Source organism: Pinus tabuliformis, chromosome X (assembly GCF_031772625.1).
Source record: "Pinus tabuliformis cultivar Carrire ecotype Pingquan chromosome X, CPIR1, whole genome shotgun sequence".
Classification (NCBI taxonomy): Eukaryota; Viridiplantae; Streptophyta; class Pinopsida; order Pinales; family Pinaceae; genus Pinus; species Pinus tabuliformis.
Genome location: NC_142308.1, coordinates 793,149,716 through 793,293,894, shown reverse-complemented (window position 1 = coordinate 793,293,894; position 144,179 = coordinate 793,149,716). Strand labels below are relative to the sequence as shown.

The 144,179-nt window shown below is 37.9% G+C and overlaps 1 protein-coding gene across 1 annotated transcript; it reads right to left on the bottom strand.

Moving 5' to 3' along the window:
* Positions 1-42,325: 42,325 nt before the first annotated feature.
* Positions 42,326-132,629, bottom strand: LOC149142209 (uncharacterized). Its single transcript, XM_089451422.1, has 3 exons — positions 132,261-132,629; positions 43,516-45,176; positions 42,326-42,653 (listed from the first exon to the last, which is right to left on the bottom strand). The coding sequence occupies exons 1-3, from the start codon at positions 132,627-132,629 to the stop codon at positions 42,326-42,328; spliced, it is 2,358 nt and encodes a 785-aa protein (XP_089307548.1).
* Between the last annotated feature and the right edge of the window lie 11,550 nt (positions 132,630-144,179).

The following is a 144,179-nucleotide window of genomic DNA, read 5'->3' as shown; positions in this document are numbered from 1 at the left end:
CAGGCTTAACAGGACGTTGAATATTTACAGATCTCTTGAATAGAGAAAAAACAAGAATCAGTTTGTTTTGGGGGGCTATATGAAGTTTATCAAATTTTTCAGACAGTTCTTCAATAGATTCCTGAGTAGATTGTTTTCCCATATCTACTTTCCTTTCAACATCTTCTTTCCTTGTTAAGGATCGTTTTACAAAACCTTTCAATACAGTAGAGGAATAGTTCACATCATTCAGAGCTCTGTTAATACTATTTATAGAGACTTATATACTGTCAAAATCTTTTTTAACTTCAATAGACTTTGCACAATTCATTTATAGCCCTTTAACTATTGTATTTGTCCAGTTTATCTGTTCACTAGCTTTTTGTATCCTACCATCAATACCAAGGGCACTGTCATCTTTTATGATCACCGGAATGGCTTTAGCATTATTCTGTGCTTCTCCTAATACAATGCCTTTGTAAGGAGGGAAGGTGGTAGGAGTTTCAATTTTACTGCCATCTATGGCAGTCCAAGAATGTTTTGTTGAGGATGATTCAACATCTACCATTTGTACATTTGTATTTTCTTGGTTCCTCTTCCATTCATAAAAACACAACCAGACATTGTTCTTTTGCATGTATGTTTTCCATTCATGGGATAATCTTATTTTTATTAGGTATGGAGTGGTAAGGTCAAAACTTTCAGCCTCAGGATGAGCGTATAAATCCCAATTAAGCATATTTTTCATCCATTGATGATCAATTGTATGCTTCCTACATCCTTCCATAACCAAAAAGAACTTGTGCATTTTTGTTTTTTATGGCTTCTTACAATCAGAAGGCACAAAGTTGTCAAAACTGGCTTGAGGGATTATTTCATCAAGTTGTTCCAGATATCCTAGACCATAGCGAGGCTTACCAGTAGGACGCATTTTTCTAAACATGTCTTTGAGGCGGGGGTCTTCATTTTCCAAAGATGGAAGCTCATGAATCATTATTACATGATCAGTATCATGAGGGAAAGATATTTCAGATTACTTAAGATTTGGACACGGAGTGACAGAAGTTGTAGGAGGCGATACTCCCGTCCTTGGATGGTGGTTCTGATGTATGACATAATCAGCAAGGCTACTGAGATTTATCTTTTGATTACAGCTTGGGCAAATGACTTACAAGGATGAAAAATTTACAATTTGGGCATATTCAAATAGATCTATATGAGGGCAATTTACAGATGGTGTAAAATAACTAGCAGTATCTACTACTTGTGGATCAATATACATGGATGATGCTTTGCAAGCTAAATCGATTCTTCTGCGATCTATTGTAGATCTTCTAAGAAAGGATACTATAGTAGATGATGATCCTTCTTGTATATCAGCAGAAATAATATTTTGCAATGTTGGAGGTTTTGTGTAAGGACCTCCGAAACCGCGGTGCGATGAGCGTCGGGCAAGTCGTGCACGAGGGTGCGGGCGGGCGCGCGGACGGGCGCACGGGCGCGCGAGCGGGCAAACGCACACGGGGAAGCGACATTCCTGCAAGTTCAATGCGACGATAAGTGCAACACTTGGAAATTAGACTAAGTGTTGGGCGAACTTATATGCGATGGATTAAAGGATGAAAGCCGACTTGTTAATAAGAGTCTTGTGGGTATGTTGTGGGGTCGGCCAAGGGGCTGACACCCCCATGTAATCCCACGTGAAGATGCATATAAATGAAGTGTGAGGAGAGCTCATTTCAAAAAACAAGCATTCGCTCCTAAGGCCTTCGCATAAGGCAAGAGGAAGTGCGCAGTTTGGTGAAGTAAATGCGCACATCTCATGCGCATTAGACTTGGAAATTGCGCAGGTTTGTCTTAGTTGATGGTTGGCAAAGAGTGCCATGTATTGGGTGTATTTTAGCATACGGTTTATGTAGGACTTGGCTAAGGGATCTTTGGTGGCTCGGGTGAGCACCTCCCTTCGTGCAAGGGTGCACAGCATGTTGTAAAAGGCAGGTGGCTTGTCTATTGTAAAATTTGGTTAAGTGCGAGACTTGGTTCGGCCAAGACACGCTTGTATTGTAATCTGATATTCTTAATAAATTGTCGGGCAGACTCACATTACGGGGAGTTGCCCCTCCCCTTTATACTTGTTGCAATTGTTGTTGTTCTCGGTTTAATTGCATGATGATAATGAATGAGTATGGGCTTCATTAAGTATAAAGAATAATTGCTTTTACTTAGTTGTGAAACACAAGCTAAGTATGTTAATGTGAAAGTAGGCGTAGTCCACGAATGTTAGTATTGGTGAAAAGAACGCGTTCGGTGGTGCCGCACCTTGCTACAAGCGGTTGGAAGACTATCACAGGTGTAGGGGCGTGACAGTTGGTATCAGAGCAAGGTTTGCTCGTGACGGTTTGAAGTTGATGACAGGTATTGAGACTTGAACAGGTTCAGGTGTTGAAGCATTTGAAGGTAGTTTCAAGACTCGGTTTGAGCAGGGTTGCTCGTGATAGTGGAAGCAGGTTTAGCAGAGGTGAAGCCTAGTGCTTGGGCCAAGCTGAACGACAAGACATGGCAAGTTTGGGAGAAGGTGAAGGGAAGGTCTTGCTTACCTTATACAGGTTGAAGCGGTTGAAAGAAGAGAATCCCTGGATTCGAGAGAAGCTTGCAGTCTTGGAAAGGAACATTGAAGAAGAGCTTCTTCAACTTGGTTGGACAATGGAGCAAGGTGAAGTTGCAGATTGTGCTAACAAGGAAGAAGAAGCCATGATAGTTGAAGATGTTGCAGACATGACCATGATGGAGGATGAACTTGAGGATGATCAAGTTGGACCAGGATCGTGCGGTTTGCAGACATGGATGAATGAGGAAAAGCCTCATGATGATGATGAAGTAAGTATTGGTACTTGTGTTTCAATTGGGCATTTGGTGGATGGACCATATGCAGGGAAGGGCAAAGCCAGTTTGCCGATGCTAGGGAGGATCTTACCATGGATGACTATGATGGAACCTTGTATGGAGAAGCAAGGATTGTCGATTGTTGCAGGACTTGTTGGGGTTGTTTGTGACCTTGTGGTAGAAGGTACAAAGGCCCTTGACAAGGGAGGAACTTGATGATCGTTGTGGAGTATTGGGTCATGCTTTAGCCATATGGAGATTAGCTAAGTGCCCGGCATGACTCATGGACAGATTGAAGGGCACACATTTGATGATGTTTGGGTGGACTTCTCATGGCCGAGACCAAGAGATAGTCGTGGTGGACACTTTGGTGGAGGAGCTATGATGAAGGGACTTATGACATGATGATATGGTTGGGTGACTGAGTTCACTAAACCAAAGATTGAAGACTTGGATGAGGATGACCGATTGTTGTGACGAGTCTACTTGGTTGGACTACATGGGCAATTTAGTCATGGACATCAGGTTGGAGGCATGGATCATGGCAATCTTATGCAGGGACATTGTGTGGGAGCACTTGTAGAGGTGTCATGGACATCCAAGGAAGAGTGCCAAGGCAGGGATGTTGTGTAGATGGATTTGCTAGTGTGACATGGAGACTTATTACTTGTGAGCCTATGGAGAGGTTGTACACTCTAGTGCAACAAGGCCATGGACTTGGATGGATTTGTGAGCAGATTATGGAGCATTCAAACTACATGGAGATGTTGGTTGGAGGTGACTTATGGAGCTCATGAGGACATGAGATTGTTGTGACTTTTAGGGACTTCATAGATAGTGGGCTTAGAGGATTTGATGCATTGAGGAGCTGAGGTCAAGAGACTTTGATGCAGTATGGGATGCATACTTTCAAAGTACATGTATGGGCATCGCTTGGAAGAGTGACTTGATGTGGAGGATCGATATGAGACACTTTGAAGTGATGGAGTTACAATGATGATGATGATGCCTTGACTTGGGCATGGGTTGAGCCGAGACTCAACTACTTTGGCAGATGGACAGGTGAGACAAGTGCATACTTGTTTCTATGGAAGACTTGAGGGATGACACATTGTAGATATGATGGAGATTGCTTCATGGACCTAGATGTGGCACATCAAGAGTCGGTTTGAGGAGATGATCTCTTCATATGGAGGAGACACACACACACATGATGATGTTGGGATAGATGTGGCTAATTTCATATAGCACATTGACACCAAACATCATGGACAACATGTTGCAGATGAGGTGGATGGAGTTCCATGGACCTGAGCATGGATTATGGAGATAGATTCTTGATGATTCAAGGATGTGGCAGGATGTTTTGAGAAACGACTAATGGTGGCATGAGGATGTTCACTCTCATGGTTTGAGCGTGATAGTTGGACTGATCACCCGACTAGTTTGAGACATGAGGGCTAGCAGTGGGCAAAGATGTGTTGGCATCGTGTTGGAGTATCATGGCAGCAGTTCAGATGGGGACACATGATGAAGACAAGAGGTCAGCAATCATGGATCAAAAGTACATCTGATGGAGAGCATACCTTGGTATGGTGAAGGTGGCAGTGGTCATTAAGCCGAGACATAGTGGAGAAGAGTCTCTACATATGTTGCAGGGATGTTTGCCTTGTGTAGAAAGGTCGACATCATGGATGAATGATGGTCTTGGTGGAGAGCTACCGAGATGGTATGTTGTCGAGGACAACAACAATTTCAGGTGGAGGAGGATGTAAGGACCTCCGGAACCGCGGTGCGATGAGCATCGGGAAAGTCGTGCACGAGGGCATGGGCGGGCGCGCAGACGGGCACACGGGCGCATGGGCGGGCGAACACACACGGGGAAGCGATGTTCCTGTGAGTTCAATGCGATGATAAGTGCAACACTTGGAAATTCGACTAAGTGCTGGGCGAACTTATATGCGATGGATTAAAGGATGAAAGCCGACTTGTTAATAAGAGTCTTGTGGGTATGTTGTGGGGTCGGCCAAGGGGCTGACACCCCCATGTAATCCCACGTGAAGATGCATATAAATGAAGTGTGAGGAGAGCTCATTTCAAAAAACAAGCATTCGCTCATAAGGCCTTCGCATAAGACAAGAGGAAGTGCGCAGTTTGGTGAAGGAAATGCGCACATCTCATGCGCATTAGACTTGGAAATTGCGCAGGTTTGTCTTAGCTGATGGTTGGCAAAGGGTGCCATGTATTGGGTGGATTTTAGCATACGGTTTGTGTAGGACTTGGCTAAGGGATCTTTGGTGGCTCGGGTGAGCACCTCCCTTCGTGCAAGGGTGCACAGCATGTTGTAAAAGGCAGGTGGCCTGTCTATTGTAAAATTTGGTTAAGTGTGAGACTTGGTTCGGCCAAGACACGCTTATATTGTAATCTGATATTCTTAATAAATTGTCGTGCAGACTCACATTACGGGGAGTTTCCCCTCCCCTTTATACTTGTTGCAATTGTTGATGTTCTTGGTTTAATTGCATGATGATAATGAATGAGTATGGGCTTCATTAAGTATAAAGGATAATTGCTTTTACTTAGTTGTGAAACACAAGCTAAGTATGTTAATGTGAAAGTAGGCGTAGTCCACGAATGTTAGTATTGGTGAAAAGAACGCGTTCGGTGGTGCCGCACCTTGCTACCAGCGGTTGGAAGACTACCGCAGGTGTAGGGGCATGAGATTTTGGGTTATCAACCACCCACACTTAAATTGGTCATTGCATACACTTTTTACATAAAAAATAGGTAAAAAAATGATATGATAAGGTTGTTAAAAACATCGACCATACCACACGGAAAATGTTTATGAGTCATCGCAGTGCTAAGCACAAAAATTATATGCATATGATTTTGCATTCCTTTTTAATTCTTTTGGATCCACAATTAATATATTCACTTCAAAAGCTAATTTTGAAAGTTGCACCATCATTATATAGTTCATACATCATATAGTGTCAATCGTTTCAAACTTGTTCTACAATCGTACCTAGATTTACATTCAATTTTCAACATGGAGTGGAGTGATTGTAGCTTTATATTGCTTTATTATTTGAGTAATTATTTACAAAGTTTAGTCCTTTAACTAACATAAATACTGAGTTTGATATTCTAACTAACATGAAATATTAGAGAAGTGAAATGATAATTAGACACACATGGAAGAAAGTAACTGCACTTTATAAGATTATTGTGAGGATGTGCCTTTTTCTCAAAATACAAGTATTATTTCGCTTTAGTTTAAGCGTAACAAAAGTTTTCTTATTTTCTCTTTAATATAATGGGAATTATTTTTTTTCGGGAATTCTTAAGACGTATTAGGGACCATTATTAATGGGGATGAATTACGATCCATGGTAAATATTGTTTTAGTATTATTCATCATAATTATTTATATGTTTTATATGTTATAATTATTTATGCCTACACTAAGTATGGACGTTACCATGCTAATCCCTTTATAGCCATAATGGAAAATTAGGAAGAAACTTAAACACAATATCATATCCTAGTTGATTTGTGAAACATAATACCATTTTCATTTCTTCATATTATACCTTTTTCTTCCACTTCAACTTATTTCACTATAATTTTCCTTTGACCCACTCTTGCAATTCTCTTAGTGCTTCATTTCCCAACATCATTTCTCAACTCATTCTTCACTTACCATGGAATCACTATTTTTTGCAACCTTGTTGTCCCCTAACTTCATAAAAACATAACAAATCTTTGGTTTCTCTACAACCTTCACTAACACTATTATGGGACACAACATTATTCTAATATTTGTTCCTTTCTCCTCATCCATGGAATGTGTACTAAACTTCCTATGCTTCTCAAACTAGCAAGTAATTTTTGACCATCACGGATAATAGTTATATCACATTGCTAAGGTGTTCCTAACAAAATTATGAGATGGATTCATGAGGAAAACATCGAATAACAGTATTATCATTATAGCCTCCAATATGAAAGTTGATCATGCATTGTTTAGACATAGTGATTGTATGCATAATATAGGTTGGATTGAGAATGGAATGAAAGAACACAACATTTCAATGATAACACAAGATACAGTATTGAAAGTAGAGTATTATTATGAAAATAAAATTGTATTAATAAACCAATTGGTGAAAAACACTACATTGTACATAGCAAGACAGAGTGGATAGAATGGTGGTGGCTTGCCTTTGAGAAGATATGTGAGGTTATGCTCAATTTGCAAAATATCATGTTGGGAGGCTAAAGCCAAAATTTGTGATAGTAATAGAAACAATAAGAGAGCCCTGAGGATTAGCTCGGTTGGTTGAGTCCATGTCATTAAAGAACATTTGTTATTGAAAGGTCACATGTTCAATTGTCTCAACACTCTCAGGGTCAAAATTTGTGGTTAAACTGACAGAAAGTGATCCCTTTGGGTGGATCTACCTAGTACAAATATTTTGTGGACATAGCAATCACCAATCTTCGAGGCTTGTGAACCATAGAGAGAAAAAAAGGAAAAAATCATAAAATCCAAAACCATAATCCGAGGAGTTAAGGTGGAAAAGGAGATGCAATCCCTAGGGATCATACTTGATACATCAACATATTGAAGCCATATATTTCACATAGAGATAAACTCGATTTTGGGAGTTCTTTGGACAATTACAAATATTATTCCAGGCTCTATGTAGTTGGAATTCTTGGATACCATAAGAATCCAGGCCATCAAAATAAAATAAAAATGCATGCTTAGAAGGACCTAAAAAATGTGTTAGAAGTTCAGGATATATAAAATTATTGTAAATAAGCTTTGAGAAAAAAACAATGTGGTTGAGCAACATCATCCTCAATGGCTAGGGTTTACCCTAGCTATCACCACCTTTATTTGAAGAAATATTAATATAAATATCATGCAAGAGGAAGTCAAAATCATCATTCTAAGTATTTATTGTAAGTCCCACATTAGAGTGGAAGAGAATATTGATTCCCTATAGATATAAATCTTTGGTGAAGGACTGTAGGAAACCATCACCTTCCATTACTAGCCATTGGTACCTTTTTTTAGGAATTATTTGTTGGATATATGGTGCTAAAGGAAGCCAAAACCATTTTGAATCAATTTTTTTAGGTTCCATGTTGGTTAGTTATGGTCAAGTCGGAGGTCTATAATAAAAACTTCCTCTCTCGTTTCCATTGATACATCTACTAATCATAAGGATGAAGCCTATGCTTCTCTACTAAAAGCTTCTATTAGAAGGAAATGCCTAGAGAAGAGCAGATTTGTTCAAAGACCTAAAGTCATCCCCAAGTTAGACAAGTTTACAAATGCAAAAGAGGAAAACCATAAAGTTGCATGAGGAATCTCTTATTGGAAATTTCATGGGTCTCTATCGTAACCCTTAAGAATTCTAGGTATGGATCTCATAGCACTAAGATATTGTTGCAATCCATATCTCTAGTTTTTATTGTTGTATGGGTTATTAATTTTTTTTTTATTTAGCAACAAAGAAGAGAGGGATTACATCTTCATAATAGGTCCCTATTTTATGGGTTCCAAGGAATGTTCCTTACCCATTAGACCTTGGATTTTGATCCAAATATGTAAATCTTGTTTCCTCTATGGGAGGGTCTATCACATCTCCCCATCATCTTATCGGTGAAGTTTTCTCTCAAATCCATAGAAGACGAGTTGCACCATTATATAGACCAAGTTGAGCCAAAAAGGAATATTATTCTTACGCTAGAGTTCATAAAAGTATCTGCCATATACAATTTAAGCCACTATGGAGGGTTGGAGTCATCTTCAAGCCCTTGACTAGGAACAGATCTAATTCAATTGTAATTTAGACCATGAGTATGGTCAGTTCATAAAAATTTGTTGAAAAACTCAAGGAACACCACACATTTCAAAGTAGGGTCCCATTTCTTAGAGAAATAATGAACAAGATTCAGTTCAATAGGTATCTAGAAGGTGCAAGAAGCAATAGCCCGAGATTTTAGCTTGCAACAAAGCCTCATACATGCTCATCCATCCCATAAGAAACATATTTGAAGCTCTCAAAGAAGAGGATGTGGAAGAAGCAAGGGTAGATATAGATAAAATTGGTCCATCATATTAACAGGAACCCACCATATTCAAATTCCATGAGGATAAAGAGGAAGTGGAAGAGAAAATCCAAAGGACTCACATGTTGATTTGGGGTAGCAGAGAATGTGCTCTAGCCATGAAAGTTGGTGGAGAGGCTAAAGTACATGAGATCTCCAAGACCCAGAAATGGTTTGGGGAAATTCTACCCGGTGAAGGAGATATTAAAATAATTAATATTTTTAATGGGTTCCTAAATCTAAACTTAGGAAAATAAAAATATTAATGGGTATTAATATTAAACTGGGTTAGAAGGTTCTAAATGACATGGATCAAGCCAAAGCTAATCTTAGCTGTTGATTAGAGATGTAATCTCGATTGTTGAAGACTCAATAGGAAAAGTATAAGAGGAGTCTTGAGGGCCAGTTGGAGGTACACCAGATTAATCAGTCAGTTCGATTTTGTAGAGTGGGGTTTGCTAAGAGAAATCAAACCAGTGATCAGAGTTACAACTAGGGGTAGTGAGTGCATAGCAGAGAGGCAGAGATAGTGCCAGAAGACCAACATAGAGGAAGAGAGGCAGATTCAGAGCCAGCAGAAGCTACGCAGAGGGTCAAAGTAACTCCACAGAGGGCCAGAGGGCCTACATGAGTGACGCAAAGGTCTAGAAATGTTGCGCAGTGCATTAGGAGGCTGACTCAGAGGGTTCTAGGCTAGCACAGAGGGCAGGAGGGCTGATGCTGAGCCTTAGAGAGATGTTGGAGAGAGCTCCATTGAGCATACTTTCAGAATATTTGCTTCTAAAGAGAGGTATTACTGCCAGATAGATTTCACTGTCGGGTGAGCCAATTTGGCACCCACTTGTACTCAAGAAAAGTTGCTTAATAATAAAACCCTCAAAATTGTTGCACCCGTTTTCCCAAGTTGGGTTTTTCTGGGGACGATTTTCCAAAAATAATGGTGTCCCTTGTGTGTTTGTTTATTTCTTTCAATTGATGATATGTAGATGGTTGAGACTGAATTGTGTTTATTTCAGTATTTATATGGTTAAATAACATGTTCAGTAATTAAACAAGTAGGAGAAATAAACCAGATAGTGCAGGAAAATTTCTAATGGGTTAGACTTAGAAATTTCAACATGGTATTAGAGTGTTGCAGATCACAGGAGAGCTGAAGGCACTAGCTGAATCAGAGAATTTATAGCAAAAATAGTTGTCCCGAGTGGCGAAAGTTGTTCTTAAGCAGAAAGCACAGAGAAGGGTTGACACAAAGGGCCAACGTCATTAGTTTGAGCCAGAGAAGGGGCCAACGCAGAAGCTGTGAGTGGCAGAGAGGCTCACAAAGAGCCACGTCATCTTTCTCAGCCAAGTAGGAGTGACACAGTTGGCTAGTGGAGCGATTCAGCCACCGCCAAGATTGCGAAGAGCCTAGAGGCTCAGCTCTTCAGTTGTTGGGGCATAGGAAGCTATGGGAAGATTATGTAATGTGAAGCTGGTGGGGTGTTGTTTCTGTTGAGGCATAACAGTACCTAACAGGACAAAACCAACGTAGAGGGAGTCCCTACCTAGGTGAATTTCTAGCCAAGATATCCATATCGTTGTTTCAGGGGTAAAGGGGATCGGAGAGGTACAATTTTACTGTTGGCAGAAGGATTTCCAGGAGGGAAATCAAGACTTAGAGGGATTCTAGAAGAGAACTTCCATGAGGGAAGTAGAGACTTAGAGGGAGTAGAAGAAAGAACTTCTAGGAGGGAAGTAGAGACTCAGAGGAGTCGAAAAGAAGAGCAAATATGGCCATGAACGAACTGAGGGATCAGGACAGGCTGGCCGAGGCGTCCAACTTTGTCATCTGGAAGGCTAGGATCCTGTCTGTTCTAGATAGACATCACATCAAGGCCTTCGCCTTGAGAACCATGGCTATCCCAGTCGACCTAGCTGATAACGAAAAGTATGAGGATGCAATGGCCAAGGCAAAGTGCATAATCCTTTATGGGGTTAAGGATCATGTAGTTCAACGTATTACCGAGAATAATACGGCAAAGGAGATGTGGGACACCTTAACGACATTGTATTAGGGAACTTCCGTGCAGAGGAAGATGCTACTAGAGAATCAGTTGTGGTCATATCAGATGCAAAAATGGGAGCAGATAGATCACTTCCTTGGCAGGTTGCAGGAGATTCAGGACCAACTGACTTCCATAGCGGCCACGTCAAATCAAGATTTAATGGTGAGGACCGCCCTAAATGTAGACTCCCAGGAGTGGGAGACATTCGTCCAAAGAATTTTGGGCAGAGCGAATCTTCCAGATTGGGAATAACTGTGGGAAACTATTCACTAAGAAGAGATCAAATGGCTGACCAAGGCAAGAAGTAGTGGCAAAGGAGCCCGGGTCAAGAAAGAGGAGGAAGAAGATGCGGCTCTGGCATCTGCGAGGCAGCAAGGGAAGAGGAAGAAAGAAGACCTCTCCAAGATAAAGTGCTTCAACTGCGGGGAGTTGGGACATTATGCAACCCAGTGTCCTAGGAAGAAGAATAAGGGACAGGCGTCTGAATCCAAGGTAGCCCCAGCTAAGGTGGAGAAGGAGGTATAGGGTGATGATGACTGTGCCATGAGTGCTCATGTACCTCTAGAGAAGAGGTGGGGAGACATAGAGCCATAGTCCGAAGGACTACAGAGGATGTGGGGCAGGATCCTTGAGGTACCCAAAATCTTGGATCATATCCAGCTATGGGAGCCCCGAAGTGACAGTAGCAGGATGGCGGATGTTAGTAGAAGTGAATGCAGATGAAGCGGTAGAGAATGCTAGATTGTAGCAGTCCTAGGTGGCGTAGAGAGGGTTGTAGCAGCAGGAGAGGCACATAGGAGGTTGCAGTAGTTCAGGATAGATCATAGAGGTTTGCAGAAGTGCAAGAGGCACAGATTTGTTGCGACAACGCAGATACAATAGAGGGAGCAAAGTATAGCGGCAGAGAGAGATTCAACATGGGGAGGGTTTCTAGCCTAACAAGGATGTCAGTAGCTGGGTGGATTAGTTACTTCTCTGTAACTGAGTTGCAGTGTAGCAGTAACAGTGGTATTGCTATGGGAAACACGATGCATCATGATGAGAGAGAACTGTAGTGCAGATGTAGTGTTGGGAGAAAGGACCAACCACAGCACAAATGCAGAGGGAGTTGTCGTACAGATGTAGCAGTAGCAGTGGTAGGGCCATGGGCAATAGTATAGGATGCAACAGTGCAGAGGATGTTGGGCAGGAAGGCCTAGCATCAACACAGGTACCGGTGTCGTATAATTAGGGTGATGCTCAGTGGTGGAGTATTACTAGAGCACATTCCTTGCTAAGAGGGAGTGTTGATTTGGGATAGCATCGGATGTGCTCTAGCCATGAAAATTGGTGGAGAGGCTAAATCACATGAGATTTCCAAGACCCAAAAATGGTTTGCGGAAATTCTACCTGGTGAAGGAGATATTAAAATAATTAATATTTTTAATGGGTTCCTAAGTCTAAACTTAGGAAAATAAAAATATTCATGGATATTAATATAAAACTGGGTTAGAAGGTTCTAAATGACATGGATCAAGTCAAATCTAATCTTATCCATTGATTAGAGATGTAATCTTGGTCGTTGAAGACTTTATGGGAAAAGTATAAGAGGAGGTTTGAGGGTCAATTGGAGGTACACCAGATTGATCAGTTAGTTCGATTTTCTAGAGCGGGGTTTGCTAAGAGAAATTGATCCAGTGATCAGAGTTGTAGCAAGGGGCAGTGAAAGCATAAAAAAGAGGCAGAGATAGTGTTGGAAGACCAATGCATAGGAAGAGAGGTAGATGCAGAGCCAACAGAAGCTACACAGAGGGCTAGAGTGACTGCGCAAAGGGCCAGAGGATTTGCGTGAGTGACGCAAAGGCTACAGAAGTGACGCAAAGGGCCAGAAAGGCTGCACAGTGCATTAGGAGGCTGACCTAAAAGGCTCTAGGCTGACGCTGAGCCTCAAAGAGATGTTGGAGAGAGCTCCTTGGAGCATACTTTCAAAATATTTGCTTCTGAAGAGAGGTATTACTGCTAGATAGATTTCACTATCGAGTGATCCAGTTTGGCACCCAGTTGTACTCAATAAAAGTTGTTTAATAATAAAACCCTCAGAACTGTTGCATCAGTTTTCCCAAGTTGCGTTTTTCCGGGGATGATTTTCCAAAAATAATGGTGTCCCTTGTGTGTTTGTCTATTTCTTTCAGTTGATGATTTGTAGATGGTTGAGACTGCATTGTGTTTATTTCATTATTTATATGGTTAAATAACTTGTTCAGTAATTAAATGAGTAGGAGAAATAAACCATATAGTGTAGGAAAATTTATAACGGGTTAGACTTAGAAATTTCAACATCACACAGATCCAACAACAAAAAGTCAGAGATCTCAACTTCACATGCTTCGAAATTGGCATTATTTAGGTCATTGACACCCTCTCAAAATTAATTTTGGAAGTAGTCAAGTAGGAATTAGAAGAAGAAAAGGGGAATGGGAAGCAAAGCAACTTTATATTTCTAACTTCCCTTTCTTTGCAGAGTTTTTGAGAAAAGACGTATCCTTTTTTCCCACTAATAAGGGGAAGGTAATCAAACTAAGAAAGAAGAAAGAAACATGTGAAATAAATTATGTTAGCAACTTAGCTAACTATCTTGAATAGTGGACGAATCAATCTCCATAAAATATGATTATGTATTATTTTTGCATTATTTCATGTGGATAGTTCTTTCAAATTATTCATGTAAATAGGAAGTAGTAAGTCAAGGATATGGTAGGACAATGATTGGATCATTCATGTTTTTTCCTATGATAGGAGAAGGTATTTTTGTAAGATGGTTTATCATAAATCTAGTGCCTTTGTACCCTTTTTGTCTAGTTGCAACACCTTTCAATAAAATTATTTCTAAATTAGTGTTAAAATATCGTTGAAAATTGTCTCAATGATGTTTACTAAGAACATAGTTGACATAAACACCATCACTACAAGAAATGAGAGTAAGACTAATCACCATATTTTGATTACATAGCTTTTGCAATGAAATATTCTAAGTGACCAAACCACCCATGCCAAAGTTTACTTAAGTCATCACTATGAGCAATAAAAACTAATGGAAAATTTGATGATCAGGAGTTGTTAAATTTATACAACTTCTTGTTGGAGATTTCCACAAATGAACTGTGTAGTGTTTTCGATTCGTCCAACATTTTGGATGGTTACTACATCCATCATCAGGGACCAAAGAGATATATAATTAAACAAGTGTTGAAGATCCTTTTTATAGTAGATGAACTAGGGGTTCATTGGGTAAGAATTAAAGAGAAATAAAATTGGTCAAAGGTTAAAAAGAAAAATAATAATTTAAAATGAATAATTAGAAATAGTTGTTAAGATAGGTTTAAGGTAATTAACAAATTTAAACAAATATTTGACCAAATTTAAACAAGATCAAATTGAAATGTAAGGATTTAAAATAAATTGAGCCAAAGGTTAAATGAGAATTTATAACAAACTAATTAGAAATAATGGCTAAATTAGATTAAAATAATTAATTATTAAATCGGTTATTTTTCATATTCAGACAAAGTCAAATTCAAATAAAGTGTTAGGTCCCTATAGTACTAGTGATTCCCCCATTACTATTGTCACTGTATCCCTTATTGTTATCGTTGTGCCCCTATTGTCCCCATATTGTTATTATTGCGCCCCACAAAAGCCCACTATTGTTATTTTTGTGCTCTTATATTATTATTGTTAGGTCGGCTTTGGTTATATTGTGACCCCTTAGACTCCTATATATAGAAAGAAGATTTTGTCATTTGTATCATCCAAGAATTGTTCATTTGTGTAATGTAAAGGAGGTTTCCCCCTCGAAGAGATTGAATTCTAAGGCGTTTAACTCTCTTTTCTATCTTATTGTGAGTTGGTTTCATAACATTTGGTATCAGAGCTTTGAATTTTAGGGTTTCGCTGCTCCAAACAGGTCATCGTGGAATTTTCGCTAAAAAAATTTCGCTACGAAGTTTCAAAAGCTAAAACAAAAACCCATTTGAGAGGAAATCAGTTGGAACCAAGGGTCTGAATTTCAGATCTTGTCTACCTTATTTTCAAAGATATGATCTGAGGAAGTTAGCGTTTTTGCAAGCTCCAGAATTTCATCTCAAACAAGTCATCGTGGAATTGTTGCTATAATTTTGTTTCTACGCAAGTTCAGACTCTGACATTAAAAACCATTTGAGCCAAAATCTTGGTGAAGCTCGAGTCCGCATTTCAGATCTTGTCTCGCTGTATTTTGAGAGATATAATCTGAGGAAGTTATGGTTTGTGTAGACTCCCGAATTACATTCTAAACAGGTGACTTTGGGAAAATCGTCATAACTTTTTTCTGTGCATCTCATTGAAATTTTGTAAGAAGTTAGAGAAATAGGACAGACTGTAGTTTTCTATGTATTAGTTTCAGATTCTAAAGTCAAAATTGTGACACGTTGCACTTCGTACAATCTCACTCTAGTGAACCAATCTATAATCAGGTATCGTGGGAGATTTGTCATAAATCTTCATTGGAGAATCCAATCTTGATCAGACTTACGGGGTTAGAAAGAGTACTCAAAGGCTTACCACAGGAAGTAATTTCATACCTTGGAGATCCAAAATTACAGAGATATAACAGATTCAATATCAAGCTCCTACAAAGTGAAAAAGGGTGTGTAGTTTTTTTTTTTTTTTTTGCATAAGTTTGGTTTGAAAAATTAGTTTGAAGGAATTCAAAGGGCATAGTGAAGCATTATTATCAGTAATTGATACCCCGAAGAAAGAAAATTGAAACACCTAGTAAGCAACCTGAAATCTCTAACATGACTCATGAAGAAGAGGAAGAAATGCAACATGATATATCAAACTTATGAGACCAAGTGCAACAAATTGCAGTCGCACAAAAAGTAACAGAAGCTAATATCGATGGTTTAAAGAAAGAAGTAGAAGTTAAGATGTATGGCGTGGAAGCTAAGATGGATGGTTTAAAGAAAGGCGTGGAAGCTAAGATGGATGGTTTAAAGAAAGTCATATAAGATAAGATGAAATACGTGGAAGCTAAGATGGATGGCATGGAAGCTAAGATGGATGATTTAAAGAAAGACGTGGATGCTAAGATGGAGATTTGAAGACAGTTTTGACAAAGTTTCTACAAGAAATTCTTACTAATGGAGAAAGGGTAGTAAAGGAAACTCATGATGAGAAAAAAATAAATGTTAATCATGATTTCATAGACTCTTTGGATAGAAGAACCACCATGTTCCAAATATCAATATGAAGAATTTTGATGGCAAGGATCCCGTAACATGGATACTACATATGGAGAAATTTTTCGATCTCTATAATATGCAAAACACACAAAAGGTACGCATTGAAACTTTATATTTGGAACCAAATCAATTTGTATGGTATCGATGACTTTCCTCTTGTAAACAAATTTTCACTTGAGCTATTTTTATAGATGAAATGATAGCACATTATGAGGACACAAAAAGCAACACTTTTTTTAGCCAATTGAAAAATCTCAAACAAAAGGGTTCAATGATGGAGCACATTGAGGACTTCCAAAAATTGAATATAAGGGTAAAAGATATTCCAAAGGAGCATAGGATTGATGTGTTCATAGGGACTTTAAAGGATAACATCCAACATGAGGTTCGCCTTTGGGAACCTGATTCATTGGATAAGGCATTCAGGTTGGCAAGAAAAATGAAAAGCAAAATTATGGCAACAAGGAAGCCTACCACTCACAATAAAAAAGATGGAAGTGTTGTTGCTCCTAGACATCCATAACCTACAAGGTTGATACCACAACAATTGGAAGAAAAAAGAGAAAAAGGGCTTTGATATAGTTGTGATAGCAAATACACTAAAGGTCATAAGTGTGCTGAGAAGAAATTATTTTATATAGATTGTGAAGAGGAGGAAGGAAAGGAACAAGAAACGTCAAAAGAAGAGGATATACATGATCCGGATTTAAACAGGAACGCAATAAAATACAGAGATAACCATAAAGACAAATATGCAGCGGAAATTATACTTCATTTCGTTACTGTAAAATATTGAAATATGCTTACAAATAGAAATGGAAATAACCCGGCTAGGGTGATGGTAGCTTATCTCTGAGAAGAGATGTGTCGGCTACATGCCTCTGAACTGTTCTCCAAAAAAACTGTGTTACAATGAGGCTCGAGGGCCTATTTGTTGTTGAGAAACAATGGAAAACCCTTCACATTCCAAAACCTAACCCTAGAAGATAAAACGCCAAATTGTGGGCCCCGTTTTTGGGTAAGTTGGTACATCAACTTCCGGGGGTCGCGAATTGGTCGTACTATCTCCGTTTGACGTGCATGATAGCCCTTTGGAAAGATCTCTCCGAGGAATACGACAAAAAAGGCGATTTTTAGGTAGAAAAATCGCTAGCAGTGGATTTCCAAAAAAACGTTGTTTAGGGCCTCAAAACGGCTCCGGAAGTTTAGGACCTGAAAAACTGCTAAAAATAGTAAACTGTGCTATAATTAAGGAAACAGAAAAACTGAAAGAGACAGTTGTGGCGGTCCAAATGGGATAGGTGGGTGGCCACCAACATCCACCTGGATCATTCCTCCCCCCTTAGGAAGCAATGGTCCCCATTGCGTTGAGTTTCTCCCTGAGATGAGGAAGCTTCTGCTGAGCTAGGTCTCTGGTGAGCTGTTCTGCAATCTCTGATGTGCCCAAAAATGGTGGGGAGCATGGTCAGCGACGGTACACATTGAACACTCGGTGCAAGCAAAGGAATGGAGGAATGCTATGCTTCAAAGCATTGTTTCCCGTAGCCTTGTTACTGGTGTAAGGACCACGTCGAAGTGGTCTGAGTTTCTAATGGGTTCTGGTAAGGCGCTCCCTCTACAAATGTAACCAAACTTTGTCGCCCACTTGAAACTTGTGTGGTACCCCTCCGGGTAAGGAGAAGTTGTTCCTATGTTCTGTCACGACTGTATCCCTCTGTTGCTGCTGCTGTATGGAGGAACCCTTCGCGGGGGTCATGGATGTAACAATGATCTTCCCCTTACTTTGGGAGCGAACCAGACAGAAAATAAATTTCCTAGTCTATGAGATGAGCTTGCTGCCTTTCTTAGCAGTGATCAAAGAGGTGGCGATAGGTGGGGCTACCTCCGGTATCATGTATAATTAATTATCCAAAGAAATGATGACGACGCGAGGCCTTGACTCATACACAGCATGTCGCCTTCACAAGTATGGCTGGCCTAATAGTACATCACAAACATCCAGAGGTGTAACATCACACAATACCTCGTCTGTGAAGGGCTTGATGCTGTAGGGAAGGCGGCACTGCTAGCGAACTTTGAGATCTCATCCTTCGTGAAGCCAACCAATACTGTACGGCTGTGGGTGTGGTGTAGTTGGTAGGCCCAACTGCTTCACGACCTCTGCTGAAATGATGTTCTTTTGGCTGCCACTGTCGACAATGAATTGCAGCGGTGAACCCTTCACCCACATCTATGAGTGGAAAAGACGTTCTCCCTCCTCTGGATCTTCGGGCTCATTTTTCTGGATCTTGGCAATAGCAACAGTGGCGTTGGGATCCGCATCAATGATATGCTTCCCTTTGTCATTCCCCTTGTCGGTTTCTGACTCAGAGTCGGAAAATGCATCTGATTCGAAAGCCTTCAACTCGGCCACCAGCGACTATTTGGTCCGACACTCACTTTTGTTATGAGTGGGACTCTTGTGGAGCTCACACCACTTTCCTGTGTCCTTCTTCGGCTTCATGGTGTTGTTCTTTTCTTGCAGCTTCGACGGGTTGTCTTAGGTCACCCCGCCTTGGCTTTGTCCTTTGGGCTTTGGATTTGCAGATCCAAAGTCTCGCTTCTTCTATTTGAACTTTTACTCGATTTTGACAGCGTATCGGTATGTTGTGCTGAGTGAGGAGATGTTCAAGAACTCCATCTCTTCCTGGATGTATCTGTGTAGGCAGTCACGGTATTTGAGTACCAGATGCAGCTTAGAATCTTTGATACCAAATTGTGTGCGAAGGGTATGAAAAATGTTTGTGAACTCCGGCACATCTTGGTCTCGTCCCTGTCGCAGTGTGGTCCATTTGATGTATTTGTCCTCATAGCTTTTGACAGGGTAGTACTGCTCCTTGATGGCATCTCGGAAGTCATTCCAAGTGGGTGCGGCTGAAAACAGTGAGCCTGTACTTTCATCCTTCTGTTCGCAGTAGGTTTCCCACCAGTCCTTGACGTGGGGGGCTGCTTTGAGAAGAGCGAAAACAATCTTTTCCCGACTTGAAAATTCATGAACAGAAAAATACCCATCGAGCAGATTTAACCATTTATCTACGGCATCTGCGTCTATTTGACCCTTGAAGATGGGGATTTCAAAATTAACTTGTACCTTAAACGGTGTGGCATTTCCAGAGTAGCTGTTGGAAGCCGATGCGTCGCCTCTAGGTAGCCGCTGAAGGATTTGGGCAAAGTTGTCCATCATCGCGTTCCTTTGTCACTCGAGGGCTTCTTCGAGCAAGATTTTGATAGGATCTCCTGCCCCCTCATTTTTCTTCTCATCCGCCATGGGAGTTCGTCAAGATTTGTGAGGCTCGTCTTGCAAAGGTTCGACCAGTTTCAGACCTAACTCCTTATATCCTGACCTCGTTGGGGACATGCAAAGAAAAACAAAGAAAAAGCAGACCGCTCTGATACCATTGATCCGGATTTAAACAGGAACGCAATAAAATACAGAGATAACCATAAAGACAAAATATGCAGTGGAAATAATACTTCATTTCATTACTGTAAAATACTGAAATATTCTTACAAATAGAAATGGAAATAACCCAGCTAGGGTGATGGTAGCTTATCTCTGAGAAGAGATGTGTCGGCTACATGCCTCTGAACTGTTCTCCAAAAAAAATGTGTTACAATGAGGCTCGAGGGCCTATTTATTGTTGAGAAACAATGGAAAACCCTTCACATTCCAAAACCTAACCCTAGAAGATGAAACGCCAAATTGTGGGCCCCATTTTTGGGTAAGTTGGTACATCAACTTCCTGGGGTCACGAATTGGTCGTACTATCTCCATTTGACACGCATGATAGCCCGTTGGAAATATCTCTCCGAGGACTACGATGAAAAAGACGATTTTTAGGTAGAAAAATTGCTGGCAGTGGATTTCCCAAAAAACGTCGTTTAGGGCCTCAAAACAGCTCCGGAAGTTTAGGACCCGAAAAAACTGCTAAAAATAGTAAACTGTGCTATAATTAAGGAAACAGAAAAACTGAAAGAGACAGTTGTGGGGGTCCAAATGGGATAGGTGGGTGGCCACCAACATCCACCTGGACCAATACACCAGGAACAAACCCTAGAGAAAGAAGAAATGAGTCCGACCATTTCTTGTAATGCATTGGCTAGAATTACAACTCCTCAAACTATCAAGATAGAAGGGCATATCAAGAAGAGAAAGGTAATAGTGTTGATTGATTCGGGCAATACCCATAATTTTATTCATTGTAAGATAGCCAAGGAATTGAATTGCTTCCTATATCCAGCACCAGAGTGTCAAGTGATGGCTTCAAGTGGAGGAACCATAAATTGCTCAGGAAAGTGCCATAATATCAAGCTATCCATGGGAGAAAATGTATTGAATAGCCTAATGCTTTCTATTCCAATGGGGGGTGCTGATGTTGTACTAGGAATCCAATGGCTACAATAGCTTTTAATTTTCAAGAAATTTTCATGAAATTTTCTTCAGAAGGAAAGGAAGTTGAATTAAGGGGTATCATAGGGAAACTTGGAAAGATAATCAACTCTAACGGAATGACAAAGATTCTAAAGAAAGAACAATGAGGCATAATTACACAATTATGTTCACTAGAGGTTCCCACATTGAAATCATCTATTTCTTCAGATATCCAAAAAGTCTTGGACAATCATTCCATGGAATTTGAGACTCCCAAAGGCCTCCCACCTATTCATGATCATGATCATGCTATTCATTTTATTCCAGGAAGTGCTCTTCCAAACATCAGGCCTTACAGATATCCTTATGCCCAAAAGAGTGAAATTGAATATATGCTTGCAGAAATGCTAGAGGATAGTATAATTCAACCTAGTCAAATTTCTTTCTTTGCTCCAGTAGTATTGGTTCACAAGAAGGATGGATCATGGCACATGTGTCCAGATTATAGGGAGCTCAACAAGCTCACTATTAAATATAAATTTCCCATTCTTGTCATTGATTAATTATCGGATTAATTGCATGGATCTATTTACTTCACCAAGTTGGATCTTCGTTCTGGATATCATCAAATCAGAATGAAGACTGAAGACATTCCAAAAACAACATTTAGAACTCATGAGGTTCATTATGAATTTCTTGTCATGCCTTTTGGCCTTACCAATGTACCTTCTACATTTCGAGGTTTGATGAATTCCATTTTCAAACCCTTCCTTAGAAAATTTGTGTTAGTATTTTTTGATGATATACTAATCTACAGCAAGTCTTGGAAGGATCATGTTGAACATATTGAGAGCATGCTCAAACTAGTGGAGGAGAAACAATTATATGCAAAAAGATCCAAATGTTTCTTTGGAGTACAAGAGGTGTAATATCTGGGTCATATTGTATCTCATGAAGGTGTTAAGGTAGACCCTAGAAAAATTAAAAACATTAAGGAATGGAAAGCCCCCACATCCCTAAAGCATCTATGAGGATTTCTCAGGTTGACAAGCTATTATCACAAGTTTGTTAAGAATTATGGGAGAATGGCAACACCTCTAACAACATTATTGAAGAAAGATGCATTTTCATGGACTCCAGAAGCAATGAAGGCATTTTAACATCTTAAAGAGGCAATCTGCCAAGCACCAGTTTTAGCTACATCGGACTTCACAAAACCGTTTATTGTGGAATTTGATGCCTCGGGAAATGGAATTGGTGTTGTTTTAATGAAAGAAGAAAGACCCATTGCTTTTGAAAGTCGTCCAATCAAAGGAAAGTATTTACACAAAGCTGTTTATGAGAAGGAAATGTTGGCAATACTACATGCGCTTAAGAAATTGTGACCCCACCTAATGGGAAGACACTTCAAGTTAAGAAAAGATCATGATAGTCCTAAATAATTTTTATAACAAATATTATCTTCAGAAGAGCAGCAAAAATGGGTCACAAAGATGTTGGTTTATGACTTTGAAATCATCTACAAAAAAGGGAAGCAAAATGGTGTGGCAGATGCACTCTCAAGAAAGGATGAGGAAGTGGAATCATTTCTTTGCGCCATTTCTATTATCCAATCAGATTGGATAAACGAAGCAAGGGATGACTAGAAGAATGATGAAGAAGTGTGGTCACTCATTCAAAAGCTACAACAAGATCCTAGTACATCTGATACATTTAGCTGGAAAAATTATTTGTTATGGTACAAAGGTCGATTATACCTATGTAAGAATTCCCAACTAAAACAAAATATTCTTAGGGAATTGCACACCTCTCCCTTAGGAGGGCACTCAGGATTTCTAAAAACTTACCACATGGTTAAGAAGGAATTTTTTTGGGATGGCCTTAAATCAGATATTCAAAAGTTTGTGGCGGAATGTTTGGTTTGCCAACAAAATAAAGTTGAAACAATTAAGACCCCGGGTCTATGACAACCTTTATCCATTCCAATCCAATGTTGGGAGGAGGTTTCAATGGATTTTATCACAGGTTTACCCAATTCTGAAGGAAAGAGTGTTATCATGGTGGTAGTTGAGAGACTTACCAAGTATGCACACTTTTGTGCATTATCTCATCCATTTAAAGTGAGTACAGTTTCTACGGCATTTATGGAAACAATTCAAAAGCTACATGGAAACCCAAAGATTACTGTAAGCAACAGAGATGCCATTTTCATTGGAAATTTTTGGACATAATTATTTTCTTGTCTTGGTACTTAGTTAGCTCATAGCTCATCTTATCATCCTCAATCTGATGGGCAAACTGAGATAGTAAACAAATGTTTGGAAGGATATCTTTGTTTCTTTGTATCTGATAAACAAACACAATGGGTCAAATGGTTGCCTCTGGTTGAATCGTGGTATAACACTTCCTTCCATACTGCAGCAAAATGACCCCATTTATGGCACTTTATGGATATCATCCACCATCCATCACATCATATTTAAGAGAAATTTCTAAGTTTCAAGTAGTGGAAGATCACATCGAGGATTAACAACAAGTTCTCCAACTCTTAAAGGATAACATCATCTTGGTGCAGAATAGAATGAAACAACAGGCAGATCAACATTGCAGTGAAAGAAGTTTTGATGTAGGTGATTGGGTATTCCTACGGCTACAACAATATAAACAAATATCCCTCAAGAAAGATAAGAAGGATAATAAATTATCACCAAAGTATTATGGTCCGTACAAGGTGTTGCAAAATATAGGTACTATGGCATACAAATTGGAGCTTCCTACAACTTCCCGAGTGCACCTAGTTTTCCATGTTTCATGCTTAAAGAAGGTTATAGGTGACAAGCTTCCAATTCAAACAATATTGCCAGAACTTGATGAGGGAGGAAAAATCATATTGGAACCTGAAGTAGTTAAATAAATAAGAACCCAATAACTATGAAATCGATCAATTTTAGAGTATCTCAGCAAGTGGAAGAACTTACCCGTTGAAGATTCCATATGGGATGATGAAAATTTTATATAGAAGCATCCAAAACTACTCAAGCGCTGAGGACAACACTTTTTTGAAGGAGAGGGGCATGTTAGGTCCCTATAATACTAGTGATTCCCACATTACTATTGTCATTGTATCCCTTATTGTTATTGTTGTGCCCCTATTGTCCCCATATTGTTATTATTGCGCCCCATAGAAGCCCACTATTATTATCTTCGTGCCCTTATATTATTATTGTTAGTTCGGCTCTATTTATATTGTGACCCCTTAGACTCCTATATATAGAAATGAGGTTTTGTCATTTGTATCATCCAAGAATTGTTCATTCGTGTAATGTAAAGGAGGTTTCCCCCTGGAAGAGGCTGAATTATAAGGCGTTTATCTCTCTTTTCTATCTTATTGTGAGCTGGTTTCATAACAGAAAGTCAAATTGATATTTAGGAATTTCTAAAATAATAAATTTGAAAAATTGTTAAATAGATTAAAATCATTTAATTCAGACGATGAAGAAATTAAATAAATAAATTTATAACTACTAAGGTAATATATCAAGGTTAGATTAAAGAGGGAAGGATACAAGTTTAGGGGAAAATTGACACAAAAAGAGAATAAAGTTGAAGATAAAAATATTAAAAACAACTAAAATGAAGGATATAAAGGTTAGAAAAGAAGGACAAATAATTAATCAGAAAAAAGGGTTGAATAATAAATAAAGATATATAAGAAAGGAGAAGGGAGGGGTTTTTTTTTAAACAAAAAGTAAACCAAAGGGAAAGAAGGTAACCAAGGAGGGGGGAATTTAATGGGTGAGATGGTGGATAACAAGTTGCCATGACTGGTTAACCCTGAATCCATCCTCCCTATTAAAGTTATCAGGGGTTTTATCGATTTCGAGGGCTTCTCGAATAATTTGAGAGTTATACAAAGGAGAAGAGGCTAGGATTTTTTCTTGATTAAAAGAAATCAAGTGCTTTGACTTAAAGAAGTGTTCAGTTATAGCAGACTTAGCAAGACGGTTATGGTTAGTGTGTGGGTTGGTGCCAGTTATGTGCTCTTTGATTCGGGCTTTGAAAGGGTGACCAGTTTGGCCAACATATCATTTCTCACATGAACATGGAATCTAATAGACTCCCAATCCTAGCATGCTATCAAATTTGTCTTTGGCAGATCAAAATAATTGCTTGAGGGTGTTATGAGGCTTAAAAACGGTTTTAATGTTCTTGGCCAAGATTTTCGCTATAATATTTGTATACCTTTGATGTACGGGAGAGTAACTTGGCCACAAGGGGGAAAGGGATCTAAATTATCGGTCCTAGGGTGAGGAACAACTTGAAAGGATTTAAATATTTGCACGGTTGAATAGCCATAGGATTTGAAATCTTGGAGTAGATGGGATTTTTCAGCTGAAAGAAATCGGGGAGAAAATATTTTTAGAGATTTGGATATTAGGGTCTTAAGAACACCTAATTTCTGGGATGGGTGGTGATTTGAAAGGGCATGGAGATAGTGGTTAGTGTGGGTATCTTTTCTATAAACTTGATGGGAAAGGAAGCCATTAGGGAGGTGGGTAATGAGGACATCTAAAAAAGGGAGGGATTTATTTGATTTGATTTCCATAGTGAATTGGATATAAGGGGAAACACTATTAATATGGGATGAAAGGCATCAAGCGCAGGATGACCATGTTGCCATATGAAAAAAGTGTTATCAACAAATGGGAACTAGAATTTAGGTTTGAGATGCCAAGATTTAAGAGCTCTAGCTTCAAAGTGTTCCATAAAGATATTAGCAACTAGTGGAGAAATCAGGGAGCTTGTAGGTGTACCTTTTGTCTGCTCATAGATGATACCTTTAAAAGAGAAGAAAGTTGAGGCGAGGCAAATTTGGATCAGGTTCAATGTCTTAGGATCAACTAACTGCAAGATCAATTGCAAAGCTTCGAGAATAAGAATATTAATGAAAACGATCATGATGTCAAAGCTAACCAACAGGTCATTATCATCAATTTGAATTTTTTTGTTTTTTTGAATAAAATCAACATAATCCTTAATATAGGAGGATCTAGAGCCCACAAATTGTTGGAGTTTGGTGGCTAAATATCGGCTCAAAGCATGGGTTGGGGCTCCAATAGCGCTACCAATGGGATGAGGGGAACGACTTGTTTAAGAATTTTAAGTTGACCATCAACTTTAGGCGTTTGGGGAGTTTGGGGAATAAGCTTAAGTTGAATGGAGAGCAGGGAAAATTTTAAGTATAGAAAATTACCTTGAAGTTTAAAAACATTGGTGAATCTCATTAGTCCCAAATATGCAAACTATAAAATGTTTATTGATGTATTTCTAAACTATTCAAATTTATAATGATTTTATATATACTCTCTATATAATTTTGGCGATTTTTAAGGTAAAATAATTTTATATTGTAAAATTTGGGCGAATCATTTTTATAAAAAATGTAAACTGGCGAATTTTTTTGTTGTTGGAAAAATCATGAAAAATTAGCCCACTTGCAAAAATTATCCCCTAAAATTTTCCATGATGGAGGCAGGTAAAGAGGAAGACTTTATGGCCAAGTAGTAACTAGTTGAGTAATGGCTTTTAAGGGGTTCTTGGGAAGCATTTTATAAGATGAGGAGATAAGGGATCCAACATCTTAGATTCATAGTCCTATGTGTTCATAATCACCGAGGAATTTCCTTTGTTAGCCTTGTGGACAAGGATGTGGGGGTTGTCATTAAGGCGCTTGATGGATTGGATCTCTTCTTTGGATAAATTTGGTTTAGGCAGTGTAACACGCCACAGAATCCTACCACAATCTTGACGAATTTCCTTAGCAATGTGAGCAGGCAATTTTGGGAAATAATCTCAATGGAGTAAAGAATCTCTTCAATGGGAATCTTGTGAGGAGCAAGGGAGAAGTTGAAACCTTTATCCAAGGGTTGGAGGGTGGGTGAATCAATAACAAGAGAGGAGAGGTTGACAACATAAGAAAGTCTATAAGGTCTAGATAGGGGAGGATCTGAGGAAGAGGGAAGGGATGAGGTAGGAGGCATAGCTGAAGAAATATCAATATTATTATTCATATCAAGAGATTGAGCGGGATTTTTAATATTTAGAGAAGGACCCTCTATTGTATTAGGATCACGAGGAGTAGAGTTAGTGATAGAAATATCAATGGAAGAACCATTATTATTACGAAGATTATTATTAAAAGGGTCGTTATTATTAATTTTATTTTGAAGATTATTAAAATAACCCTTATTATTAAATTGAATAATATTATCATGATTATCATTAAATGAACCTTTATTATTATTTTGACTGTTATTAACCAAGATCTAATTAATTTCTGAATTAAAAGAATTATTATGAATGGAGGGAATGCCAGCAGAGATGTTATTATATTGAATCAAATTCATAAGACCAAATTTTTCGTTATTATAAATTGATTGAGAGATAAGGGAATAAGAAAGGTTGGAGACGAATTAATAGGAGCGGAATTATTACAAAGGGACAAGGTGAACATGAGTGAAGAGGAACTGGGCATCGAATTAGAATGTGAATTGAGCCATGAACATAAAGGGATAGGATTAGGGTTAGAGGCAAGGTTCGTAGAGCCATGGTTCAAAGAATAGTTAATGTTCGAGGAGAATCAGTCAGGAGAGTGTTGAGTAGTCATGTTGAGGTGGGGGTTGTACAATTGATCAACTAAAGCACTAGATGATAGTGGAGGGTTCTGTGAAGGACAGTGCAATATATGGGCCATTGTAGAAGTGGACAATAGAGAGGAAAATCATGGAGGATTACTAGCAGATAGACCACCAGAGGAACTGGCCCAGTTTCCCAACATCTAGTAAGTACGATTGTGGGTGATAGAAGTACAAGGTCTATGGGTAGAAGAATGGGTTGAAAACAAATTAACAGGATTTATAAACTGAGAATGAGAATGAGCAGGATTTAATTGAGCGGATTGAAGTGAAGCGAGGTAATATAATCAACATTTTTTAGTGGCAAGGGCATGCTTAGGATATTTTAAATTATTGATTACAACGTGGTGAAGTAAAAAATCTATTATTTATCTTCACCTAAATGAGTGATATTATATATTGATAGAAGGTTGCAGGATAGACTTGTAACACATAATACATCATTGAAATGACCATTATTTTCCTAAATTTTTCCAAAGCCTATAACACTAAGATCTCTATCATCAACAACAAATATTTGTTTGGTGTTATAATTTTTGGGAACATAAAAAATGGGTTTATCATGATCCATATAATAAGATGCTCCATAAGCAATAAGTCATTGATGAAAATAAGAAATAGATGTTGTGTTGGAGGTGAAACTAGAAATAGAATATATAATAGCAAACTTAGCAAAAATAACACTCATGCACCAATCATCTTTCATATCTATTTTACAATGTTTAAATAAAAGTTCAAGTATTTTTAATTAATATAGTTAATCTTCAATATAGGGGAAATCATTAAGACTTAAATACCTTGTCTAATTTTTAGGCTGAGAAGATTGAATCACATTTTGTTAAACAAATACTTTTGTAAGTTTTACCCAAGTTTCATCTATTCTTTAAAGATGAAACTATAAATCAAGAGAAATGGGCATTCTGGTTAGCCCATGTGCTTCTTCACCTTTATTATCCCATCTTTCTTTTCAACATCAATGGGAGCTTTTCTTTCCAAAGTAATTCAATGTAATTCTTTACTTCTTAGTACATTCTCCATATGATATTTCCGTGAGAAGTAGTTGAGACTCGTAAGTGAAAGATCAATTAGAGTAGTGATATTAAAATATGCAGCCCATATGGATTCAAAAGCTAAAACTTTCTGCTTTTATGGAAAAAACTTGAAAATATAGAATGTTAAATATAAAAATACTACTAAAAATATGCTTCGGATGTGAAAGTTATGTCATGTTTAAGAAAGACATAAAATGTGACCAAAGCACCATGCAACAAGTAAAAATTTGTATATATGGTGATGGATGCATGATAAGATTGTTGAATTAAAAAAAGTATTCCCTTCTTTCTCTAACTTTACAAATAAATTGCTTATGAAATTACTCACTTTTATATAATAAGTGGGAATCACTTTTACAATGAAGTTTATTTATAAACTTCAAAAACGAATATGAAATTTACTTTATAATCGTTCATTTTTTTTCTTTTTTTGTGAACTAGAGGAATCGGCAACTAGGGTAGTCTCATATTTGCATGACACATGGTCGATTACAACCTCTACCACTATAAACTCTAGGTGCATACATATGCCCCTTCTACACGCACAAGGTGAATTGGGGGTATTTGAACATTGGACATCCTCGAACATAATAATTCATTTACACGACCATCGTTATTTGAGCTTCCCCTCAAGGGATTCTATAGTGGTTGTTCACTTTATAACTTAAGTGAAATACAATTTACAATAAAGTTATGAAATCATTTAAGATTTTATGAATTTTTTTAGAATGGAACTTGAAAAAAGGACTTGAACTCTGAGACCTCTTCTAAATAAAGTAACTTTCAATAAGTGAGTTACACTCAATATATAACAAGTTTGATGAAGGATGAGGGGTGCCTATTTTTTCCTTGATGTGTGTGCTTACCTCAAAACCCTTGTTTTTTCCTTTAAAAAGTTCCACATAATTACATACAAAAACAAACTAAAATTTGAAAACAATTTTTTAAAATCTCAACAATAATGGAGTTAGATATCAATTAACTTACTCAATAAATGCAATTTCTATCGATACTTATGATTTTCCGAGACAAACAAAACACACAAAAAAGAGCACACATAGAAAGAAATAAATAAACTACTTTTTGCTATATTTTTTATTTGTTGATATTGCATAAAGTGCACAACAAAGAACATAGACAAACTAGAAACAATGGAAAAATGGGAATAAAAAAGAACAAAAATATTAATTATAGAAAACAAATAATAAGGTGTATTTAGAATGTACACTCCTATGTCTAACAAAAATTGTTAAATCTCGAGCAAACATAAACTTTTCGAGCGAAATGAGAAGTATTTCTAACTAAAACCAATGCTTTGGATAGAACAAAATAATCCACTCAGTTTAGAATTGCATGAAAATAGCAGAACCCATAAATTGGGCTACACAGGTTTAAGATCTTGATAAATAATCAGGGAAAATCTTCAAATAGGATCTGATACCATGTTTAGCAAAACAAGGTATTCCGCACAGGACAAACACCTTAAGTAACCACTCACACAACCAAATCAAATATCATAACATCAATTGTTTTACATGGTTAAAATCCTCTAAGAGGGAAATAGCCCATGACCCTAATTAATGTGGCCACTTGAGATAATTTTATTAATACAAAATAAAATTGTATATATGGTATTTTTTCACAATTGATCATGAAAAAATGGCCCTCCATGCTCCTTAAATAAATATTATGGACTAATCAGGTTTCTAGCCACAAATTAATAGTCTTTAATATAAAGGATAATATGTGTCCTCATATCACTCTATTTCTAGAACATATTATGACCTCACATTACTTAGCTACAAATGCATGTTAATACGTACTAAAGAAATACAGTAAAAAACATAATTTTACCTGATAGACAAAATAGACTAAGTTGAACTTAACTAACTCCTAAATATCTGAATATCCTAATAGTTAGTTTGGATAGTATACAACTTGAATGGTGTTTATTCTCTTGTATTTGATGTTCATGTGGAATTGTTAAAAATACATAGACCACTACTAATTTGTGTCATTCTATAAATTCCCACGTGTCTATATAAATTAACTAGGACTATGGTTGGCATGGATGACAATTTTATTTCCTAGAGTATGATGATTCCATTATTCACAGAACTGGATAATAAGATAAAGCTTCCTTTCATAGACCAGGTGCTTATGAGCTATGTTACAGAGTGTCTCACTATGATGATACCCTAGGTATTCATGATTTGTGACAACTACACTAATGAAACAATTTGAGTTATTTGTCTTGATTTGAATGGTTATTACAATTTGTAGAGACATTACTCATGCCTTACATATGTGACATTATATCTCCTCAAATGTTTTTTGTTGTACTTCAACCCAAATAAACTTAGTCTTAGTTGTACCATTGTTCACATATGTTAGGGACTAAAGTATATGAAAGTGTTGTAGAAGCTACAATAGCCCCAAATTTTTTGGCATATTTGGAGTCTCCATTATTTTGTTTTCAAGTGATAAACATCTCCAAATTAAAAGAATCTTAGCACAGTGTACTGCTCCTACACAGTGCAATGCTCCTACATAATGCAATATAGTTTTTTTTTACATCGCATGTCAACACATCATGGTATAATCCCTCAACATTGCACAATATTGCATCTTAGCACATCACCTTAGTTCATTGAACAAATTTTCTCACGAGATAGAATTTAATGTGCATTAACACCCCTCACACGTGTGAAAAAAATATAAAAGCACAAAACCCGCAAGCCATTTTCATAGTGCATCTTTGTCACAAGATCCGCTTTCTCGTTGTTGCATTGAAGTATAACGAAATATCTTCCTCTCCTCCTAAGTTATACATTGATGCTAAGGATGTAATGATCATGACACACATCAAGTAGGCCTTTGAGCCCAACTTTGTAATTATTTCTATATTTATGTTTCATCTTTTGTGCAACCATTCAATTCTCTAACCCTAGACCTTCCCCTATACCCGCGAAGGTTATATATACTCTCATGCACACTATTAAACCCATTTCTTCCCTTGATATTCTTACTAACTCTGCCAGTCTTCCCATTCCTCCTCCCATTTGCAAAGCCCCATTTCTCCCACACTTAGCCTATTTTCTACCTTCTCTACTTTCCCAACTGTGGAACAACATGATCTCTTGTGTTTCCCTACAACATGGTGCATCACTTCAAATAAGCTTTGTGTTATAGAACACATCCTAACCTATGATCTCCCTCTCCTCCTAGCGTAGCAACACAAGCCTTCGGTTTAGTTAATGATTCTCTCCAGGTCAACAACACAAACCTAGAGCTTAGTTACTACAATCAATAGTGCCACCATTATTGGCTTTTGTACTGCGATGCAAAATCTATGTGCAGTATATCACTCATCCCTATGCAACGATGTTGTCCACTTATCTAGCACTACTATTGTTAATTGTGCCACTATAATATTTACCCTCAGTGCATCCTCCCCGTAGCACATCCATTCCATGTAGACTATAAACCCTCCTTGTGTCGTAGTGCACTAACTTGTTATACACAAACCCATTCCCTTGTGCTACACACTGAATTTTATTTAATTTTCTAACATTGTGTATCATGATGAATATCTTTGAAATTTTAGGTATAGCATATTTGTAGCATCTTAACATTTTCTCATCAATAGGAGATATGGCCCCACCTAAGATGAGATCAAGCAAGGAAATTGTTGAAGATGTTGAAGAAGGGGCAGAATAAAGTTCCATAGCCTCAACCCCAACATACCAAAATATAGTATGCTCCATTGACAAATCCATGTCAATAACCTAGTCTACGATATATTGGTTATTTACCCACAAAGAAATTCCTGAGGATGAGGAAGATGGTGAAGTGTATCAAAATGTGAAGAGATATCGATATATATCCCTACATTGCAGAATATTACAAATTGCCTAGACATAGGTACCACTCACAACAAATGGGTATGAAGTTTTTGGCCTAGCCAATAAGGCTATCATGAATACATGGTGGTAAGACCCCTCCAAGTTCTGAATAAGAGTAGATGGGGTCTACAATGCCAAGTTATAAAGTAAAGCATACCAATTGTTGATTGTATGGCTGAATTGATGCAGAGAAATATGAATAAATTGGGTGCCATTAACATATACTTGTGCCCAAGAAGGAAGCATGTTCAATTGGGTGAAAATCCTAGCTACCTCCATTCATATAAGAGTAAAAGAAGCTCAAAATATACTCATAGGGAGACAACCTAAATTCTACATCACATCATATATTCTAGATGGTGTGTGGTCAAAGTTTCAGTTTGACTTACTTGGATGGAGATGGACCTTCTCTCTAGACATACGACCTATGCACATCTATTGCGGGAACTTATGGGAAACTAGTTATAGGGAACTTTATCACAGGATAATTGAAGGTTTTATCTCTCCCTTGTATCACATTATCTTTGACACTGAGTCACTCTGCATGTCCAATTGAGCTAAAGAAACACTACAAGATATAGTTGATTAGTTTATGCTGGTGGATTCTACATACATTAGAGTATTCAAAGCCCAAAAACCTCCCCATTAACTTCCTCTATTTGTCAGTAACAAATTGATCCTATAGGAAGTGGCATATAAAGTGAAAACATGACTTGGAGGCATGTTAATATAAGAAAAGAAAACACCATGGCCTACTTTACTAATCTACCTGGGCACATATTGTGTAAAAAGCTATAAAGAAACAAAATTTGAAGCTGGTGATTTGGAATGCCTCAAATTTGGTGAGCTAAGTTACCGTAGATATGATCCCAGAGGCATTGCAATGGCTCACTGTATGTTGTTAAAGTTTAATTGGCCATACATATCAAGCACAAATTAAGAGGAAGAAAAGATCAAAAACTTCTACAATACTACAGTGGTTGTAGATGTACCAAAGAAGGATAGTGTCTCTCAACCCACAAATGGTGATGAACCTAAAAATGGATAATCATGCAAAGGAAAAGATTCTAAATATAATAAGGTTTCCCAAAAGAGGGAAAGAGAAAAGGAAGCAACCAAGAAAGAAATGCAAAACAAAATTAAAAGCATAACAAAAGGCCAAAATGGAAGAGGAGGGAAAAAAACAGGAAGAGGAAAGGAGGAAACAAGAAGAGAATAAGAAGGAGAATTAAGAGGAAGAAAGAATAAAACAAGAGAATGAAAATAATAAGTGGGAGGAAGAAAGAATAAAACAAGCAGAATAAACAAGGAAACACGACGCAGAAAGACTAGCAAAAGAGACAACATATAAGCAGGCATAAGAGGAGATCAGAGAAAAGGAGCATGCCAAGAAGGAAACTCAAGTCATATTGACAAACATGGATGTTGATCATGCTACCGCAATTTCCATACCACTCATTAGAGGACACCTACCACTTGGAGAGATGGGAATCTCAGTTGGTGAAGAAACTCAAGTTCTATATCTTGTAATTTTTAGGTTTGATCGTGGCTATAGCAAAATTGTTCAAGAAAGACGCATGTATTTATTCCATGAATCAGAAAATCAAATCTTGGTGACTATTCAATGATATAGAGTGTTAGAAACTACAAATAATCCTCTAGCAATTGCTTCAACAATATCAAACTTCTCTGCCACTATGGAAAGAAACATCGAGCAAATGCTAAATAAGGTAAAAACTAGAGAAGAACCTAACCAATTCATAACAGGAAAATGAGAGGCTTCATAAAGAAAACCAAACTTTGTTAACCTCAAGCTCCCAATGATTTCCAAGAAACAACACTATAGGAAAACACAGTGTTAGAAGATATTATGAAGCAACAAAGAAATTATCAAGCTTAAAAAAATATCCTCCATGTTTATGGCCATTCAAAATGCACTCAAGGAAGAAGGTATGTTGTTGAAGGAAGCCTCAACCATTGTGGAAATAATGTATCAGTGGAACATAGAGTATCCTAATGCACCAACTGACTTACCAAGAAGGCATGAAGTAGGAAAGGAAAGGGCTAAGGAATAAATTAGGTTGATCAACCAAGCCCAAGAAAAACTAGGGAAAGATGTAGCCAAAATACTGAGTAATTATTAGAAAAATCATAGCATGATAGAGGTTCTTATTGGGTCTCATAATTGGAGCGTGTGGAGAAAAAAGGCCAAAACAAGAGATCCAACAAGAAATTTAGGAAATGATAGATGCATACAAGTTGGCTATCACTCACAAGGACCTCAAGCTTACCAGGGAAGTTATTGTGGAGCATGTGGTGGAATAACAAATTTGCACACAATGCTCACCACACTATTCAACCAAGTATAATCAAATATGAAAATAGCATTGCCTAGTTCTTTCAAATTTGAGATCGTCTATGAAAATTTGATATCAAAAAAAGTCTTATTCATAGTTGCCAATTACAAAGCATGGCATGCTTACTTGACTCAAGAATTACAAATTCAAGCCTTTCCTATTTTGGAATTAGTGTCATGAAGGATGTTTATTTAACTATTTGTAACTTTCATATAATTATGTAAATAAAGTAGAATTAAAATTAAAATTAAAATGGACATTAGATATGAGAAAAGTTGAAAAGTCAGATGGTATTTGAGAAGTCATAGAAGGTGAAGAGTCAAGAGTCACCTAACTTTGTATAAATATACTTTCATGGCTAGTTATAAAGGACTTTTAGTTTTGGACTCCTCATAGCACTTTGAAAGGGAAAACTTGTACATTTCTTTTGAATATCAAGTTACATTTTTGCATTCCCACTTTTGGGTCTCTTGGATATTTTCTATAATTATGCATGGGATATTTTAGCATCAATATTGAGAAGCTCTTTTGGGCAGAGGAAAGCATTTTTTTCACGTGTTGTTGAATTTTATAAGATAATTATTGTTGTTGTTTAATGGTATGTGATTGTTCTTCATGTGTTGAAGGTTAATTAACTATTTTGCTAATTAGAAACTTATAGCTTACATGGAATTTTTTGTTGATTTATATTTTCTTTCACACTAGTTATTAATTGTGAACTATTTTACAATTAGTAACTAGTACACCTCTTTATTCATGCATCTTAACAAAAGTTTGTTATCACTCTTTCTTTGAGATTCATGTCCTCTTTCTGATCTCTTGTAATATTCTTTGTATCTCTTTCTTAAGGTATTTCCATAAGATATTCTAACTTGCATCTCATCAAAAGTCTTATTGGGATTTCCCTTCTTCTTGCTCACTCTGTCCAAAATCTAATTCTCACTCAAACACGATATGGCAGTCAGGCCAATATTTTGGATGGGACTCCTATCCCAAACATCGTGATGTTTAATTGAGACTTCATACCAAGGATATCCCCTAACCATTGGCGGTTATTTTGCCTCGTTAATAGAAAGAACACCAATGCAAAAATGTAAGAATTATTAACATATTTAGGTCTAGCTTGTTACAAATGATTTGGACCTTGGTTGGATCTACATGCACACCATGCTCATACAAAATGTGCCCTAAATATTGAGTTATCTATTTGTTGAGTGAACACTTCTTATAGTTGATATATAGCCTATGTCGTCGAGAGGTGCTCACCACAAGTTATTAAATGTCTTTGAGATGTTATTCATAGGTTTTTTTGAAGATGGTGATGTCATCTAGGCATATGACCATAAACGAATTAGTGAATCGCTGCATAATATAATCCATCGTCATCTTGAACATTGTTAGTGCAATAGTCAAGTCGAAAGGCATGCCCAACCATGTGAATAGGCCTTCAGTAGACTTGAAATATGTCTTCAACTCATTAATTAGATCAGTTTACCCTTGGTATTAATTGGTGTTAGACTGAGTTAAGACCAATATTGCTTAAAAAAACAAAAACTTAATTCCTTTGAATTAATTAAACAAATCATCACTTAAATACATAACACATCACTTTTAATCGTAAAAAAATTCAAAACTTTGTAACAATACAAAGTTGTTATATATCATTCTTCTTATCAACCAACCATCACACCAAAACTCATGGTGAAACATGACCTTTATGTTTATGTTTCTTCCAAGTGACTATCAGTGTTGCGAGACATAACGTTATCCACAATTCATGGAAAAATTATTTACACAATTTTTCCTATGTACTAGCACAACCACATAGCAAACGTGATTGATATACGATGATAGGTATCATTTTCCATACTTTATATGTCAATCAAATTTTGAAAATAAAATTTGGTTGATATACCTCTGAGTTGAATATCCATGGAATTGTATCCATTCCTAGGGCATAAAAAATTATGCAAGGCCCCAAGAAAAGAAGAGCCAGCCACCCATATTCAGAATGGCATACTCACAAAAACCATTGATGAAACTCTGCATGACACAAATCTTGAGCTTTTGGATTTGAAATTAAACATGATCCTAATGAAAGCTAAAAAACCAATTCCAAATGATAGTTAAAGTCCTAAATTAATCATCGTAATCAAATTGTGTGTACTTTCCAATATTATAATGTGAAAGATACATGTTTTTTTTTTGTAGGAGCTACACCCACACTCAAGATTAATGTTAATACATTACATACAGTCCCAAGTTGTAGTGGTGGAATTGTATGATGGGCACATGATGTTCTTGGAAATGGCAATGTTGTTGTTTTGGTTATCAATGGAAAATACCTTTAAGTATAGCATAATAAGCTACCAAATAATGCAAGAGAGACAATTATTCTTACACTTCCCCTTTGCTTCTGTTGTTTGGATGGAGCTATCACTATTGTTGGGAGTATCTGTTACTCGATATGTATCTTCCATTGTAGCCTGCTTCATGTCTAGGGTTCAATGTGCTTTTGCTTACAGGATTGTTCCATTATATGTCCTGTGGGGGATATGGAGGGCTCATAATGATCTCATTGTTGAAGGTAAAATTTGGATACAAATCAAGTTTCCTTGAAAATTGTTGCCTTCTTCATGGAAATTGGCCCTCGAACCCCTAAGGCTCACTCCCACACCATTTATCTACTTGATATGTTTGGTTTTTTTCCCATTTGTTTCTTTGATGGGGCTGCTTCTGGAGGCATATGTGGTTGTGGTCTGTTCTTGAGAATTGATCCCTCATCACATTACGTATTTTGTTGGTATGAAGGCAAGGGAGACGACATAAGGGAATAAATGATAGCTTTATGAGGTGTGCTTTGAAATTTTCTTCATGGATGGGCATGGAGAAAATTTCTATCATTGGGGATTCTCTTATCCTTGATCCCATTTCTAGTGGGGTTCTTGCAATGCTCCCATTTCTAGTGGGGTTCTATGTTTTGAATTTTGAATAGTATTTTGGTCCTCCAGGCTCGCCCCTAGGCCTATATGATGAATGTAAATGAACTATGCAAATGTAAAACATTCCTCATTTATAATGAATATATGTTCTGTTTTTTAATTGAAAGAAATTTTTTTAGATTGTTAGGTTTATCCTCTGAGTTTTATCTAGCAAGAAGATGTTGATGATCGTGCCTGATCAGGTGCTCAATATTTAGCTCAAAAATCAAAGTTCTCGGATTGGCTGGAAAACTATACGACTGCGTCCATCTCATCAAGATGATCGCAACGCAATTTGTTTCACTGAAAACGGAATCCGAATGAAGGAGAAAAGGTCTGTTGTTCGTTTTCCTAAACAGTTAAAAAAATTGTAGAATAGGATAGAATGATGACATGGCAGTCCAGTCAGCAAGGGGAATCTTCTTCAGTTTTCACCCAATGGGGTTGTGACAAGTGTCACCTCCGAATTTGCCAGTTTGATTATGTGAAGGTGAAATTGCCTAATTGGCTCCAAGGTGGAATTTGAATTTGTTTTTATTTTAATATTATTATTATATATATAATTATTATTTATATTATATAGATTTTTAAACTATATATATATATATATATGTATGTATACATATACACACACACACACACACACACACACACACACACATATATATATATATATATATATATATATGTGTGTGTGTGTGTGTATGTATATATATACATATATATATATAGATATAGATATAGATACATATATATATATATATATATATATATATATATATATATAGAATAAACATAACAAATCCGCATTATATCAAATTTCTGAACTATATATTATACCAAAGTTCAAGGTCCACGCTAAATGCAAAGGTCCAAACCATACATTGTATCACAAAATGTATATGGGATGGGCAGAGGGCGGGTTTGAACCCGTGACCTTCCCCTCCCAATACCAATGCCTTTGTCGTTGAACCATCGAAGGAATTTAAAAAGCAGTGCCCACGAATTGTATTTAACGAATACAATGTTGATGGTGGGGGAAAGGAGGGGAGCTAGCCCTGCAGGCCAACGCCCACCCCATGCGACCACAAGCGTATAACCAAGGGTCAACGGATAGGATAACGGCTTAGTGCGCTAATCACTCTTAAGTTAATTGATTTTTTTTAGCCTTTAATTAAACCCGCTTTAATTTCGGATTAAGTTGGTAGTGGATTTGGTGGCACGCTAAGTTCGGCGGAATTGCCAATTTTGGTGGACTTAACTGGAGTCTCTCCAGATTTAGCGGGGTTTCCTAGGGAAAATTTGAATGCAACATATCTTGAGCAATTTTTGACCAAATTGAGCTCATAAAGAGGTGTTCTTGGCTAATTTGGACATTTTGAACACATTGGTGCAAGTATTAGGAGCCATAGACTTTGTAAACAACAATTTTGCCACATTGAGCTAATATAGAGGCCCAAGCCATAGAAGCTGGACCAAGGAGATGTAGCCCAGGAGGGATGAACTCCTTCATCAAAATATTGTGTTAATGTGTCTCTTTGATGGTTTGTTGCACTGTATATTTTGTTGTTCATTATTAGTTTTTGAAGCTATTTTCTCATGAATGTCTTATTTAACTTAAGGAAATTTACATTTTTGTAAGCACCAACAACTAACGAAACCTCAGCACAAAAAGCAAGAAGCAAGCACATGTTTATAAATCTGTAATTGTTATTAGCACATCAAAACCAATCATACAAAAACAGATTAGTGCCCACCACATTCAATCTAGATGTTCCAAAGGAAAGCAAGAGAGAAGTTGAGATCGATGCAAATCTTGCCAGTTGCTCTATTGTTGAACACTATTGATGCCTACAAATTGCTCAAAAATCTGCTCAAAAAACAACCATAATAAATTAGAATGCAATATTGTCTGAGATATAAATTTAACAAGAAAATTGTCATATTTACATGGATATTTTTAGTTTTTGGTGGTAATGGGGAGTGTTCTTTTGTAATTAAATTTAACTTTAATCTGCATATCGAATATAGTCCTTCACATTTACTATAATTGAGTTAAAATAGACTCTTGAAAATTCTCATTGCGACAAGCTTCTGAAAACAATAGTCTTTCGAAAATTATCCTTAAAATAATCTTAAATCTGCATCACAACATCCTATTGTTAAATTGTATCCAAGATCACTATGTAAACTAAATCTAGATTTGAACTATGGATCAAAGATTAAAAACCCTACCTGAATCCCAACACCAACAATAAGTGCAATTCGAGTTTCTTTCTTATGCCATAGATCACCAAATCAAAATTTGTTATTTTGTTCCTTCTCATTTGCAACCAATTTTCTCAATGTGCTAGATTGAGCTTCGACTTCTTTATCATCTAGATATATCTTGTCACAACGGCCTGAGTTTCCCATTCTCGTTTTTATAATACATCATCTGCCAAAAAATATAAAAAAATCCATGAGATGGAAACCTAAAAAGTTGGATGCAACGTCATAGTGTATTGTTTTTGGATCATGACCTACCAAGATTTATAGATAGTTTCAGAGAAAATATAAAGAATGTTGAAAGGAGGGATGTATATGATATCTTTCTGCACAACCATTGAGGAGATTTGGGCAAGAATATCATCAATGTAAATTGCAGATCCAAAGGAACATCTACGCCAACTCCAAGCATCCATCTCCATGTCCTTGGTGTTTGTATCATAATTAACAATATGAGACCTAGAAAACTATGACAACGCTTCATAAGAACATTATGTTGCATTAATGTTCTTATCTTGGTGAAAGCATAATTGACAATGTATGACAATAATTTATCACCAATAAGGAGAAATGCATTGAGACTACATTTCTCCCCTCACTTTGAGTGGTGAAATTTCAGAGATATAAAAGGGTGCAAATATTGCATTGAGACTACATTGCGCCCCTCACTTTGAGTGGTGAAATTTCAAAGATATAAAAAGGTGCATATATTGAAGCCACGCCTATACCCAACCCGACCAGTAATCTCTCCACTATGAGCACAACATAATTGGGTGCAACTCTCATCAGAATTTCTCCTAGAAAGAAAACAATGTTTGTTGCTAGTAGCGAAATTCGCCTCCCAAGCCGTTCGCTAAATAGACCTCCACAGGAAGCCCTGACAACCGATCCTGCAAGTAACCAACAACACCTCTGAGGAGAATGCAAATGGGGAGCATTGTAGGATAATCTGAATCAAGGACATGTGGACACTTGGGGGGCGTGGAGACCACGTGGAGGGTGAACACAATTACATAAATAAAAGTTGTTAAACTAAGATGAGGCACAACATGATATGCCAAATCCCATCCCTTTATTAAACAAAAAATATTCATTGGGCATTAAATCTTAACTATCTTTTTAATCACAGAAAAAATAAAAAATAAATAAATAAAAATAAAAATTCTAGTGTATAAAATTCAATATACCTAAAATTTGAGGGTATACATCTTATAAAGATTATTATATTATTAATTTTTTATCAAAATTTTAAAATTTGAAATGATCTTTCCTCAATCAGATACCCTCTATACCTATTTTCAATATTAACCATTTTTATCTATTTAAGAAGATCCAAAATAATAATAATAATAATATAAATAACAAAAACTTACGGAAGTCTAACATAAAATATGAAATATTAGATATTATTTGGCTTCAAGTAATCTCTAAGTAACACAAAATTTATATGTGAGTCACTAATCTCTAAGTAACACAAAATTTATATGTGAGTCACTATCTCTTTAGGATCCAAATTTATTCAATAATAAGTGTGTCTAAATTAATATTTGTAGTAAATAACATAAACTAAACCCTTTTAATTGAATTTTATACAAATAATCACAAATGTAATTTTAATAACAAATAATTATTATCAAAAAAAATTATGAAAATATATATATAATTAACCCCATACATATATATATAATATTAACGTTCTATGTAATTTTTTAATAGGAAAGTTCTAATATTTTAATGAGAAATTTAAAAGAAAATTTTACCTATAATTTTTAAAATATAAAATTAACTTTCCTCAAGCATAATGCCCCAGTGGGATGGATGCGTCATTCTACCCTCAAAGGAAATTTATAAGTTGTTTGTAGCATCGTCCACATTGTTGAGCCTCATCGCTGGGAATAGCAAAGGGAAGGCTTGAAATCCGGCTGAATAAATAATAGGAAACGGAAAACCCTGTCGATTTGAATTGATCAGCAGTGGGTAAGAACCCTGCCCACTGTCTTTTTCAGTAGGAAAAAATCAGCATGTTATATATTGAGAAAAATATATGGATCATGGATACAATTGAAGACCGCAGTCTTGGAGATATATGGAAAAAAGGATCCGAATGAGCGCATATGTCAATTGCGACGGATAAACAGCAGCATGAAGGATATATAGAGTGTATGTGAGCGCATGTGAGGACATGTATCAAAATAAAAAAGAGAGCATCTGCTGAGCTTGGAGCAGCGGCGATAAAAAGAGAGAGCCTGTAATATAGAGGGAACCAGATAAACAAAATGTAACAGCCATAGGAAAAACATGTGCCATGTACATATATTTTAAATCCAACGCTCCAGTGCGCATGTTGAAGGTGGACTCTTCAATCAGATCTGAGAGGGCATAGATCCCATGATAAAAGGCAGAATGGAGAACAGCGGCAGGCAGGAGGCCTGGAAGATGCGCCGGTTCCGCCATGTCCAGATATTCCAGCATGTGAGGCAGAAGAGAGCCTGTCTATCAGAACTTTGATCTGCCCACCATAAAAAAGCATCCTGTACGGAGGAGAATAAACAGTGAGGAAAACTGAGAAGCAACGAGAGTTCATACCAGATTGCTTGGGCAGCAGGGCATTGGAGAAACATGTGTAAATTGGATTCATTTTCCTGAAGGCAAAGAACACATCTGCCAGGACCGTGCCAACCTTTCCTCTATAAAACATCCCAGGAGAGGTTCTTATCAGAGAAGAGCAGCCAAGAGAAAAGTATGGTTTTTAGAGGGCAAGGGGCCTTCCAAAGCTTAACTGGAAAAATAGAGGGAAGGGGAGGGAGATCAGCAATGATAGAGGAGTAAATTTTCCGGACGGAGATGTGATGGATGGTGGAGTCGATGGACCAAATGAGGGAGTCTTTTGTGCCATGTTGGACAATCCCATGGTGGGAGAAATGGGATGTGAAGGATAGCCATAGGGGGCGGAGGGGGGGAGGGATGGCGAGCTGGAGGTCGGATTTCCAAATCGGATGAAGAGACGACCAGGAGTCTATGAGGCAGGTCCATGTGAATAAGCCTCTAGAATGGAAAAAAAGGAGGAGAGTAGGGGGGATCATAGACTCCAGGTTGAAAAGAGTGGGGTCTATACCAATAAGGATGGAGGAGCCAGAGAAGAGAGTCCATTTGAGGTGACTCCTGAAGAAAGGATGAATCTTTTTAAAACTGTTCCAAATGGGGGAGCCACATCGAATGCCAAGAGTGGTTCGATGGAGCCAGTGAGCCAAGGGACGGCCTTTAAGATACTTCTGTTTTATCAAGAGACTCCACGGGCCGTCACCAAATAAGCCTCTTTGTAAGGATTTACATATGAGCGCCTTGCCGAAGAGATGCATATCAAGAAGGCCCCATCCACCCTTCTCTTTTGGGCGAGAGATAGAGCCCATCTTAACCAAAAGGAGTTTGTTGGGGGAGGATCGGCCGCTCCACAAGAAGATGGCAGCAATGGAGTTCAATTGTTTGATAACAGAGATTGGAAGGAGAAAGAGGTGACGCCAATATACAGATAGTTGAGTGAGGACAGACCGAATCAGGATGTATCGTCCAGCAAGTGAGAGAAGACGCATTTCCCACCGAGAGATCTTGAGGAGGAAGCGGTCCACCAGCCATGCCCAGTCCAAACAATGATACCCCATTGGTTTAAGGCAGAAACCCAGATAGGTAAAGCCTTCCTTAATGAGAGCAAGATTGATTCCAAAACGTTGAGCGATCCACTGGGCCAAAGCAGGATCCGAGTTATTATGATATAGCACTGATTTCCCACCATTGATCGAGAGACCTGTAGCAGCCTGGAATTTTTTGAAAAGCATGAAGAGGAATATCCAGGATGGCTTGCAGAGCATGACGAAAAGAAGAATGTCGTCAACAAAAAAGTTGTGGGAGAGGGAGATGTCCCTGCATATACGGACCGGCTTGCATCTACCCTCGTCCACAGCATGGTTGATGTGTGAGCTGAGGCAGTTCATGACCAAGATAAAAAGGAGCGGGGAGAGTGGGCAACCCTGACGGAGCCCTCTCTCGGCATGGAAGAAAGTTGATGGAACCCCATTGATAATAACTGAGAACTGGACGGATTCCACGCATGCCATAATCCATTTAATAGCCTGGGGCCTCAAGCCGATTTTAGAGAGAAGAATATTGAGAAAACTCCAGTTGACACTGTCAAAGGCCTTTTTGAGGTCAATTTTGAGAGCGGCAGCATTGATGTTCTTGTTGCAGATAGAGTGGATACACTCCTGAGCCATGGCAACCGCATCCATTATGAGCCGGTCTTTGAGGAAGGCGTGTTGATCTTTTGATATAAAAGAATTGAGAACTTTCTTTAATCTGTCTGCTATTATTTTTGAGATGATCTTATAAAGAGAATTGCATAACGAAATGGGCCTATAATCGCCAAAGGAGGAGGGTCGTTCAGACTTAGGGATTAGGGCAATAAAAGTGGCCGCAAGAGCGCTGTTGATGCTGCCAGAAAGACGAGACATATCGACCATGCAAAGGAGATCTTTTTTGAAGAGCTCATAAAAGTGGGAAAAAAATTCCATCGGCCAGCCATCAGGGCCGGGGCTCTTGTCTTTGCTGAAAGACTTAATGGTTGCAGAAAGTTCTTCCTCTGTGACAATCCTGAAGAAAACATCGTTGGCCTCATCGTCGAACATGGTCGGTAGATGTTCAACCGCCCAGAAAGAGTCGTTTATGTCATTGTGTTGTCTCGAATATTGCTGCCTGAAGAAGCGTGTGGCCTCCGCTGCGATTTCATGATGAGAGGAGAAGCATTGACCATGGTCGTTTTCAATTTTCCATATAGAACTTTTGAGTCTGCGACCGTTTGCAAAGGAGTGGAAGAACCGGGTGTTCCTGTCTCCATCTTTAAGCCAGATGGCACGACTTTTGAGCCGCCAGGTGGCCTCTTCTTTAAGGAGTAGAGCGTGTTTTTTTCTTTCGAGGGAGCACAGAGATGAGGCCTTTTCAATTGTTCTACCACTGGTGTGAATAGAGGAAACAATCTCATCTATTTCAGAGTTGATGTCGATAAGATCCTGTGCATCCTTAATCTTCTTTGAATGCTGCCATGACTTTGTTTTATCTCTAAGAAGTTGGACCTTATCCCGAAAAGTTAGAAGGAAGGCGTCTTGTGAATTGATTATGTCCTCCCAGCATTTCTTTATAAATTCATTGAAGGATTCGTCCTGAAGGTATTAATTGAATTTCAACTTGCAGTTCTTATTGTTCACGCTTTTGTGCATGGACCTTGTGTCTCATCACTCTTAGGTGGTCCCTTTGTTGACATCCAAGCTCCGCTCATATTCCCATTGGACAATGGTACTTGGCTTAATCGGACACAAAACAAACATAACTGTTCCAATAAACCAAGACATGCGACATTTCTCTGGTTGCCCCCACCACCTCCTCCTCTGTTCCATTGGAGGTTGAATTTTGGTCGATTCACATGAAAACCCTACCTTCTTTCACGTGACCTAAGTTTGTGTTGGAGTCATCTACGGAGGTGGAGGAATTGCCCGGATGACCAAAAGTGGTTAGAATTCGAGCAAAAAATTTTCAAAAAATCTTGTAGATGCAGTGTTTGAATAATGTTTTTGATGGTGGAAATGGATTCAGCATCATCAAAAACGTCTAGGGCACCTAAAATTATGAAATTTGACAACTTCTACTTGGATTTACAAAAATCCCTATAAGATTTTTTCAAAATATGGCGAGAATTTCTATAACTTTCAGGACAAAAAAGCATAAGTTTTAGACTATGGCGTTTGTGTCGATTTAGATATATGGAATCTGCATCCCTTCTCCATTATATACTTGTATGGTTATATCTAAACATTTTATGAATTTGTTAATTTCTGCCATCTTAAAATAATGCTAAGAAAACTAATTATGTGGACTTGAAAATCTAATCAAAATCATTTTTGAAATTTGATGGGATTGCATAAATCAAATCTTAGCATTGTATAATTTAATTGCAAAGGGTATTATAGGATGTTAAATTTATTTATTTTTATTGCCAAAATTATTATTGCTAAGTTAAGGACTAATTTTCATCAACTCTGTTGTGAAACAGGGCACTCGAAAAGGCCAAAAGAAGTGTGGTAGGAAAGAGTATGCATTTTTTGTTCTTCCGGAAAAGTGGAAACATAAAAGCATTTCATTTAGAATGTGAGGCCTTCAAAGACAATAGGGAAAATTATGGAGATATGTTGGCAGCTTTGTCGAGAAGTTGGGAGCATTTATTGTGAAGCTTCACAAAAAATGGGCCGAATACATCAAGCAGATGAAGAAGCAATATGTCCCATAGCTATCTTCAGCCTTGTGGATGTTAAAATAATTTCTTTCTTTCTTTTTTCTTTCTAAAAAAACAGTAATTTTGAAAAATATTACATTATTCAATTTTGATGATCCCAAATTAGAAATTTTCAAATTTATAGAATTGTTATGTGTTTTTTTTATATTAACATAATATTTATTTGATTTTTGGCAATGTTGAATGTGTTAACTATTTAAGTCATTAGTTGAGTAAGTTAACTATTTAGTTTATTAATTGAGTAAATTAGAGAAGTCAATTTGATACCTAGTTAATATCAAGTTGACACTTTCATCCTCTAGTGTCCATTGGGGGTGAATGAAGACATGTGATAGTTAATCCTTATATGCAATGCACTAAAAAGAGAGGGAAAGAGAACTAATGTAAGGACCATACCCTAGAGATGGTAATTGGTAACTATGTTTGTATATTGAGTCAATAATTGGCATGGTTCGATTGGTTATGATGACAAGTCTCAAGGTTGGAAAAGCATGCCTAAGGTAGTTTTGTGTAATGGAAAATCATGTCTAAGTACCAAAAATCTAGCAAAACAATTTGACTAAGTATGGCAAGAAGGCGAGAGTTGTTATTTGGTGTTTCTTATAAAATATACACAGTGAATTGGATCAACACATGCGAAAGAATGCCTTGACTTCAGGTAAAACACCCTTGTCCATGAGTAGGAGTGCCTAGGAAGATGGGAAAGCATCACAAGTTGGATGGATTGATGCTCGAAATGACATGCAACATAAGGAATCGTAAGGAGGAATAGTAAGGAGTGTCTTTGATGTCACTGAAGAAAGATAGTTGGTCTATAATGTTGTAGCATTTTCTTGCACTCTTTTTAGAGAAAAAGCTTCCAAAATTGTCATTTTCTTTCCTGGCGAGAATCCTTGATATATAATTCCAAAATTGTCATTTTCTTTCGTGACCAAAGTCCTCGATATACAATTTTTTTTATCTAAATAATTTAATAAAAAATGTTTGATTATTATTTATTTTAAAAATAATATTTTAATTTTAAATAATTTTAATTTTATTACAATATATCATTATATATTTTTATAAAAAAAATATTATTACTTTAAAATTAAAATGGTTACAAAGTATATTTCCACATCAAAGTTCAACAAGGGTGAAAGTACACATTTTTGGGCCAAATGGTTTAATAAAGGATGTTGGATTATTATTTCTTTTAAAAATAATATTTTAATTTTAAATAATTTTAATTTTGTTAAAATATATCATTATATATATTTTCATAAAATTATTATTATTTCTTTAAAATCAAAATTGTTATAAAGTATATTTCCACATCAAAATTCACACGTGAAAGTACAATTTTTTAGGCTAAATGGTTTAATAAAGGATGTTGGATTATTATTTCTTTTAAAATTAATATTTTAATTTTAAATAATTTTAATTTTAATAAAATATATCATTATATTTTTATAAAATTATTATTATTGCTTTAAAAAATTAAAATTGTTACAAAGTATATTTCCATATCAAAGTTCAACAAGTGTGAAAGTCTTTTTTCAAAATTGTTACAAAGTATATTTTCATATCAAAGTTCAACAAGTGTGAAAGTCCATCGTCTAGTGAGTAAGAAGCATAGCAAGCCAAGGGAGAATTGGCAAATATAAATACCAACAAAAGTATTTGTTCAACAAACACAAAAGAAGAAAATAGATAAGAATGATAGGTATTAGGATCACATTGCAAATTAATGACGGATGCACAAGATATAAGCGCCTAGCAATTTTCAACGGATGGTGTTTGGCACTCACGGATCGACAACTAACATCCACTTACGGGACCCCTTTCCCATCCGAAGTTAATTAAAGGGGGTGTCTGCAATGAATGGTATCATCAAAACTATGTTTTTTGACATGGCAGCTCCAGATGAATGGCAAGGTCTTTCTCTTAAAAACCACTTACCATCTACCCCCATTTTACTTATAGAATTGTGTATACCACTTCTCCCACAGTGTTGTGATGAATTTTTCCATTGCTTCAGATTGTCTTCGACAGTTTGATGCCATAAAAGAAATAAAAATGAAATTATATTTTAATGTCCACGAGACTAAAAATAATCTATGGGACTACCAGTTCCTTGGTTTTTCACCTTTTGCAATTTAATCATTTTCTTATTCAAGTTGATGATGAGCTGACCCAACCTTCTAACAATCCCTTTGCTGAAAATACAATGCCAAGAAATTGATGCTAACATATTCCCATAACTTTCTCTAATGTCTTTGAACACGTCACATTCCAAAATGATTTTTAGTTGGAAAATATAAATACCAACAAAAGCATTTGTTCAACGTATGTGGGATAAATCCCATATACAAACACAAAAGGAGAAAATAAATAAGAATGACAGGTATTATGATCAATTTGCAAATTAATGACAGATGCACAAGATATAAGCGCCTAGCAATTTTCAACGGATGGTGTTGGCACTCACGGATCGACGACCAACATTCAATTGCGGGACCCCTTGCCCATCCGAAGTTTAATTAAACAGGGGTGTCCGCAATTAATGGTATCATCAAAACTATGTTTGTTGACGTGCCAACTCCGGATGAATTGTGGGGGCTCCCTCTTAAAAACCACTTACCATCTACACCCCCCCCCCCCCCCCCCCCACCTCCTATTCTACTTATAGAATTGTGTATACCACTTCTCCCACAGTGTTGTGATGAATTTTTCCATTACTTCAGGTTGTCTTTGGCAGTTTGATGCCACAAAAGAAATAAAAATGAAATTATATTTTAACGTCCACGAGACTAAAAATAGTCTATGGGACCACCAGTTCCCTATTTTTTCGCCTTTTGCAATTCAATCATTTTGTTATTCAAATTGATGATGAGCTGACCTAACCTTCTAACAATCCCCTCGCTAAAAATACAACGCCAAGAAATCGATGCTAACATATTGCCATAACTTTCTCTAATGTCTTTAAACACATCACATTCCAAAATGATTTTTTTTTTTTTTGGCCGATTCCATTGCCCCAGATGTGAAAAACGTACACGCATGTTCTTCCCAAGCTTCTTTAGGCCTTTTCCACCATCCTATTTCACACTGAATTTTATGTGAGTTGGTTCTTAATTGAGCAATAAAAACCTTTTCCCTCCACAAAATGCTAGCTCCAATGTACTATTTTTGTTGGAGATCACGTGTGGGGTTGAATTCCTTAATGTTGTACTTCTTCTTTCTAACCAACTCTTTCCCCATACTCATTTACGAAACTTCTCCATTATAAAATTCTTTTGCTCCTTGCTATTTGTGGGACAGGCATTGAGATAGATATTTCATTTTTGCATCTATGTGTAATTTTGTCTCATCCATGTTTTCTTTCTTTCACTCATGCCTTCATTGAAGACAACATTAGGCCATCTACCTACTCCCATTTGTTCAATTCTTTTTAGATATCTTATGAGCTGCACCATAGCAATTGCTTCAACGGGAATTGCTCTTGTTTCACTCAACATTATCTCATAAGGTACTGAACTTTTTATTTTTAACTTTCTCATGATCTCAGTGGCTTCACTCAATGAACCTCCAACATATCACGCGCGCTCGTGGAATATTAAATAATACCCTTAATTTGACTACATATTGGAAAATACCTCTAAAAATCACATAATTTAACCCCCTACCAAGATGTACCCAATATGTCTATCCCGATTAAAAAAACCCCTACTTTCACTAAACATTGTAGGTATCCATTTTTTCATTAATATTTTTTTATACCCCTTAATTTTTTTTCATTAACTTTGAGCTCCATTTTTTATATTCTCCAATATAAAAACCCTTTACCCACTATATATCCCCCAATATATTACGTCATTTTTACATCAATATATGTTCCCCAATATGAACCCATCTGCTATAATATTTTCCCCCTAGTGAAGCCCCTGTGCTCATAATCAAGCGTTTTTGGATTTTCTCAATTTGTTTCCATTTTGAGATGGGGGTGTTGCTAGCCAGAATTCACACCCATATAGCATCACTGGACAGACTACGAGTCCAACAAGTACTTTAATCTTTTTCCAATCCAGTAACTTCATCTCCCTACATCTGTTTTGAAGAACATATAATGCTTTCCACCCTCCTAAAATTCTCTTCTTTCTACCATCCTCCCAATTAAGTTGTTGTTGAAATCAATCCCAAGGTACGTGTACTCATTTACTTCTTCAAGAATGTTGCCTTCAAAGAAGAATGTATGTTGGCTCTACTTCCTTTTATTAGAGAAAATCATTATTTTGGTCTTGTTAGTATTGACTTGCATCCCCACTGCTCTACAAAAATGCTCAAGGGCATATAGGTGCAGTTGCAATCCATGGGACGATTTAGCAATAAATACAATATCATCAACATATAAAAGAATCTTTATCTCAAACTTCCCCAACCGAACACCATCTCCACCTTGCAAATTTAGCCACTCTTCCAGTTTATCAATATATAAACCAAAAAGAGTAGGGGATAGAGGGAAACCTTGCTTGACCCCAATGTCACTTCTAAAGCTTTCTAAAATACCCGTTGAGGTTCTAATTTTAAATTTCACTTCTTCATAAATTTTATGTACAATGGCTCTATAATTCAAAGGAATTTCAAGTTCTTCCACTCTACGCCACAACGTATCTCTAGGGATTGTTTCAAACTCCTTTTTGAAGTCAACAAAGAAGAAAAATACTTCTTCTTTGTCCCCCCAAACCTTTTCAATAATGTGTCTTAGCGTGATACCATGATCCAATGTAGAATGCTTTGGCCTAAAACCTCCTTTCATTTTTTCCCTATTTTATTTTACTTCTACCCACTTACTGATTCTATTTTCCACCATGCTGCCAAAAAGTTTTGCAAACAAAGGATTAATCATAATGGTTCTATAATTGGAGGGACTATTAATGTCTCCACTTTTAAAAAGGGGTATTGTTAGGCTAGTTATCCAATCTCTTGGGAATCCTTGTTGAATGATGTTGTTGAATATTCCCCTGATGTGTGGTGCAAGAGTGTTCATTCCCCATTTTAGAGACTCTTCTTGAAGTTCAACCAATTCCTCCGCCTTTCCTATTCTCAACTTCTTAATTCCAATCTCCACCTCCTGTAATGTAAATTTTTGTGTAGCTGTGTTGATTCAGGGGGGAGGCTTAGCCTCTGATTCTTTCTCACAAAGTTTTCTTACATATTCAAACCATTGATTGGTTGTAATATTATTTTCAATTTGCTTCTTCCTTGGTTGAAGTTCCTACCAGAAAAGATTTGGGTTATTCTTGCCTACATATATTAAATCTTCTCGCCTTGTTTGCATGAACTCATCTTGATTTTTTTTTAGTATCTGCTTATATAACTTTACATTCATCTTCTCCTTGCCTACCTTTTTCAAGGTTCTCCTGGCCATTTTGCATTCCTCATCAAACTGAGCATTTACAAGAAAACAAATTGATTTTGATTTCCTATATTTTTCTCTTTTGCACTTCTCAAGTACACTTTGAATTATATTTGTTAACTCATGACTATTGAAGCTTTGGAAACCAATTTTCTCCTTCTCAATTAATCTCTCTAGCATTTTCTTGAAGATAGTACAATTTTCTTGTGTTAGAAGAAATTTTCCCATTGATAGTGGTTGTCGAGATAATTAGGTTTTCCTCCTATGTTTCCTTTCTTATAACCATGATAACTTCATATAAATTGGGTTATGGTCTAATTTTAAGTCCCAAATATTCTCTCCAATCTTAACTTCATCTATCTTTTATATCAAGCTTTATGAAAAAATCACATAGTCAACAACACTTGCCCCATTGTCTGTGTTGCAAGTGAAGTTCCCAGACCTTTTCCATCTATATATACCATTGCAAATAATTTAGTTGAAAGCACCACATAGCATAAGCGACTCCTCTCCAAAATGATTGTTAACTTTGTCGTCTTATGGACATCTCACCCATTGGGGATTCTCCTCTTCAATGAGCCAAATAGGATTGTGATCCTCTTTGAAACAAAGAATACTAGCTTGTTGATTTGTTTTTCTAGCATTGAAATCTCCCACTAAAAGAACTTATCCCTGCTGAGAGTATGTGAAAATATCTTTCTTTAAAGTTGTGTATGGATCCTTGCTATCTAGGCCCTTATTTTTGTAAGTTTTTGAGATTGAGGGGAAAAATAGCATGTTGCAATTCTTATGTGATTCTCATTTTCTGATATTTTAAACCATAAATATTGTTTATTTGCACCTACTTTCATTAGCTGAATGTGACAACCTTCTTTTTCTTTCACTAAAACTTGTATTCCCCCATACCCTTTTCCATTTTCTACTACCTTGTTCCAAATTGCTAACTTCAAATAACCGCCAAACACAAGAGTTTTGCGACCATCATGTTCATGAGTTTCCGTTAGACAAATTATGTCTTTACCTTTCACAATAGGCTCTAAACCAGGTCCCCTCTTCCAAGGGTAACCTCTACAATTCCAACAAACTAGACTTAGGTAGACTTGGGTAGGATTTGATTGCTTGCAGTTTGGCACATAAGACTCAAATTTGAGTCTTTACCCCTTTTCATCCATGTTGATCTTGTTGCTTTCCTCCCTATTATCGAATTCTTTGTTTTTTCTTTATTGCCAGCTTGTTGCCTGTTTTTCCATGAGGCCTAAACACTACAATAACTACTTTACCATTGTACAACCATGACCTTTTCCCTTCATTTCTTGTTGCTCTAATTTTCTCCACTTCTTCCCTTCTCTCCTCTTGTTGTTTTTTGGTTAAATATTAATCTAGGAAGACGTGTGATCCTTTCAAGAGTTTCTTTTTCCTCAAGAGATGGTGTTTGTCTTACACTCTTTCGAAAAATATTAGGAAAAGAAAAGGCCCTTTTTACTCTCAGAAAGAGAATTTCACAGTGGAATGAGTAGATAGGCACAGCCGTAGATTTGATTAAATAATAAATAAATAAAAACAACAAATTTCGTACTGTTTTTAGTGTGTGATTTTTGGGCTCATTTTCTAGGCAAACGAAGATGAATTTCTAAATTCCGAGACATGGGTTTTTTGCACGATGGTCCCCATTGGTTTCAACGTGAGAATTATTATGAAATTGTGATTGGATAGGTAGATTTTACTATTTCTCTCAAGGGTATATGCTCATATTTCTCCCCATACCTATTTGCTTTTTCAAAACAAAGCCATGTTCACGAAGTCAATGTCAAAGCACTGATGATTTAAAAGTTTTTGTCGCATATATGTACATTTTCGATTTATATTATCAACTACATGTATCACAAACATAAACAATAACTAGAGTAAAGCATGGAGTGACTTTATACAAACAATAACTAGAGTAAAGCATGGAGTGACTTTATACAATGCCTATTGTATACAACGAGAGCACCCCCACTTTCTATAATCAAATGCAGACAGGGTTGTTCTAATCAAGTTTACAAAAGGTTTCATAGATGCACACAACTTGGTTACACATACGTTCAATTCTCTAAAATTTGATCTTAGAGCAGAACCCTTGTGTGTCTTAATGGATTAGAATCATGTTGAAAGTAGTAAATGGAAGTAGCGTTATTCAAGACACACTACTTGTCAAGTTCTCTCCAACATTTTCTGGGTTACAGGAGGTGGAATTATTGTATAAGTATTGTGAAGAGAACCATTGTGTAAGGAATGATTGACTTCAAGTTTAATCCCAACAGGAAATCCAATAAAATATTTTTGAAAATTCAAATATTTTACAGCGTGATGGAAATATAAAGGATAAAAAGAAGCATTTTTATGGTTATATTAGAATTGTTGGAGATTTGAAGAAAGATGATTTTGACACCAAGAAAAGGAAGGATCTTGGTTAAGAGAGGGAAATATGCATCAATTGATCATTGATTTTCTCAATCATTGGCATCCTCCTATTTGGATTTTGATTGGTATATAGGTTTATAATGCAGAAATTGGTTTTATAAATCCAAGCATGGTTATGGCTTTCAGACTAAATCAGATGTTTAGTGGAGAGTTTGTGCTTATTTCAATCAGCAGAAAGTTGTTTCCTTATTTTCTTTCATTCCATTAAAAGCATTTGAAGAAAAGGAGCCACACTATTCTTTCAAATGAATGCCTACTAGAATATTTTGAAGAGCCAAATATCCATAAAAAATAAGTATTTTTGGTGATCAAACTAAGAAAGAAATGTTTCAAGTTGCTACAGGAAGTTAACTTCAATGTTTGAAGAGAAGTTTGATTTTATATTGAATTACTTTCACGACATAAAGGATGCTAAGCCATTTAAAACAAAGGAACATGATTAATACATTGCAGAGATGAGATTATTTTAAATTATCGCCTTGAAGAGGATAATTTGTTATTTGTTGCAATTGTGAGACTTGTTAACTATATTTGTTGCTTTAATGGCTAATAAGCATAACTGTATGGAGAAAGCACCAAGAGTAAGAATATTGAAATGAGGTCAGAGGATTGATTTATTACAAATGGAATAGGCAGAAAATTGTAGATCAGAGAAGTGAGTTAAATTCCATAGCAAACACCGCTTTGAAAATCATTAACTCTGGTAAAAATTGAGCAATATTTTGACTAGGGATAGTCAAAGGATAAGTAAAGAATACAGGTGGTAGTGTTCACCCTAATTAAAGAAGACTAGCAGGTTTCCAAGAGCAGCTTCAATAACCTCCAGATTCTATGGAAAAAGATCAACAAGCAGAAGATTAAGGCAGTTTTGAGGTGAGATTCAAGTAACAAATTTCATTTCTTCAAACAGACGATCCAAAACAGGTGGCAAATGAAGATAGTGGTTATAAATTTGGTGGCAAAGTGTCCAACAACTATTGATTTTTCCAAGTTTGAAGGCATTCGATCAAATTTCTTGAAAATTATTTCAAGGCAGTAAATCATCACTCATTAAGGGTAAATGGTAGGGCATTTGTCAAAAAAGGATAAGTATTTTTTTTTATTATGACCAATCCAACATTTCGGGGAAATTATGCATTTTGTGGCAAAATTTTCTAGGCACAAAATCAACAAGTAGGATCGGTTGAGTATATCCAGGCAAAGGATCAACAAATCAATTGGCTAATTCCATATTCCTACAACAAAGTGAATATTTTATTTGTTTTTGGTTTATAAATATTGATTTTTTCCCCAAAATTTATAACAAATTAGATGTTATTTTAAAGTTTATTATTAGGGTTTTATCCATGAAAGCTTGCAATAGCTTCACGATTGTAATTCTCTATATATGTTTTCATTTTAATTGTAAAAGGGTTGGATTTTGATGCCAAAACCCTAACATTTTTTGTAAATACTTCTACTACAAAATTTTGAATCAAAGTTTATGGCTTCAGTTTTATGACAAAACTTGCTCACATGTTTGTGCTTCCAATATTACGTATCATATTTATGCATATGTCTGAGGTTGTATAAGAGACTAGGCAAGTCTAGGTTGAGTATCAACCTTCCTGACATCCTACCACAATGTTATGTTATTTACTGAGTAGATCATGCTGACAATGTGTCACCGTTGATCCCTCTAAATCAATAAATTGTTGCTTCTATACAAATTCTCAAATGTAACTTTGTTTGTTGTAGAGATCCTTCTACACATTTTTGTTCTTAATTAGATAATTAGACATCCATTAAGGATATTTCATTGTTTAATTTCTCATCCATTCCTCCATCAACATCTTTCAAGTTTTTTTTTGTCATAACTAAATGTTTGCACTTTGATCAAGCCTCTTCAAGAAAGGGATTTGTTTGTCAACACGGGTTTGTGACTCATCAACAACCACCTATATAAGAAATCTTAGATCTGTTTATTTTTATTCATAGGCTATTGTCGAGTGACAATGAACAACGTTAAAAAGCCTCATAACACTTGAGGGAGCCCCCTCTAGTTCAAGGGCCATCTTGAACCTAAAGATTGGTTGAGTTGGTTTCTCATCGCAGTTTCGTAGCCAAGAACTGCCTTCGAGAAACGTTACAACATTTGGCATCATTATCGAGGAGTGAAGTAACAAATATATATATCACTGAAGAACGATAGTTGATTATATCTATTCTTTGTTGGTAACCGAAGAGTAGACATTTGATATTGGTTGAATTGCTTTCATTTGGAAACTCCACTTTGTTTATTTGGCAATTCAACCGGGTTATAGATTTCACTAGTTTCAGATGTCAGTTGCATTCATTGTTGTGTTAGCTCAAGGATTATTGATGTTGCATTCACCAATTCATCTTTCTTCCTCTTGGTGGTGGTCATAAATCTCATATATCAACCAAGGATGAAGCTTTTAGAATTCATTTGTAAGTATTGGTTACTTATAAAATTTGAATTTCATATTGTAAATATTTTTCAAGTTTCCAACTGCATGCAAGGTGGTCTGTCAGTTGATACAATTTTTACTTGGTTTCACTAGAAGCATGACTACACTTGAGAATGTTAATTTCAGCTAAGTAAAGTAGAAGTGTGAAATTAAATAAGATTGCTTTCAGCATTCAGTGTGCACTAGATCAACACTTCTTTCAGATTGGTTTACACTTTCAAATTGGAGTAGGTGGATTGGTCACTCTCAATAATTTCAATTTGGAGTGTGAATAGTTTTAGTTTTAGAATAATAAGTTACAATTTTATAGATAAAGGGATAATTCTTTAGTAGATCGATAGTGACTCCATTAGCCTGATGTTTAAGGAACTGTTGTTGAAATCTTTTTCTTTCCAAAAAATAGCAATTGATGTATGATATAAGTTGATCAAGGTTAAATAATCGACATGTTGTCTACTGAAAGGGAGATCTTATGACCTAATTTATGAATCAAAAGTAATCTTGTAAGTTTCTCTCTTCAAGAACAGTAGAGGAAATACCAATTAAATATGAGCATTCACCCAATCCTTCAATTCAACAGGAAAATTTTTATGATGATCCACATACAAATGAAATTGATGAGGGACATGGTTTTTTCTTCAGTATAACTCCTTAATGATATGGATTGAATGTTACCGTAGCCATTGGGCGGTAGAAGGAGACGGAGTAAACAGGCAGAACTAGGGTTTGTAGTAGGTTTTCGGTGTTGGGCACCATGGAGGGGCGTGTGTTGAGATTGCAACAAGATGATGGAGCTTAGTGAAAAGAGTCTCCTTCACTAAGTGGGCCCGTAGGCTATTTTTGGCGCAAGTCTATTTTTAGACATATGGATCATGTATATGGATTGCAGGTTGTTGTTTATGGATGATTGATCAAGTTGGGAAAAATAGATGGACTTCTATTTTTGATGAAAGTGTGAGTGATCACAGTGTGAGTGATCAAAGTCTATTTTTAGACTGGCTGTCAAAAATAGAAAAGTCAAATATTATTATCTCACAATAATATTTGGACTATAAAATTAATATTATTCTCTTGGAGCACTTCAGTTTGAGCTACAGAGGTGGCACATGCAGCTGTCAGAAGGAAATACGATTTTCTTATGAGTCAGTTGAGTTGTTGCATGCATGACTTCAGTTAGAACTCAATCAGTTGAGTTTGGTGGAGTTGATTGTGGAGTTGATGGAGTTGTGTTCAGTTTGACTTAGTTAAACTAGTTGTAATTAGTATAACTGCAAATAGACTAATGATGAGTTGTTAAACTAATTATTAACTCATGATGCAAATAATGAATACATCAGTTAACTCAGTTTCATGTCAGTGCATGTTCAGTTCAATAGGGACAGGTGGTAGAGAATCAGATTGCTATCAGTTGTGACTATAGTTGTGCACCAGACTTGCACAATCAAGGGATTGAGTATGCCAATGAGTTTGCTCACGTATTTTCCCACATTATAGCTTGTGCTCACGTCCAACAAAGAGTGAGTGACTATTTTGCAGGTGAAAAACGAGTTTGGTGATCCATTCTCATCAGTTCTTGAGCAGGTATTGAGCAGTGGAGGCAGGCAAGCAGTGGAAGAGATTTGGAGATCAGATTTGAGCTGTATTCTGTGTAACAGAGGTGGAGATACTTGTGAGAAGTATTATGTTGTGTAATGTTACATGACTCAATCATTAATATACAGATAGTTGGGGTTTTTAGCGAGATGCTTTCCTCGGGATACATACTGTGTTAATGTGTGAATGCTCTTGATGTTTTATTTTTATTGATGTTGCTATATTGATGATCAACGGAGAGGAGCTTATGTATTGTGTATGTTTTCCACAATAGTACATGATCAGTATAATCTCTATTGAATATGTGTTAAATTATTCAAAATTTCTACAGCGTGAAGGGGGGAGTTCCACTCCCTCCTACAGTCATGTAGTCTCAAATCGTTTCAAGAAGCCAATGGAAGTGGAAACCGAGAGTATAGATAGAGGAAAACCGGAAAACAACAAATCACAGGGGTAGGCAAAAACGTAGGAGGAAGTCAGAAGAGAGAAGCGAATAGGAGGAGACAGTCAAAACGATGACCCCAGAAGTCAGTTAGGGCCATGTAAACCTAAGACATCCATCACACCTCGAGTGGTATTAAGTGATCATGCGCTACAGGTGCATAGGGAGCACATGGCAACTTATGCAGTGATATGCAAATTCATGGGGCTATGGCCGATGGAGAAAGCTGTATACACATGGATAAAGAACCATTGGAAACCTAAGGGAGAAATAGATCTGCACCTTGGATCCAAGGGTTTCTTCACAGTTGTGTTCACAAATCTAGTGGATAAAGATACGATGTTTAAAGGAAGACCATACGTCTATGATGTTGCAGGCCTCTATATGCGGCCATGGGTGATGAATTTTGTCCCGGAACGAGAAAATTTTACATTGGTGCCGTTATGGATAAGACTCTATTCACTACCTCTAGATTATTGGTTGCCAAAATCGTTAAAAGCCATAGGAAATAAACTAGAGCATTTTTTAAAAATATCAAAGGCCACACTGCGCGGAAAATATACCTCCTTTGCCCGAATATGTGTAGAAATGGACATTCCTGGGGCTCTTCCGGATGAAATAATTCTAGAAGTATATGATGAAGAACGGGTGTAGGCGATGGACTATGAAAATGTCCCTTTCCGATGTCATAAATGCCATGAACATGGGCATCTCTTCAGAGATTGCCCTTTAAATAAAATGGAGAGTAGTATCAAAGCAACCTCAGGGAAAGAGACTGAAAGCTTTACCAAAGTGGGAGGCAGAGGAAAAGGAGGGAGAAAGAACCAAAAAAAATCTATGAGGAAAAGCATCCTAGTCATAATAGGTTCAAGATATTAGAAGAAGAAGCGGGGGAGGAAAGAGCGAACCAAGTACTGAAAGACAGTCCTGTAGAGAAGGAAAAGGATGAAAGCATGGAGGATAGACTTGAAAAAATCCAACAAAAGGAGGATCAGCCAAGCACTATGGAACTTGACAGGGACCAAGAGATGACCCCAAGCAAAGTGGGGACGGAGGATCATGAACTGCAGGAAATTCTAGAAAGGAAGCAACTCTATCTAGAAAAGTTCCTGGAGGAAGGAACTACCAAAGGAGTGGATTCGCTACCTCAAGAGGAGTTTAACAGAGTGCAACATCTCTTCCTCTGGAGAACTCATGCAAAGGGTTATGGGGTCAAAATAAACCATGACAGTCGGAACAACAGAGGGGTTAAAACGATGGAGGAAACAGTGGGACAAGCTCCCAAGAACCCAGGAAGGTAAAGAGGAAAAAAAATATAGAATGAGTTGCTGATAGAATGTGGAAAACTCATGATCAACTCAGGTATGATGAAAGACCTAACTAGTTACTCATTTACAAATCTTTCTTGATGAGGCTCACAACATGGAATATTAGGGGACTAGGAAGTAAAAGGAAAAAAATAAATCTCAACAATAGAGTGAAAGAAGAAAAACCAGATATGGTATTTATCTAGGGAACAAAATGTTCTATAGACAAAATAAGAGAGATACATAGCAAATGGCTCATTAAGTATGAATATCTAGAAGTTAAAGCAGACAACGCAGCAGGAGGAATTCTCACACTTTAGAACCCCCAGAAACTTGGAATCCTAGATGCTGAAGCATCCAGGAACTACCTATCAGTGGTCATCCAACCTTTGGGGGACAAGGAAGTTTATTTGATCACAAATTTCTATGGTCCACAAAAGCTTGAAGACAAATTCAGGCTTCTAACCTCACTGGAGGAACTAAGAGAGATATCTGGGTATCCCCTGGATTCTGGGAGGGGACTTTAATATGATCAGGTCTCTCACGGAAAAAAAAGGTGGGACCAGATCACTAGGCAGAGATTCCATAGCATTTCAGAACTTCATAAACAACATGAGGCTAGTAGATACAGAGAACAATAAGTGTTTCTTTACCTGGAATAATAAAAGGGGAGGGGCTTCTCAAGTGGCCTCTAAACTAGATAGATTCATTATCTTTGAGGACCTCATCCTCACAGGGATTGACTTGTCAGCTATGATCCTTCCTTTTGGAGGCTCGAATCACTAACCTATTCAACTAGAAGTGCCCTTTATAGGAACTCTGAGGAACATACCTTTCAGGTTTGAAAACATTTGGCTTCCCCATCCTGACTTCATCAGCAATATTGAAAAATGGTGGACAAAAGATTTGCATGTTCATGGTACTAAAATGATCCTTCTGCATCAGAGATTGAAACACATCAAACTCAGGCTTAAAGATTGGAATAAGAATGAGTTTTGCAATATCTTCGAAGCCAAAAAATAGTTGAACAGAAACTACAAGAAATTAACCAGGTCCTCATCACATATGGCTTCACCAAGGAAGGTAAGAAACAAGCTGACTCACTGCAACAGGATTGGGAATATTTGTGCAAGCAAGAGGAAATCTTCTGGAAAAAAAATCGAGGGTACAATGGTTAAAGGAAGGAGAAAGGAATACAAGGTTTTTTCACAAGTCTACCATGGATCATAGGTATCATAACTGGATTTTAAAACTGAAAGATACTCAAGGAAAGCAGATTAGTACCCACAAAGAAATAGAAGCTACCCTGGTTCAAAATTTCCAAGGCATAGCAGAGGAGCCTCTCATAGACAGAACACAATTCATCAATGACTTCACTAAGCACATTCCTAAGCTTGTGACAAGAGAAGACAATTATAATCTTAACAGGCCAGTGAATGAAGAGGAGGTCAATGAAGTCATTAAAGAGATGCAAAATGGGAAAGCTCTAGGTCTAGATGGTTTCAATGTTGACTTCTTCAAAGCATGTTGGAAAATAGTCAAGCAAGATATCCTTGATGTTGTGGAGGACTCAAGGAAAAACAAAATTGTTCTAAAGGCGCTTAACACCTCTTTCATAGCCTTGATTCCTAAGTAGGAAAATTCTATGACACCAGATAGATTTAGACCCATAACATTATGCAATGTGGTGTACAAAATTATTTTCAAAATAATTGCAAATAGGCTCAAGCCCCTTCTTCCAAGTCTAGTGTCTAAGGAGCAAACTGGATATGTGGAAGGTAGGAAAATTCTAAATAACATCATTCAAGCTCACGAGGTGGTCCACTCACTTAAGAGCAATAAGCAGGCAGGTATGGTTATACAACTTGACCTAGAGAAGGCATATGATAAGCTAAGCTGGGCATACATCAGGGAAGTACTAATAGCATATGGCTTTGACCACAACTGGATAAGATGGGTAATGGCCCTTGTTACCACCTAAAGGTTTTCAATACTGCTAAATGGCTCACCATCCAAACCATTTAAGCCTTCAAGAGGACTCAGACAAGGTGATCCACTCTCACCCTTCCTCTTTATTCTCATGATGGAAGGGCTAGGCAATGCGATCAAATCTGCCAAAGCAGAAGGAAAAATTAAGGGTTTAAACCTCACCCTGAATGGGGTTTCTTTGACTCATCAACAATTTGTGGACGACACCATGTTGTAGGGTACACCTACGGTCAAGGAAGCTCATGCCTTCAAACAAATCCTGAACGACTTTGCTATGGCTGCGGGTACTGAGGTAAGCCTTACCAAATCAAAGATTTTATTTTTCAATATTGATATTTCTATTCAGAGAAACCTCACCAGAATTCTAGGTTTTCAAAGAGAACTACTACCCTCCAAATATTTGGGAGGTCCTCTAATAGAGAAACCTCTAAGCAAGAAAATTTTGGAGCCTGTTACTAATAAACTCCAGGACAAATCCGGAAATGGACAAACAGGTCTTTAAATTTAGCAGGAAGTCTAGTGCTTACAAAAGCCATCCTACAAATTGTCCCCATCTTCATGTTTTCAGCCCTTCCAGCTCCTAAAGGAGTTGTGCAACACATCAAAAATATCCAAAGAGATTTTCTTTGGGGCAAAGGGGAAGAAAAAAATTAATGGGCTTTGTTAGCCTGGGAAAAGATCTGTAAACCTAAGACACATGGAGGTTTGGTACTTAATGACCCTGAAGCCCTCAACAGAGTTTTGGGGGCAAAACTATGGTGGAGATGGCTAAAGGAATCGGTTTCCCCTTGGGCCAAAGTATGGAAACAGAAATATGCAAACAATTAGCAAGAAAGGGAGCACATTAGAATGTCTGGGCTCATCAAAGGCTCCCACATTTGGAACAAAGCTTGGGAGAATAAAGCCATTGTTCAAAAACATAGTTTCTGGGAAATAGGAGATGGAAACCTTGCTTGGTTTTGGGAAGATAATTGGCAACAGGAACCTAAACTGTTAAGAGAAGAATTTGACAATCTTAAGAAGGATATTGACGACAAAGGGTTACTCAGGGTAAATGACTTCTAGGATCAGGATAGAAGTGATGGAAAATGGAGAATATGGAAGAACATGATTTACAATGATGACTCTCCATTGAGGGCCCGGGCAGAAGCTCTTACAGGTATCTTGGAACAGATAAAAATTCTTACATCAACATCTTCAGACCAACTGAGATGGGGGTAAAAACAATGAAGGCAACTTTAACCTCAAAGAGGTCAAGTGAGTAGCCCTTGGGCTTGACTTTCCAAACCTTGATACGGTATGGAAGGACCTATGGCAGAACTAGAACTGGATGAAAATCAAATTGTTCATGTGGTTAGTGCAACACAAAAAAATTCTAACTAGGGAAAACCTTCAGAAGAGAGGTGTAATAGGTCCATCTAGATGCCAGCTATATGAATGAAAAGAAGAAACAATGGAACACCTTCTCAACCTCTGCCCATTCACCTCCACCTCGTGGAATTGGGTGGCTTCAATGTTCAGACAAACAGACAGGGACATTGGTAGCATCAATAGGACATTGAAGAATTGGAGGAGAAATTTCTCTGAAAATGAAATAATCAACAAAGCTTGGGCTTTGGTTCCAGGCTTTCTAATCTGGGATGTCTGGAAAGAATGCAACAACAGGATCTTCAAGAATAGGATTGGTACATCCCAGAGTCTCATGACCTAGATTATAAGAAAGCTCAAAGAGACTGTAGGAACCCTTACAAAAAACCCCCCCAAGAGCCAACCTCAAGATCAAGATGTGAAGATACTTTTGCATTTGGGCTTACAGGGGCTCTTCCCCCAGGGCATAAGCAAGACTGTAAGTCATATAATAGTTGATAAGGACTTCTGGCAACCTCCACCCCATGGTTTTATGAAATGCAATATAAATGGAGCCTCAAAAGGAAACCCTGGCATGGCTGGTTATGGAGGAGTAATAAGAGATGAATAGAGTTTCATAAAAGCCATCTTTCATAGTCATTTGGGGAAGGCCACAAATAATATGGCAGAGCTCATGGCCCTTGAGCAATGTCTAGAAATTTTAAGAGACTCCAATTTACATAACACCATAATTGAAGTTGATTCTGAACTGATAATCAATTCGGTCAAGAAAATTTGCAACGGCTCAGCACCAGACAAAGTGTCGAAACGTTGGAGGTTACTGCATGTCTATCAACTTATTCAATCCCACCTGTGCACAATGAGAACCCTTAGTTTCATTCATGTGCGATGAACAACCAACAAATTAGTAAATATTTTGGCAAATGAAGGCATACTCTGTTCCAAAAGCAATAAAAGATATGACTGGATAGGGACTCCCCAAGGACGTCTGTGGGAAGAGTGTCACAGACAGGCGACCTTAGACAGGGAATACTATCAGAGAAGGGGAAATAAGCAGGGTGAATCTTGATGACAACAGAGGAGTTTTAGTCTACATGGGGAAGAAGTACAAGCAAAATGAAGTTTTACTCTGGTCTTCGGTCCGGAAAATGCACCAGGAACACTAAAATCCTATGGTTTCTGGGCGGGAAACTACTTACAGGACTAATCTTCGAATGTATCAGATACACATTAAATATGGCCCTTCAATGTTTTGTGACGAGTGCTTATTTAAAGAGTGGGCGGGTCGATGAAATCGTAGTAATCCAATGATTTTCGTGCTGCAAACAACAAGACTGTTAACCTTCCAAACAAACCCGAAATGCAATTAGGCAGTGTCTTTATTATGTTTCGGGTCCGAAGGTGCAGTTAAGTTCCATGCAAGTTGAACAGTCCTTTCGAGATCGCGTGAATCCGGTGGATTTCGGGCGGATAAACAACCTGGAGGTTATCTCCCAAGTCGGACCCGAAATGGTTACTAGAGTTGGTACATTCTTTTTTCGAGTCCGTGTATATGGTTAAAGGGTGAGCATGAAGGACACCTATTATAGCCTCTTGTCCGCTAGATCTTTGTAGAACGATCAAACGGTCCTGGAGTGTTCCGGTTCCACGAAGGTAACATTGAAAGGTTTTGTGGGCCCTCGGCTCGGATTGTGGGTCCATGACCTGGGTATAAAGGTTTTGTGGGGCTCGAATTTCATGTGGGCAATAGCGCCTTTATATGTATATTATGTAACCTTTTTCATATAGTTGAATAGAAGGACCTAATCTTACTTGAGCAAAAAAAAGAAATTGATGAGGGACACCAGAGTTTCCAAGAGTCCTTCTCGTTTTCAGCTGTGATAATGTACATGGTATTAATAAATCCTTTTCAAAAAGCGTATGCATGGATAATAGTGACCTTCTCTTTAAGAAAAAATGAAGAATTGAAATTAATCTTTTGAGCTAGTATTGGAATGCGTAGATTTCTCTTTTTTGTGGGATCCCAAAGTTACAATTATGGGCATGTTGTTGATTTGCAGTCAATAATTAACAAGTCACAAATATCAATATGCAAGTCACAGGTTGCAGGAGGGTGTTTGATTTCAAACTAAAAAATTTTCAATTTTCATATTTTAGTGTTGTTACAGTCCACAGTTGCAGGATATTGAAATGACAGAATTCATTCATGGGAAATGTTTGGGAATAGCAAGTCACATTTTGCATATGATTGATTGAAGGTTTGATATGACTCCATTAACCCAACGGATTCAAGGTACATGTCTACAGGTTCTTTGTGTCCCACAGGGAGAAGCAATCCCTAGTTGGAGCCGTTGTTTTCGCATTTTCTTGCACCAATTCTAGAGAAAATGCTTCCAAATCTGCCATTTTCCTCCTTGGCCAGGGTCCTGGATATATACGAATTTTTGGTCTAAATAGTTTAATATAGGATGTTGGATTATTATTTCTTTTAAAACTAATATATATATTATTTTAAAAATAAAATTGCTACGAAAAATTATTTGGCTGATAGCCCAATCTCCGAGTATATTTCCAAATCAAAGTTCAAAAGGCGTGAAATTCCATCAGCTAGTGAGTAAGCAAAGTCAAGGCCAAGGCTCAATATAGCATATCAAGCCAAGGGAGGAGTACATTTTTTTGCTCTATGCATCGAAGTAGCATTAGAAATTTGGCATATACAAAAACCAACGAAGGAATTTGTCCACCGTATGTCGGATAAATCCCATATACAAACACAAAAGGAGAAAATAAATAAGAATGAAAGGTATATGGATCACATTGTAAATTAACGATGGATGCACAAGATATAAGTGCCTAGAAATTTCCAACAGATGGTGTTGCCACACACAGATCGACGACCAACATAACCAACATTTAATTGTGGGACCCCTTGCCCATCCGAAGTTTAATCTAAGTGGAGAAGGGGGACGGTCCATGATGAATGGTATCATTAAAAATATGTTTGTTAACATGAAAACTCCAGATGAATTGTGGCGGATCCCTCTTAAAAACCACTTATCATCTACCCCCTTCTGCATTCTATTTATAAAATTTTGTATATCGCTTCTCCCACGATGTTCTGATGAATTTTGCCATTACCTCAGGTTGTGTTCTACAGTTTGATGCCACAAAGAAAATATATCTCTATCGAAATCTGATTAAACCATTCATAAAAATCACTTACGCGGTCACAATATGAGAAGCATGTTATCAATGGCTACGTAGAGTGTTCTTTTGGTGCAGAAAATTTTGAAATATGGGATGCATATTAATATTATGAAGAGATTCCACGAATTATTTCAGCTGATAACATAACTAGCATCGTAAGGGGTCTGAGCACTGTTGCAGGAGTGTGATCTTATTAGTTTTCAAATTATTTGTAAAATCAAACTGTGGAACTGTACATGAAAAATATCAAGAAAATCAAAGACGTTTTTGACTCTTAGAAAGAGAATTTCACAGTGGAATAAGTAGATAGGGTCAATTGTTAGATTTGATAAACTAAAAATAATAATAAAAAAAAAAACAAATTTCTTAGTGTTTTTAATGTGTGATTTTCGAGCTCGTCTTCTGGGCAAATGGAAATGAATTTCTAAATTTCTGTTAGGCCAAGCAGTAACTGCACCAAATCAATTCATATATTATTACTTCAAGTTGGTCTTTATTATATACATGAGGGAGACACTGTTCACTTCATCTCCCGATGACTGTTCATATTTCTTATTATTTATTTATATCAATTACATTTATTCACCCAATCCTAATGATTAGGTGTCAACATTCCCCCCCTTAATCTGAAGGGATGTTGGTGAGTCCAAGCATCATTCTGAATTGTTCAAGCTTTTCTCTTCCAAGCGCTTTGGTGAAGATGTCTACAATTTGCTCATTAGTGGAACAATGACGGAGATGGACTGTTTTGGCCTCAACATGATGTCGAATCAGATGATATCTAGTATTGATGTGCTTCGTTCGATCATTGAATTTTCGGTTCTTGGCCAACTTTATTGCAGAGGTATTGTCAATCATGAGTGGATTTGGTTGTACTTGTTTTACCTACAAATCTTCAAGAATTTTCCTGAGCCACATAATTTCTTTTGTTGCCTTAGCTGCTGCCACGTATTCTGCTTCTGTTGTGGAATCTGTTGGAACTGATTATTTGCATGATCTCTAGGAGACAGCTCCTGATCCAAGATTCATAGCATATCCTGAAGTAGATACCCCAATTTCTTTGTCTCCATCAAAGTCTGAATCAGAGTATCCAATCAAACTGAAGTCGTCCACCTGTGTATACTTGATTCCAAAGTCTTGAGTTCCCTTCAAGTACCTTAGAACTCTTTTTGCAGCAGACCAATGTCCTTCACAAGGCTATTGCATAAACCTGGAGAGGATTCCAACAACAAACAAAATGTCTGGTCTGGTAGTAGTTAGGTAGTTGAGACTTCCTACAAGCTGTCTATACATTGTTGCATCCTCAAATTATTTTCCTTCAATAGATGTGAGCTTTAAGTTTTGTTCCATTGGAGTAGTAAGAGGATTGCATTTTGTCATGCCAAACCTGTTCAACAGATCTCCAATGTACTTCTTTTGAGAAAGAAATATGGACTTCGGATGTTGAGTTACTTCAATACCAAGATAATAATGAACATAGCCCAAATCAGTCATTTCAAAACTTTTCCCCGTTTCCTTCTTTATGGATGCAATGTAGCTTTCATTGTTCCCTGTCATCAAAAGATCATCTACATATACCATAAGATATACAATTGTTTTTCCAACTTTCTTGACAAATAAAGTTGCATCATCAAGATCATAATGTTTGAAATTGAGTTTCAGAAGATGCTCAATTAGTTTCTCATACCAGGCTCGCGGTGCTTGTTTGAGGCCATACAAGAATTTCACAAGTTTGCACACTTTATGTTCATGTCCTTTTACAAAAAATCCTTCATGCCGGGGCATAAAAACATTCTCTTTTAGATCTCCATTCAAGAAAGCAGTTTTTACATCCATTTGATGGACTTTCCAACCGTTTTGAGCTACTAGGGCAAAGAGTGTCCAGATGGTAGCCCATTTTGTTGTGGGGACAAAAGTCTCCTCATAATCGACCCCTTTCTTTAGTGCAAAACCTTTTTCCACAAGCCTGGCTTTGTGCTTGTCAAGTGAGCCATCAGCTTTATACTTGTTCTTGTAGACCCACTTGCAGCCTATTGGTTTGGTTCCTAATGGAGGATCAACCAGCTTCCAAGTGCCATTCTTTATGAGGGCATCATACTCTTTTTGCATCGCTTCTTTCCATTCATCATGAGGAGCAACTTCTTTAAAGGAAGTTGGTTCAAAATTTGTAGACAAGTTTGGGGGACCTTTCTCAGATGGTCTAGGCTGCTCCATTGATTGAGTTGGGACTGAATCAAGATTGAGTCTCCCAATTCTATCAATCACATCACTTAAAGCATCATCCGTTGTTGGAGTTTCATGCGAGGGAGAGAGTTCTTCAGAAGAATATTCCACATGTTGATCTAGAATAGGAATCCCCCCTTCAAGATGTGGAATCTGATTATCAAATTCTTGAAATGATTTTAAATTTGCGAATTTATCCAAGCGATCAATTTGTCACTCAACAACATTGTCAGATTTGGATGATTCAAGAAAGATTACATCTCTAGATACAACAAACTTTTTATTGACTTCATCATAAAGACGATATGCTTTGGAGGTGTTTGAATACCCCAAGAAGATACACTTATGATTTCTTGCACCAAGTTTATTTCTATGTACCTTTGGTATCAAGGCATAACAGGTGGAACCAAAGACCCTGAGATGCTTTACCGAAGGAATGTGCCCATACCACATTTCATAGGGAGTCTTGTTTCTGATAGCATTAGATGGACATCTATTCTTTATATATGCAGCACATAGAAAAACATCAACCCAAAACATTATTTTTAAATTTTTGAAGAAGAGCATGGAGTGTACCATATTTAAGATTGTCCTATTCATTCTTTCAGCTACACCATTCTATTGGGGATTATAAGGTATAGTCATTTGATGTTTGATCCCATGTTGGCGAAGATAGTTTTCAAATCCATTTGATGTGTATTCTTTTCCATTATCAATGCGAATAGATCCAATATGAGATTGTGCATCATTTTCAATCCATTTATGAAAGTTCTTGAATGTTTGAAAAGCATCAGATTTGTTCTTCAATAAATAAACCCAACACATTCTAGTGTAGTCATCAATAAATGTGACCATATATTTATTTCCATTTGCAGAAGGAACAGGCATTGGACCACATAAATCTAAATGAATGAGTTCAAGTTTTCTATGTGCTCTTGAATTTGAATCATGAAAACACTGTTTGCTATGCTTTCCTAGAATGCAAGCATCACATTGCTTAAATTTCCTAGGAATTGTAGGCAAACCAACAACACCATTTTTCTTCAACAAGCGGAGGCTGTCATAGTTCAAATGTCCAAATCTAGAATGCCATAATAAACTTGATGGAAGTGTACCTTCTTCATAATGAGAATTGTATGAGAAATGTTGTGCACGAACAGAGGTACCTTGCATCTTGAGAAGCCTTTCTTCTTCTATTCCCCTCATGACAAGTGAGTGGTCAGATGATTTTCTCACCTCAAGCTTGCCATCAAACATATGAATGGAGTGACCTTGCTGGCAGATGTGGACCAAGGATGGAAAATTTCTCTTCAGCTATGGGAGATAAAGAATATGATGCAGAAGAAAGTTTGGAAGACCAGGAAATTTAAGCATGATTGTGCCAAGCCCTGATGGCTTGATTTTTTATTGGTCTTCAAAGTATACTACTCCATCAACATTGTCAATAAATTATTCAAAAAAATCTTTTCTATGAGTCATGTGGCAAGTTGCTCTTGAATCGAGAAACCAATCATTTTTCCAAGAAGCAAGTGAATCATTAAATAAATCTTCATTTAATCCAATATTATATTGTGCCACCACATAATGAGCAGATTCAGGTGCTTTACCTTTTTCTATGTCATTAGTTTTACCTTTGGGTTGATTTCTTTGCTGCTCAATTTTGTCCCAAGGTATTTTGCATATAGAGGCATCATGTGATCCATTTCTTTTGCAGCGTATGCAGTGAAAATCTGCCTTTTCTCCTTGAGAGTGTCTGCCCCCCATGCCTCTGAAATATCTTCCTCTTCCTCTTCAACCACCTCTTCCTCTAGAAGAATCCTGAGTAGGATTCTTTTCTTTATGAGCAAGGCACACAACCTCTTTAGAAGATTCAGGGGATGTCTTCTTTCCAAAAGCTTTCTCTCTTTCAACAAATTTTTTCACAAGAGAGTCAAAGATAATATCTTTGAGATTTCCATTTGCTTGCAATGACTCAAGATAATTGGAGTAAGTAGGATAAAGTGCCTTGAGAAAAGCGATAAGAGGAATATCCAATTCAACCTTCGTGGATTTGATATCATGCATTATAGATTTTACTTCGGATGCAAGAGTAAGAAGATCATTATTTTGTAATTCAAGAGTGAAGAGTTTAATCATGAGTTGAACAAATTCAAGTGCAGAATGTGAGTCATAGAGTTCTTTCAACTTTTGTAAGGCTTCGAAAGCAGTTGAAAATGGAAAAATACGGAAACTCACCTCTTCACTTACAGATGCTTGCGATTAATGTATAAGATTTGCTGTTCTTATTTTCCCAAATGGAGAGCTCTTTGTCTCAGTTAAGTTGTTCTGGCTCTTTGTCTCCATCTACAATACACACTCCTTTCCACAACTAATTGAAAATGAGGGTGTGTTTTATCATATGGGACCACTCAGGATAGTTCTCCTTGCCAGTAATAACTATTCACACAATAGATATGATTGAATGCATACTGTAAAAAAAAAAAAAACTTTTGCTAGCAAAAAAAATCTGTGTATTGTAAAATCTGTGTACTGTTTTAAAAAAATACTTCTGCTAGCAAAATGTGCTTTTGAAAAAAAAATCATAGGTCAGGTTCTTGTGCACACAATCATCAAAATATAAATAATCTTTTATATCCCAACCAACACATTAATCGATTTTTACAAGAGCTCAACCCATATGGTTATTGCAACAACATTCAACATTCTCCAAAAAACACACACAACGAGTGAGGCAATGTGGGAAAACAGTATGGATACCAACGCACATGTATTAAAATGATGTAAAAAAGGTGTATTAAAACCATCCAAAAGCCACAAACTTATTCAAATACCTCCTGTGCATTTATGTATATGAAACACTGCCTTTTGGAGAAAAAATTTAAATATATATCAGTGTTATATATATCAGAAATATTGTGGCGCCAGCATGTCAAGAATGGAGGAACCACACCAAAACGGGATGGCTTCCACCAATGCTTCCGCTGCGCAAGACAGTGAGCACCTCCGCACCAAGTTTATAACTTAACAAGAGTATTCTAACTGCATCAGCGGCATCACAATGAGGTCTTTCGCTGTAAAAAGTAGGACTACTATAATGTTGTTGCAGCCGAAGTCGGTGAAGCCAAAATGATGCTGCTCCGTGTAGCTACTCAAACCAGGGCGCGTGGGAGGTTCGAACTTGGAACTTCCACCCAACGAATTTCGGCTTTAACCAACCACTCGAAGGGCTCTTCAGAGAAGGATCATATGGAGCATACTGGCTTTTTGAAGCTCAAAGGCCTTCCTTTCTCGGTGTCGAAGAGGGACATCGTTGAGTTTTTCAAGGAATATGATCTAAAAGAGAAAAAATGTACACATTGTAACTCATTCCGATGTGAGAGCCACAGGTGAAGCCTTTGTGGAATTTCTAAGTATCGCTGATTCAAAGGACGTTATGAGGAAAGAAGAAAATGACGATTGGCACCAGATATGTAGAAAATGACAAAAAATCTGAAGAGCAAGAGCGAGCAAGGAAATACAAAGAAATCAGTGTGCATCCAGGGAATCAAAGACCTTGTCCAGGAGAGATGAGTTAACAGAAGGCAGAGATTAATGTCAGAGATTTGCAACGTTTAAACAGTGGCAGCGTTTAATGGGCAGCGAATTTGGAGGGGGCAGTGGATAGACTGCAAAAAAAATGGCAGAAGGGAGTTACAGGACTAGAAGGAGATTCCAAAAATGGAGCTAGCTCTGATACCATGTCAGGCCAGGTAGTAACTCCACCAAATCAATTCATATATTATTGCTTCAGGTTGGTCTTTATTATATACATGAGGGAAAGACTGTTCACTTCATCTCCCGATGACTGTTCATATTTCTTATTATTTATTTACATCAATTACATTTGTTCACCCAATCCTGATGATTAGGTGTCAACAATTTCGAGCCATGGGGTTTTTGCAGGGTAGTCCCAATTGGGTCCAAAGTGTAAATTTTTGCGAAATTGTGAATGGATAGGTAGATTTTGCTATTTCTCTCAAGGATATATACTCAGATTTCATGATGGAGTAAATTTTATCTACATCAACCCTGATCAATCATGCCCTGTCTCTATTTACTTTTGAAAATAAAGCCATGTTCATGAACTTAATATCATAGAACTCATGATTTAAAAGGATTTGTTGCATATATGTACATTTTCAATTTATATTATCAAGTATGTGTATCACAAATAGAAACAAGAACTAGAGTAAAGCATGTAGTGACTTTGTATAACCTATTGTTACAATAGGAGCACCCTCACTTTCTATAATCAAATGCAGACAAGGTTGTTCTAATCAAGTTTACAAAAGGTTTCATAGATGCACACAACTTGGTTACACATACATTCAATTCTCTAAAGTTGATCTTAGAGCAGAACACTTGTGTCTCTTAATGGATTGGAATCATGTTGAAAGTAGTAAATGGAAGTAGTGTTATTCAAGACACACTATTTGTTAAGTTCTCTCCAACATTTTCCAAGTTACAGGAGGTGGAATTATTGTATAAGTATTGTGAAGAGAACCATTGTGGAAGGAATGATTGACTTCAAGTTTAATCCCAACATGAAAGCCAACAAAATATTTTTGAAAATCCAGATCTTTTAGAGGTTGATGGAAACATAAAGGATAAAAAGAATCATTTTTGTCGTTATATTAGAATTGATGGAGATTTGAAGAAAGATGATTTTGACACCAAGCAAAGGATCTCGGTTAAGAGCAAGAAGGATACATTGATCATTGCTTTTCTCCATTGTTGGCATCCTCATGTTTGGATTGTGATTGGTATAGAGGTTTATAATGCACAGTTGGTTTTATAAATTCAAATATGGTTATGGCTTTAAGACTGCATCAGAACTTTAGTGGAGAGTTTGTGCTTGATTTCAATCAGCAAACATTTGTTGCCTTATTTTCTTTCCTTCCATTAAAATAATTTGAAGGGAGCCACACTATTCTTTCAAATGAATGCTTACTGGAATATTTTGAAGAGTCAAATATTCATAAAAAGAAGCATTTTTGGTGTCAAAAATAAGAAAGAAATGTTTCGAGTTGCTACATGAAGTTAACTTTAATGTTTCCCGAGTTTGATTTTATATTGAATTACTTTCACGACGTAAATGATACCAATTCATTTAAAACAAAGGAACATGATTGATACATTGTAGAGATGAGAGGACTATGAATTGTCACCTTGAAGAAGATAATTTGCTATTCGTTGCAATTGTGAGACATGTTAACTATATGTGTTTCTTTAATGGCTAATAATCATAACTGAATGGAGCAAGCACTAGAAGTAACAGTCTTGAAATGGATTGAAGGTCCATAAATGAGGTCAGATAATTGATTTTTTACAAATGGAATAGGCATAAAATTGTAGATGGGAGAAGTGAGTTCGATTCCATAGCAAACATCGCTTTGAAAATCATTAACTCTCGGAAAAATTGAGCAATATTTTGACCATGGATAATAAAATGATAAGTAAAGAATATAGGTGGTAGTATTGACCTTGGTTAAAGGAGATTAGCATGTTTCCAGGAGCAACTTCAAAAACCGCCAGAATCTAAAGCAAAATATCAGCAAGCAGAAGATTAAGGAAATTTTTAGGTAAGATTTAAGTAACCAATCCCATTTATTTAGGAAGACAATCCAAAATAGGTGGAAAATGAAGATAGAAGTTCCAAATTTGGTGGCACAGTGTCCAACAACTATTGATTTTTCCAAGTTTGAAGGCATTCGATCAAATTTCTTGAAAAATATTTCAAGGCAGTAAATCATCACTCATTAAGGGTAAATGGCAGGGCATTTGTCAACAAAGGATAAGTATTTTTTATTATTATTACCAATCTAGCATTTCTAGAAAATGATACATTTGGTGGCAAAACTTTCCTGGCACAAAATCAATAAGTAGGATCAGTTGAGCATATCCAAGCAGAGGATCAGCAAATCAAATGGCTAATTTCATATTTCCTACAACAAAGTGAATATTTATTTATTTTTTGTTTATATAGATTGATTTTATTTCCAGAAAAATTGTAACAAATTAGATGTTATTTTTAAGTTTATTATTAGGGTTTTATTCTTGAAATCTTGAAATAACTCCAGGATTGTAATTCTCTATATATGTTTTCATGTGGTTTTCATTTTAAATGTAAAAGGGTTGGATTTTGATGCCAAAATCGTGACATCTTTGTAAATACTTCTACTGCGGAATTTTGAATCAATGTTTATGGCTTCAGTTTTATGGCAGAACTTGTTTACATGTTTGTGCTTCCATTATTACATATCTTGTTTATGCATATGTTTGAAGTTATATAGGACACTCGACACGTCTAGGTTGAGTATCAACCTCCCTGACAGCCTACCCCACTGTTGTGTTCTTTACTGAGTAGATAATGGTGACAATGTGTCATTGTTGATCCCTCTAAATCAATAAATTGTTGCTTCTATACAAATTCTCAAATGTACTTTTTTTGTTGTAGAGATCCTTCTACACATTTATGTTCTTAATTAGGTAATTATACATCCATGAAGGATATTTCATTGTGTAATTTCTCATCCATTCCTCCATCAACATCTTTCAAGATTTGTTTTTCTGTCATAGCTAAATGTTTTCACTTTGATTAGGCCTCTACAAGAAAGGTCTTTGTTTGTTAGCACGGGTTTGTGACTCATCGACAACCACCTATACAAGAAATCTTAGATCTGGCTATTGTGCTTCATAGGCTATTGTCCAGTGATAGTGAACAACATTAAAAAGCCTTGTAACAATTGAGGGAGCCCTATCTAGTTCAAGGGCCAACTTGAATCTAAAGATTGGTTGAGTTTGTTTCTCGACATAGCTTTGCACCTAAGAATTGCCTTCGAGAAACGTTACAACATTTGGTGTCGTTGTCGAGGAGCTAAGTAAAGAAGATATTTGTCCCTGGAGAATAATAGTTGATTAGATATATTCTTTGTTGCTAAACAAAGACTATACATTTGATATTGGTTGCATTTCTTTCACCTGCCTGCTCCACTTTGTTTATTTGGCAATTCCACTGGGTTACATATTTCACTAGTTTCAGATGTCATTTGTATTCATTGTTGTGTTAGCTCAAGGATCATTGATGGTTGCATTCAATAGCATATCTTCCTCTTGATGGTGATAATAAATCTTAGATATTAACTGAGGATGAAGCTTTCAGAATTCAGCCGTAAGTATTGGGTGCTTATAGAATTTGAATTTCATATTGTAAATATTTTTCAAGTTTTCAGCTACATATTGTTGGAAACACTGAGATGGGGGTGAATCAATATTTCTTAGCAATTAACAATTTTCAATATTTTTCAGAGCATTAGTTAATCTTCAGGTATTATTATTGTTCTTCTTTAGATGATCATAAACAATAATCAACAGTAGAAAACACCATACAACAATGCAGAAAGATAAAACTGAGGACACAAATATTTTTAGGTGGAAAATCCCCTTCAGGTCAAAAACCACCGAACGCTTCTTCAATAATTGTCTTCTCTCAGTTAAAATAAAATTGATTACATCAAGATTTCAGCTACAACTGAGGGAGGCGTCAACCCCCTAATAAACATGTCACTACCTAAAGGACGCTCCTAGACCCTAATATCCTGCTGCAACTAGAAGGACATCCCAATGCCCTGTAGATTAGGCCATAACTTGATGAGTGCCCCAACACTCTGTTTACCAGCTGCTGTCGGAAAGGATCCTTCGTTACCCTGTTAGTTTATTATCCACAACTGGATGGACGCCGCAATGCCTTGTGAAAGCCACAACTTGCCCTAGCACCACCCTGCCACCCTGAAGTGTTCTCAGGACACAACCTGAAGGTGACTCCAATCACCTGCCTTGACGAGCTAGAAGACCACGTTTCACAATTTTCAGACTAGATCCCCCTGTGCTCTGAATCAATACTAGAATGTTATAAAGAATATATTGCTGCTGCGTATACCCTATCAAGTCCTGGTAGCCACTAACCATTGTACAATATTGATCACTACATAATGCTGCTCAATTGATCACTGCACATCAAACCCTGACTATCAACGCTGCCAAATCAACTGACAACTGCACAAGCTAACCACTGCTCATCACTATATAACCTGCAACCACTGACCACTGCACATCACTACAAGTCACTACTCACATAGGCCACTAAACATCACTACTGAACCACTGCACTGCACATGAATAGATGAGTATTCATGAGCTCACAAAATTGACTACCAACGTCACTTTCCCAAACTTCCTGTACTGATAAATGTGAAGAGTGATGATAACTCAAACTAAGCTGCCTCAGGTCATCCCTATGACCTTCTTGTACAACTCTCAAAATTGGCCCAAGGAGGGCTATCAGCATATGTGTTTTCACTTCTATTTTTGATCCCAGATTAAATACCTCTATTCATATCCCATGCCAATAAGTTGTAGAACAAGGTTATTAACACTTGTCAAGAGTCGTGTTTATGTGTCAAGTCAATTCACTAGGTATGTCAAGTTACTAAAAGGTCAATTCACTAGGCATGTCAAGTTACTAAAAGGTATATAAGTCTATGTCAAGTTCATGTGTTAATATAATATTGCTGAAATCTATAGGTTAGGTCAAGGTTGTATTACTTAGACTCCTACCAATTATCAATGCCAAGTCTCAACATTTTACAATGGCGACTAACTGATATCAATATATATACAATCTCATAGATTACACAGCCAATCATGTCTCAATACACTGTCTATAGGTCAGGTTTATATGTTTTATATGTTAATATATTAAGTTATTCACATTATGTCATTGTCACATCACATGTAATTATCACCAAGAGAGATATTGTCAAATTACAGCCAATCAACTCTATAGATTAGGTCTACTAAAAATGTCTATATTAAAGTCCTCAAGACTATTGTATTATAAACAAAGTTATTATAGCAGAAATGTCTTGTCTCAACATCCTAAATGTACTAGGAACACTACCAGAACTTCGAACCACTTGTTAGGTACTAATATCACTATTTTACAAGGTTAGATAGGGTAAGTGTTGTGTCACTGTCAAGACTTTTGTGCACTATGTAGTAGATCACTGTGGTTTTTCACTGTAATGGATATCACTGTGTCAAGTCAGCTCATACATGAGGTTTGTTGTCAAATGAAATGACAAGAACCACATCTAATCTTTGTATGAAAACAAACTCATTTCATAACACCAATTTAGAGACTCTGTTGCAGACTTATGTTCACACCTTTGACTTGGGTTATTTCAGTTTTGTTAATGCCAACTGTTAGCTTAATTACTTGACCTTACAACTATAACAAGTATGTAATCAAACAACAACTTAAGTGCCAAGGTCTTGTCAATATACAGTTCTAGAATCACAGTTCAAATGACAATCTTAACTTCGTTGCCCTAGTAATAGGGATGGCTCCTCAAATATTCACTCTATGACTTAAGACCAAGACTTTAAGAGTTCTATACATTGTTTTTGTGTGTGTGACCTAGATGAGGTCACATGTCCACACCTTCTCTTAGGTTGGTGTTGATTAAATGTGTCTTAATAAGGATGAAAAGACTCAGGACATTTCCAGATCAGAGTGCAAGAAATAAATCATTAACAGGTGCCTAAATTGACCAACAAACTTATCCTTGAAATAGGTCTCAATGAGCTTGGGTTTGTGTCCTAATGGGGCTGAAATTGTTCTTTTAAAAGAGCCGCAAAAAGAGACCTAACTCTATGCCCTATATTTTTTCAAACTTGGAAAGGATACCATAGAACACATACATATACAAAGCTTTCACAAGGTTTACAAGTTTCCTATGAGAGCCGCAGAGACTAACACTGGTGTTATCAAGCCTTAAAGTGCAAAACTGAGTCATAAAACTTTTCTCTATTTTCCTTGATTTGAATATTAGAACTGGAGAGAACAAAAGGTCTTCTTGAAGTCTTTTGCCATACCAGATTGATGCCTTAGTAGACAAGAACAATGCACCTTCAACCTACAAGACAAGTATGTCCAATGCATCCCCAAGAAAATCCAATGGTAAAACATAAAAGAACAAAAACCCTAGCTGTTATTACCTCAAAGATCTTCGTTTCCCTTGATCCTTCACTGTCCTATTACAGGTAGCCAAAAATTTCTTCCATTTAGATGCATGAAAATTTCAGAGATAAGAATGTTGAGATGTTATGTGATCTATGATGATTAAGGTCTATCCTTTTTATAGTGTTTTAGTGGGGCTTCTAATGTAGTCGTTGGAGGATACTTAGGCACAAAACATTAGAGGGTTTTAAGGTAGACGTTAGAGGGCTTTAGTTATTAAAAAATAATTTTGTAAGCCTTGTAACTTAATCAAGAGAGCTGCAGCCATTAAAAGAATTAGATTAGACTTGTAAATCAAGAAAGGGACACTCCTTGTGAGTGAAGGTAGTTTGATGCCATTTCTTAATATAATTTTTATTTTCAAACCTTAAGTTAAATGTTTAATAAATTTAATTTAATTCAGTAATTGTTAATAACTTGTTTATTAAATTCTAAGTAATTGTACACTAACCCTCTTTGGTGTGTTTTGTAGGTGACACATGAGTGTATTAAGTCAATGATTGATTTATTGTCTTTGGTTTTTGAAGTTATGTAACTTATACGTGGTGAGATTACAGTGATAAAAAATGCCATATGTTGACAAAAATAGGAGGAGGTGTCATGTCACTACACCTAGGGTTTTAGCCTAGAAACTGGGACCACTAACTTCAATTGTGAATATCTCTCAAACCATGAGGCCTCTCGAGGCGTACCACATATCAACAAAAACATATTTTCGAGGAGAATCTAATGACATAGATCTCTGACCCAAACTCAATGATTTGACCTACCAAAAAACCTCGACAAATTCGGGGCATATCCTCAGGGAACAAAAACCCTAGCACTTGGGTTTTTAACCATCCAACAATATAGCTTCCATCTTGATGTAATCCGACAATTACTAAGAAGTGTTCATTAACCATTTGACATCAATGACTGTTGTTTTTGGTCAAAGTCAAACCCAGTCAATTCCATGGGTTCACATCAATGACAACACCATCCAACATATATAAGGTGGTCTATAAGTTAATCCAATTTTCACTTGGTTGCACTAGAAGCATGACTAGACTTTATAGTGCTAGTTTTAGCTAAGTAAAGTAGAAGTGTGAAATTAAATAATATTGCTTTCAACATTCAATGTGTAATAGATGAGTACTTCTTTCAGATTGGTTTACACATTTAGATTGGAGTAGATGGATTGTTCATTTTCAACAGTTTCAATTTGGAGTGTGAAAAATGTTTGTTTCAGAAGAATAAGTTGTAGGTTTATAGATAAAGGGAGAATTATTTAGCATATCGGTAGTGACTCCATTATCCTTATGTTTAAGGCGTTGATGTCAAAATCTTTTTCTATTCATAAAATAACAATTGATATATGATCTAAGTTGATCAAAGTTAAATAACCTACATGTTGTCTACAAAAAGGAAGATCTTATGACCCAATTTGTGAAGAAAAAATAATCTTGTAAGTTTCTCTCTTCAAAAACAGTAGAGGAAATACCAATTAAAGATGAGCACTTACCTAATCCTTCAATCCAACAGGAAAATATTTATGATGATCCACATATGAATGAAATTGATGAGGTACATCAAGAGTTTACAAGGGTCCTTGTTGTAGTCAGTTGTCATATTGTATATGGTATTTCTAAATTGTTTTCAAACAGTACATGAAGGGATAATAGTGACCTTCTCTTTAAGAAAAAATAAAGAGTTGAAATTAATATTTTGAGCTAGTATTGGAATGAGTAGAATTTTCTTTTCTGAGGGATACCAAAGTTATAGTTTTGGGCATATTGTTGATTTGCAGTTAGTAATTAACAAGTCACAAATATTAGTATGCAACTCATGGGTTGCAGGTGGGTGTTTGATTTCAGACTAAACATTTTTCAGTGTGCTCGCAGTTCATAGTTGTAGGAATTGAAATGACATAATTCATTGATGGGAATTGCTAGGGCATAGCAAGTCACATGTTTCAGATGATTGATTGAAGGTTTGTCATGACTCCATTAACCCAATGGAGTCAAGGCACAAGTCTACAAGTTCTCTGCATCACACAAAGGGGAGCAGTCCCCAATTGAAGCTGATGTTGTAGCATTTTCTTGCACCCTTTCTAGAGAAAATCCTTCCAAAATTGTCATTTTCCTTCTTGGCCGAAGTCCTGGATATATACAAATTTTTGGGCTAAATGGTTTAATATATGATGTTATTATTTCTTTTAAAAATAATAATTTCACTTTTATATATATATATATATATATATATTTCTTTAAAATTAAAAGAGTTAGTTACAAAAATTTATTGAGTTGATAACCCAATATCCAAGTATATTTCCACATCAAAGTTGAATCAGCGTGAAAGTCAGGCCCAACGTAGCTATCCAAGGGATGAGATTAGTTTTGTACTCTATGCATCAAAGAAGCATCAAATTGTTAGCATATATAAATACCAACGAAGATATTTGTCTAACGTAAGTGGGATAAATCCCATATGCAAACACAAAAGGAGAAAATAAATAGGAATGACAGGTATCAAGATCACATTGCAAATTAACGATGGATGCATAAGATATAAGCGCCTAGTAATTTTCAACGGATGGTGTTGGAACTCACAGATCAACGACCGACATTCAATTGCAAGACCCTTTTCCCATCCGAAGTTTAATCAAAGGGGGGGTTTGCAATGAATAATATCATCAAAACTATGTTTGTTGATGTGGAAGCTCTAGATGAATTACGAGGGCACCCTCTTAAAAACCACTTACCATCTACCCCTCCTCTCCCATTTTGCTTATAGAATTTTGTATACCACTTCTCCCACAACATTGTGATGAATTTTTCCATTGCTTTAGGTTGTCTTGTATAATTTGATGGCACAGGCGAAATATAACTCTATCAAAATTTGATTGAACCATTCATAAAGTCATGCACGCGGTCACAATATGAGAAGCATGCTATCAATGGCTATGTAGGGTGTTCTTTTGGTGCAGAGAAATTGGAAATATGGGATTCAAATGATTCTTATGGAGAGCTTCCCGAATGATTTACGACTAAGAACAAAATTGGCAGCGTAAGGGGCCTAAACACTGCTGCAAGAGTGTGATCTTATTAGTTTTCAAATTATTTGTAAAATCAAATTATGGGGTTGTACAGGAAAAATATCTTGAAAAGAAAATGTGTTTTTGTCTCTTAGAAAGAGAATTTAGCATTGGAATGAGTAGATATGCACGACTGTTAGATTTGATAATAAAAACAAAAAAACAAATTTCGTAATGTTTTCAGTGTGTGATTTTCGAACTCGTTTTCTGGGAAAAAAAAATATGAATTTCTAAATTTCGAGACATGGGTTTTTTGCAGGATGGACCCAATCGAGTACATTTGGGGAATTTTTGTGAAATTGTGAGCATATAGGTAGATTTTCTAGTTATCTCAAGGGTATCTACTAAGATTTCATGATGGAGAAAATTTTATCTGCATCAACACTCGTCAAATTTTCCCTGTCGCTATTTACTTTTAAAAATAAGGCCATGTTCACAAACTTAAGATCAGAGCACTAATGATTTAAAAGGATCTGTTGCATAGATTTACATTTTCGATTGATATTATCAAGTATGTGTATCACAGATAGGAATAAGATGATAGATGAATAACGATTCTATAATGCGGAATAAGCACTTAAATAAATCGAAAAAATTTAACACCCAATAAATCATACCTCTGGCCATTGATGCTACTCACACTCCGATACCAGACTTTCCGCTACGCTTCGAGGCAGTCCCTTCCCTTTTTTCTGCAAAGACAAAGTATTCCTCTACAAATCGCTTTTTTCTGGGCCTGCTCCAGTTATTGCAGTTACTTCCTTTTTTTTTACAGAGACAAAAGGAAGCTACGCTGGAGCCAAATCATCCACTTACAGGAATACAATGGCCGCAAGGTTCGAAAACTGGACTCTGGGCTGTTGCAAAACGGAAGGCAAAACCGTTGTCTGGTCAAAGGCCGAGACAAGCCGTCGGCAAAAGGGGAATCAATGGGTTTAAATGCCCAAGCTTTATACACATGCCATGGATGGATTTCATGACAGAATATCTCAACCTCTACGTGCAAAAGGAATCCCCTTTGGGGAACTCAGTGAACCTTTACGTGCAAAAGGAAACCCTTAAATTTACAAATAGAATCCATAATTCTAAGTCTAGAAATGAAACTCTTAAGCCATACACCATGTAAAGTAGCCTCAAAACAAGAGATGAACTCGGCTTCCATAGTGGAAGTGGCAATCAAGGTCTGCTTAGCACTCCTCCATGATACATCTCCATCGACCATCATAAAAATGTATCTTGATGTTGATTTGCGTGAATCAACACATCCAGCAAAGTCAAAATCTGAGTAGTCAATTACTTCCAAATTTTTCGTCCCTCTATACATAAGCATGTAGTTTTTGGTTCCTTGAAGGTACGTCATTACTTTCTTTTCAGCTCTCCAGTGGTCTAAACCTGGATCACTCTGATATCATCCCAACATTCCCACAACAAATGCAATGCCAGGTCTTGTATGGACCTGAGCATACATTAGGCTTCCGACAACAGAAGCATATGGAATGTTCATCATTTGTTCCCTTTCAAAGTCATTCTTCAGGCATTGGTTCAAATTGAACCTATCACCCTTCACAATGGGAGCTGCACTTGGTGAACAATGCTTCATCTGAAATCTCTCTAAAATTTTACTAATATAGGTTTCCTGAGACAGACCCAAGATGCCTCGAAATATGTCCATATGTATCTTAATGCCAATGACATAAGATGCCTCACCCATATCCTTCATATCGAAATTTTTAGAGAGGAATTGTTTCACCTCATGCAACAAACCCTTATCATTGGTTGCTAGCAAAATGCCATCCACATATAAAAGAAGAAAACAGATTTTATTCCCACTGACTTTCAAGTATATACATTGATCCATAATGTTTTCTACAAAACCGAATGAAGAAATTACATTATGGAATTTCAAATACCATTGGCGGGATGCTTGTTTTAAACCATATAAGGATTTATTGAGCTTGCAAACCAATTTCTCACCATCACTAGACAGGAATCCTTCAGGTTGTTTCATGTAAACCTCCTCCTTTAGATCTCGATTGAGAAATGTCGTTTTCACATCCATTTGTTGCAACTCCAAGTCAAAATGTGCTATTAATGACGTAATAACGCGCAAGGAATCTTTCTTAGATACAAGAGAAAAAGTCTCCGTGTAGTCGATTCCTTCTTTCTGAGTGAATCCCTTAGCAACAAGTTTTGCCTTTTATCTCTCAATGTTGCCCAATGAGTCTTTCTTTGTCTTAAAGACCCATTTAAATCCAATGCCTTTTGCACCATTATGCAACTCAACAAGATCCCAGACTTCGTTACTCTTTATAGAATTCATCTCTTCCTTCATGGCATCATACCATAATTCTGACTCTTTGAAAATCGTGGCTTGTGAAAAAGACTCGGGATCATTTTCGGTTCCAATGTTGTAGTCAGATTCTTGCAGATACACAACATAATCATCAAGAATTGTTGATCTCTTTAGTCTAATAATCTTCTTAATGTTATACCATCATCTTCCTGAGAATTATGTGGTTCAACTCGTTGTTCAAAAGTTCTTGGCAACTCTTGAACTACCTGATCTACAGGAATGTCGTCAGCAGCGTGTGGAACTTCAAAAATTGGTTGTTCAACACCAGTTTGTACCTGAGGGGTGTTGTGAACAATAACCAATCTATCACTTGAGGTGGAAGGTTGAGATTCTGAATGATCCTTCTCAGAAACTATGTTCCTAGTTTGATCGCTCCCACTGATCAAGTCATTTTCAAGAAACTTTGCATTTCTTTATTCCATAATCCTAGTGTTGTGAGATGGACAATAAAATCTGTAACCTTTAGAACTTTCAGCATATCCAATGAAATACCCACTAATGGTCCTTAGGTCCAGCTTCTTCTTTTGTGGATTATATATTCTCACTTCAGACAGGCATCCCCAAATGCGCATATGTCGCAAACTCAGTTTCCAACCTTTCCATAATTCAAATGGCATTTAAGGAACAACCTTGGTTGGAACTTGGTTTAATATATACATTGCCTTCTTAAGTGCTTCAGTCCACAAGGATTTAGGAAGATTGGAGTTGCTAAGCATACTCCACACCATGTCCAATAATGTTCAGTTTCTTCTTTCTGCTACACCGTTCTTGTCATGCCCCCAGGCCGGCGGTAGTCTTTCAACTGCTCTTGGTGAGGTGCGGCACCACCGAACACTTTCTTTTCACCAATACTTATGTTCATGGACTACGCCTAACCACTTATCCTACTTAGTTTGTGTTTCACAACAAAGTATTATTAATGTTTTCCTTTATACCAATGAACACCCATACACATTCATTATCAACAACAATTATAAACGAAGAACATAATTGCACAGTATAAAGGGAGGGGCAACTCCCTGAACAATGAGTCTGCCCAAATAATATATTATACAGTCTTTCAATATTACAAAGCATTACAAGTATACTTGGAAACACCAAGTTTCATACTTAGCCAAATTTACAACCTTGTCACACCTTTGTGCGACAACCAAGATTTCCTTGCCCAAGGCAGGCGAGCGCGCCCTCACACGAGCCGCCTTCCGCACTTCACAACTGAACCTTGTCTTCGTGCATGACAGGTAGGTGACTCCACCAAGTCACCAAAACACCCTCTTCGCACAACCGGCTTCACCAAATGTCTCACCATGCACACTTGCACGACGGGCAGGCGCTCACCTGAGTCACCCAGGAACCCATTCCAATTCATCGCACAAACCGGGCACCCACACCTTCGTTCAACCGTCGGGCTCTCCTTCGCACAACCGGGTGCCACACCCGTGCACTCCCTACTCCAATCGGCAGGCGACCTCTACCCGTACCCTTGCCCAAAACCAAGAGATGGTGCTACCTCCGTGCGGCCTTGCCCAAGAACGGGCGCATCACCAAAACTGTGCCTCCCTTCTTTGCTGCGTCCACACTAGATCTACGCATTCTTCTTCACATGATGAGTGATTTCATTGATTGAGCGATGATGCAAATGACCTCCACGCATCACCAATATATACGAGTAGCAGGGCGAGGTCATAGCAACCCAGCCGCCTACCCACACCATCATCTCCATCGCAAACTCTTCCAAAACATGAGTCGGCCTCCTTCCAAGTATGGGTCGGCCGTGGGTTGAGCGTTCATGCTCCCCATGCATATATAAACTCCTCGCTCTCCTCCTACGCACTTGTATTATAACATAACACCTTCGCACGCTAAGTCGAGCTCTCACTTTCTTCGTTTTTCATCGCACTTCATGTCGGAGTGCGTGTCAAGGACTGCAGGTCCTTACATCCTCCTCCACCTGAAGTCATTGTTGTCCTCGACAACATACCATCCTGGTAGCCATCCACCAAGATTCATCAATATCTGTCTCATCCTTGGTCCATGATGTCAACTCCTCCACATACTACAAACATCCCTACAACATATGTAGAACTTCCATCTCCAGCATGTGTCATCCTGTTAGCGCTTGAAATTTCACCTCAGGCTGAGAAAGGTAAACCTCAAGGCAACATCAAACCACTTAGCCTCGTAGCTAGCCCTACGGGGCAGGAGAGGGCTCTCTCCGGTCTATCTTGATAAAGATCTTCAATGGGCGAGATAACCAATAGGGTAACACTGATTTTAGGCTAGTAAACTGATCAAAAGGGTTGATTTGGGATTTTTAGGGTTTTTGGTGGAAAATTGGGGAAATGGCAATTTTAGGTGCGGGGATTGGACACAGTTTTCGTAGGGGGTTCTTTGGGGCGAGGTAGGAAACAGTATTGATGCCTTTAATAGAGATGGATGGATGAGAATGATCGGTGAGGAGTTAAAGAGAGCAAGCAATAACCTTGAATTCCCTTTAAACATTCGAAAACATTGATATTAAGCAAACTTAAAAGCAGAGCATGACAGTCATGAGTTCTACTTTAACACTTCATTTGCCTAATGTGCAGAAGGAAAAGTAAGGAAATGATTCACATAACACACTTACAAGTACAAAGAGAAACACACCATCAATACATGTGACCACAAGAATCCCAAAAAGGACTGCAAAACCCTGGTCTTCCTTTGCCAAAAATCGCAGAGATACAGTGAGTAATACAACAAGATCTTCTCCCTCAAGAGTCCAACCATGAAAATGAGCAAGAGAGTACATAATATAGATCATCTAACATCTTTCCCTGCCTCTAGGGGTCGAGCTCACTATCCTAGGAGCTGTTTCAACCAATTCTAAACTAAGCACTGAAAACTAGGCAGTCAAAACAACTTGCCTCTATAAACTAGGAAACCAATTCATTCATTTAATTTTCACCTATCTCATGAATGAATCTTCCAGAAGAGATACATAAGTGTAAAAGTGTCATAAATTTACATCATTTACAACAAGAAGGATAAAAATCAACTCCAAAAAGTCAAACACAGTCAAAATTGCGTTTTGCTGAGCTGTAGGCTGAAATCCTGAGCAATTTGCCTGACGGGTCGCGCGCCAAATCCTGACGGGTCGCGCGCATTTGAGAGAACTTTTGGGGCATGTTCAGGTGTCCACATGAGGCAAGAGTAGGCTTGTTGGAAAGGTCTGTGAGTCTACTTTCCAACCCAACTGGAATTTCTGAATTTGGTTGTCATTAGCCCCTCCAAAATTGCAATCTCCCAAGACTGCTTTCTATGTGTCAAAAATGTGGGAGAAAGTCATTTTTTGCTTTTTTTTGACTTTCAGGAGGCCCAAAACTTCATAAAATCTCTTGGCAATGGGTGATCATGTGTAAATTTTCATGCCAAATCCAGAAATGCTGAGTTTTTTGAAAATAGAGTTGCCAAGTGAAAGGGTCGCGCGGGGGGTGAGACCCGTCAAGCGGAAAAACATGTTTTTTGCCTTAAAACCCAAAAATCACCCAAAATGCTCAAAATTTCTTGGAATTTGTGCTGGGGCTGAGCTATTTAGTGCCATGCTCCTTCAAGGAAGCCTTGGCCAAGATGTGGAGGGGCTCGGGCCTTTTTCTCTGTTTTTGTGCTTTGACCAACCGCCTTTGGAGCACCTTCATCTTTGCCTTGCACACGTGCATCTGTGCCCAATAATGATTCTTCATGTTTCTCAGCAATTTCTTATCTTGGTTGACCTTAGCCAACAGCCTCTCTAAATGATAATTGAGCCGGATAAGCATAGCCTCTCGCTCAACTGGCACTAAATCACCGAGTCTTCTTCGATTCAAGTTGCGGTCACTACGAATCCTCCACAACTCATCAAGAGTTTGCTCATCCTCCAACTGCTTGTTGCGCTGTTCTAGATATGAGATTGTCCATTGTGCCCCTTCTAATCTCTTCTGTAATGCATCATTTTCAGCTCTAAGGTGCTGAATGATCTCCTTTGACTCTAGGCTAGGAGAACTGACATCAAGATCAACAAGCTCTATATTTGGAACACATGATGGCCCCTCATCAATCTTGGGTTGTTTGCCCCTCTCTGATACTTGTGCTACTGTCGGAGATGAGGCCCCTTCCACCTGGTGTGGAGATAACACTCGTGGTGCTGATGAAGAAGGCGAGACCCCTTCCACCTGGTGTGGAGAAAATACTCGCCTAGCTGCTGCAAATAAGGCCCTGTGGCCACTCTGATAAGTGACCAATGGAGAAGAGCTGACATGGCTAGTCCCAGGTATATCATGCTGATGTGATGGTCCTCCCTCCTCATGAACAATCTCCGGATGTGGTGGTGGTTCTGTAAAGAACTCACGAGAGATGAACTCCTCCCATGTGATGCCCTGCTGAGCCAACTGATGTCTGACCACAAGCTGAATCAAACCGTAATGATAGAGGCTCCTATACTGCTGTGTTGGGCTCTTCCTCTGCATCAAGGGTACCATCCTCTCAATGTTCTGGCACATGAAAACAAGGATGTTCATCATCCGTACCCGTGTGAAATGCATCATCAGGCGAATATGGTACGAATATATCTGTGAAAATCTGCCCTCATAGGTGAAAAAGAGCATGATAAGCCTCATCATGGGAGCATACTCACTCCTCAAAAATCTGAAGGGAAATACACCCGTCAAATGTCTCATGAATGCAGGTCTAATGAAAGGCTCAAACTGAACACTGTCCAACATACTGCGCTTATTCCACACCTCTCCGACATTCGGTATCCCTGTGGCTTGAGCAATCATCTCGGGTGTCAATGTAAAATCCACCCCAGCAAGGTTCACATGTCCATCATGCAAATGCAAAACAAATAAGTGAGCCAACTCCCTGTGATGCTGAATCCGAGAGATCCACTCGCAAAACTCATAACAAGACATATAACGGAAACATGATACTGCCATTGGACAAGCCTGCAAATCGGTCAAAGAGGTGGGCTCCTCTCTCCTATGATGACCGCCCTTTCCACCCTTGTGAGGCCTCCTCTGTTCCTCAAACTCTGAAGATGATGCATGGTCATCACTTTGCTCATAATTGGTTTCGGTTTCTGACATTGTTTTAGGAGCAAAGTGGTTGAAATGTACTGTTGTTTCTGCTTTGCAAACTGCTGATTAAAATGCTTGCACAATTTAGCAATTTGTGGCTCCTTGGCAAATTTGCTGGCGGTTTTGCAGAGAGAGCGCTGATGGGTCGCGCACCTCACCCAACGGGTCGCGCGCCTCTGACGGGTCGCGCGCGTTGTAAATTAACACTGGCGGAGGGTGCCTGATGGGTCGCGCGCCTCTGACGGGTCGCGTGCCTGGTTCGACGGGTCGCGCGCCTTCCCAACTCACAAACTTCACTCAAACTCTCTTGCAATCAGTTGCTCTATCACTTGGATGCATAATGAGGCTTGATAGAGGGAGATTAGGGCTTTTATAGCCTTGTTTGAATTAATTTCATATCATAACCCACTTTATAATGTTTTTCCATGACACTTTATAAACTTGACTTTTTGGTTTCCTTTTGTCTTGAAACTGATTGATTTGATGCTTTTCTTTGATAATTTTTTGCAGGGATAGGCTCTGAGGGATCTTGGCAAGGGAGCCAGGGTTATATGCTGTCCTTTGAATCATTTTGAATTTTTTACAATTTTCACAAAATTTTTGAGAAATGACTTTGGCTTTAAAAACAGGGTTTTTAAATCCAAGGTGAAAATTAACTGTACAAGATAGAATCTTTTGAAAAAACACTTTAAAAATCATCCCTCTGACTTGCTGGGTACTTATTGACCTTCAGAGACATGAGCTTGAAGACAAACTTGGCCAAAAACCCTAGACCTAAAAATTTGATCTCAAGACAATAGACAAGTAACCTTGACAAAGTTTAATGACTGAAACAAGCTGATCCAGCAGTGCCCAGAGGGGGACAAAGACACCAGCTCCTCCATCAGGGTTATGGCATGCCTAACGGAATGCAAAGAATGACACTGATGAGACAGCTACCTATGCAAATTCAAAGAGCTTTGATCGCTGATGGAGGGCTACTAGACTGACTCTAACACGTCCCATCCTGTGAATTGTCATCCTTCCTGCCTGCCTGATGTCAACATCTCTCTGGTACACTGCTAGCCCCCATGACTTGAACTAGTTAGATGATCAGTCCAACTGTCACGCTCAAATCATAAGGATGTCCATCCTTATGCCTTCACCAGTCTATCTTGGATTGTGCCACATCCTAGACTCACCAAGAATCTCTCCCATGCTCAGGTCCACGGAAACTCCATCCCATCTGCAACATGTCATGATGCTTGATGCCAAGCCATCCCTACACCATCTGCCATACCTGCTCAAACTATTTTAAGGACTCACTACCATGAGAAGCTAACAATGAGCCCCATCTTCTTTTCCATCTAAGAAGATGTGGAGGGAGTAGAGCCTGAAGCCTCACCCTCATTAATCATCTCAAACCACCAGTCAGGATTTTCTATCTCCATCCTCTATAGATAAGTGACCCGATCCTCCTCCTGGACATTCGGCCTCACATGTGCCTCCTCATCATCATCATCGTGCTCAACCACTTCTATCCTTCTTGACAAATCCAAGATACTATCAAAAAGTGCCCTGACAACTAATGACTGCTCAGTAAGCTTTGTCTCAACCATAGACAACCGCTTACTCATGTCTTCCATCTGCTTCTCATCCTCCATTTGCATTATTGCCAACTTACAATCAGGCTTTGTCACTCCAATGGTTGGAACACCAATGGGTACATCTTCCCTTCCATCATAAATGTACAGCCTCTTCAAATGTGGAACAATCATAGCATCGAATTGTTTCAAGAATTCCATTCCCAGCACAACTTCGTAGTCATCTATCTGCTGTGATGCAGGAAAGTGTTCCCTCTGCAGACAAAGGCAACCCCTCTAGCCCCAGAGTGGGTCTAGTCACAAACAAGGACAGATCAACAATAGTTTTCCTTAAATAGTCATAGTTGGAGGCCTACCTCAACCGGTGGTCGATGGAGTTCCATTGCGCTGCTCCAACTTCCACTTCCTTCTCCTAATGAGTGATCAACCTGAAACAACGCAAAGGAAATACAACAAAGCACGTCACGAGAAAACAAAAATTATCTATTTACTCACAAAGTCAAGAAGTCATGAGCTATCAAGTAAATTACATACAAGACATAGGAAAACATCATTAATTGTATTAATAATGAAATAAGAGTAAGCTTACAACCAAAGTATTGACGTCACAAGCCTTCTCAGAGGGATCCAACCAGCATGTTCTTCAAGCATTCACTCTTTGAAGATGGATCTCCCAACATACAAGTCTCTCTCACTCATAAGTTTTACAAAAGATTAAGGGCACTTCACAACCTCCCACAAGCTATCAACAATCCCACACTTGTCACACTCACACCATCTATCTAGCAAACCTACAAACACTAACAACACTGCTCAACTAGCCAACTCTCACAAACTATCCAAAACTATCAAAAACTCCCAATGCATAGCAATGGTGAGAGTTTAAATAGGAGAAGGAGTCTCCATGAAAGGTGGAAGAGTGAGCTTATCCCAAAGGAAGGTAGCACAATTAATGAACTGCCATGCCAGAGAAAGGAGGGTGATACAAACTATGCCAACAACCAAGTCTGGAGTCATCTGGAAGGCCGACTGTTGGAACAAATTCACCTAATCTGGATCATTGCGGGGGCATAACTGAGCTATAGCGCTGACATTGCTAGTGAGTAACATAGCTAGTCAGATCATTGCCAAAGATAACAAGTAACCTTGCGTTGGAGCATGAAATCGGGCCATCGCGGGAATTAGATGTACTTTCGCGCTGGCAACACATTTGGACTATTCATGAGCACCCTTCAGCGCATATATTTAGTCCACAGATGCAATGAGGCATATAGCTTTAGGAAAAAAGGGCTTTTTTGGTAGCACAAGAGAGCATTTTTTCAATATGAGCATGTTTGACTTGGATATATGACACAGTAGAAGGACTGGAGTGAAGACAATGACAAATTACTGTGTAACAGATGCCCCCTAAAGTATGAAGCCCGAGAGAGTGGGAGGGGTGAAATGCTTTACGAAACTGACTGAGCTGGAACATCTTCTGGAAGAACCTGCACGCAAGTACAACTGATATCTCTGATGATGAAATACATGTAGTCTAGGCATGGGCACAACCATCCAAAAGACATACAAAATAGGTATGTGGTATGGACGCAACCATCTAGTTGTGAGACCATAATGATAAAGGTATAGTCGCAGCCATCCATGAAGACTCAGGTATGGTCGTAGCCATCCATGAATGAGTCATGCAATCATAAACCAATCCACGTAGCCTGAACATGTGTAAGTTGAGTTCGGGGTCTTGAACCCAACCGACCATAGTACAAATTCTAGCATGCGAATAGATGTGTTGAGGTCGAGCATGATAGAAAATCACTTGATTACCGGTCAATGATGAAAACCGTTAACAAGCGTGATAGAAACCACCAATAATGCCAATGGTTCTCAAGGTACTAGCTAGCACAATCCACGAAGTGTGAAGAAGGAGTTGAAGTCGAACACTCGTGGAATCACCCAATCGACAACCAATGATGAAAGTCGACTGTCAGGTGTGAAGAACTTGACATTGAGGCATGCAAGCTCTAAGGTACCAAAGGGGATCTCTAGATCATTCTCTTGGATAATGAGCTGATGTCGACAGGAGACGACCCGTCGCAGGAGGGCCATAATGTTTCCCTCATCAATGACACGAGATAAGGAACAAGCGGTAGATGATGAAACAGGGTGCTAGAGAGAAGGTGAGGGTGTAAACTACAGAAGGATTATACTCTTGAACGTGTCGATGACATGACTCCAGAGGGTGGCAGCATTCAGGTGCCAAGGGATCAGAGGCACGATGGAGACGGCGTGAATCAGATGGAATGAGGCTAAATGATAACCCAAACCCACGGAAGGCCAAATGATGATGTTTGGATGTCCCAACCTGACAAGAAGCAAAAGTGTTGATGTTCAAGAGTGACTAGATGCCAATGATGATTTCCAAATTTTCCCCCACCATTGCTGGCAAGTACCCCTATTATTTTTTAAAACAAGCTTGAAGGGGATAGCATATGCTTGTAATATAAGCTCGACCTTGGGCCAAATCCAACCTAGTAATAGTTTAACGATCCCTAGGGAGGAGAAGCTCGAGTCTTGTCATAGTGACGAGTCCAATGTCATCAAGGTTTAACGAGTCTGACATAGGTAAAACTTGGAGTCTTTTTCATGTTTAGAGAGTTTGAAAAGGACACGGAAAAGAAAACTGCAGGGGGTTCCTTTTTTGTAGATTTGTGTCTCTCGAGCCCGAAAAAGTATAAAACGATACTTGAAAGAACCGCTCAACCATTACGATCGAGGAGTAATTTTCGTGGCTAGTGACCTCGACCCGAAAAAGTAGAAAAGTGATCGAAATCATGTTTTTTTGTAACCAATAACAAACCCGAAATGACAAAAGCCCGACAATCTTTTCGCGTTTATACGGTCGGAAAAGAGCTTAAAGCAGACCGCCTCTTATTCCATTTAACAAGTTAAAAAGGAAAACTCGATCTTTTCATCTGTAAACGGTCAGAAAAGAGCTGAAAGCAGACCTCCATTTGTATTTTCTTTAACGAGTCAAAAATGGAAAAATACTCTGCAATCTTTTCATCTTTTACGAGTCAGAAAAGGGCTTAAAGGTGACTCATCCTAGAGGAACGAGTGGTAGCAACTGTTTCCGGCAATGGCGGAACTGCTCAAAACATGTAATGGTCAAGAGGTTGGTTAATAAAACCGCTCATCACTCCGATTCCTCAGGAAAGGATAAACAACCAAGTGAAAGCATATGATCAGCCAAAGAGACGGTGGCGATGGAATGAAACAACCAAGGCTCATCTAGCAGAATTTAGCGGATAAAAACAACAATCACGAGATGTAAATCAGGTACGGGTTCATTTTTACACAAGCTTGAAACATGGAGAACTCTACTTGGATTCGGTTTTATGTTTACACAAGCTTGAAACGAAAAACCATGATTGTTATAAGTTCGCATGCCCCCAGCATAATAACACAAATCGAGGTACATGCCCCCCAAACTTCATTACATTCAACGAGGTGGATGCAATGAAGGTTCACTTTCAAGATCTTAGAAAGACTCGACTTGGATTTTACGAGATCTTAATCAAAGACTCGATATGGAAAGAGGAGTTTTTTCATTTTTTAATGAGGTTGACACAGTGAAAAAGAACTATTCTCATAACCCTTGTTTCATTTTTTAACGAGGTTGACATAAGATCAAGAAATTTCCTCAAGACTCCTTGTTTCATTTTTTAACGAGCTTGACACAAGACAAGGAACTATGCTCTAGGATCCTTGTTTCATTTTTTAATGAGGTTGACACGGGAACAAACTATCCTCGTGACACTTGCTCATGGGCCATACGAGAACATGACTTCCAAGAGGTCTTAATGAGATGGAAGAAACACACTTTGGGAGGAATACATGTCATGAGGCACTAATGACAGATCAGGTTCCAAAGCCCCCAGTACATGATGTACGAGACCATCTACATGATCATCAGTAGAGGCAGAGATGGAACGGGTAGCCACATAATTGACCTGTGGCAAGGAAGGTACTTCTTGCGAGCAAGAACCGAGAGGGGATGACAGTGGCGCAGGAGGCACCGGGGGACTAAAGAATGATAATTGATCTATGGTCACCACTCTTCCATCGTGTGGAAAACAAACCACACGTAAAAGTGAAGAGACGAGGGCCCCCATGGCATAAACATAGTCACGGCCAAGGAGAAGACTGAAATCTAAAGCACCTTGGACAACCAGTACGTCTATATAGACGGTTTTGCCTCCCAAAGAAACATGGAACTTCGGAAGGATCCCTAATGATTGATTGGTTCCTCCGTCAAACGCTAACAGATGTTGTGTAACCGGCACAAGCTGTGGGGAGCCCAAAGCTTGCCAAGTAATGGAAGGCATAAGACTAACAGATGCACCCTCATCCAAGACAGTGTCAGGTACTGCCTTATCATAGGCATGTACTGTAATCTGGAAAGGTACATGGGATGGAAGGCGGAATGTAGTCAAATGACTCCAGTCGAAGGAAACGATTGAACTACTTGGTGGGGGAATCGTATGATTGCCCCCTGCTCTACAGGAACCGAAGAAGGACTCTCGTGATCAGCAGGGATAGGAGGGTCGTTCTCAGGCTCAGGAGAATCTGACGAGACAAGAAGAACATGAGCATGACACTCTTCTAAAACGGAGTCATCAATAGGTGGTGAACCTAAGTTGACACTCTCCCCGACCAATGGTTGGTCTAGAACAAGCTTAGCACAGCCAGGCTCGGAAGGAGGAGGACAGAAAAGAGAAGAATCTAAGTCAATCTCTTTGTCAATTAGGGGAGGGTCTGAAGAGAGCCTCTGATAACGAATGGGAAGTTGGGGTGAAGAAGCTGTAAGACTTTCCAAAACGGCGAAAGCTTTATCCATGAGCGAACAAAGGTGAAGGGGATGGTTGCCTTCACATAGCCTACAGGGGAATCAAATATTCCCTTTCTTCTTACAGTTTCCAGTTGATAGGGTAGCGTCGCCATGAGCTTCAGAGGACGATGAGGGACGAGCCAAATCGTGAGACCATACTTCTAAGATCCTAGGAATGCCAAGACAATCACGAAGAAAATGGTCACCCTTGCACAATTTACAAGGAAACTTAACCTTCCACGAAGGAGCAGAAGGTGGTTCGACCTAAGATGTACTCGGAGCAGTAACTGCACAAGTGGCCTTGCATTTATCAGACTTCTTCTTCTTCTTCTTAGTCTCCTGGTTATTAGATGTGAAACTTTTACCAGGCGAAGGAGGAGAGGAGGAGGAAGAAACAGGGGAAGAAGGTGTAGGCTCAACCTTGGAATTATCGTGTCGTGGTTCGGACGAAGTAGATAGTGGAATAGGAGTTATGACACTCGGGACCACCGAGGTTGAAAATAACCATACAGGTAAACCGATGGTTAACCCAGGCAAAGACAATGTTGCCATATACGGAGCACCGACTTTTCCAAAAGAAGGAAATGGACTAGGATTCCCATCTAGGGAGAGACCTTGGCTGGTAGACTCGAGGAATGTTGCCATCAGGAAAGAGCCTAAAAACACTCGAATCATAATGAAGAACTCTAACTGTTACCAGGAATATTTCGTGGGCAAATAAATTTTATGACACAGGAACAAAACTTGACCTTTTCATGTTTCAAGAGTCGAGAAAAGGATGAAAAGGTGACTCTATCTCTTTCGAGGTTTAATGAGCCTGAAAGGAGAAGTGCTCAGATGGACCTTTTCTTTTAAGGAGTCTTAAAAGGAAAAAAAGTGACTACTCTGGAGAACTAGGCAAAAGGTTTACCAAACAACCCGCAAAACTACATATACACATTGGCAGTCATATGAAAACCAAGGACTTTCCGTACGGCAGTCAATCTTCCTGAATGTTGTGTTCAGTGCATTACGGGTTGCAAGGTGGCAAACATGGCTTCCTAAGGATAAAGGATGATAACCTAGTGGGGTCTCCCAACATATACTCGATGGTATATGGGAGCACAATTCCGTACTAGACCGCTATTGAGTCACAAAAGGAAGAATCACCCAACCTTGAGTGCAAACAATAGTGACTAGGTTTAACGACGCCGGAGCACGTCTCTAGCCTAGACCTCTAAATAGTGTGCGTTATGTTACAATGCGTTGTTAGGTTTATTTATTTCATTTTAAAGTTGATCTTGGATTATGTTTCAGTTTTCAGGCCTTACCATATGTATACAACAAATCCTAGGATGCAGCTAGAATGAATGAAAAATCCTTTTTCTTCAATGAACACCTACCTACGGGAGGGTAGAGAGATCATTCCCCAAACCAAGAAAACCAAGACAACAAAGGAAATCTTAAAATTGCATACAGACATCAATTCCTAAAGTGCACGGATACTACTAATGAGAGATTTAAACATTTGCTTTCCAATATGCAAACTTGAAATGCAAATTCACTTTCACTTTCGTATACTAAATGAATGCAATCTTTTTGATTTTGATGTCTTTAAATCTAGAAGAAACAAATAAGCAACAAGCAAGTGTGGAAAAAATCGGTTGACCCAAACAATTATGATCTATGTTCGGTAGTGAAGAGAAATCGAATCAATGCCAAAGATTGGTTCAATAACAGACACTAAACAATCAACCAAAAACAAGCAAAGGGGAAGTCTCAATCAAACCAACAAGAAGCTGCAAACGAACCTTGAGCAAAAAAGAAACCAAGCCAAACTGATCCAAGAGACTTGAAATAATGAACTAGGTCACATAAGCAAAAAAGCAAGATTCATTCAACAAAGCTCACAAAAGAGTGCCTTAACCATAAACAGTGAAAAACAAGCTACTAAGCAGGTGAGAAAAGTAAGGGACCAACAGGACTGATGGACTCAGGAGGTAGAATTGAGAAAATCAATTCTACATTAATCAGTGCGGGTAATACACAAGCAAAAAGCGCTGATAAATCACTATCCGCAACAACAGAGCGATGTCAATGCGGAAGTACACGACTTTTCCGCGATGGTTGGATTTTCAGAACCGTCGCGACTGTGAGGCGTAATTATGTGATGCACAGGATATTACAACAGGGTGAGCGTGATGACAGCACAACTGTTAAATCCAAATCCGCGATGACTTTCAAAAAAATGACAGGCAAACCAAAACTCCCAAATCAAAAGCAATCAATCCTTCAATCAAATAGAGGTACTTCCCAGATCAAGCCAGGAAACTCAAGAGACTGATAAATAACCCCCAAACTTCAAAAGAGACCAAATCAAAAGCCAAAAACAAGAGCAAACAAAGAAAGAACAAAGGTCAAGCTCCCCAGCAGAGTCGCCAATTTGTGATGTAGGAAAGTGTTCCCTCTGTGAACAGAGGCAAACCCTCTAACCCTAGAGTGGGTCTAGTCACAAACAAGGGCAGATCAACAATAGTTTTCCTTAAACAGTCATAGTTGGAAGCCTACCTCAACCGGTGTTCGATGGAGTTCCGTTGCGCTGCTCCAACTTCCGCTTCCTTCTCCTAATGGGTGATCAACCTGAAACAATGCAAACGAAATACAACAAAGCATGTAACCGGAAAACAACAATGATCTATTTACTCACAAAGTCAAGAAGTCATGAGCTATCAAGTAAATTACATACAAGACATAGGAAAACATCATTGATTGTATTAATAATGAAATAATAGTAAGCTTACAACCAAAGCCTTGACGTCACAAGCCTTCTCAAAGGGATCCAGCCAGCATGTTCTTCAAGCATTCACTCTTTGAAGATGGATCTCCCAACATACAAGTCTCTCTCACTCATAAGTTTTACAAAATATTAATGGCATTTCACAACCTTCCACAAGCTATCAACAATCCCACACTTGTCACACTCACACCAGCTATCTAGCAAACCTACAAACACTAACAACACTGCTCAACTAGCCAACTATCAAAAACTATTAAAAACTCCAATGCATAGCAATGGTGAGAGTTTAAATAGGATAAGGTATCTCCATGAAAGGTGGAAGAGTGAGCTTATCCCAAAGGAAGGTAGCACAATTGATGGAACTACCATGCCAGAGAAAGGAGGGTGATACAAACTATGCCAACAACTAGGTCTGGAGTCATCTGGAATGTCGATTGTTGGAACAAATTCGCCCAATTTGGATCATCGTGGGGGCATAACTGAGCTATAGTGCTGACATCACTAGTGAGTAATGCAGCTAGTCAGATCATCGCCAAAGATAACAAGTAACCTCGCACTAGAGCATGAAATCGGACCATCGCAGGAATCAGATGTACTTCCGTGCTGGCAGCGCATCTGGATGGTTCATGAGAACCCTTCAGCATGTATATTTAGTCCACAGACACAATGAGGTAGATAAATTTAGGAAAAAATCGTTTTTTTGGCAGCACAAGAGAGAATTTGTTCAATATGAGCATGTTTGACTTGGACACATGACACAGTAGAAGGACTGGAGTGAAGCAGTGACAAATTACTGTGTAACATCTACACTATAGTGAATTCGACCTTCCCTGTCCACTCACATAGCGTTGTGTCCACTCTTTCAACCACACCAAGAACACAATCAGGAGGAGAATTGACTGTCTTCATCTGTGCCTTCACCAGTACAAATTTCAGTCCAATCCTCCTCGTAATATCTTCACCCATGAAGTTGTAAGTAGCCCCACTATCCACCATGGTGAGTATATCAGCACTCCCAACCTTCATCTGAACATACTCCAACTTGTTCCTCTCAGGATCCCTCCGAGAGATCAACTCTGTAGTAGCAGCAGCACCAAGTATTTGCATCATCCCCACAGAAGCATCTTTGTTCTTCATATTAGATTGTACAATCATAGCCACTTTCGGTCTAGAAGGATAATTATTCACCATATGTGGTTCAACACATATCCAACACTTCAAGGCTTTCTTCGTCTTTGACTTATCATCTGATTTCAAAGCATCATCCTTCTTTTTCTCTTTCGGCTTTTCAGACTTCTTCTTCCTATCATCAGAAGTCTCATCATAATGCTCCACCAACCTGTCCACAACAGCAAAATATTCCTCAAGTGTTTTAATCTTCTGCCTCTTCACTTCATTGCGTGCCCAAGGCTTCAATCCAATAATGAAGTTGAACACCTTGTCCCTCTCCGCCATGTCAGGAAGTTCCAGAACGACACTTGCAAACTCCCGTTGATATGTCTGAAGGTTCCCTGTCTGCTTTATGAACTTTATCTTCATCCTTGCTTCCCACATTTCATCTTGAGGACTGAAATGGGTCTGCAAAGCTTTCTTCATCTCATCCCACGAAGTAATGTCACCAGCACTGCCATTGGCAATCTGATCCATCCTCCTTCGCCACCACATCTTAGCATCCTTCGTCAAGAACTGAGCAGCTACCTTCACCTTTGTCTCATCATCAGATAGACCTAATCATTCCAAGTATTGCTCCATGTCCCATAGAAAGTTTCCAAGAGTCTTTTCACTCCTTGTACCATCATAAGATTCTGGTTCCTTGACTTTCACATGAGGCACTCCTCCACCTGAGTTATGCCTCACGGCCTTCTTCAACACCGCGATCTCATCTCTGGCTTCGTCAAGAGATTTCTACAAGTCCACGATCTCTACCAAGCCTCGATCTCTTGCCTCTTCAATCTCCTTGACCCTTACTTCAAGTTGTGTACACATAATATCAGTTTACTCGTGTTGATTCGAAAGTTCCTTGAGCGCTTCCCTCATCTTTGAATTGGCCTCTTGATCTCTCTCGACCAAGTCCATCTTCTTAGTTCAGAAAGCTTCTAAGTCCTCCATCTTCTCCAACACGTTTTCAATGAATGCCATAGTAGCATCCTGCGCACCGTGACTAGACCCAACCTGAGATTCAATTTCCATTGCTAACAGCTTCCTTCTTCTTTGCAATCTAGTTTCGACCATCCAACAACTTCACTAAGATGTTTGTAGCCTAAACCAGCTCTTGTTTCACTTGTATGTGAAATGGATTCCTTCACCTGTAAGTACCTACTTCACTGTCACCAATTGTTAAGTGCCTACACACCTACTTCACCTAGCTTCCTGCAAGACTCCTCCAAGTCTTTAGACTAGCTCTGATACCAACTTCACTTCAGTGGAGTTGTGTATCAGCTTCAACCTTCAATGCTCAAATCAGTTGCTCTGATACCAACTGTCAAGCTTCTTCAACCCTGAATCAGCTTCAATATCTACACTTTGTCACTAGCAACCTTGCTCTAACACTAGCTCCAATTGAGCTCTGATACCAACTGTCACACCCCCAAGCCGACGGTAGTCTTTCAAACACTCTTGGCGAGGTGTGGCAACACCTAACAATTTCTTTTCACCAATACTTATGTTCATGGACTACGCCTAATCACTTATCCTACTTAGTTTTTGTTTTGCAACCAAGTATTATTAATGTTTTCCTTTATACCAATGAACACCCATACACATTCATTATCAACAGCAATTATAAACGAAGAACACAATTGCACAGTATAAAGGGAGGGGCAACTCCCTGAACAATGAGTCTGCCCAAATAATATATTATACAGTCTTTCAATATTACAAAGCTTTACAAGTATACTTGGAAACACCAAGTTTCATACTTAGCCAAATTTACAACCTTGTCACGCCTTTGTGCGACAACCAAGATTTCCTTGCCCAAGGCGGGCGGGTGCGCCCTCACATGAGCTGCCTTCCACACTTCACAACCGAACCTTGTCTTCGTGCACGACAGACGGGTGACTCCACCAAGTCACCAAGACACCCTCTTCGCACAATTGGATTCACCTAATGTCTCACCATGCACACTTGCACGACGGGCGGGTGCTCACCCAAGTCACCCAAGAACCCCTGCCAAGTTGTCGCACAAACCAGGTGCCCACACCTTCGTTCAATCGTCAGGCACTCCTTCGCACAACCGGGCGCCATACCAGTGCACGCCCTACTCCAACCGATGGGCGACCTCTACCTGCGCCCTCACCCAAAACCAAGAGATGGTGCTACCTCCGTACGGCCTTGCCCAAGAACGAGCGCATCACCAAAACTGCGCCTTCCTTCTTTGCTGCGTCCACACTAGATCTGCGCCTTCTTCTTCACATGATGAGTGAGTTCATTGATTGAGTGATTATGCAAATGACCTCCACACATCACCAATATATACGAGTGGCAGGGTGAGGTCGTAGCTACCCAGCCGACCTGCCCACACCCGCATCTCCATCACAAACTCTTCTAAAACATGAGTTGGCCTCCTTCCAAGTATGGGTTGGCCGTGGGTTGAGCGTTCATGCTCCCCACGCATATATAAACTCCTCACTCTCCTCCTACGCACTTGTATTATAACATAACACCTTCACATGCTAAGTCGAGCTCACACTTTCTTCGTTTGTCATCGCACTTCATGCCGGAGCGCGTGTCAAGGACTACAGGTCCTTATAGTTCTGGTCGGGTGAACTAGGCATGGTGTATTGAGAAACAATCCCATGCTCTTGAAGAAATTTTTCAAATGGCCCAAGTGCTTGTCCATCTTCTGTGTATCTACCATAATATTCTCCACCTCTATCTAATCTCATGATCTTAATTTGCTTGCCGCATTATTTCTCTACTTCAGCCTTAAAGATCTTAAAGGCATCTAATGCTTCATTCTTTTTATGAAGCATGTAGAGATACATATATCGTGAGTAATCATCTATAAAAGAGATGAAGTATCTCTGACCATGCGAGTCCATGTCTGGACTACATATATCAATATGTATGATCTCTAATATGTCTGAACTCCTATTGGCACCTTTCTTTGACTTGTTGGTCTGCTTTCCTTTTATGTGGTCCACATAAGTCTCAAAATTAGTAAAATCCAAAGTATTAAGTACCCCTTAATTTACCAATATTTTAATTCTTTCTATGGAGATATGACCTAATCTCTGGTGCCATAATTTAGAGGAATCTTCATTAATAACACATCTTTTAGTGCCAGTGTGAACATGCATTGAATCATAAGTGACATTGTTTTGTAAATTAATGCAGTAAATACCATTAGACAAAATACCATTCCCAACACAATCAGATTTATAAAATAAACTGAAGTATGTTTCTAAAATTTTTAAGGAATATCCAAAAGGTACAAGCCTTGAAACTGAAATCAAGTTTCTAGAAAAACTTGGAATATAAAAAGTCTTTTCTAATTCTAAAACAAATCCACTACTTAAAGTTAAATAGCATGTTCCCATAGCTTCCACATGCGAGCCCATCTTGTTTCCTGATAAGAATATTTTCTCACTTCCCACTGGCTTCCTTGGGTTTTGCAAACCCTGCAAGGAATTTGAAATGTGAATTGTTGATCCAGAATCAATCCACCAGGTGTTAATATTGACATTTTCCATATTAGATTCATAACAAACAAACGCGATTGGATTACCTTTGTCCGCAAGCCATTTTTTAAATTTGGCGCATTCCTTCTTCATGTGTCCCTTCTTTTTACAGAAGAAACACTTGGAATCCTTCTTGATATCAGCTTGGGGAGGTAATTTACCTTTCCCTTTCTGATTGGCTTGATATTTTCCCTTCCACACGTTGCCAGCATTGCACTTTCTCCTAGTTCCATCACCAGTCTCCCTTCCTCTTGAACACACATGGTCATGAGTTCATTAATTGACCATTTATCCTTATGTGTGTTGTATGAGATTTTGAAGGGTCCGTATTGGTGCGGAAGGGTGTTCAGGGTGTAGTGCACCAGGAAGGACTCCGATATTTCAGCCTCGATTTTCTTCAATTGAGCCATAGTGTCCCTCACTTTCATGATGTGCTTGCATACACCTTTCACACTGGTGAAACTTGGGGATGAGAACTTCATGATTAGGGTGCTTGCTAGTGCCTTGTCTGAAGTGACGAATTGATCATCAATGGCTTTCACCAAGTCTCGGACCTTTTCATGTTGATCAACAGAACCACGAATACAAACTGAAATTTTAGTCTTAATAAACATCATGCTTAGGCGATTAGATCGCTCCCATCGTTCATAAAGCGTGATGTCCACTGCAGTGCTAGTATTAGCGAGTGCGGTGATTCATCTTTCCTGATAGCATAGTCTATGTCCATCCACCCCAAATGAAGGAGAACTCTCTCCTTCTAGAACTTATAGTTATCTCCCTTAAGTTCAAGGATATCACAACGAATTTCAGAGAAATTTGCAGGTTGTACAACTGCATAAAATTAAAGATCACATGCTTATGTTAAAAATTGAGGCCTAAAAATAAAATTTCATGCTTTACCAATGTAAATCATGCTTAAAATTGAATCTAATGACATAAAAATTGTCTGTGGGATAAATTTCCAATTCAAGCATATTCAATTATTATTTATGATAGAATTTATCAAATTATTCACTTAATTCATAATTCTAAAGGGTATATTATGATTATAATTCGATATAAATTCTATCTTAGATTTGAACTTTATGATAAAACTATTAATTCATAATTCCTGTGGGTAAGTCATGAATATTTTATCCTAATTAAATATATAAATATAATAAAAATTCATGTGAGATAAAATTTATTATATTTAGTATAATTAATTACAATTAATGTCTAAATATTCTTTATGTGATCCTAATCAATCATAATATATAATACTATTTAATTAGATATGTTTTGGCTATTCTCTAATCAATTAAAAATTATATGGATCACTAGACATTATTTCTTTTATGCATAAAAATTAACTTGATATGAGAATAATTTCATAAATAAAACTATAATATTCATGCATAATTGTTACACAGTAATTTGTCACCATTTGTCACCGTCCCTATCACCCATCTCCTGCACTTTGGAGGACTCATTCCAGGACCTGTGAGAAGTGACATAACTTGAAAACACTTGCATTGTGTTCCCCTAAGTATGGACTTCATATGCCCTGAAGACATCTCCTGCAGAATATCCTTAAAAAGTTCCCTTTTTCCATTAGCGCGGATCCATAGTGTATTACTCGCGCCAATGGGGGAAATCCCCCAAAGAGGGCACGCCAGTTGGCGCTCTATCTCAGAGCTATACCCGCGCCAACCGAGTTTGGGAAAGCTTTTTAACAAACGCACGCGCGAAGTTTTTTTCCTTTCGACTCATGAAGCTTTTTAAGGATAATGCCAATCCCATGGATGTCCTGATTCATCGTATCTCCCTTTCCTCTATCCACAATAGCTTTTTGAGGATAAATCCAATCCCATAGATGGTGTGATTGATCTTATCTCCTTCTCCTCCATCTATAAAAGCTTGTTCCATTGCCTTTGACAAGCTAGTTCGAGCATAGGGAGAATTATACTTTCAGAAGTCTAAGAGATTGCTGCAAGAGTCTTCTTTGCATTCATAATCAAAGAGAGAGAGGCTTGTTCCCAATCCCAACAAGCTTTGCAAGGCATATGTAGCTGATCACCCAGCCAAAGGAGGATTTGACGTCAGAACTATGGTTGTATTCTTCTTTGTCGTTTATCAATGATAGATGACTATCATTATGGTTCCACTCTCATTGTTTCTTGTAATGATGTTTGAGTTATATCTTTTATGACTGATATATAATTGCATCTATTGGATTTTATGCTTGTATTTGTGTTGTTCTTTGCATGTGTAGGTGTCCATTCACGGAGATCGTGGGGATCGTGACCGGCTAGAGCAAAGGAACGAGAGCGGCAACTCTTCTACGAATATTAGCGTTGGAAACCAAGTAGGCTCTCATCATCCACCTTTAATTTGCAATTAGGAACTTGCGTGATAGCATTGTTTGATTGTTGTAAGACCCGGTCTAGGCTAGTAGGGATCGCCTCTGTCCGCAGAGGGGATTTACCTCAACAACAATTTGGCGACTCCACTTGGGAGTTAGCTTGTTGTTTGATTTGTAAACTTTAGATGGAGCCTGAAGTATGGCCAGATAGCCTTCGAAACGCTATTGCTTTGCAATAGCGAAGTAGATCAACGCCACTTCAGTCAATCTCCATTTTGGTTTACGAACTAAACAACTTGGAGTTTGTCTTGTCTCTTTGGCTTCTCTTGTTTTGATTGCTTAGATAGCTTTCTGGGTTGGATCCTCTGTTGTCTCTTGCTTCTTGGTCTGTCTGGGTACTGCTGGCCTAGTCTTGGATTGCTTGTTTTTTATTTTAGCATAGAAAACTTGATTTGCCAATCCTCAATTGGCTCTACTTTTAGCCTGAAAGTCGCACTAGCCTAGGGAAACTTTTAGAGTTTGCTTGTTTTGAGCCTTCCAAGCTTGGTTTTTGTGTCTGGATACTATTTTTCAATCACTTGAATGTGTTAGAGTCTTGTTTGATTGGTTTTTGGCCTTTACCCTTTGGATGTTTGCTTTTTTCCACCGATTTCACATTTTCAGCCCTAGGGCATCTAGTGGCTTTGTGCATCGAGCCTTCCTTAGGAGTTTTGGTCTTTTGTCGGTCCAGTCGACTTTTTGGTTACTCTCTTGCACTTGTTCAGTGATTGCTAAGATTTTTATTGCGTTATTCGAGTGATTCACTTCTTTTTCACTTGGATTCCGCTTGGATTCATTTTGGGCTTAGATCACATAGCTCATTGAGGTCTTTGTGATTTTTCTTGGTTTGAAAGATTACCTTGGTGTTTCAGGGACTTGATTGTGTTTTCATTGAGTGAAATTTGTCTCTTTTACTCTTTGTTATTATCTCTCAAAATTTGTTTAGTGCACTTTGCCATTGAAAAGAAAACGAACAATCTCTTTTGCTTTGAATTAGTTAATGGAAATTAGAGCTTTTCGTTGTTGTTAGTGATTAGTGACTTTAAAGAAAAGTTTCGTTTTATTGCCATTAGCTGCATTAGAGTTATTGTTGATTGTTTTATGGTCATTTTGTTTGATTGAAAGATCTCAACTCTCTCGTAGCTAGTGTTCATCGAATGAAATGATATATTTTGGCATATAGCTTGCATTTAGGAAATTGTGATAGATTACATACGGTAGGACCTGGAAACTGAAACCTAATCAAAGATCAACCGTAAAATGAACTGAATGAATCTAAAAATGCATTGGAACTTAATGCATACATCTAGAGGTCTAGGCTAGAGACGTGTTCCGGCGTCGTTAAACCTAGTCACTGTTGTTTCACATTAAGGTTGGGTGATTCCTCCTTTTGTCACTCAATAGTGTTCTAGCACGGATTTGTGCTCCCACGTACCGTCGAGTATATGGGGAGACCCCACTAGGTTATCATCCTTTATCCACAGGAAGCTATGTCTGCCGTCTGAAGGCAATCATCCCCTTCACCTTTGTCCACTCATGGATAAAGCCTCCGTTGTCTTGGAAAGTCTCACAGCTCCTTCACCCCAATTACCCGTTGGCTATCAACGTCTCTCTGCAGCCGCAGATCGTTCCCCTGCTGACAAAGAGATCGACCAAGATTCCTCTCTTGTCCAACCTCCTCTTCCTGAATCTGGCTCTGCCAAGCTTGTTCCAGACCAACCATTGATCGGAAAGAGTGTCAACTCGGGTTTCCCTCCCGTCGATCACTCTATGTCGGAAGAGCATAATTCCCATGTTCTTCTCATCTCCTCAGATTCTCCTGAGTTCGGAAATGACTCTCCTATCCCAGCTACTCCAGAGAGTCCTGCTTCGGTCCCTTTAGAGCAGGGGGCAATCATACGATTCCCCCACCAAGTAGTTTAGTTGTTTCCTTCGACTGGAGTCGTTTGACCACCTCCCGCCTTCCATCCCATGTGCTTTTCTGGGTCACGGTACACGCCTATAATAAGGCAATACCTGGCGCTGTTTTGGATGAGGGTGCATCTGTCAGTCTTATGCCTGCCACTACTTGGCAAGCTTTGGGTTCCCCACAGCTTGTGCCCGTCGCACCGAATCTGACGGCTTTTGATGGAGGAACTAGTCAACCATTAGGGATCCTTCCAAAGTTCCCTATTACTTTGGGAGGCAAAACCGTCTATATAGACGTATCGGTTACCCAAGGTGCTTTAGATTTCAGTCTTCTCCTTGGTCGTGACTATGTTTATGCCATGGGGGCCCTTGTCTCTTCACTTTTCCATGTGGTTTTCTTTCCACACGATGGAAGAATGGTGACTATAGATCAATTATCATTCATTCATCCCCAGGTGCCTTCTGCGCAGTCGTCATCCGCTCCTGGTTTTCATCCACCAGTTGCATCTACCCCACCACAGATCAACTACGTGGCGACTTATCCCGTGCCTGGATCCAGTGATGCCGCCATCGTGCATAGTTTCTTGGCGGCATTAGGTCCTGACTTCCAAGATATTACCCTTCCACTCGGAGTGGCACTCTTGGAAGCCTCGACTTCCTGTTCATTCTAATGAAGTTCGGGTGGAGCATAGTTCGTTTTCCTATGTCAAGCTCCTTAAAAAATGAAACTAGGTTTGATGGAGCATAGTTCGTGTTCCTATGTCAAGCTCCTTCAAAAATGAAACTAGGTTTGGTCGGAGCATAGTTTGTTTTCCTATGTCAAGCTCCTTAAAAAATGAAACTAGGCTTGGTCGGAGCATAGTTCGTTTTCCTGTGTCAAGCTCCTTAAAAAATGAAACTAGGTGTCCGAGGATAGTTTTGATCTTGTGGCGACCTCGTCAAAAAATGAAACAAGGATTATGAGGACAGGTCTTTTACTGCGTCAACCTCATTAAAAAATGAAACAACTCCCTTTCCAAATCGAGTCTTTTGATTAAGATCTCGTAAAATACAAGTCAAGTCTTTCCTAGATCTCGAGCGTGAACTTTCATTCCATCCACTTTGTTGAATGCAATGAAGCTTGGGGGGCATGTACCTCAATTTACGTTATTATGTTGGGGGCATGCGAACTGATAACAAGCATAGTTTTTCGTTTCAAGCTTGTGTAAACATGAAACCAAATCTAAGCAGAGTTCTCCATGGTTCAAGCTTGTGTAAAAATGAACCCATACCTGATTTACATCTCGTGATTGCCTTTTATCTGCTAAATTTAGATGAGCCTTGGTTGTTTCGTTCCATCGCCACCATCTCTTTGGTCGATCATATGCTTTCACTTGGTTGATTATCCTTTCCTAAGGAACCGCAGCAAGGAGTAGTTTTATTAGCCAGCCTCTTGACCATTACATGTTTTGAGCAGTTCCACCATTGTCGGAACCAGTTGCTACCCTTCATACCACATCAAACAATGCTATCACGCAAGTTCCTAATTGCAAATTAAAGGTGGATGATGAGAGCCTACCTGGATTCCAATGCTAATATTCGTAGAAGAGTCACCGCTCTCGTTCCTTTGCTCCGTCCGGTCATGATCCCCACGATCTCCGTGAATGGACACCTGCACATGCAAAGAACAACACAAATACAAGTATAAAATCCAATAGATGCAATTATATATCAGTCAGAAAAGATATAACTCAAACATCATTACAAGAAACAATGAGAGTGGAACCATAATGATAGTCATCTAATATTGATAAACAACAAAGAAGAATACAACCATACTTCTGACGTCAAATCCTCCTTTGGTTGGGTGATCAGCTACATATGCCTTGCAAAGCTTATCGAGATTGAGAACAAGCCTCTCTCTCTTTGATTATGAATGCAAAGAAAACTCTTACGGCAATCTCTTAGACTTCTGAAAGTATAATTCTCCCTATGCTCGAACTAGATTGTCAAAGGCAATGGAACAAGCTTTTATAGATGGAGGAGAAGGAGATAAGATCAATCACACCATCTATGGGATTGGGTTTATCCTCAAAAAGCTATTATGGATATAGGAAAGGGAGATACGATGAATCAGGACATCCATGGGATTGGCATTATCCTTAAAAAGCTTCATGAGTCGAAAGGAAAAAACCTTCGCGTGTGTGTTTGTTAAAAAGCTTTCCCAAACTTGGTTGGCGCGGGTATAGCTCTGAGACAGAGCACCAACTGGCGCGCCCTCTTTGGAGGATTTCCCCCATTGGTGCGAGTAATACACTGTGGATCCACACTAATGGAAAAAGGGAACTTTTTAAGGATATTCTGCAAGAGATGTCTTCAGGGCATATGAAGTCCATACTTAGGGGAACATAATGCAAGTGTTTTCAAGTTATGTCACTTCTCACAGGTCCCAGAATTAGTCCTCCAAAGTGCAGGAGAGGGGTGATAGGGACGGTGACAAATGGTGACAAATTACTGTGTAACAATAATCATTCAACGATGGGTCTCATATACTCATCCAAAATAGCATGTATTAATTAGAGCAGAAATAATCAATTCATGCAAATTAAATGTGAGCACAGTTATAAATTTCCACAACAATTATCCAAATTGCATATAATTAAACCAAATAAATATTATAAGCATAAAAATTGAGCAAAATTAGACATATTTCCAAATAAATGCCTTAATTCAGAAAATTCTCAAAATATGGCATTTAGCCAAACAGAGCATGTCTATAAACACCAAGGCAGAGATACTCTGATACCAACTGATAGATGAATAATGATTCTATAATGCGGAATAAACACTTAAAAGAATCGGAAAACTTTAACACCCAAGAAATCATACCTCTGGCCATTGATGCTACTCACACTCCGATACCAGACTTTCCGCTACACTTCGAGGCAGTCCCTTCCCTTTTGTTTGCAAAGACGAAGTATTCCTCTACAAATTGCTACTTTCTGGGCCTGCTCCAGTTATTGTAGTTACTTCCTTTTTTTTACAGAGACAAAAGGAAGCTACGCTGGAGCCAAATCATCCACTTGCAGGAATACAATGTCCGCGAGGTTCGAAAACTAGACTCTGGGTTGTTGCAAAACGGAAGGTGAAACCATTGTCTGGTCAAAGGCCGAGACAAGCCGTCGGCAAAAGGGGAATCAATGGGTTTAAATGCCCAAGCTTTATACGCATGCCATGGATGGATTTCATGACAAAATATCTCAACCTCTACGTGCAAAAATATTCCCCTTTGGGGAACTCAGTGAACCTCTACGTGCAAAAGGAAACCCTTAAATTTACAAAATTCACCCAAAATCTCTCATCCGTGTGGCACTTCCAAGCTCTGCTCACTCTCATTTGATGGTGTAAGGCTGAAGGGGTTGAGTTAGTGAGATTGGGGACCAAACAAAAGTATTTATAGCCAAGCTTCCATTAAGATTTTGTTGGCTATGTGTCAAGTGTTCCATAGAACATGGTAGAGAACTGCAGAAGGAGTAACAGACCACTCTAGGAGCTCCCAACAAGAAATTAATTAACTTCAGTTGGTTTCCATAATTGAAGGAAATAACTGGAAGATTGTTTCCAAATTATCGGCGGTCATTGGAAGCCATAAAAGGGATCTTAACATAAGAAGCATAGTAAAGCATGCAATGACTGTGTACAATGTCTATTGCTACAACACGAGCACCCCCACTTTCTATAATCAAATTCAGATAGAGTTGTTCTAATCAAGTTTACAAAAAGTTTCACAGATGCACACATCTTAGTTACGCATGTGTTTAATTCTCTAAAAGTTGATCTTAGAGCATAACACTTGTGTGTCTTAATGGATTGGAATCATGTTGGAAGTAGTAAATGGAAGTAGTGCTATTCAAGACACACTACTTGTCAAATTATCTCCAACATTTTCTGTGTTACAAGAGGTGGAATTATGGTATAATTATTGTGAAGAGAACCATTGTGGAAGGAATGATTATCTTCAATTTTAATCCCAACATGAAAGCCAACAAAATAATTTTGAAAATTCAGAACTTTTAGAGGTTGATGGAAACATAAAGGATAAAAGGAATCATTTTGTCATTATATTAGAATTGTTGTAGATTTGAAGAAAGTTGATCTTGACACCAAGAAAAGGATCTTGGTGAAGAGCAAGAAGGATACATTGATCATTTATTTTCTCCATTGTTGTCATCCTCATGTTTGGATTGTGATTGGTATAGAGGTTTATAATGCAAAAATTGGTTTTATAAATCCAAATATGGCTATGGCTTTTAGACTATATCAAAAGTTTAGTGGAGATTTTGTGCTTTATTTCAATCAGCAGATAGGTTTTGTCTTATTTTCTTTCCTTCCATTAAAATCATTTGAAGAAAAGGAGCCACGCTTTTCTTTCAAATGAATGCTTACTAGAATATTTTGAAGAGTCAAATATTCATAAAAGGAAACATTTTTGGTGACCAAAATAAGAAAGAAATGTTTCAAGTTGCTACAGGAAGCTATCTTTAATGTTTGCAAAGTAGTTTTATTTTGTATTGAATTACTTTCATGACATAAAGAATACCAAGTCATTTAAAACAGAGGAACATGATTGATACACTACAGAGATGAGATGACTATGAATTATCGCCTTGAAGAAGATAATTTGTATTCATTGCAATTGTGAGACCTATTAACTGCATGTGTTGCTTTAATGGCTAATAATCATAACTAAATGGAGAAAGCACCAGAAGTAACACTGTTGAAATGGCTTGAAGGTCTTGAAATAAGTTAGAAGATTGGTTTATTACAAATGCAATAGGCATAAAATTGTAAATGGGTGAAGTGAGTTAGATTCCATAAGAAACACCGCTTTGAAAATCATTAACTCTGGTAAAAACTGAGAAATAATTTTACCATGGACAACAAAAGGATAAGTAAATAATACATGTGGTAGTGTTGACCTTTTTTAAAGGAGATTAGGAGGTTTCCAGGCGCAGCTTCACTAACCTCCATACTCTATGGGAACTGATCAGCAAGCAGAATATTAAGGCAGTTTTGAGGCAAGATTCGAGTAACCAATCTCATCTCTTCAGGAAAACAGACCAAAATTAGGTGGAAAATGAAGATAGTCGTTCCAAATTTAGTGGCAAAGTGTCCAACAATTGTTGATTTTTCCAAATTTGAAAACAATTGATCAAATTTCTTGAAAAGTATTTCAAGGCAGTAAATCATCACTCATTTATGGTAGATGGCAGGGCATTTGTCAACAAACGATAAGTTTTTTTTTTTTATTATGACCAATCCAACATTTCCAGGAAATTATACATTTGGTGGAAAAAATTTCTAGGCACAAAATCACCAAGTAGGACCGGTTGAGTATATCCAGGCGAAGGATGAGAAAATCAAATGGCTAATTCCATATTTCTTACAACAAAGTGAATATTTTTATTTTTTTTGGTTTATATAGGTTGATTTGATTTCCATAAATTTTTTAGCAAATTAGATGTTATTTTTAAGTTTATTATTAGGATTTTATTCCTGAAAGCTTGCAATAGCTTCGGGATTGTAATTCTCTATTTATGTTTTAATTTTAATTGTAAAAGGGTTTCCTTTTGATGCCAAAACCCTGACATTTTTTGTAAAGACTTCGACTACAGAAATTTGAATCAAAGTTTATGGATTCAGTTTTATGACAGAATTTGTTCACATGTTTGTCCTTCAAGTATTACGTATCTTGTTTCTGCATATGTTTGAGGTTGTAGACGACACTGGATAAGGCTAGGTTGAGTATCAACCTCCCTTACATCCTACCACAACGTTATGTTCTTTACTGAGTAAATCATGGTGACAATGTGTCATTGTTGATCCCTCTAAATCAATAAATTATTGTTGAATCTATACAAATTCTTAAATGTATTGTTGTTTGTTGTAGAGATCCTTCTACATGTTTTTGTTCTTAGTTAGATAATTAGACATCCAAGAAGGATATATAATTGTTTAATTTCTCCTCCATTCCTCCATCAAAACCTTTCAAGCTTTGTTTTTCTATCATAGATAAATGTTGACACTTTGATCAGGCCTCTGCAAGAGAGGGATTTGTTTGTGAGCAGGGGTTTGTGACTCGTCAACTACCACCTATACAAAAAAACCTATATCTGGTTGGTGTGCTTCATAGGTTGTTATCGAGTGATAATGAACAACATTAAAAAACCTTATAACACTTGAGGGAGCCCCTTCTGGTTAAAGGGCCATCTTGAACCTAAAGATTGATTTAGTTGGTTTCTCGGTGCAGTTTTACAGTGAAGAACTACCTTTGAGAAACATTACAACATATCGGATGCATGAGAAGGTTAAGATTCCTTAGCAAAATACATTATTGGAAGGACATGTGGACCCAAGGGTTACACATGGTTGGGTGGATAACATATTGGGTCCATAGTGTATGTGGATTGGATTGCATTCACCTTAAAAGAAAGCAAAGACAAGACATCATCCACTATATAAAGAGGATGCCTACATTGAACAAATGGATTCAAGAAGAATCATCAAGGAGTCATTCACACAACAGTGGAAAAGGATTTTTATGATTATGTTAAGTCTAGGATTCGCATAGTAGACTAGTTGGATACTAGCTAAGTGAACTTGGAAGCAACATGATTTGCAGGAGGTGAACCTACTAACGCTTTAGGGTTTGGATTTCCAAGTCTTTTGGGTAGTAGGTAGTATTACCTTCATATATTATATATCTTTGAAATAGTTGTAGCAAAAGGTTGCACTCCCTTGTTATATCTTTATAAAATTCTCCATACTAATAGAGTGAAAGCACCCATCTTAGATTTTTCCCATACTCTTGAGTTGTGGAATCTTTATACTTGATGAATGTTGTTGTTCCTTATATTGTATTGGATATCCAAGCATTATTACATAGTGGCTAAGTGTAATGTATATGGGACTCCTTAAAGCTATAATTGGACATGTGCCTATTTTGAACTTGGTTGTAGTAAACATAATTGTATATCTTTAGTTATGAATATACCTTTAGTGAAGGGGCATACTCTAGTAGTAGTTGCAGGTTGGTCATGCCCCATGGTTGAGGCAAGGTCGTCTTGCAATGATCTCATGTGCCGAAAGTGAAAACTTTTGAGCATGATTGTAGGTCCATGATAATCTATTATGCTTGATGAAAACTCAAATTTGATATTATTAAGGTTTATTTGATAAATAAAAAAGTAGTAGGGATTCTTTTGATTTGACCAATGACCTAGTTCAAATAGAGTTGAAGACAATTTTTTTATATTAAGACCTACTGAAGTAAGTACTCTACCCCGTTCATATATTATTTCTATAGGAAAACATTTGCCTATATCTTGAAGAGAAAGTTTGAGGCTTTTTATAAATTTAAAGAATTCAATGATTGTTTTGAAACACATACATTCTTAATAGTGAAAGCTTTGAGGCCCATGACAATTGCGGGGAATATTGTTGAATTGTGTTTAAAGTCTTCTATAGAAGAAAATAATTCTTACATTATGGACGTAAAAATGGCACTTATTACTATATTTAAATGTTATAATAGCCAATTTTTAATGTAAAATTTGTTGTTTAAAAAAGTTGCTTAGAAATATTTTTTTGTGTTTAAAGTATTTATTTATATATGTCCATTTCTAACAAAAATAAGCTAATGTGACTGAGAAACATATACAACATTAAAAATTCCAAAAGTATAAGAGGATTTTCAAAAATAAAAAGGCAAAGAAAGCAAGTACACGTCATCATCAAAAAAAGAGTTGTAAAAAGGATGCAACTAGTGAAAGGACCAATATCTCACAACATTTCCTCTTAACATATGAGGTTAATGAACTTGGTAGTCATTTTTGAGATTGTGTCATGGTATTGTGTCAGTGTGGTTTGGAATTTGACAAAGCAAGACCACTAGGTCGAATCATGGGTTCACTTATTCCTCTATATCCCCATGGTTGGCTAAAAGAATTAGTTTATGAAATGGACATGTGATTTAACCATGAGGCATATTCCAAAGAGGTATCTTCATGTTAAACCATCTCTCTAATAAAAAGAGCTAAGTGTTCTTTTATGACATATTGAATGGAGATTATAATAAGACATGTGATTCTTTGAACAAGAAAAATACATATCTAGAATATTATAGTACATTGAGCATATAAAGATGAAGCATTGTTCTAATTTTGATTCATTGTTGCATAGTGTATATATATGTTGGTGCTTGATAATATCGTAATTTGTTAAAATTGGAAACTAAGGCCAAACTCCATGTGGGTCATCTTATTTATGGAAGCTGGTATTTTTCCTTGATTCCTCTTGTCGAGAGGTGTAGGATTGATCTAATGATCATCCGATTCCGACAAGTATTTATGGAGATATGAATTTATTTGTATTTACTTGAAAAATTGTCAAGGTTGGCCAGCAGCTAAATGTGTGGCACACATGCCCAACATATCATATAAATACAAGTGACGTTGAGTAATTATTCACTCATCTCATCTCTCACACATTCTTCTCTCCTTAGCTGATTGGGTTTACACACAAGGAAGAGAAGCTAACACATGGGAAGGAGGATGTAAAAGGTCAAGGAAGGAGGATGCAGAAGCTACAACAAGACGTTTTTGACAACATTTACCAAGCATTGACTTTTCAGGAGTGTGTTTTTGGTATGGTAGCCTCTCCTAGGCAGGCTGCAATTTTTGGCATGCAAACCAAGGCAATCTGACCTCTGGTTTGACCAGCGTTGACTGCCCTAGTTTGGGGCAACAGGTTGGCTTCAGTTGATTGAAGTTTGACTATGTTTTTGGGGCTGTTTATGGGCTATTTATGGGTTTCTTCTTGTTTTTTTTGGAGTACTAGATGACGGAGAAATTGACCAAGCATATTGAAGGTCAATTTCATCTTGTTTAACCAAATTTGACTTTGTTGGTTAGGGTTTGTTGTTGCTGTCATAAAATTACAGATTTGTGTATTTGTACTATTTCTCTTTGTTGAACTATTGAAGATTAAAGAAGAATTGATCAAAGGGTTTCCCACATTGGGGTTTGTCCCTGGCTAGCCACCACATCTGGTGTCTCTTGTCTTGGCTTGTTTTATGTCAATCTATTAATGTTGTATCAACATTTTACTTATATTTATGTGATTGCTAAACAATGGCTAATAAGAAGAAATTGAAGTAAACTGCACTAAGCATAGAACATACCATAAATTAACATAATTAGATTCCATCTAGCCTCTAAGATAGAATATACAAAGTTAGCCTCAAGAAAACCTCTGCCCAAATCAAATGTTGATATATATACAGGGATTGATGTGCATGTCCTAAATTTGAAGGAAGCTTTGGTAACAATAATGCATACTCATTCGCAATGGTTCAATTGGTTCAATGTATGTTTTCTCGGATGTTATATGTAGGAATTTATAGGGTAAGTTCCTCAGACAGAACACCAAAGGACACCGCTCACAAACAGATCACAGATAAATACAACAGTATTTTGACATGGTTAAAACCCTCAAAGAGGGAAACAGTCCACGGCCTGAGCCAATGCGGCCACTTCAGGCAATTTATTAATAAAAGAACGAAAATTTACATATGCTTCTCTCATAGACGGATTACCCTACAAATGACCCTCCATGCTCTTTAAATAGAGATCATGGACCAATCGGGTGTTAAGTCACGGATCAAGTGTCGGTAATACCGAGGAGAGAATGAACCGTCAGATCACTACATATCGTGACCGTCGGATTGTAAGTTACAAAATGTACATAGTAAAGAAACACACTTTACCTAACTCTATACTAGACCAAGTTGTACTTAACTATTTCCTATGTGTCGGAATATCCTAACATCCCCCCTTAAGAACAACTTGGGATAGGATTGAAGGATTTACAAATATGACACAATAGGAGAAGGAAGGAGGCACTAGAGCCTATCCCCCCTTAGTGACAACTTCCTGAACTCCAACCATAAATCGAAGTTTAGTGAACTTCGCCTCTGTGAGAGCCTTTATAAAGATGTCTGCAACTTGATCATCTATTGAACAATATTTCACTTCAAGAACATGGTCGTGAATGAGCTTTCTGATGAAGTGCATGTGCAGTTCAATGTGTTTGTTGTGCTGATGTTGGACTGGACCTTTGCATAGTTGAATGGCACATTGATTATCACACCAAAGTGTAGTCGGATGCTGCTGCTGAAAGCCAAAATATGACAGGATCTGACGAAGCCACAAGGCTTCCTTACTAGCTTCTACGGCACCACGATACTCTGCTTCTGTTGAAGAAAGAGAAATGGCACCTTATTTCTTGCAAGCCCATGTAATATGTCCTGAACCAAGAGTGAACACATAACCTGCAGTAGACTTCCGATCATTAGGGTCACCAGCCCAATCGGAATCAGTGAAACCAACCAATAGAGGAGCTGCTTCGGCATTGTAATGAATCCCAAACTGAACTGTACCTCGAACATAACGAAGTATTCTTTTAGCTGCTTTCCAATGACTTTCATGTGGGTTTTGCATAAACCGAGCAACAAGGCCAACATAAAAGGAAAGGTCAGGACGAGTATGGGTTAGATACAAAAGTTTTCCTACAAGTTGACGGTATAAGGTAGCATCGACTTCAGGAGAAGTACAAGTGACTGAAAGTTTGACTCCAGACTAAAAGGGAGAAGGGGCTGGCTTACAGTCTTCCATGTGAAAATGGCGTAGAATATCACAGGCATACTTGGATTGGGAAAGGGAAATACCTTCCTTGGATTGAAAGACTTGAAGACCAAGAAAATAATGTAAGTGTCCTAAGTCTGTCATTTCAAACTTCCTTTTAAGGCTAGACTTCACATGGTTTATAAGGTTGGGATCACTACCAGTCAGGATAAGATCATCAACATAAAGAACAAGAATGATAAGAGACTTGCCCACTTTCTTGGTGTAGACAGTGTTGTCAGAATGACACCTAGAAAAGCCATTTTCTAAAAGAAAGTTATCCATTTTGGCATACCAAGCTCGAGGAGCTTGCTTGAGACCATAAAGGGATTTCTTAAGCCGACATACAAGGCTGGAGTCTATTTGTATAAAGCCAATAGGTTGTTCCATATAGATTTCTTCATGCAAGTCCCCATGCAAGAAGGCGAATTTAACATCCATCTGATGGACTTCCCATTTGAAAGAGGTGGCAAGGGAAAGAACAAGGCGGATAGAGTTCATTTTGGCAATAGGGGAGAAGGTTTCAGTATAGTCAATGCCTTTAACTTGTGAAAAACCCTTAGCAACAAGACAAGCTTTATGTTTATCAACTTTCCCATCTGGTCCATACTTGGTTCTGTAAACCCATTTGCATCTAACAAGTTTCCGTCCCTTTGGTAGAGGAACAAGATCCCATGTATCATTTGCCAATAATGAATGATATTCTTCATTCATAGCTGCTTCCCAATCTGGATGGCCTGAAGCTTCTACAAAGGTGTCAGGATCATAATTCACTGAAGCTTGAGCCAGTAAAGAAGAGGCTCTCTCGAACTGAGAACGTGTACGTCGCTGATCTGTAGGATCACCGGCAAGATCACCTACTGCATCCCGAGTAGCACGGACCCATTTTGGAAGCTGAGGAGCTGAAGGAGGATCCTGAGAAGGTGGGGAAGGATTTTCATCCTTGCTTTCATCATCTGAAGAATAAATATTTTCAAAATTAGAAGAGATAGGGAGAGGTGGCACATCCGCCGAACTAGGCTCGCAGGGAGATATATTTTCAGCAAACTTTACATCTCTTCTAATGATAACATTTTTGGACTTAAGTGGAATAAGTCTATATCCTTTGACATCTTCAGAATATCCAACAAAAATACATTTTTCACTCTTAGGTTCTAAAGCTTTATGTTTCTCATCTGGAATATGGGCCCATGCTTCACTTCTAAAAACATGAAAGTGACTTACATCTGGTTTGATTGAGCTCCATGCTTCTTCTGGGGTGATATTCTTTAAAACCTTAGTAGGAGTGCGATTTATTATGTAATTTGCACAGTTAATTGCTTCTGCCCAATAATTAAGACTAAGTCCTTTAGATTGAAGCATACAATTAGCCATTTCCTTTAAGGTGCGATTCTTCCTTTCAACTACACCATTTTGTTGTGGAGTATATGGAACAATATGTTGCATTTGAATTCCATTCTCAGTGCAAAAGTTGATGAATGTGTTTTTAACATATTCTCCACCATTATCAGATCTTAGCTTAAGAATTTGATGTCCAGATTGTTTTTCAACAAAGGCCTTAAAGGCCATGAACATGTTAAATACTTCACTCTTGAGTTTTAAGAAGTATACCCAAGTGCGTTTGGAGAAATCATCAATGAAAGTTAAGAAATACTTGTAGCCAGAGAATGAAGCAACTGGAAGTGGACCACATAAATCACTATGCAGAGCTGTAAAGGGGCTGAGGCGTGCCAAGAGGCACGTTTTTCAAAACTGTCCCGATGATGTTTTCCGAGTACACATCCGGAACAAACATCATCCCTGCAAGATACCATTGGAAGACCTGTCACCATATTTTCTTTACATAGATTCTGAAGAGAGCGATAGTTTAAGTGACCAAATCGCTCGTGCCAAAGTTTTCTCACTTCATCATTATGAGCAACAAATACTGAGGGATGATTTGATGACCCAAAGTTGTGAAACTTATACAACCTTGTAGAATCATCAGCAATGCCAGTAGCTAAAATCTGTCTAGGATCTCTTAGGTCCTTAATTACAACATCGTGAGGTGAAAATTCAACGATTTTACCTTCACCTGAATGGGTTATCTAATATACAGATAGAAGGTTGCAGGATAAGGTTGGAACACATAATACATCATTAAACTGACCATTGTCTAGATGAACAGTTCCAGTCCCTACAACACTAAGAGATCTATCATCACCAACATATATATTTTTGGTGTTACAATCATTTAAAGAAGAAAACATGGCTTTGTTTTTGGCCATGTGATAAGAAGCTCCAGAATCAATGAGCCATTCATGAGAATGAGAAGAAGAAGATACATTTAGTGCATAGCCAGACCGAGATGCTAGACAACCACATGCAGAAAGTGTCATTCCTGAAGATGAAGTTGAAGTTGAAGAGTGCTCCAAATGGATGTTATGCTTCTTCATTGCTGCTTCCAAGGCTTCCATCTTCTTAAAGCATTTGGATTCTAAGTGGCCATCTCGATTACAAAAGTTGCAATGTCTATCAGTATTCTTCCCTTTGTTTTTATTTGTCTTATAATTTTGTTGAAATGATTTTTCATTTTGAGGCTGAAATTGCTTAGGACCCTTATTTGGTTTAGGACCATTCTTTTTAGGATACAAATTCTTAGGATTCTTTGGATTTGGTTGCTGCTGGGAGGCTAACGCTTTCTTAGAAGAGTTTCCAAGATGAAGAAGACCAAGGTGTAAGAGTTTTTCTTGTTCTCTTATTAAAGAATCACAAAAGGAATCAAAGGAAGGGGACTTATAGGTTTATCCTTGAGAAATGAAGGCTTCTCTTGTAGAATGGAAAGTGGAAACAAACACAGAATAGGCTGGTCCCAACTTGGTAAGAATGGAGTAGATAAGGCTACTATCTTCTTTCTTAACCTTAACACCTTCCAAGAGAAGTCTAAGGGTTTTGAACTTGGACAAAAAATCTTCAATGCAAGAAAAATTATTGGGGTCCAATGTAAGCAATTCATTTTCAAGTTGATGGGCTTTAATTTCATTTTTAGTTCCAAAGACTTTAGTAATCTATTTCATTGCTTCATCAGGAGTATCAAGTTCTGCAATATGGAATCTAAGATCTGGAGAAATAGACATCCCTATCAACCCATGTGCTTGGTCTTGTCTATTTTCCCATTCAGCTACCTTGTCTTCATCTTTCGGTTTGGTCTCTTGGCCTGTGGCTATTCTGTAAAGACCTTTATTTCTAAGTAAATCCACAATGTAGAACCACCATTGGAAGTAGTCGGTGCTGTCAAGAATAACTTGGCATGGGCTTTCCATTTAAAAAAAACTGAAGCTATAGATGCTGAAACTAAGTGTTGCAATGGAAAGATCTCGAAAAATTAGGCTGTTTCAAAAAAACGATTCTGAAAATGGCTTCCGGATGAAGAAGTTATGGCTTTTTGAAGAAAATTTGATGAAGTTGCCGACGAAGTGCGGGAATGTGCGGAAATGAAAAATCTACCCCCACAAAATGGAGACTTGAACCCAAGACCTCTACTCTCATAAATTAGCTTTGCACCAAGTGAGCTATACAAAAAGTCTGAGAGAGAGAGAGAGGGGTTGATGCTTTGGGTTGCGTGCTTGCTTTGAGAAAGCTCTTTTTCCCTACAAAACAAAAAACACAAAACCCAAGACGGACATACAAAAAAAACGAACCTTGCGGCTCGAAGTTAGCTTTAACCGGAAGCTAGATATTTTCAAAAACGAACCTTGCGGCTCAAATTTAGCTTTAGCCGGAAACTAAATATTTTCCTCAATGTTTCTGATTTTCCGAGATCACACTAAGGCGCAGCGGAAAAGAGCATACGCATGAGAAAAATCCTTCCTTTCTGTTTCTGATTTGCCCAGATCGCACAGAGTCGCAGGGCAAAGAGCATATGCAGAAATGAAAGGTATAGATCCGGTAATAAAAAAATCTAAATAAACCGAAAACCGAAATAAACAGAGAGAAAATAACTGTAAACTGCAAATAAACACTATATACCTCCAGATTCTAAAAATGATGCAGCTAGGGCTACCGGAAACCTTTTCGCGTGAAACGAAAGGGGTTCCTGACTGGAACAGATGCTCCCAACACAACAGAGCAGTCCTCTCAGCCCGAAAGCAGTCAGAAATAGTAGATCTAGGAAATAGCAGTCGGATGCAGTTCTACCGGCTTCAGATTTGGATCACCAACAGACGCGGCCCTCAAATAGCTCTGATACCATGTAGGAATTTACAAGGTAAGTTTGTCAGATAGAACACCAAAGGACACCGCTCACAAACAGATCACAGATCAATACACCAGTATTTTGACGTGGTTAAAACCCTCAAAGAAGAAACAGTCCATGGCCTGAGCCAACACGACCACTTCAGGCAATTTATTAATAAAAGAATGAAAATTTACATATGCTTCTCTCATAGACGGATTACCCTACAAATGACCCTCCATGCTCTTTAAATAGAGATCATGGACCAACCGAGTGTTAAGCCACGGATCAAGTGTCGGTAATACCGAGGAGAGAATGAACCGTCGGATCACTACATATCGTGACCGTCGGATTGTAAGTTACAAAATGTACATAGTAAAGAAACACACTTTACCTAACTCTATACTAGACCAAGTTGTACTTAACTATTTCCTATGTGTCGAAATATCCTAACATTATATACTTTTTAGATGTTCTAGCCTAGATGCCCTTATAAATATTTGTCTTTAACATGTGCAAATCACCAATAAAAAGTGTAACAAGATGAAAAAAATGTATTAATTATGCATGCCAAACACTTCAATTACCTTACTTAGAGAACATAATTATAACAATTTTTTATAGAATACAAAAAAATGCAAAAGAGAAACTCTAAACTTAAATCAAACTCATTCAATACTTCAAATTCTAAGTCACCAAACTTCACAACTGTATAAAATTGTTTTTTCAAAATTATAATTATAATTAAAACATTATCTTTTAATTATATTCAATGGTTTACTTTAACAGTTTTAAATATAAAAGAATCAAACTTCACCCCATAAAACATTAAAAATAATAATAATAATCTTCAAATTCTAACTCACCAAACTTCACAACGGTATAAGATTGTTTTTTCAAAATTATAATTATAATTAAAACATTATCTTTTAATTATATTCAATAGTTTACTTTAACCGTTTTAAATATAAAACAATCAAACTTCACCTCCATAAAACATTAAAAATAATAATAATAATCTTAGAATTAAAAATATTATTATCACCTTAAAATAAAAATTAGAAACATTATGTATCAATTATATCGAATATTTCACCCTAACCAACTTGTGAAAAACCAAGAGTCACTTTCATACCCAAAAACATCATATAAAAAATGGCATATTACATCATAGAAGAAATAGGATATCACAGTTTCATATGAATTTAAAGACATTATATTTATAAATAAAATAAAATAAAAATCCATGTATGCCAAAATATTAGATGACATTTAAAAGATTGAAAAATGGTATATAACAGTTTCATATGAATTTAAAGACGTTATATTTAGTAAAAGAAAGTGAGTTGAATCCAAGATACGCCATGAGATGTATTTGTTTCTTCGCCGTCTTGAAGTGTAGTGTAGTTGTGTCCTATTCTAAGTGTAGTTGAGTCTACAACCTAAAACATATATAAAATCTAGACTTCTGATTGCAGATGCCACACTTCAATAAACCTGAGGCAACGTTAGCGGAGCGGCCCTCCCCTATTCTATCCTATCCTATCCTAAGGATGAAAAAATATCGCCCCAAGACAACAATTAAAACCCACCCATAAAATCCGACATGAATGAGAGTTCCAAAACATGAAACCCACAGCCGCTTCTCGACCAGGATCGTCTGAAATCTCACCTTCTTAACAGTTTGGCCCCCAAATGAAACCAGAGCCAGCACCCTCCATTACCAAACAGGATACATATAATAAAATATTAAAATATGTTATAATAAATGTTCTAAGATAATTTAGTTTTTTTTTTTCGAAAAATTAAAAAATATATAAATTAAATAGTTGGTAAAAATTTATTTACATTTAAATATTTATTTCATGATACATTTCATATTACCATATATATATAAATGTAAGTAATAATTTTATTTTATTTTTTTATTATTAATTATAAAAAATTAATATTTCCACATTTAAAAAAACATGTAACTATATTTTTATCCATGAATGTTTTTTTTCACTTTATCATGGAGATTCTTATGTTGTAAATAGGTTTTGTTATAATACCATGGGTTATCAATATCACATCCCCAAAAAACCATAACTCATTTCATGTGACACTTGTTCATATGATATTTTTTCAATTAATCAATTTAATTAAAAAGGAAAAAAGAGCATAACTACTTTTAAGATAAATCTCAACCTTTGATGTGTGACTACTACTAAGAATATTTTGTGGAAGTTAAATCTCTACCATCCACCTAATAATTATTGATGATTACATTAAAATTCTAGAAGCCCTATGTCAAAATAGACATGCTTATAAGCATAATTAAAAGGTGTAGTCTAATTTATAGACAAAATGATCTTTTTAGCATTTTTTCTGTTAATTTTAACCAAAATGGAGGAGATTTTTAAATACTTGAGTTTAATTTGTTTAGTTTGTAGAATTAGAGTGTCTCGGGGTTTTTTTTATATATTTATCCACTCAAAAGTGTATTTTAAATAACAAAAAATCACAATCTTGCTTAACATTGTATATTCAGATGAAAAAAAAAAAATTGTAAGTTAGAATACCCCTAATTAAAATTCTAAAACCCCTATTACAAAAAGACATGCCTATCTATGTAATAGATACTTAAAAGGAGTACATTTTTTTGCCATAACATAATTTTAGAAAAACATTATTTACTCATAAAATTTGTAAAAAAGATTTTAGAAAAACATTATTTTCTCATAAAATTTGTAAAAAGATTAAACCTTAACAAAAGATTTAGGTATTTTTAAAAACAAGTTAATATGAGTAATTATCAATTTTAAATTAAGTATTGACACTATGATAACAATAAAATATATTCATACCATGATATATTATACTTCTTGATATTGTGCAATTGGTAAGAGGTACTACTATAGGTCCATCTTAAACACAAGAGGTACTACTATAGATCCATATTCCGATGAAAAATTCATTTCACCTACAAGTTAACCTATGCCTAATTAAAATTCTAGAAACCCTATTACAAAATAGACATTCCTATCTATGTAATAGATACTTCAAAGGAGTACTTCTTTTTATCAGAAAAACATTATTTACTCATAAAATTTGTAAAAAAGATTAAACCTTAATAGAAGATTTAGATATTTAAAAAAAACAAGTTAATATGAGTAATTATCAATTTTAAATTAAGTGTTGACACCATCAGAACAATACAATATATTCATGCCATGATATATGATAGTTCTTGATATTATGCAATCGCTAAGAGGTACCACTATAGATCCATCTTAAACTCCAGAGGCACCACTAATAAAATATATTCATACCATGATATATGATAGTTCTTCATATTGTGCAATTGGTAAGAGGTACCACAAGACGTACCACTATAGATCCATCACATACTCTACCCCCCTCTGGCTTTGAACCTATGACCTCTTAGGAGGAAACACATGTTCTTAACCATTAGGCTCACTCAAGATGTATAGTATATTAATTATTAACTTTTATTGTAGAGGACTTCTTATTTTTATTTAGAGAATATTTTATTTTAATTTTAAAAGGGACAAGTATCAACTCCATATTTAGCACAGACGAAAGCACACACTACCCTCATATTGGGTTGTAGAATATGTCTCTTAGCACAAATATATGCCAACATAGATCCATCTTAACCCCGGGTCTATAAAGTGTAAGAGGAATCAAATCTCTTTGAGGTGCAACCTTATTTTGGGCTACAAAACTTCCTCCAGAAAGTGTCAAGAGGAATCAAATCTCTTTGAGGTGCAACCCTATTTTGGGCTGCAAAACTTCCTCAGTATTGATCTTGTTTATCCCTTAATAGATCTGGGATTAAGGTGCATCTATGATGGTTATATATGTATGTATGTCGTATGTAAACTCCCTGTTGAATGTGCAATGAATTACACAACTATTTTAATCACACAAATAAAATGTTTAAAGATTATATATATATTTATATATTATTTTTAATTATATCATATAATATATACATAATTGACATTGAGATATTTTACTTGCTTAGGGATTGAAATATTTTATTTATGACCAACATTGTTCACATTAAAATGTTTTATTCTTATTAGTATATTTTTAAATATGTGTTTCTTATAGTGAAAAGCAAAAAACATATATATATATATATATATATATATATAGATATAAGTACAAGCAAAGAGATATGAGAGCACTGTGAAGCTCTTGTGCAGCGACAACTACAGTTTGCCCCTAGTCGGCCTTCTTCTACTAATCTTCATGATTTCTCGATATCATGGTGATCAGGTTTTGTTTCTAACTCTCCTGCCCTTGGTCGGTCTGCTTGGAAATGGGGAAAAAATCTCCCTATCACTCATTTGCTTCATCATCTTTGGAATCTGAATCAAAGCCCTCAAGTTTTGTTACAATACCTCATGTTGCGATTGAAACTTGTTCCTATGTTTTTGTTTTTGCGAATGATGGGCATAGTTTTTCTGCCCCCTTAGTGTCTGACTCATCAGTAGTTTCATATGTGTCTAGTACTAATGGTGTCACCCCTTCTTCCCCTATCTTGGGCTCTTTTCAGGCGCCACTGAAGTCCTTTCACGATATAGTTAGAGCACCAAAATGAAATCACCCTTCTGCATTCAAAATGATCCCCATCAATGACGCAACCATGGTTCAAGTTTCTATGGGAGAATAATCCTTGGATGAAGCTAAGGTTTTCTCTAAAGTGAGTTTGATGTGTAGGTTCATTGGACTTTGGCCAAAGTTTGTTTATTTACACTCTTGGATTAATAAGTATTAGAAGCCCCTTATCTCAGTTGAGCTAAACATTTATCCCTTTGCTAGAGGTTTGTTTATCACAATATTCAATAAAGTTGGTGATCAAGCATGGATTCTTGATGTTGTTCCTTGGTTTTGGGGTTGTGTAGGTCTCTCTTTGCAACCCTGGTTCCCCTCTCTTGGCTTCTATCACTACTGCTCCTATTTGGGTAAGGCTTCCTAATCTCCTTTTGCATTTGTGGAACCTTTCTTCTCTTACTCCAATTGGTAATGCCATATGTAGTTTTCATTATCGTAGAGAAGACACCATACTTTATCTCAAACCCATGTATGCTCGTATATGTCTAGGTATGTACTTCCGTAAGGGATTTCCTGCTGAGATTAAGCTCATTTGTCTCAATTTCTCTTGGGTTCAATCCTTGTACTACAAAAATGTTTCTTTCTAATGCTGATTGTTATGAGATTACTCCTTCCCTCAAGATCTATCCTAATATTGGGAAATCAAAATTATCTTCCCGAAAACCAAAATGGTGAGTAAGCTCAACATGTGATCATTATTCAATCTCCTCGAAGATTGGTCCTAGATTGTTATGAGATTGGTCCTTTGTCACATCTGTAAACTTTAACATAATAAAAATCATGGCAAAACAGTAAAATTTAATTTCTTTATATATATATATATATATATTGTATTAAACACCAAATTTAGTGCACTTGACATATATGATTTAATGACTTTTACACCAAGTAGATACATAATATAAAATTTGATATTCACTTATTGTTAATATTCAATGGGATCCCCACTGTACACATGGAATATCTTTATGATAATTACAATTTTTTTAAGCTTAGCTCTAATATATTGAACTTGACCTCCCGAGCATTGGCGGGAGAAAGATTCTGGAGTCTTCCATCTACTCTCTAGTTGTTGGCTTCTCCTCGGGAAGATCTCTGCATCGACAGTCCTTTGTGTTGTGAGTTCATCCGATGGCAACAAGTAAACCCTTATCTCCATTGTCAGCTGAATTGTGGAGTGTTTTCGGTATTATTTTTTTCGTCTGGCAGAGCATTCTGATTCTGGACCAAGGCTTCAAATTCCACACAGGTTCATTCTCACCAATCTAAAACATTGAAATTGTTCTTCCACTACTGTTATAACCTTGCCTTGATTATATGTTTGGTTCCTAGGGAGTTGCCCTGGTGTTCACCGTTTCAAAAGAGATGCCTTGTAGTCATAGCCCTGCCCAGGTACAGGGTTTAAGGTTTAGTTTGAAACATCGTTTAGCTACATTTCTTTTTATTGTTGTGTATAAACAATATATTCTCATGGCTTTCTAGGTTTTGCCAAAGATTTCTTACTGCTTGAGAAGGATTGGTCGAAACTTACCTCCCGAAATCCTACCGAGGGTTGCAGACTTGTTCTTCCTTCGGCCTTCGAGTATGTGAAAACTTGTTTTGGATTCTCCTGGACTGAAAGTTTCAGCTACTAGTGGAAAATGGATTATCAATCCAACTAACTATGTTGTTCTTGGTATATACTTAGTTATTTCCGTTAGAGTTTATACATTTCTTTGGACTCTGTGTAAAGAGGCCCCGGTTGCTATATACTTTTGAGTTCAGGTCATAGAGTCGTCGTTCCTGCTATTTCAGGTTCTGGGTATGCGACTAAACATGGTTTTGTAAATTAATCCCTAATTGATCTTGAGTTTGAATATAATTTGGTAATTATTGTATCTAGAAATTCCTTACCAGATAAAGAGTTTCATCATGAAGAATTTATGTTCTTTAATTATATATATTAGCTACTTGGTTTGTGTAAAATGAAAGGGTCGGTTTTCTACCCTTGCACAGATTCCATATTTTCCACAGAGATATAAATTATCCAACCAAGTTGGCTCTTTCTTTGTTGTTCTTTTCTTAGAGAAAGCATTAGCTGATTTTTCCATTATATTTGCTTCAAGTTTATATATTCGGTTCTTGTCATTTTAATTTTTATTTTTGCAAGCAATTGGGGTTTCAACCCGCGTCCCGCCATAGCCATACTCATTAAATTATAAAATGTTAATATTATTTTGCAGCTTAGTCTTGATGTATTTTTACCCGAACGTCCCTTGCTTAATTTGGGGTTTAAGTTCTAGGTTTGGATTTTCCCTAGTTTCTGATTGGAAAACCTATTATTTGCATAATATGATAGTTTTGGTTGTTCCCTTTTTCTTAGGACAAAATTATTCTTTTTTGTTTTTTCAGAATATGTAAAAAGGTATGGTTTGGCCTCAGAACTTAATTTCTTGTTCATTGTTGGTATTTCCTTTGCAACGAAGTATTAAAGTGTTGAAGAATCCACCTTTGTTATTTTTTAATATTTGTCTGTTTGTAGTATTACACGTTTCTTTCCAGAACTATAAATTCCTCTGTTTTAGTAAGTTTCTAAATAATTCTAGAAGTTCTTGTTTTCGGGTTTTATTGTTCCCTTAAGAGTTTTTTCATTGTAAACCCTGAAAGAATGATTCTTCTAAAAGAATTATGCTATTCTAATTAATAGATCTTGTTGAGTTTTCTTTATGACTTACTAATTTCTGTAGATAGCTAGAATACAGTTTATAAACTTCTATTAGTAGTCATTAGGCCTTCACTGAACCAGTATTTTTAACCTTTTCCAAACTATATACATATCTTTATTTCAACAGTATAATTAACCTTCAGGAATTTATAAATACTTATATGATTTCGGTAGCAAATACTATCGACTATTTTGGATCAAGATTGACTAAAGACATTGAATTTTCTCCCAACCTTGAGACTCGCTTTCAGGCCAAATTCTCCCCTTGAGCTGTTACTCACATGCAGGATGCTTTCCTATAAGACTAGCAGTCTTAACATGTCGCAGCTATCTAGTCTTAACCAGACTTAGCTTTTGGACCCGTTTGACATATCAGCACATAAATCTCTCCTTTATTTCTCCTTTCTTCATCTCAGGTACCAATACCCTCTTGATCTCTTCCCTGAGAATAAATCTTCAAGGAAGTAGTTAGGGATAGGTAACTGCATATCCTAACTACCTTACATGTGAGAGTTACACGATTTGTTATCATCCATACATTTGATTTATGCATAACTTAGTCAAAATATTAAATCTATAAAATTAAATAGTAATATCCAGTTTGTTTAATTATAGTAATTAAATATTTTCAATTACTGGGGACATCACATCTTCCCCCCTAATATTAAACATCGTCCCGATGTTTTTCTGTTGTAAATAGATTTGGAAAATTCTCCTTCATGACCTATTCATCCTCCTAGGTGGCCTCCTTTGGCCAAAGTGTTGTCATTACACTTTAACTTGGGTGATAACTCGTCTCCGCAACATTACTTCTCTCCGATCGAGTATACCCAGGGGTTTGACCAAGAACTTGCCTTCCTATTCGACCTGTTTATCTTGCCAATTGATTATATGGTTGGGATCATAAATATATATTTTTTAACATAGAAACATGAAAAACATTATGCACACGTATGTGGTTGGGAAAGGCAAGCTGATAAGCCACAGGTCCAATGTGGGCCAGGATTTGGAAGGGACCGCAAAATTGGGGTGCTAACTTAGCACACCCACCCCAATGCAGAGTACTCTTCTTAGCTCATACACGAACATAAACATGATCTCTGACTTGAAACTCCCAAATTCTCTTCCGGTCAGCAAATTTTTTTTGTCGATCCTGAGTAGCCTTTAAATTGGAGTGCACCTTTTTAACCATATCTTCCATCTCTTTTAACATGTAAGGAACCAACATTAACTTATCCTCTGGGCTGCCCCAGCTTGAGGGTGTCCTGCACTTGTATCCATATAATACTTCAAATAGACTCATTTGCAAGGATGTATGGTAATTGTTATTGTAAGCAAACTCCACCAGATGTATATAATCCTCCCATTTAGAAGGTTTTTGCATTACATAAGTTCGTAGCATATCCTCCACTATTTGATTCACCCACTCAGTTTGCCCATCCGTTTGAGGGTGATAGGCAGTGCTAAAATGCAGTTGTGTTCCTAATCCTCCAAATAAGGCTTTCCAAAAAGCTGATGTGAATTTTACATCACAGTTAGAAATTATAACCCTTGGTATTCTGTGTAGTCTAAAAATATTTTGCTTGAATATGTTAGCAATTTGAACAACCTTAAAAGTAGACTGTACTGGTATGAAGTGAGCATACTTTCTCAACTTGTCTACTACCACCATTATTGAGTCATTCTACATTTTAAACTTAGGTAGTCCTATAATAAAATCAATGGAAATAGTTTCCCATTTCCATTCTAGTATAGGTAATGGGTGGAGTAATCCAGTTGGATGCTGGTGTTATGCTTTCACTTGTTGACACTCCAAACAACGAGCCAAATATTCAGCCACCTCTTTCTTCATACCGGGCCAGAAATATTCTTTTCCAAGTGTAGTGATTAATTTATGATATTCGGGATGGCTTGCACAGGGAATTTTATGGTATTCGTCCAAAATTAATTGTTTAATATATTTATGGTTTGGTACATACATTCTCCCTCTATAAATCAACATACCTTCTTGGTTTACCTCATATTCCAGCTATTATTTGTTGTTGTTCAGATTTTTTTCTTGTTGCCATAACATCTTATATTCAAGATCTTGTATTGTTGCTCCTTTAATCTGCTCTTTAAAAGTGGTATGTACTTCACTAAAAGAGACTTCATAAATGCAGTTTACTTTCCGACTTAAGGCATTCGTGACTCGGTTTTATTTTCCTTTTAAATGTTTGATGTCAAATTCAAATTCACTCAAGAAATCAACCCAATGAGCTTTCCTAGCATTCATAGTAGGCTGCTTGAAATAGTTAGTTAAACTATGATGATTTGTCATTAATAAAACTTCTTACCCAACAAATAATGTCGCCACATTTTTAATGTGTGGATTACTGTCGCCAACTCCATATCATAAGTCGAATACTTTTGTTCATGCTCCTTAAGTTTCTGAGACTCATAAGCAATAACTCTGCCCTCTTGCATTAGCATGCTGCCAACTCCTTCCTTGCTGACATTTGTACAAACAATGTATTCTTTATTTGGGTCTGCAATACTTAGAATAGGTGTGGTAGTAAGTAAGTGCTTTAGCTGGTCAAATATTTTTTGGCAGTCCATGGTCCAAATGAAGGTTTTCCCTTTCTTTTGCAAAGAAGTGATGGGGTATGCCACCTTGGAAAATCCTTCAACAAACCTCCTATAGTATCCAGCCAGACCCATGAACGATCTTATAACAGCTACATTCTTTGGTACTGTCCATTCCATTATGGTTTTTATTTTCTCCGGGTCTACAAAAATCCCATCCTTGGTAATAATGTGTCCCAAATATTGAATTTGTTCTTTAAAGAAATCACATTTGTTGTACTTGGCGTACAACTGATGCTCCCTCAAGGTTTGCAGGACAATTCGTAGGTGTTCCTTATGCTATTGTATGTTCCGGGAATAGATCATCAAAAAATATCAATGCAAACTTATCCAAATATTGATGGAAAACGTTGTTCATTAGACACATAAAAGTCGTGGGAGCGTTAGTTAACCCAAATGTTAACACAATGAACTCGTAATTCCCATAGAAAGTTCTAAAGGATTTTTTGGCTATATCTTCTTCCTTTATTCTAATTTGATGGTACCCTAAGCGAAGATCAATCTTCGAAAATATGGTCGCTCCCTTTACTTGGTCAAAAAATTCATCAATACGAGGCAAAGGGTATTTATTCTTAATTGTCAACTTGTTTAGCTATCGATAATCCATGCACATCTGTAAGGTTCCGTCTTTCTTCTTGACGAAGAGTACAGGGGCTCCCCAAGGTGAAACACTTGGGCGTATATACTTTTTATCAAGCAGTTCCTTTAATTGCATTTTCAATTCCATCAGTTCTGGTACACTCATGCGATAAGGGGCTCAGGATACTAGGGCAACTCCAAGGATTAGCTCAATAGTGAAGTCTATATTCCTCTTTGGAGGCAGTCTTGGAATCTCCTCGGGAAACATGTCTGGAAACTCTTGTACCACATGTATATTTTCTAAAGTACCAGATTTTTCTATCAAATTGATATACCCCACCTGTATGGCATAAATCTTGCATCCCTTTTGAATACATTTCGCTAATTGAGAGGTTGTTATAGGTATTATTTTCAGTGGTCTTTGTATACCCTGAATTTCTTGTCTCATGCCCTCTTCATCCATGTAATTAATAGTTTTTTCTTTACAATTAATGAGGGACAAATGCTTCTCCAACCATTCCATGCATATTAGGACATCATATGATCCTAACTGTAAGACATTCAAATCTTCCATAATAGGCTGATCTGTTAGTTTCATAGGGTAATTGCTGACTTTAGCCAGCACCCTTCTCTTTTCCCTTGAGGAGAGTTGTACTAACCAAGGGTTTCTAAATTCAATAGATTGTAAATGACATTGCTCAAACATTTTTGGGCTTATATAACTCAAAGTAGCTCCCAGGTCAATCAAAATAGATACAATTTAGTTGAAGATCTTACCTTTGAATTCTACCATTGTTGTTTGGTACTCCGCCTAATGATCTTTGAGGGATGCATTGATTTTAGGAATACTCCCCACTACTTCTCCCACAGTTGATGCTTCTTGAAGCTGTGCCACTTGATTTGTTCCCTTGCGTATGGATAGTTTTTAACATAATGTGGTCCTCCACATCCCCAGCACTGTACTGGGGGTCTAGCTGTTATTTCTACTTCAGTCTTTCCATATTGTTCATTTGTTTTGGACTCACTTGGAAATTTTAATCTGGGTTGATTTCTATTCATATTTCTGGTTAGTTGACCTTTATGGGGTCCCTTGTTTATAGCAGTCTTATTTCATTTGCTTCTAGAGGCATACTTAATTCCTTTTTTATCAGACCACTTCTTTCCTCCATCACCCTTTGGTCTATTTTGTTGATAGCATATACGAGCCTTTCGTATAAATTCATCCATGGTCTTCAAGTTGTCAAATTCAAGACGTTCCTTCATAAATAGTGGCAAACTGTTGATAAATATCTTCACCTTTGATTTATCTTCCCGTATGTAGGGAACATATCACAGCAAGGATGTGAATTTCGTTATAAATTCATCTATAGACAACTGACCCAGTCAAAGGTCATGAAACTCTTTTGCCTTCTCATCGTAAAATCTTTCAGTTAAGTATTTTTCCTTAAAATACCTTTGAAACTTCTCCCAAGTTACGTTCTTCTCATTAACTCCACGTACCGTCTTCACCTCTTCCCACCACAAGGTGGCTTTTCCTTGCAATTGATAGATGGCTAAGCGAGCCTTCAAATTATGATCATATTCATACAACTGAAAATACTTATTCATGTTGATAAGCCAGGCTTCAACAACTTCCTCATGTTCACCATCAAAGAGGGGAGGTTTGATTTTTTGAAACTCTCCTTGCATTTCAATTTTTTGTCTTTTTTTATTTTTCTGATCTAATACATTATCATATTCTTCCTCTCGATTCTCTTTGCCCCCTTCTGTTTCCGAGTTTTCATTTCCGAATTCTTGCTCTCCAGTCATGTTTCCATGTTCGGGACTGGGAATCGGTTGCCATTGATTCTGCCTATCAGACAAACTTTTCATAATTTTCTCTTGTTCTTGCATTAACCTTTAATTGTCTTCCCGAAACCTAACCATTTAGTCCTTTATCTCTTGCACAGTTTCAAAAATGGTTGCATTGGTATTGCGTGGCTCCTCTCCCAATTGTACCCATACCTCAGGGTTGGCTTCTGGAAAGGATGTTGGTCCTGTTTCTATCGCAGGCCTGTGTGATGTAAGTCCAACCCTTCTCGTGTTGGTTACTTTTCCTTTTTAGTCTCCTTCTCTCTCTCACACTGAGCACATCACAAACATTGTTATTCATTTATTCCAGAGGTCTCAGTTTCGCAACCTGAGTGCTCTAATACCACTTGTCACATCTCTAAACATTAACATAATAAAAATCATGGTAAAACAGTAAAATTTAATATTATTATATATATATATATATATATATATACACACACACACACACATTGTATTAAACACCGAATTTAGTGCTTGACATATATGATTTAATGACTTTTACACCAAGCAGATACATAATATAAAATTTGATATCACTTATTGTTAATATTCAATGGGATCCCCGTTGTACACATGAAATATCTTTATGATAATTATAAATTTGTTAAGATATGTCTAATACAACGAACTTGACCTCCCGAGCGATGGCGGGAGTAGGATTCTAGAGTCTTTCGTCTGCTCTCCAACTATTGGCTTCTCCGTAGGAAGATCTCCTCATCGACTGTCCTCCGTGTTGCGAGTCCATCCAACGGCAGCAAGTAAACCCTTATCTCCATTATCAGCTAAATTTTGGAATGTTTTCGACATTATGTTTTCTGTTTGGCAGAACATTCTAGTTCTAGCCCAAGGCTTCAGATTCCACACAGGTTCGTTCTTACCTCTCTGCAACATTGAAATTGTTCTTCCTGCATTGTTATAACCTTACCTCGATTATATGTTTTTCTCCTACGTTCATAGGGAGTCACCCTGGTGTTCAATGTTTTGAAGGAGATGCCTTGTAGCCACAGCCCTGTCCAGGTATAGGCTTTAGGGTTTAGTTTGAAACATCGTTTAGCTTTATTTCTTTTTATTGTCGTGTATAAATAATTTGTTCTCATGCCTTGCTAGGTTTTTTCAGAGGTTTCTTACCGCTCGAGAATGGTTGATCGAAACTTACCTCCTGAAATCCTGCTGATGGTTGCAGACTTGTTCTTCCCCCGGGCTTCGGGTATCTGAAAACTTGTTCTAGATTCTCCTGGACTGAAAGTTTCGGCTCCTAGTGGAAAATGGCTTATCAATCCAACTCACTATGTTGCTCTTGGTCTATACTTAGTTATTTTCGTTAGGGTTTTCACATTTCTCTGGACTATGTGTAAAGAGGCCCCGATGGCTATATTATTTTGAGTTCAGGTCATAGAGTTGTCGTTCCTGCCATTTTAGGTTCTGGGTATGCGGCTAGACACGGTTTTGTAAATTAATCCCTAAATGATCTTGAGTTCGAATATAAGTTGGTAATTATTGTATCTAGAAATTCCTTAGTAGATAAAGAGTTTTGTCATGAAGAATTTTTGTGCTTTAATATATATATTAGCTACTTGGTTTGTGTAAAAGGAAAGTGTCAATTTTCTACCCTTGCACAGATTCCATAGTTTTCACAGAGATATAAATTATCCAATCAAGATGGCTCTTTCTTCATTGTTCTTTTCTTAGAGAAAGCATTAGCCGATTTTTCCATTATATTTGCTTCAAGTTTATATGTTTGGCTCTTGTCATTTTAATTTTTATTTCTGCAAGCAATTGGGGTTTCAACCCGTGTCCTGCCATAAACATACTCATTAAATTATAAAACGTTAATATTCTTTTGCAGCTTAGTCTTGATGTATTTTTACCTGAATGTCCCTTGCTTAATTTGGTGTTTAAGTTATGGGTTCGGATTTTCCCTAGTTTCTGATTGGCAAACCTGTTATTTGCATAGTATGACAGTTTTCGCTGTTCCCTTTTTCTTAAGACAAAATTCTTCTTTTTTTTATGTTTAGAATATGCAAAAAGGTATGGTTTGGCCTCAGAACTTAATTTCTTTATTGTTCATCGCTGGTATTTCCTTAGCAATGAAGTATTAAAGTGTTGAAGAATCTACCTTTGTTATTCTGTAATATTTGTCTGTTTGTAGTATTACGCATTTCTTTCTAGAGCTGTAAATTCCTCTGTTTTAGTAAGTTTCTAAATAATTCTAGAGGTTCTTGTTTTTAGGTTTCACTGTTCCCTTAAGGGTTTTTGCATTGTAAACCCTAAAAGAATGATTATTCTAAAAGAATTCTACTATTCTAATTAATAGATCTTGCTGAGTTTTCTTTATGACTTACTAATTTCTGTAGATAGCTAGAATACAGTTTATAAACTTCTATTAGTAGTCATTAGGCCTTTACTGAACCAATACTTTTAACCTTTGCCAAACAGTATACATATCTTTATTTCAACAATATAATTAACCTTTGGGAAGTTATAAATACTTATCTGATTTCGGTAGTAAATATTGTCAACTGTTTTGGATCAAGATCGACTAAAGACGTTGAATTTCCTCCCAACCTTGAGACTCGCTTTCAGGCTAAAGTCTCCCCCCGAGCTGTTTCTCACATGCAGGATGCTTTCGTGTAAGACTAACAATGTTAACATGCCACAACTATTTGGTCTTAACCAGACTTAGTTTTTGGACCCGTTTGACATATCAACACAGAAAAATGTCCTTTATTTCTCCTTTTTTCATCTCAGGTACCAATACCCTCTTGATCTCTTCCTTGAGAATAAATCTTCAAAGAAGTAGTTAGGGATAGGTAACTGCTTATCTAACTACCTCACATGTGAGAGTTACATGATTTGTTATCATCTATACATTTGTTTTATGCATAACTTAATCAAAATATTAAATATATAAATTTAAATAGTAATATCTAATTTGTTTAACTGCAATAATTAAATATTTACAATTAATAAGGACATCACATCCTTCCCTCGAACCCTATCTTAATATTAGGAAATAGGCTCAACTTTGATGATTATTCAATCTCTTTGAAGTCTCATGTAATAGCTCCACCTTAAAAAAAATTACTAAAATAAAGTCACATTAAAAAGAAATTACTGTATATTACAAAGCTCGTCTACAGTGCTCATTTCTCGGTACATACACAGCTTAGAATTTACTATTAACACTATTGTACTAGTGCCATTAATAAACACTTTAATGTTAGAGGGTTTGGTTTTATGGTTTGAGAACCACGCAACTTGTATTTCAATACCAATTTATAGTTTCATGTTGTTGCCATCACGTGGCATGCCATGCATGCTGAGGTTGATATTAACTCCACCTGCTCCATCCTGTACGTGGCCCGGGTAGGCCGTCTGGCCTGTTAGGGTCCCACCCTAACCCCCTTATTTATGTCATGGGATCACGTCATAGTCAAGAGTCAATAAAGCCCATATTAATATTTGTAAGTGGTTAACCCACAATTAATGACGGGACCACAGTTAGTTGCAAATGGGCAATAGTAGTATTAGATAGATGATATTAATAAAACCCACGGTATTGGCCCATGGTATTTCATGTATGAGTCATATATAAAGGATAGAGACTCCCTGCGAGGAGTATCGTGACTTATTTTGTAATCGAGCTCTGCTCTATTGGAGGTTGCCCCCTCGAAGAGGCATGTGAACATTGCTCTTTGAATAATAAAATCATTGCTATTCTGTGTTCTGGGTATCTTTTCTTCGCATATTCTGTGTTCTGGGTATCTTTTCTTCGCATATTCTGTGTTTGGGTATTACTTTGCAGGTTAAGAGCATAACAAGTGGTATCAGAGCACTTTCCAGGGCTCGGTGGGATCTCCAATTTTTAGCAAAAAAAAAATTTTGGCTAGAGACGTGTTCCGGCGTCTTTAAACCACGGGATCTGTCGTTAAGCGCATAAACCTACGGATTTGGGGAGCCATGCGCGCAGGAAATACAAGAGGTGGTCACGTCTGTTGTACTCCCTTGTAACCCCTGTGGGTACCCCTTCGAGTAGTAGCGCATTAGACATAACCGCGCACAGACTGTCTTCCACGTACCCTCTGGGTATATAGGAAGCCCCCTAGGCTCCCTTGAAACCTCACCATAGATAAACCTTCGGCCGTCTTGTGGCTACAGTACACCGAGAACAGCACTCGGAGAGATTACTCGCCCGTACGATAGGATAGTCGGGTTGTACGGCTAAGGGTACGGTCGATCCTCCTTAGTTAGAGCCCTAAAACATTGGGCCGAGTACTACTGTCAGACCCTTATGTATATTGCGATCTGTAGCACCTGACACTCCTCAAGACCATAGTTCCCTTTCTATCGGGGGATCACACATCATCTATTCTAGATCAGCGGGTGCAAAGAAGTGCAACAGCAGCAGACATCAGCCCGGTAGCTCCATTAGATCAGCAGCAGCAGTTGTTCCACCATTCAGATCTCTCAGATCCACCAGATCGGAGTAGTTTTGAAGGGTTCCTGTACCTGGATATACTTTTCGCAGGACTTTTGGCGGCATTGACATTTTGCGGATTTGGCGACTGCAGTATTGATCAGGAAGGAGTAAAACTCCTTTAGGAGTTTTCCAACAAAAAAAAAGTCTGAGATCTTCCGGGGCGCTTATTGGTGATCTAGCCCATCAGAATCAGGACGACGAGCTGAGCAAGGTGGTACCATTCAATTTCTTAGTAAAAATTTTTAGGCGGTCCCAAATTTTTCATCAGGTTGGTGTATGGTAGAAACTCGCGCTCAAACGATGGCCAATGAAAGGATGGACAAAATTGAAGACCATGTGAACTCCATCGAAACTGCGGTGAACGAAATCCAACATGAGATTAAAGGAATAAGTCTCCAGATACAGAATGCACTCTCGAAGGGCAAGGAGCCAGCCCACGAGGAGGCATATAATGGCCATGAATACCATGAGGGTGAGTCTAGCCACTCTCCTCACGTCTAGCACACCCATCCACCACCCAGTCAGCGACCTCCCAAGTTGGATATGCATAAATTTGACGGGTCTCACACGTCCGCATGGCTAGCACAAATGGAGCAGTATTTCAAATTGAATCATATCCTAGATGAGGGGACTAAGCTTATGGTGGGCACCATGTACTTGGACAATGAACGATGGCAATGGGGGGAATGGCATTAGTGTTGCAATGGACAATTTCAGAATTGGGCCCAATTCGCCAAAGCTCTTCGAAATCACTTTGAACAGGAAGACTCTTTTTTGGGGCGTCTCACTAAGCTCCGATAGACGGGTACAGTGGATGAATATATTACCGCTTTTGAAGCCTTAGCCTTCCGCACTAAGGGTCTCACAGATGAGTTCTACATGGAATGCTTTATCAACGGTCTTAAAGAAGCCATCAAAGCTCAGGTTCTACTCCACCACCCTCCCACGTGGACAGAGGCTTGCCAGGTAGCTCGTAAGGTGGAACGTGCATTAACAACTCAATCCAGCCGCCCCAACTTCCCCGCTGAAGGTCGTCCCCCACAGGCTCCCAACACGACTCAGACACTTAAGATTCAAAAGGTGTCACCCGCGGAAATGGCCGAAAGAAGGAAGCAAGGACTATGTTACTACTGTGATGAAAAATATTCCCCGGGTCATAAATGCAAGGAGCCCAAGTTTTTTCAAATAGATGCCACTGACTACAGCTCCACTGAGGAAGATCCACCACTTGAGGAACTGGAGGCGATCGAAGAAGATAACCAAAAGGAGATTGTATCTGACGAACCAATTATTTCGTTAAATTCATTGGCAGGAATTTCTTCCCCTCAAACTCTCAAAATCAGGGTTTTTCTTAAACATCGCCCAGTAGTAGTCTTGATTGATAGTGGAAGTACCCATAATTTCATCCATCAAAAGATCATTGAAGCAGCACATTGTTTTGTCCGGGCAGTTTCTAACTTCCAAGTCCAAATTGCAGATGGGGGCACAATGAAATGTGAAGGCCGCTGTGAAAATGTCAAACTTCAAATGGGGGATTATCAGTTGAAAACCCACATGTTTGCAATACACATGGGGGGTTGCAACATTGTCCTAGGCGCGGAATGGCTCCGCACTCTTGGGCCAATCACAATGGATTTCGAGGAGTTATATATGAGTTTTAAGCAGAAAAACTCCACACATACCTTCCGTGGACTACAGGCAGGAGCCCCCTCTATCATCAGCTCGCATAGGATGGAAAAGTTGTTAAAAAAGGGCCATCATGGAGTGGTAGCTCAATTTAATGCCATCCAGGTAGTCGAAACCATGTCTCTGCCAATTCATCCTGAGATGCAATAGATTTTAAATAAACATCGGAAGGTCTTTGACAAGCCTCATGAGCTTCCACCCTCGCGAGGGGAACATGATCATAGCATCACATTGGTTCCAGGGGCCCAACCCCCAAATGTGCGGCCATACAGATATCCGTTCACCCAAAAGAATGAAATAGAAAAAATCATCAAGGAATTGTTGGAAGCAGGTGTCATTCGTCCCAGCATTAGTCCTTATTCATCCCCAGTGGTCATGGTCCTCAAGAAAGATGGGGAGTGGCGGATGTGTCCCGACTTCAGGGCCCTCAATAAGTTGACAGTCAAAGATAAATTTCCCATCCCGGTGGTTGACGATTTGCTGGACGAACTCATTGGGGCTCAATTCTTCACTAAGTTGGATCTTCGCTCAGGCTACCACCAAATTCGCATGAAGGAAGTCGACATTCCCAAGACGGTTTTCAGAACTCATGAAGGCCATTATGAGTTCCTGGTCATGCCATTTGGTCTCTGTAATGCCCCCTCTACTTTTCAGAGCCTTATGAATCACCCCCTCAAACCATATCTCAGAAAATTTGTCCTTGTCTTCTTCGATGACATCCTCATCTATAGTGGCACTTGGGCGGCACATCTTCAGCATGTAGGTCTACTCTTGCAACTACTCCGCAAGCATAAATTATTTGTCAAGATGTCTAAGTGTTCGTTTGGCATGGAAGAAGTTGAGTATTTGGGCCACATTGTGGGGCGGGAAGGTGTCAAGGTGGACCCCAAAAAGATCCAGGCAATGCAAGAATGGCCTCAACCTAAGACCTTGAAAAGCTTGAGAGGATTTTTGGGTCTCACAGGCTATTATCGTAAATTTGTCTGCAACTATGGCCGCATAGCGAAGCCACTCACTCAACTCCTAAAGAAAAATTCCTTCTTCTGGAACGAGTAAGCACAACAGGCATTTACCGCTCTCAAAAACGCCATGTGTTCCACTCCCGTCTTAGCACTATCTGACTTCACCAAATCCTTTGTCATTGAATGTGATGCTTCGGGTACAGGTATTGGAGCGGTCTTAATGCAGGAAGGGCGACCATTGGCCTTCACCAGCCAACAACTCAGTGGGAGGAATCTGGGCCAATCCACCTACGAGAAGGAAATGATGGCCATCTTACATGCAGTCGAGACCTGGCGACCTTACTTATTGGGGCGACGTTTCCAAATCCGCACAGATCATCACAGTCTTAAATATTTTTTGGAGCAACGCCTATCCTCCCCACAAAAAAATAAATGGTTAGCCAAAATGCTGGGATATGATTATGAGATCATTTACAAGAAAGGGAAAGACAACAGTGTAGCAGATGCATTGTCGCACCAATTTGAGGGGGAAAGTACTCTGCTCGCAATTTCCCTCCCCATTCCAGACTGGATTGAAGAGGCTCGCAGGGAATGGTTTTCACACCCCGGGCTCTCCCAACTCATTTCTCAATTGCAGGTAGATCCTAATTCCAGCAAGGGCTACTCGTGGCAGAATGATATTCTTCGCTACAGGGACAGAGTCGTAATATCACCAACATCCACCCTCAAAAGTCTCAGTTTGGCAGAATTACACTCATCTCCCATTGCAGGACATTCGCGCTTTCAGAAGACGTATGCTCGCACCAGAAGATCATTTTTTTGGACTGGCATGAAAAAGGACATCCTTACTTTCGTAGAAGAATGTGATATCTGTCAACGCCACAAAGGAAAAACCGTCAACACACCAGGCACATTACAACCATTGCCCATTCCGGCATCAATTTGGACGGAGGTTTCCATGGATTTCATTACAGGTCTTCCAAAGTCTGGGAACAAGTCAGTCATCATGGTGGTTGTGGACCGACTATCGAAGTATGCCCATTTCTGCGCCCTACCCCAACAGTTTACACCAACTTTGGTTGCTCAATCTTTCATGGATCAGATCTTCAAATTGCATGGCATGCCCACTTCTATTGTGTCTGACTGCGACCCGATCTTCACCAGTAATTTTTGGCAGGAACTCTTCAGAATATAAGGCACTCAACTCAAACTCAGTACTTCATATCATCCGCAAACAGATGGTCAAACCGAAGCCGTCAACAAATGTCTATAAACCTACCTTAGGTGTTTCACTTCAGAAAAGCAACATCTTTGGGTATAGTGGTTACCTCTGGCTAAATGGTGGTATAACACCAACTATCATGCCACCACTAAAATGACTCCCTATGAAGCAGTCTATGGTCAACTTCCGCCTTCCCCTACTTCTTATCTCACGGGGTGCTCCAAAGTACAAGCCGTGGATCAACTCCTACAACACCGCGCAACCATGCTCGTCCATCTTCGCGAGAATCTTCATCAAGCTCAGAACCGCATGAAGCAACAGGCCGACCAACATCGCTCAGAGCGCCAATTTCAAGAAGGGGATCAGGTCTTTTTGAGGCCGCAACCATATAAGCAAACATCACTCAAAGATAAGGTTTGTCAAAAGCTCTCTCCAAAATTCTACGGACCATACCAAGTACTTCAGCGCATTGGAGAAGTGGCTTACAATTTGGCTTTGCCACCTACAGCAAAAATCCACCCAGTTTTCCATGTATCGTGCCTCAAGAAAGTGATTGGGAACAATTGCTGAGTTCAAACCAGTCTACCTGAATTGGACGAAGAAGGGTCAATATGGCTTCAACCAAAACAGGTTCTAGACACAAGGGACAAGCACCTGCGCGGCCGCATGATTAAGGAAGTCCTCGTCAAATGGAAAGACACCTCTCCGGAAGATGCAACTTGGGAACCAGCCACTATTCTTCAGCAGTTTCCGCAGCTTCAGCCTTGAGGACAAGGCTAGTCTTAAGGGGGAGGGCATGTTAGGGTCCCACCCTAACCCCCTTATGTATGTCATGGGATCATGTCATAGTCAATAGTCAATAAAGCCCATATTAATATTTGTAAGTG

Bases quoted from the DNA above. Each gene is read 5' to 3' on its own strand.
- LOC149142209 (XM_089451422.1), bottom strand. From the start codon at position 132,629: ATGGAATGGACAGTACCAAAGAATGTAGCTGTTATAAGATCGTTCATG. The intron at 45,177-132,260 runs GTAATCCACACA...TAATACCTTCAG, and splicing joins ATGATATGGAGTTGGCGACA to GACGAATCCTTCAATGAATT. The intron at 42,654-43,515 runs GTCTGTCCTCAC...GATGTTTTATAG, and splicing joins GGACGATACATCCTGATTCG to AGGAAAGGTTGGCACGGTCC.